Source organism: Ipomoea nil, unplaced genomic scaffold (genome assembly GCF_001879475.1).
Source record: "Ipomoea nil cultivar Tokyo-kokei standard unplaced genomic scaffold, Asagao_1.1 scaffold1576, whole genome shotgun sequence".
Lineage (NCBI taxonomy): Eukaryota > Viridiplantae > Streptophyta > Magnoliopsida > Solanales > Convolvulaceae > Ipomoea > Ipomoea nil.
In genome coordinates this window covers 2,095,324-2,239,502 of record NW_017618004.1, presented here as the reverse complement: position 1 = coordinate 2,239,502, position 144,179 = coordinate 2,095,324, and the positions used below count along the sequence as shown (strand labels likewise).

The 144,179-nt window shown below is 33.6% G+C and overlaps 12 protein-coding genes and 1 pseudogene across 22 annotated transcripts; 6 read left to right on the top strand and 7 right to left on the bottom strand.

The window, feature by feature from the left end:
* The first annotated feature begins 9,164 nt into the window (after window positions 1-9,164).
* LOC109190825 (pirin-like protein At1g50590) lies at window positions 9,165-12,654 on the top strand. The gene is made up of 6 exons (XM_019341453.1): window positions 9,165-9,356; window positions 9,467-9,516; window positions 9,814-9,852; window positions 9,961-9,989; window positions 10,852-11,018; window positions 11,879-12,654. Exons 1-6 carry the CDS (start codon window positions 9,259-9,261, stop codon window positions 12,396-12,398), a joined length of 903 nt encoding a protein of 300 aa, XP_019196998.1. The 5' UTR covers window positions 9,165-9,258; the 3' UTR covers window positions 12,399-12,654.
* A 3,035-nt stretch (window positions 12,655-15,689) lies between these two features.
* Window positions 15,690-20,143, bottom strand: LOC109190824 (UDP-glycosyltransferase 82A1). Of its 2 annotated transcripts, none has more exons than XM_019341450.1 (2): window positions 19,641-20,143; window positions 15,690-16,708 (listed from the first exon to the last, which is right to left on the bottom strand). In XM_019341450.1, exons 1-2 carry the CDS (start codon window positions 20,122-20,124, stop codon window positions 15,810-15,812), a joined length of 1,383 nt encoding a protein of 460 aa, XP_019196995.1. In that variant the 5' UTR covers window positions 20,125-20,143; the 3' UTR covers window positions 15,690-15,809. The 2 variants fall into 2 exon arrangements, with proteins under 2 accessions (XP_019196995.1, XP_019196996.1); XM_019341451.1 differs by having other exon boundaries at window positions 15,690-16,705.
* Window positions 20,144-44,010: 23,867 nt separating this feature from the next.
* On the bottom strand, window positions 44,011-46,115 carry LOC109190385 (mitochondrial import inner membrane translocase subunit TIM22-3-like). 2 transcript variants are annotated; one of them, XM_019340850.1, is made up of 6 exons: window positions 45,743-46,115; window positions 45,334-45,398; window positions 45,140-45,212; window positions 45,000-45,053; window positions 44,182-44,279; window positions 44,068-44,142 (listed from the first exon to the last, which is right to left on the bottom strand). In XM_019340850.1, the coding sequence occupies exons 1-6, from the start codon at window positions 45,924-45,926 to the stop codon at window positions 44,092-44,094; spliced, it is 525 nt and encodes a 174-aa protein (XP_019196395.1). In that variant the 5' UTR covers window positions 45,927-46,115; the 3' UTR covers window positions 44,068-44,091. The 2 variants fall into 2 exon arrangements, with proteins under 2 accessions (XP_019196394.1, XP_019196395.1); XM_019340849.1 differs by having other exon boundaries at window positions 44,011-44,279.
* A 10,085-nt stretch (window positions 46,116-56,200) lies between these two features.
* On the top strand, window positions 56,201-58,955 carry LOC109190838. Of its 4 annotated transcripts, XR_002055802.1 has the most exons (3): window positions 56,397-56,562; window positions 57,368-58,689; window positions 58,855-58,955. XR_002055802.1 is itself a non-coding variant. In XM_019341470.1 (2 exons), exon 2 carries the CDS (start codon window positions 57,388-57,390, stop codon window positions 58,585-58,587), a length of 1,200 nt encoding a protein of 399 aa, XP_019197015.1. In that variant the 5' UTR covers window positions 56,201-56,376; window positions 57,339-57,387; the 3' UTR covers window positions 58,588-58,739. The 4 variants fall into 4 exon arrangements, 3 of the variants coding, with proteins under 3 accessions (XP_019197015.1, XP_019197014.1, XP_019197013.1); XM_019341470.1 differs by lacking the exons at window positions 56,397-56,562; window positions 58,855-58,955 and adding an exon at window positions 56,201-56,376 and having other exon boundaries at window positions 57,339-58,739; XM_019341469.1 differs by lacking the exons at window positions 56,397-56,562; window positions 58,855-58,955 and adding an exon at window positions 56,201-56,382 and having other exon boundaries at window positions 57,368-58,739.
* A 4,647-nt stretch (window positions 58,956-63,602) lies between these two features.
* On the bottom strand, window positions 63,603-67,334 carry LOC109190770 (heterogeneous nuclear ribonucleoprotein 1-like). 3 transcript variants are annotated; one of them, XM_019341358.1, is made up of 5 exons: window positions 66,983-67,333; window positions 66,724-66,891; window positions 66,224-66,450; window positions 64,700-65,888; window positions 63,603-64,237 (listed from the first exon to the last, which is right to left on the bottom strand). In XM_019341358.1, exons 3-5 carry the CDS (start codon window positions 66,446-66,448, stop codon window positions 64,224-64,226), a joined length of 1,428 nt encoding a protein of 475 aa, XP_019196903.1. In that variant the 5' UTR covers window positions 66,449-66,450; window positions 66,724-66,891; window positions 66,983-67,333; the 3' UTR covers window positions 63,603-64,223. The 3 variants fall into 3 exon arrangements, with proteins under 3 accessions (XP_019196903.1, XP_019196904.1, XP_019196905.1); XM_019341359.1 differs by having other exon boundaries at window positions 66,724-66,846; XM_019341360.1 differs by lacking the exon at window positions 66,724-66,891 and having other exon boundaries at window positions 66,983-67,334.
* Window positions 67,335-82,951: 15,617 nt separating this feature from the next.
* On the bottom strand, window positions 82,952-85,658 carry LOC109190373 (annotated as a pseudogene).
* Window positions 85,659-88,939: 3,281 nt separating this feature from the next.
* LOC109190755 (probable WRKY transcription factor 20) lies at window positions 88,940-93,102 on the top strand. Its single transcript, XM_019341338.1, has 6 exons — window positions 88,940-89,278; window positions 90,429-90,611; window positions 90,984-91,497; window positions 91,635-91,776; window positions 91,860-92,015; window positions 92,288-93,102. Exons 1-6 carry the CDS (start codon window positions 88,985-88,987, stop codon window positions 92,778-92,780), a joined length of 1,782 nt encoding a protein of 593 aa, XP_019196883.1. The 5' UTR covers window positions 88,940-88,984; the 3' UTR covers window positions 92,781-93,102.
* Window positions 93,103-95,574: 2,472 nt separating this feature from the next.
* LOC109190756 (protein ARABIDILLO 2) lies at window positions 95,575-97,986 on the top strand. Of its 4 annotated transcripts, none has more exons than XM_019341342.1 (2): window positions 95,575-95,714; window positions 96,502-97,986. In XM_019341342.1, exon 2 carries the CDS (start codon window positions 96,531-96,533, stop codon window positions 97,944-97,946), a length of 1,416 nt encoding a protein of 471 aa, XP_019196887.1. In that variant the 5' UTR covers window positions 95,575-95,714; window positions 96,502-96,530; the 3' UTR covers window positions 97,947-97,986. The 4 variants fall into 4 exon arrangements, with proteins under 4 accessions (XP_019196887.1, XP_019196886.1, XP_019196884.1 ...); XM_019341341.1 differs by having other exon boundaries at window positions 96,496-97,986; XM_019341339.1 differs by having other exon boundaries at window positions 96,486-97,986.
* A 7,774-nt stretch (window positions 97,987-105,760) lies between these two features.
* LOC109190313 lies at window positions 105,761-106,290 on the bottom strand. The gene is made up of 2 exons (XM_019340783.1): window positions 106,008-106,290; window positions 105,761-105,942 (listed from the first exon to the last, which is right to left on the bottom strand). The coding sequence occupies exons 1-2, from the start codon at window positions 106,288-106,290 to the stop codon at window positions 105,761-105,763; spliced, it is 465 nt and encodes a 154-aa protein (XP_019196328.1).
* An 8,512-nt stretch (window positions 106,291-114,802) lies between these two features.
* On the top strand, window positions 114,803-117,532 carry LOC109190312 (calcium-transporting ATPase 12, plasma membrane-type-like). The gene has a single exon (XM_019340782.1). The coding sequence runs from the start codon at window positions 114,803-114,805 to the stop codon at window positions 117,530-117,532; it is 2,730 nt and encodes a 909-aa protein (XP_019196327.1).
* Window positions 117,533-125,453: 7,921 nt separating this feature from the next.
* Window positions 125,454-127,832, bottom strand: LOC109190514 (pectinesterase QRT1). The gene is made up of 5 exons (XM_019341008.1): window positions 127,206-127,832; window positions 126,664-126,859; window positions 126,390-126,593; window positions 126,083-126,312; window positions 125,454-125,800 (listed from the first exon to the last, which is right to left on the bottom strand). The coding sequence occupies exons 1-5, from the start codon at window positions 127,493-127,495 to the stop codon at window positions 125,653-125,655; spliced, it is 1,068 nt and encodes a 355-aa protein (XP_019196553.1). The 5' UTR covers window positions 127,496-127,832; the 3' UTR covers window positions 125,454-125,652.
* A 2,142-nt stretch (window positions 127,833-129,974) lies between these two features.
* Window positions 129,975-132,094, top strand: LOC109190515 (cyanelle 30S ribosomal protein S10). Its single transcript, XM_019341010.1, has 3 exons — window positions 129,975-130,264; window positions 130,363-130,413; window positions 131,576-132,094. The coding sequence occupies exons 1-3, from the start codon at window positions 130,061-130,063 to the stop codon at window positions 131,885-131,887; spliced, it is 567 nt and encodes a 188-aa protein (XP_019196555.1). The 5' UTR covers window positions 129,975-130,060; the 3' UTR covers window positions 131,888-132,094.
* Window positions 132,095-134,620: 2,526 nt separating this feature from the next.
* LOC109190510 (DNA-dependent metalloprotease WSS1) lies at window positions 134,621-137,809 on the bottom strand. The gene is made up of 4 exons (XM_019341005.1): window positions 137,408-137,809; window positions 137,055-137,250; window positions 135,907-136,608; window positions 134,621-135,033 (listed from the first exon to the last, which is right to left on the bottom strand). Exons 1-4 carry the CDS (start codon window positions 137,563-137,565, stop codon window positions 134,842-134,844), a joined length of 1,248 nt encoding a protein of 415 aa, XP_019196550.1. The 5' UTR covers window positions 137,566-137,809; the 3' UTR covers window positions 134,621-134,841.
* Between the last annotated feature and the right edge of the window lie 6,370 nt (window positions 137,810-144,179).

The window sequence follows — 144,179 nt, the reverse complement described above, 5'->3', positions numbered from 1 at the left end:
CCATTAACATTTTTAAAGGAAAATATGGCATAATGCTGTACCATATAACACACATGGAGTGATGGAGGTAAGATGTTATCAACTTTTCAATGGTCATACTGTGATAATGTGGGAATCCATGGAAAGGGAAACAAAGCAACATGTAATCAGTGAGTCTTTTTTACTTCTACATAATTAACCTGGGAGCCTTCCCCGATCACTATGCATAAAGTCAACAGGTATTTCCCCTTTGCTACTATTACTTAGATTTTATTATTCCTTTTCCGCCAATATTAAAGAAGTACAACTCAACTAAATTTAACATCATTCTCAACTTTTGAAATAAACAAAGTGGAAGACTTGAGAACTTGAGCAACAGCAGATAATATATAGGAGATAACAAGACAATGCATGCAAAAAATTATGCCATTGATACTGAACCAAGAAGTTCAGCTAAAAATGAAACTTACATCATCCAGCAGCAAACTGTTGCAGTGATAATCAATGTCAGGTGAAACCTGCACAAGGAAGAACAATCTTAGCCCCATATAAGTCATACATTCAAATCCAACACTAATATTGACCATAACCAAGGGGCCAGCGAATAAAGTTGATGAATATACAAGAAGCAAGCATGGCGTTATATTATAATTTGCATAATAAATATACCATTAGAGAATTTAAAAACCTGCATGACATCTAACACTACTTAATCTGGAGTTCAAATTCTCCAACAAGATCATTAGGAAATTTATGGTGACACCAATTTGGGGATTTATGAAAAGAAATAAGTAACCATGATTGCTGCAGAGTATTTCCATCCAATATCTTAACATCATCTAATCAGTGATGCCATATCCAATGTTTTCGTTTTGCAGCAATATAAGAAGTAACCCTACATTTGTTTATCTAAATTTACTACCCAATAAATCAAGAAGAGAACATTTAGTGGCTGGCTTAAAACATTGAATATAAAGTTGAGCTAATGCTGAGAAACTACAAATGAACTATAAATATATAAAACTAGAACAAAATTAAAAAAGTTTAAACGGTGATGACATTATAGGAAACACATTGATCTTACAGATTAGTGGAAGGCCCTCTATTGCAACAGATTCTGGTACACAAAGATGCAATAACTCCGATCACAACAAAAATAAGGGTCGTCACCAAAAACCCCATTATGTCTCGACTTCTATATCACAGACTGCAGCTACTTTCTGCAGAAAATTCTCTCAACATCAGTCGAATAACACCATTAATTTCCGAACTGATCCATAAACACGGGGGGAAATATTTAACGATTGGATCCGAAAATGCTACACATTAATCGATCCCTACGATTTGAGTTTTGAACATATAAGTTGAAATGCGAATCCGAACGATTCAATAACTCTTTAACGCAAATATCAAACATGAAGAAAAATATGTAGCTGTGAACTTGGGATAATCAATTTTGTAGCGACATTATAGTCGAAAAGAGAGGGAGAGAAATTTGTTACCGGCGACCGGAGACGGACGACGACGACGACGACTACAGCGCGGCACCAAATTCTCGATTGGGCGACAGCTTTTCCGGTGAATGCTATCCGACCATCGGAATAGAACTCTTAGCCTGAAGTGGTGGAATAATGAAAATTTACCCGACCAGAAAATAAAGGCTTCGCTGTTAGTGGGCTACATTAACCGAGCCCAATATGTCAAAAGCCCAATTAGAACCAAAAATAGCCCAATTACATGATCCTGGAGCGTATGGTGCACACGGTTGCAAAAACGACGTTGTTTTGACGTTCGACTTTAAAAAAAAATCCAGTTTTGGTTGTCGCTAATGGCGTTATATTGTGCATGATTTGAACTATTTAGTTCATTCATTCTTGATATATAGTTCATTCATTCATGATATATAGTTCATTCATTCGGGAATCGGGATATATAGTTCATTCATTCTGGTATATATTTTATTCATTCTGGATATATAGTTCATTCATTCAGGACATATAGTTCATTCATTCTGGATATATAGTTCATTAATTCTGGATATATAGTTCATTAATTTTGGATATATAGTTCAAATTATGCACAACATGATGACAATCGAAACTATTTTTTTTAAAAGTCAAACGCGTCTTTTTAATAAAAACGACGCCGTTTTTACAACCGTATGCACCATGCATGGTGCACACGGTTGCACGGCATAATTTGCGCATGAGCCTTAGGTTTTATTTTGGTTTTTAGTCTATTGACTATATTGGCATTTTGATTTTTGTTCTTAAAACTATAAATTTAAGAATTTATAATAATGATTGTTGATAGCTAAAATTCCTAACCTAGCTAAAGAGGTTTAATAGTATAAGTTTGAGATTCAATATAAAAGATCTCGAAACCAATCCAAATTGATGTGATCCATACAAAAAGATTATCATCACAATATTTGATATTGATGGGTACCAACATAATTAAATTTGTCAAATAATTTGATGTACTCCCATGCTGAACTCTTTTTTTTCTTTGGAGGGGAGGGGGGGGGGTGGGGTTTATAGCTAGCTAGGTTGTATGAACGGTTTTCCAATATGGTATGTTATAATTAAATATGTGATGAATAATTCACAGTGTGGTTAAGTTTTAAGGAAATAAAATAGTATATCTATTGACCTATTATGCAGCTAAAAGCTCATGTTTAACACTTTAGTGCACACCCTCAGATAATAGATGCAGGTTTCTCTCATCGTACCTGTACGAGCTTAACTTAATAGTTTAATGAACAGTATTTGAGAGAAGAGATCAAGGTTCGAACCTCGAAGGTGGCAGTGTGAGAATTATGTTCAAAGTGAACAGATTCCTTACGCACCGGCATTTGGCCCTGTTTACTAAACCATTGAGTCATCGTGATTTACAGCTTTGTCGGGTCAGATTGAGGATTCAACCTTTTGGGAGAAGGTTTCTCTCATTATTAAAAATAATATATATCATTACAAAAAGTGTTAAATAGGTCATTGAACGAATTTGGAGCTACATCATCCTTGTCAATTTGGAAGGAAAAGTTTTTTAAAAAATAAATTTTAATAATATATTATATTTTTTAAATAATTAAAGAAAAACGTTATTTTGTTATTCATGTGACTTATAATTTTTTATAATGTTGGTGCACGTAATAATATCACATACTAAAAATATAAAGTGGCGAGCTAATTTTATAATTTAGAAGTTCTAATTAAACAAGCTCATGTAATACCAAATATTACTTTTGTGCGTCTCTGAAAGGGTGACCAGGTAGGTGGAACGTGATTTTTATACCAAAAAATTACGCATTCAATTATTGTTAAGACTGTCTCGATTGAGTCCGTTACCTATATATGACCTTTTTAGCGTGGTATATTTTTACTTTATGATTTGCGTGATACTCCATATTACACAAAAGTAAAATTTATTTCTTTCACATCCTCAATATAGTAGCTGCATGTTTCTTTCATCATCCAAAAAATATTATTTTGTGCATGACATTACAACATATTTCATAAAACTGTATCTAACAAAAATGGAATTGAAGCCATTTATTACATAAAAGAAATTTGTATTCCATTGATGATTGGGAAGAGGAGTGATGAAAGCACCACCACGCATTTGCATCATCATCACATCATTCTTGCATTCATCAAATCAAAAAGAAAAAATCAAACAAGTCTATATCGTGTATCCATCTGTATCATGAATATACTATTACCAAATTAAAAGCTTTGAAAAAAATGGACCACCTAATTAATCACGCAATTATTGTAATTGCACTCCCTAATTCTAATACACTGCTTTTTTAATTGCAGTCAACTCCCACCCATTTTCTCATATTATTCTTGTTCTCAAAAAGTTGAATTTCCAACTTCAAGGGTCCTCACGTCCCGACCCGACAGAGCATATGAGATGATATAATAAATCATGGTAATTTAAATGAACACAGAGGCTAAATCTTTGTTTACTGTACACAAGTAATCCCCCAGATTGCTCAAATTTATGTAAAAATAACTATTTTAAAATCGTGATTTTTGACTCAAATTTCTTTTTATATAATATACGTAATTAAATTTTAAGAAATTTACCAGGACTATGTGGTCTAATGGTACCCAGGTTGGACTTCCATTTGGAAGATTATGAGTTAACGTCTCAGTGGAGGCGTTATTGGTTCTTTGTGTTTCAGTAGGTTGAGAAAGTATATGAACAGATACTACAATGTAATAGAGCCAGTAACTTTCAAAAAAAAAAATTCAAGAAATTTATATTTTAATAATTGAACTTAAATGTTTTTATAAAATATAAACAATTACTTAGTGATTTTTTAAAATAAAAACTTTAGTTTTTTTAAAAATAATTAAATTTTATTACGTAGTGCTAACGTGTGAGAATCAATGGATTACTAGAAACAGAGTTGTGTCCATTTTTGTCATGCTTTTGTTTACGTGACGTCGTTTGTTGATCCGATGAGGTCAGATCCACCTCAGCTTTACATGGTCCATCCTGTATGGGCCCACCAACCCACACACAAGGAAACATCCTAATCATCGCATCAAACGAAAGCTTTGGTCTCCTGCGTTGATTCTATGGATTTTGTATCATTTGTTTACAAAATCTGTTGGAATATGTTTTTAAAGATTTTATTCCACTTTTAAAAACTTCATCACTATTGCAACATGCTTCTATACTTACCTATATTCTTTGACTTTAATTTTTAGTAGTGTTTTACTTTTTCAAATGTTTTATTTTATTACATAATATTCAAAATGTTTCCATGTGTAATGTAATGAAAATTTTATACACTAATTACAGGGACGGAGTCAGAAATTTCATCAAATTGGGGCGAAAGATTAAAATAAATGAGATATTTTTTAGAAAACAATTAATCAAGCAGAGAAGATTTGACCTCTATTACAACACATACATATACTTAACAATCTAAGCAGTGAAGATTTGACCTCTATTACAACACATACATATACTTAACAATCTAAGCAGTTCATTTTTGATTAATATATATCTATATTATTTAGTTACGTTATATCTAAACATATACTATATATATTCAAGGGTCCCTTGTATACAAGGGGTGAGGTGGGGCGGGGGAGGGGGACATCTGCCTTCACTACTCCCATACTGGCTTCGCCCATAACCAATTATTTTTTATGTTTAAAATCATAAATGAAGCATTTTTCAAAATTTAGTACCGAATAACGCTATTTTTTCATCTAGTCTTCGCATCTTAATGTGCCAATAAAATCATTTTTATTTATTGGCTATTGTAAATTGGCTGAAGCCACAAAACATTATAAAATGAATTTGTTTATTATTTAAATATAAAAAATCAATTAAATATTATTTCATAAAGATATGATCAATTCTTTTGGATGCAATGGGCTCGAGCAAGAGGGTATTGGCAATAATTGAACTTGTGATCTTCTGATATAAGAATCATGTTTTATCCACTTAGTTACTTCTTTTGTGGTATATAGATTGCATTATTAATTTTGCAAAAGAAAAAAAAATAAAAAAGTGAATTATGAAGCCCAACCAAAGTTTAACCAATCATTCTTGCATTGTGTGGACCACGATCTAAAAAAAATATAAAGTACATTATTTTAACTTATAAAATACATGATTTTAACTCATAAAATACATTATCTTACCCAGGAATTTCATTATTCTAACACATAAAGTACATTTATTCTAAATCATAAAATACATTATTATCTTATCCCATAAATTTCATTATTCTAACACATATAAAGTACATTATATTAGTCTAACTCATAACATGCATTATCTTACCCAGACTGTTCATTATTCTAACACGCGCGTTAAGCAATTTTTATTTTTTATTTTAACATCAAAACAACGTCGTTTTAGACTGTGGTCCATACATATAATAATTTGCCAAGTTTAACAAACCCAAGAAAAGATGTGTTTGATTCACATGGGGCAAATTATGTTGTGGACCCAGGTAGACTCGCGTCCAAAACGATATTGTTTTGCTTCAAAACGACGCCGTATGAATTTTTTTTAAAAAAATTGCTTCCTTCTTTTCCGTTAACTTGCCGTATGAATTTTTTTTAAAAAAATTGCTTCCTTCTTTTCCGTTAACTTGCCGTTTGTCTTCAGAATTCGTTCATCTATATTCACAATTTTAGAATTGAATATTCACAATTTTAGATCTCAATATACAAAATTACATAACTCAATATTCACAATTGTAGAATTTTATATTCACAACTATATCAAAAGTATAACACAATTTTTAAATATATATTCACAATTTTTGAACTCTATAATCAAAAAAGAAATAAATATCATTAGCTATGAAAACGGTGTCATTAACGGCACCATTATTCCAAACTCGTGTTTTAGACTTATGTCCACCTTTCGAGTCCATGTGATAACAATTGTTCACACGGAAATTACATACTCCGTATTTAAATAATCATTGTTTGTGGGTTTCTATATTCTATTTTATTTCATGGAACATATATTTTGAAATATTTTTTCTTTTTAAAAAAGTAAACATAATTACATACTCCACGCTTTCCCGATTAAGAAGTTATTGTGGAAGATTCCAAGATGGGACAGCGAAAACGGGAATCAAAGGGCGATGGAGGGATAATATCACTTTTCATTGGATGGTAAAAGGTCAACAACATCACAGGGGCAATAAGCTAGCTACAAGCTAGCATCATGGACAAACCCACTACAAACAAATGAACAATTATAATTTACTATATGTTTTAAATTTATACATTTGATCTCGAAGTTCAATATTCATTCACAATCATCAAATCACAAGTAATTAATATATTGTGTTGTGCAGATTAATTTATTATTTTATTTAAATCGTAAACTCTACGTGGTTTCAAATATTATGATACTCCTTAAAATATTTAATCTATGCTCTCTTGATAGGTGACTGCATTAAAGTGGCAATATTACAATTCTTATAGCTAGTTAATTAGTTGAAAAACTAGTCTCATTTTCATTGTAATTAAAAAAAACAAAATTAATTATATTTAGTTCTAACAATCACATAAAATCACACATTTTAATAGTTGAAAACTATATTTGATTGAGCAAAATGATGAAATAAAATAAAAATAAAAATGTAATAGGAAATGAATTAAAATTTAATAACAGTTTGTAAAAACCGAACGAATCATGTCAGATTTTAAAAAAATGCAATGATATTTTTGTATTATTGTCAACTTCACTTTGTAGTCACCACGCGATTAGTCTCTAGTTCTCACATGGGGACTAGTTCTCATTTGATTTTAAGGTGCTTCCTACAGTTATGATTTGCTCAGAAAACCTCGTGGTCTAACAAATATATATATATATATATATATATATATATATATATATATATATATATATATATATAAAAGGACATCCACTTTAAGTCCTTTTTATTAGAACATTCACTTTTGATCCTAGTATTATTGTTGCGTGATCATTTTTGTTCTTTTATCAACAAAATATTTTAAATATCGTTAAATATAAAGATATTTTGGTCTTCAATTATGAATGTTTTCAAAAAAAAGAAAATACATAAAAAATTATAGCGGTTCAACATACTTTGTATAAAAAAGATTAAAATGTCTCTGTATTAAATGATCATATTTTTACAATTTTGTTTATAGAGGACTAAAAATGATCGTACCACAATAATATTAAGACAAATGATAATGTTCTAATAAAAAAGGACTAATAGTGGATTGTCACCTATAAACGGATTAAAAATGAAATTAACTCTTAAATTATTCGTGTAGCACTTTTCACTCTTTAATTATTAAATGGTGGTCCTTTTCATTTTGTGCTTGACAAAATCTTCCAAGTTAAATGTCTTATTAATTTTTTATGGAGTAAATTTTAAAACAAGAAAATAGACTTGTGATTTTGCCATCCCCAATTATTATTCCTTCATTCTAATGAGTAATGAGTCTATAGACATTCTTATGAAGAAGAGTCACGAAATTCACAAACTTTATTATCAAATTTAGAAAATGTGTATAATTTTCTCAGGTCTTCTTCCAATTCGTAGAAATGTCTACATACTGCTTTGGAAGAGGGAATAAGAAGCCAGAATTGTGAAAAATCATAATTCTATCCATCTTATATTCTTATTTTATATTTGAATTAATTTCACTTTTGGTCCCACGACTTTTGATGTTCTATCACTTTTGGTGCACAACTTTAAAATTTTTTAATTTTGGTGCCTAACTTTGTTATTTTTATCAATTTTGGTCCTTTCGGCCAAATTGACTGTGAAATGTTGTTGGATTTTATATTGTTAGGGGTAAAATCTTCATCCCAAGGAAACATCTTCAATATCTAAACAAGATCACCGTAAAATCATATCTATAGGTGTTTGATGATGAGAATAATGGGGAAGATGGGCAGAAACCAGACAGATCTATGGGATTTATAGTTTCGACCATTGGCAAACTCTTCTTTTCCTCTTAATATGATTTTTCTTTTGTTTAAATATTGAAGATCTTTCCATGTGATGACGATTTTGCCCCTAAAATATAAAATCTGGAAATATTTTACCGTCAATTTGGCTAGAAGGACCTAAACTGATAAAAATAACAAAGTTAGGCACCAAAATTGAAAAAATTCAAAGTTGTGCACCAAAAGTGATAAGAACTCAAAAGTCGTGGGACCAAAAGTGAAATTAATTCTTTTATATTTTATACAACTTTTGCAATGTTTAAAGGGTTTTAATAAGCATTAGTGAAAATCAGTGGTGAAAAAGTGTAACGTGAATAATTTAAGAATGAGAAATGACACTTTTCTTTGAATTATATGATTATAATTTTCCTTTCTATAAATTATTTATGTATTTATATTATTTCCTCAATTATTTTAAAAGTGATGATTTTCCTCCTTTGGGTGTTTAAAAAAAAAATCTATAAAAGCATATAACTGCGTCACGGTGACGTAAGATTATGGCATGAAATGCTGGAGAGTGCTTGACTGTTCAACGGCGAAGCGGGGCATCATCACTGCGTCACGGTGACGTAAGATTATGGCATGGACCTAAAGACACCACAATTCAAGTCCCTTGATCGCAAGTAAACCAAGCCATGTGGGGCCCAGTGACTCCCCCTTCCCCCACTATAAATTCACAAACTTTGCTTCATTCTCAAACCCAGATTTTTAAATTTTTTTTTTTTAACATATTCAAATTCCCCAGAAAAAGTATCAAACCAGAAAGCAAAAACCCAGCGATTTGATTAAGGAAAAAACATAATGCCGGTTGTTAAGGAATCACGCCAAGTTGTTCGGAAGTTTCTTGCAAGGCCGCAGCATGAAGGCGTTGGAGCGGTTGTCAGAAGAAGCATTGGAAGGTACTGTGATTGGGAGTTGGGAGTTGTTTTCTTTCTGTTAATTAAGAATTTCTTGTTTCCAGAAATGGGGTTCTGTTGTTGTTGTTGATAAAGATTGAATCTTTTCCCAGGTTTGAGTTGAAATACTTCGACCCTTTCCTGGTTTTGGATGAATTCTCAGGTTGGTTAATTATTGCTCTGTTCTTTAGTTTTGCTCATCATCACATGCATACATTAGTTTGCTTTTCTTGATTGTATCAATTCAAGAATGTGTTACATTTCAACTAAAATGCTAAACCGATACAACATGTGGATCATTGTCTCTTTTCAGCTTTGACACCGAATTGAAAAATGTGTTTCGTTTTAATTAAAAATGATAAACTAATAGTTAGACTGCATATTAATATTTATATTTTATATGTTGAACAATATCAAGGTTGGTGTTTCATTAATGTTTTGTTGATCTGAAATGATACAGTTTCTGCTCCTGCTGGTTTCCCCGATCACCCACACAGAGGTTTGATCAGAATCCAACATTAATCTGTAATTTTTCTGCATTTTTTTTTTTTTTTGGGTCAAATGACTGATTTTGTGTGTTTTTTCCCCTGTCCCCCCATTTTTCCAGGATTTGAAACTGTCACATATATGTTACAGGTAAAACGAAAAAAAGTGTTTTATGTAATTTTTGTAGTCTCATTTACATGTTTTTTTTGAGTGACATGGAAAATCCATACTATTTGAAGATGTGTACTGAGTAAATTCACCCTAATTGACAAATATCATATTGAGGTAAATCAGTCTAGGTATAGCTGACTGGGTCAACTTAAAAAAGTCAATAAACTACTTTCACTCAGAATCAAATTACTAAGTCAACAATTGACCAACCTCATTCACATGTTTTTTTTTTTTTTTTTGGTATCTGGGTTGTTAATGGCTTGTAGATTAAAACATCATAGGAAATGTTTTTTTTATTGCCAAATTTTGAAGGAGTGGTTAAGCAGATGTGATTGTGTAACTACCAAGAAAACAACACAGTATTCTACTAATTTTATTTCTAAAGAGGAAAATGAAAAGTGAGATCCCAATGTGGATGCACAACTGCAGGCCTTGTCCTCTACTTGATTAGGTCATATTGTAAATAAAAAAAAATATTAATTTAAGTAAACTAATGATGAAGTTGTAGGCCATTGGGATTGCAAGCTGGAAGTCTGTTTCCCATTCCTTTTGGTATTGTATTAATTAATTTAGAACTTTTCTACCCAGAATATCCTATATCAATAATACTAGATACAATCATATGTCATTTGTCCCACCTTGTGACCCTATTCGTCAAAAGACCACAAATAGATAAACTAGCCTAAGTTGCCTATAACTATCATCTCAAAACCAGGAAAGCCAAAAGGCTGATCTCGCTAAAAATTGACTTATAACATTGTGGTGGTTACCAAGTTAACCATTCTATCAGTACTTTGTATAGTTGAAACTAAGTTGCTAAAGGGTGGGGTTGTGATGGCAGGGAGCTGTAACACATGAAGATTTTGAGGGACATAAAGGCACAATAGAAGCAGGTGACCTGCAATGGATGACTGCTGGAAGGGGAATAGTCCATTCAGAAATGCCTGCTGCTCAGGGAACTCAAAAGGGCTTACAATTGTGGATCAACCTCTCCTCCAAACATAAAATGTAAGCATAACCCTTTTTCAACCTCGCGGTTTTAAGATAAGAGATCACAAGCACAATCCCTATTTAGTACAATTGGCCGGAGGCAGGTAAAAGGTCAAGTCCATCTAACATTTGATGGCTAGAAAGTTTGTTGGACGGAGGTCAATAAAGAGCCAAGTCCAGCACTTACTTTTTGAAAATATGACAGTATAAAAAAATAAAGTTGTACCTTTGCTACACATAGTACTATTAAAGCGGGCCAACCTGCTCCACCGTAGGCCTAATTTCTGGCGGACTTTTGTGGGCCGGCCCTAGCCCGCCCCATGTGGGTTGGGCCTGTGGTTTTTTTTTTTTTTTTTTTTTTTTTTTTTTTTTTTAAAGTTCAAAAAATAAGTAAAGTCTACCTAACAAGACATAGTAAAGTTTAATAAATAAATAAATAAAATTTTATTTTTTAAAACGTTAAATGTTATATATATATATATATATATATATATATATATATATATATATAATGTCACACATCAAGGTAGTGTTCTTCCTTTCTATGTAACATATATATGTATATTTAATTTACTTTTAATATGGCCTTGCCCGCGGGCTACGGGTCTTAGCGGGCCAGGCCCGTTAGGCACGCTATTTCGCGGGTCATTTTTGTGTGTGACCCTAATCAGCCCTACCGCGGGGCAAGTGCGGGGCAGCCGGCGGGCTTCGGCCCACTTCGACAACTGTAGCTACGAGCTCTAACTTTCGGCGTAATGGTAAACGTTTGATCATAACAAGTGGTACCAGAGGCCAGTCATAGGCTCAAAAACTAAAACTTTTTGCCTAACCGTAAATGCTTGATCCTAACAAGTACGTTTTTGTTGATAATTTGACAGGATAGAGCCAAGGTATCAAGAAATCACAAGGGAGGAGATAGCAGAAGGGGAAAGAGATGGGATAAAGGTGAGAGTGATAGCAGGGGAGGCATTGGGAGTAAAGTCCCCAATATACACAAGAACCCCAACAATGTACCTAGACTTCACACTCAACCCAGGGGCCAATCTCCAGCAGCCAATCCCAAGAACATACAATGCCTTTGTGTACGTGTTGGAAGGCGAAGGCGTTTTCGCAGACTCCCCGGGCCCAAGATCGTCTCCCCCCACCTCAGCCCACCATCTGCTGCTGCTGGGGGGCTCTGGGGATGGCCTGCTGGCATGCAACAAGTCACCAAAGCCTCTCAGGTTCATCCTGGTGGGTGGTGAGCCACTGGGGGAGCCGGTGGCTCAGTTGGGGCCGTTCGTGATGAACACTCAGGAGGAGATTGATCGGACGGTGGAGGATTATGAGAACTGCACTAATGGGTTTGAGAAAGCCAAGCACTGGAGATCTGATGCTGCTGTTGAGTTGGGTTATTAGGGCCTCTCTCAGTCTCTCTTTTCCCTCCCTTTATTATTCTTTCATTTTTGGTTTTTGCTGTTTCTGTTTTCTAAATGTTAGATGAATCTGCCAAGCTCTTTAGATGTATCTGCTTATAGTTTTTAATGAAGGTTACAGGTTCAGGTTTTGAATCTTCATAAAATGTTACAGAAATTTGGACTAGTGTTGTTGTGATAGAAAAGTTGTATCTTTGACCTTAGGGATGGCAGCAGAGTAATAAAATCGAGAAAATGGAAAGTTGTGAAATGCATTTGGAAGAGCTTATTGACTTTTAGATACTTGCGTCAAAAATTGTGTTTTGAATTGTCTCTTAATTCACTCTGAAGAACAAAATTCCAGTAGGTATTAATCAATTAAGTAAATCTGATGTCTGAACTCACGTATACAAAGAAAAAACACGAAGAATTATACATTAGGCAGATGAAATTATTACTTACTCTTTTCATTTTAAGTCCATTTTATCGTAATCTGCCAAAAGAACTTCCATCAGAAAAAAATTGAAAGTCAAAGGACGTAAAGTGTCCAAATTAAAAATCGAAGACTAATTTTAAAAATTCAATATAGTCGGAGGACCATCGCTGAAAACATTCATAAACAATATTTAACATTATTGGACAAATTTTTTGCTTTTGAATATTATCAATTAGTATTTATTTTTTTTATATCTGTCGGAAGGGGGACACCCAGAATATAAAAGAAAGAGGCAGACTATTGTCGCCAAAGAGAAATGCCATCGTGGTCATCATGCAGGGCATCTATGGCCTCGTCCGGAGGGTTGTAAAGAATGTGGAGGCCTTTAGGGAGGTTCTTTGCTTTGCGTGCTAAGACGTCGGCGAGCCGGTTTTGCTCACGGTTTACAAGAGACAAGCTCCAACTGGCCATTGTATGAAGTTCCTTTGCACAGGCAGATAGTAGGTTGTGCAGCACGTTATTGTTAACATATCCGCTATTGAAGCACTCGAATAGATCCTTGGAATCAGTTTCGAAGATGATCTTCGTGTAGCCCAAATGTTTGGCGAGTAGAATACCTTTCAAGAGAGCTCATGTTTCAGCTTCCAGTGGGGAACAATTGCCGATGTTATACATGAACCCTGCCAACCATGACCCTTTGTTATCTCTGACAGCCCCGCCACAGCTCGCCATGTTTGTGCGCAGATCAACCGAGCCATCTAAGTTCATCTTTACCGTATCAGATGGAGGCGCGGACCAGCATAGATTTGCCCATGAATTTCAGAAGCCGTAGTCGTGAGAAGTCCTGAATTTTGCGAGAGCCTTGTACGTGAGAAGTCATGAATTAAAAATCGAAGACTAATTTTAAAAATTCAATATAGTCGGAGGACCATCGCTGAAAACATTCATAAACAATATTTAACATTATTGGACAAATTTTTTGCTTTTGAATATTATCAATTAGTATTTATTTACTCTTCTTTTTTACATTAGCATTTATTTAATCACATATAATACAAAGCTCATTATCGCGTTTAAGTTATAAAATAAATGCTTAGAAAAAAAAAATTACATGTCCTTTTAAACAGCAATGGCAAAGACTAAATAAGTCATCATGAGAATTTTGTATTATAAGTTAAGATAAAGGTTGACCCTAAATCCCTTTTAATCAAAGACTTGTCAATATTAAGATAAAGATAATAATTATTAAGTAGTACTTAATGTGGACGTAATGAATAAAGATACCCACTAAAAGTGACTGCCCTGGCAGAGATCAGACGATGCAAGCTAATTAAGGGATAAATTACACTCCCACATTGCAACTTGTTTTGCCTAACACCCACCAAATCTAGGATTTTTAATGAGCAAATTTTATTCAGTCAATAGGATTTATGATTTATATATAGCTAAAGTATTGATCACAATGAATAATGTTAAGGTGTGTGTATATATATTATATAATAGAGTTATTGTGCAAATAGTTATATAATAGAGGTACTTCAGAGACAACTGCAAACCCACTTTCAAAGCATTTTGAGAATCATTTTTCAATTTAAATGGATCTACTTCGAACATTAATTTTTCATTTTTCAATTTAAGTGAGAATTTGCGCCCAAGAGAGAAATAGTAATTGAACTTATCACAGCTGTCCATCTTGATAGATCTAATGGGGCAAAAACATTTAAAAAAATATGGTGACATTTTTGTAAATAATTCAAACTTTGAAGTGAAAATAAATTGTAATAAAAGTGCAAGTAATAGTGCACCTAAGTGCAAGTAAAACGTACTAAAAGTTCAAGTAACATGTATTAAAAGTACAACAATATAATGTATACTTAGTATTAATATTAAGTGCATCTAACATTATCATTAGTTGTACCAAACGTTATCATTAAGGGCACCAATGCGAAAAGGTAAATTACTTGCACTATTAAGTGTAAATGGTTGCACTTTTAAGTTATTTTACTTGCACATTTTACTTGTACACTTACATCTATTACTTGTACTTTTAACACATTTTACTTGCACTCAAAATTTAAATTATTTACAAAAATATCACTATATATTTTTTTAAAATTATATTAAATCCATTGATCATTTCATATGATAACTCATATTAATTCTTATTTCTCTTCTAGGGGCCGCTCTCAATGTGTGCGCGCGCCGGGATTAAGCTTATTTTGGATAGCTAAACTTGATATGAGGATTACATTTTCCCTCTTCATGGTTTTACACTTAAAACATAAGCACTGAAGTGCCTTGTTGGAAATAATCCCTCTTTGGAGTTCAACTACTTCTAGTGCGCAAAGGTGCATACGGTTGCAAAAATGACGTCGCTTTGACTAAAAACGTGCGTTCCACTTTAAAAAAACAATTCAAGTTCGATTCCCGGCAATAGTATTTTTTTGTGCATAATTTGAATTATATATCCACAAATTCATAACTATATATCCATGGTGAATGAATAACACAAAATTCAGAATAAATGAACTAAATATCCAAAATAAATGAACTAAATATCCACAATGAATGAACAACATAATGCTGTTGAGGGGAATCAAAATTGATTTTTTTTTAAATGAGACGCGCATTTTTAGTTAAAACGACGTCGCTTTGCATGGTGCACACGGTTGCACAACATAACTATTGACTTCTAGTGTCAATCATTTTGGAAGTCTAATCAAGCCCAATAATCCACCAAAAAAGTAAGAATATCAAGCCTACCAACCAATTCAAATCAGGCCTCTAACAGCCAAATCATCATTTTCTCAACCAGATAAATATGGTGGAGCTCTATCGCAACTCCAATCCAACAACACATTAATACTAAGCAAACACAACTTTTCAAACAAAGAGAAATACTGTACTTGGTGGTGTACATAATATACATTGATATTCCATTGTAAAACCCATAAACATGAAATTAATATTGCATAGACTTCATTGCTTCCCCTGCCCCGGACATTGTGATGTTACATCACAAATAAAGTTGGTCAAGTTAGCCATCACCTTGGAGCTTGCCATTGCACTTGTGATCATATCCTCATTCAACCTTTTCATCCTCTCACTCATATCATCATCCTCCATCACACTCCTCAACCCTTCATGCACATCTCTCGGACCGAGCTCCTCGATTCGAACTCCGACACGCCATTTCTTCACGATGAAAGCACAGTTCACGAACTGATCTCCTGCGACGGGGTAGCAGACAAGTGGCTTCTTGAATTGAATAGCCTCCATCGTCGAGTTCCACCCACAATGCATCAGGTAACACCCCACAGCGTCGTGCTGTAGCACGCGCGTTTGCGGGGCCCACGCGACGATTCGTCCTTGTTTGTTCACTCTCTCTAAGTACTCCTTTGGGAGCCCATCTCTCCATGAAGCTGCCAACACCCAAATGAATGGCCTTTTGCAAGTTTCTAAAGCCAATGCCAATGCCATCAACTTATCTTTCCCAATTGGGCTCACCCAACTCCCAAACGAAACATAGGCCACAGATCGAGTTGCTTGTTGATTTAACCAGTCTAAGCAGCTCAAATCCTCTTCCCAAAAAGTGGGGTTATTCTGGATTCTTGAATGTGCACTCAAGGGCCCCACTGGGAGGATTGTTGGATGATCACAACCGTTGGTATTATTATTTGAGATGACGAGTTCAGCTGGGAAGGTGTTTACAAGTATCCATTCAAGAGTTCTTGACCTATTCATTGTCCTTGTCCAAAATTTGAACCTTGATTGCCTTGAACTTGAGTTTCCAATTAGCCATGGTAAATCTTTTGTTGTTATGTTAGGTTGACTAGGCAAGGAACACGTGGGTCTTTCAAGTTGTAACGGACAACCTGCTAGTTAAATTGATCATAAGTTAGAATATAATAAACTATATATATTAATATAAAATGTAAAGGAAAGATTATGTTAAAATAGTTACTTCGGTAAAAAAACAAATGAAAATAAATTCCAATAAATCATTTCAAAAAGCAAACAAATGGACAGTTGTTATATTATAGACCGCGGTGCATAATCGATTATGCACCGCGGCCCATATACGGCGCCGTTTCTTTAAGTAAAGAAATGGCCCGTCGTTAGAGTTAACGGAGTCCGTCTGTTTGGTGTATTAAACACCAACTGACACTACAGTATATCCAAACCGACACTGCAGTTATATCAAAATGATACTGTAGTTATAGTGAAATGAAACTGCAGTGTATATAAACTGAAACTGAATAACATTTCACATATTTGAGTGTATATTGTACAATGAAGCTGTAATTATATCAAAATGATCATGTAGTTGTGTTTTAATAAAACTATAGTGTATATAAAATAAAATTAAATAACATTTTCACATATTTGAGTCTATAAATATCGAATGAAACTATAGTTATATCGAAATGAAACTGTAGTTGTGTTCAACTGAAACTGCAGCGTATACAAAATGACACTGAATAACATAGTTACTTTTTGCAAAAGGGTACGAAACGGCGGAAATAAACACTGTTAATTTTCATTTAAAAAAAAGACGCGCGGTGCATAATCGATTATGCACCATGGTGCATAATATAATTTGCCACAAATGGATATCTAGGCTTAAAATAAGAAGCGGTGACATTTATAATGGCATTAAACTTAGACTTGAGCTTAGTAATGAGCACTTAGCTTGCCTTTTTTGGGTTCCTCCCTCCTCTTTCATTAATTATATATATATATATATATATATATATATATATATATACCCGATCAACTAGGACTATATTTATGTATATTCATAAAAATGTCACCGCAACTTTCATATAAATTTTAATTTTTTAAAAATGGTGTTATTTTATACTTCTGTATATTTATAAAAATGTCATCGCAACTTTCATATAAAGTTTAGTTTTTTTTTTTTTAAATGGTGTTATTTTATCCAAAAACTTTTCTATTTGTCTCTTTTTTTTTTTTTTTTTTTTAAGTAATATTGATCCTGTTACATGATATCTGTGTCAATATCATCTTCACTGATGCTCGAACACATGACTTTCCAATTAGAAGAGTCACTTCATGTTATTAGACCCTAAGGTCTTGGCTATTTGTCTCCTATTATGGTGTACAATTCAATAATTTTTTTAAAGAAAAAGTGCAACGTTCTCTGTACAAACTACAAAGACAAACACCACCATCATCATGACGAAGCAGATTACGTTATCACTTATAATTTTATTGTGTTGACTTCAACCATTTAGAATTTTAACATAAATTTTAAATATATATTTTTCTGGCGTAATATGCTCCTTAGACATGTAACATGTTTGATCCTTAAAAAAATCTCGTACTCCGTATTTATTTTAGGCCTCAGTGTCGGTCGGTCAACACTTACAAACTCGCCAAAATCGACTTTTTCTTAAATATATTAAGCAAACCTTAATCAATCAATGTAATATTATTCTAAAAAACTATAAATATTTGAAACTTAGACTTAAAATTAAAGTATTTATTTGCCAACATTTTGTTACGACAAAAATTTGTGTGAGACTGCTTCACGGGTCACAATTCGTGGGACGGGTCGCATTTTTTATTAATGAGATAAAAGATTTAATCAAAGGTACGATCCGTAATACTGATTGAGATCCGTGAGACGGTCTCACACAAGTGTTACCCACAAATTAAAAAGAAAAATTCATTCCAATTTTAATCCACCATCTCCTGCTCTCTTTATAAAAAATAATAATAATTTGGTCATCCACTTTAAAATTGACTACCTTTGGCATTTGATTTTTGAAAATTGTCAGTTTTAGTCTTCTAAAGAGATAGTTTTGTACTATATTTGGTAATTGGCTAGAACTAACATAGTGTTTGGTAGTTATGAGAATTATATTGTATTACGAGGCAGTTGCTACTTGCTAGGTGGTTGTCCGTGTTCACAGGCGGTTACTAAAAATAACAAAAGACAAAATAAAAAATAACAAAATAAAAATATAAAAAGACAAAAATACTCTTATTAAAAATAGAAAAAGTCTGAGATGTTAAATGACAAAAACAATAATTTGGGACTAAATTTAGAATTGACACAAAAAACAAAGAACCTCTAATGGAATTAACTCTTTAATTTTTCTAACAAATATATTTTCTGCAATTATTTACCCAGTAATTTAATTGATGGAAAAATAATAAACAACCTCTAAATCAGGTACCAGTCTAATAAATTTTGGTCATATATAAATTAAAAGTGAAAAAAATACAAAACAAACAATATATAAAGAGTGTAAGTAACCCCTAAATAAAATTTTAGTAATAATATTTTATGGGAAGTTGGTGTAAATTAATCATATATATAGTTTTTAGATCAAAACATTATTCAAAATTATTAATATAAAAGTAATTAATAAAAGAAATGGTTGAAACTTTCAAATTGCGGTTGTTAGGGTCCTCACCCTTAATCTACCACTTGAATAACAATTAAGCGGTTTGTAGGACTGTATATTTTTATTTCTTATTTTTTTTAATACAACTGACTCTTTTAGTATCTGTTCTATATTTTCTCTATTTATTGCAGCTCAAAAGTCAAGACCCCACCACCGAAGATCGTTCTTAACTTTTGATCCTGTGACCTTCCCTCAAAAGGAGCTACAAAAGTGCCATTTGAACACGAGCTGTCGAGCTGCTTGGCATTTTTATTTCTTATTTAGTTGCATGAAAATATGAAATACTAATTAATAAGACAACCATTTGAAGGTGTATGCACATGCACATATATAAGGATTAATAATTAGAGATAAGAGGGTAGGATTAACGAACCTGTTTGCGAGATGATTCCGGCGACGATCATATCGGGAATAGAATCGATCAATTTGTAAGTAGTTAACATCGCCGGCCAAAATCCGGCAACTTTCAATCCGAAATCCCTAGCCACGTCAATCGCCCACGAAGCAAGCAAATCGACTATCACGCACACCGTTTCTTCAACCAGCTTTTCACGGCGGAGCAGCCGCTTGAAACCGGCCGGCATCTTCTCCTCCATGGCCGTCTCGACGGCGAAAAAATCGTGAGTGGCCTTTCCGGCGTCTAAGCCGTCGTTGGGGATGGGCATGCAGAGAATCCCGTCCTTATTAGCGTCAATTTTCTTAGAGATTTTAACGTGGATGAATTCCGGCGTTGCTATCACCGGCCGGAAACCATGCGATAACAACGCCGAACCTAACTTCAGCATCGGAGTGACGTGGCCCTGGGCAGGGTAGGGAACCAAAATTACCTTATTACCCTTACTAATTCTATACTTCATTATGCTCAGTGTTGCATGTCAATTCAAGTGCAACAGTGGTCTATATATAGGTGAGAGATTGGAGCTGGGCATTTTTTTAAGAGTAAATACCCAAAATAGTCCCTCCACTATAGCTAAATTTACAAATTGGCTCTCGACTTTCAATTTCAACCAATTAAGTTCTTAACTTTGCAATTTTAACACAATCTGGTCCTCAGTTTATTTGACCGTTTGTTGACTGTGATTTTTGAGGATATATATGTAATTTCATGGTTCATCGTCGGGTTTTTAAGGTTCCGGTTACATTTCCAGACCGCACTGTTACATTTGAATCCACTGCCGAAAGCAATCTACCAAATCCGGTCGCCTTTCTTCATCCTCCCTTTGGATTCAATGTAGTTGAGTTCGTACCAGAGCGAAGAAGACGACGTGTTTCCGAACCGGTGCAACGTCATCCTGGAGGCCTCCACGTGCACCGAGGAGAGCTGAAGGTTCTTCTGGAGATCGTCGATCACGGTCAACAAATAGTCAAATAGATGGAGGACCAAATCGTGTCAAAATTACAAAATTAAGGACTTAATTGGTTAAAATTGAAAGTCGAGAATCAATTTGTGAATTTAGTTATAGTCGAGGGACCATTTTAAGTATTTACTCTTTTTTTTAAAACAAAATAATATTAACATTTAATAACTTTATAAAATTTATAAAACAAAATAATATTAACATTTAATAACTTTATAAAATTTATTTAATTGTTTAGTCAACTAAGCACGTGTGATAATGTAATGAGGCGATTATATTACATAAAAGAATGTATTGGGTGAGTGATTTTGGCTGAAATCCACAGTTCACATGTTCTTTTTCCGACAAAGTATTTTTTTTTTAATGTATCAATTATTGTTTGATTGGCCCGCATTATTTTTTTTCTATTTTATTGTTTAATTTAATTAAACAAAAGAGGATAAAAAAAAAGCATCCTAAATCCAACAGAATATACTAATTATTATTAATTAAAGGCGGCATAAATATAAAATATCTCAATGACTTTATATAGATTTTTCAATTGAGAAGTAAGAACTGTCATTCAATTCTTTGGATAATCCCAATGAGGTTAGAAATGAAAAATATTTTTTTTGGAAAGGAAGAAATGGAAAATATTTAATAATCATCAATAAAATTGAAAGAACAAGTCATCGTGAATACGCTAAATATGCTCTGGTTTAATTCTTTTTTTTTGAAAGGAGCCTGCGCGGCATTTATTGGAAATACGTTGAAATAGAGTTTGGCGGATCAGAGTCTGAATACATAGCTGCTGAATAATTAACGGTCGAAGTGGCTAAAACATGTGCTAAATAATTATCTGATCTAGGAACAAAACTGACTGAAACATAATCAAAGGAAACCATTCGGTTTCTGCAAGTGTCAATGGCATAGCCGAGGTACGAACGAGGTGATTCCTTGGCAAGTGTTAAATATTGTTGTAATGTCAGACAATCCGTCAGGATGCCTACCGATCTCTCTCCACGATCCCATAACCAAGATAGCACTTCCTTACATGCAATCGTTTCTGCCATAAGCGGGGATAAACAGTCTATCAACGGTGCTTGAAAAGCTGAGATATACGATCCGTGTTCGTCTAGGAGTATTGCCCCAACAGCGGCCTTATTTGTGGTATGAAAATACGCCGCATCAAAAAAACATTTATTCCGTATAGTTCCATGAGTTATCCGTGGGAAGGTGGCCATGTGTGCTGCGGCAGTCACGGCAGCAAACTGCCTTTCCGGCCCTTGGCGCTGTACGGGTGTTACCGTGGCCGGTCCATGCGGAGTTGGCTGGGGCCGTATGCGGTCCGGGTGTGCAACTTGCCATGCCCGGGTCGCTGCGATTACAGCTGCAATTATCTTCCTTGATCTGGGCAAGCATGCATCCCACACAGCTCCATTTCTCGCCCGCCATATATAATATAACAGGCCCACTGCAAAAATAGTTCCATCATCATCTAGAATATTTAATATCTCATTAAACCAAACATGGAAAATATCTGTGATAGTATTGGGAATTGGAAGGTGAGATTGTGCCCAAATGCTCCTTGTATAATCACATCTAACCAAAGAATGCATAATATCCTCATGCATAACCCCACACATAGCACATGTTGGGCTAATCTCCACTCTCTTTATAATGAGGTTCCTTGTTGTGGGTAGTATATCATTCAAGGCTCTCCATAAGAATGTTTTCCATCTCGGGGGTACTTTGAGCTTCCACAATTTGGGCCATTTATCAAACATCCCTGTCGTTTGAACATAATTCCCCACTATTTGTCTATATCCACTTTTAACCGAGTACTCTCCCGTTATATCACCATACCAATACCACATATCCTCATAATCCGGTGCCACAGGTATTTTCAATATTCGTGCCACATCCTCCGGATCGAAAATATCTGTTAAAATATTCGTGCTCTGGTTTAATTCACATTCACTAAAAGTAAATAAGATATGAATTAACGTAGTTAAAATCTGTTACTAACAAATTGAATGTGGATTTAACTTTTCAAAATTTGTGCAACTAAAACAAAGTTATATATATATATATATATATATATATATATATATATATATATATATAGAGGTTCATGTTCAGGTGCATTTAAGTATTTCGCGTGCTGTTGTGCGAGTGATTAATGTGTGCGAATTTTGTACTTAATGTGCGTGAGTTTTGTGTTTAATTTGCGTGAGATTTGTGCTTAATGTGCGTGAGTCTGTAATATTTAATGTGCGCGAGTTTTGGACTTAATGTGCGTGAGTCTTGTGCATAATGTGCATTAGTTTTGTGCTTAATGTGCGTGAGTGTGTACTTAATGTGAGTTGTTGTGTGAGTTATTGTTGAAACTTTATAGTGCATGAGTTTTATGCTTAATGTGCGTGAGTTTTGTGCTTAATGTGCGTGAGTCGTGTGCTTAAGGTGCGTGAGTTTTGTACTTAATGTATTTAATGTGAAGTGTTTTTAAAACTTAAGGTGTGTGTGTTTTTGTGCTTAACATGCGTAAGGCTTGTGCTTAACATGCGTGGGGTTGTGGTCTGAAGGTGTTTTGTTTGTGTGCTTAACATGCGTAAGGCTTCCTGTGGGGTTGTAACATCTATATATATATATATATATATATATATATATATATATATATGGAAGGGATCAGGTGCATTTGAGGCTTCCTGTGCGTGTGTTGTGTACTTTAAATGCGTCAGATTAATGCTTAACGTGCGTCCAACCGCACATGAAGCCTCAAATGCACCTGATCCCTTCCATATATATATATATATATATATATATATATATATAGATGTTACTATACACTCCAACTTATGGCAAAGGATTCTACTGCAAAATTCTTTCCACTTAATAATTAATAACATTTTAACTATCATATTACATAATAAGCATTCTTAAAAAAAAAATCTTTTTTTAAAAAAAATAATAAATCTATTTTTATTGATAAAATAATTTTTTTTTAAACATATTGTTTAAACAGTCCCTAATGGCCCGTTTGGTTCACGGAATAGGTCAGGAATGGCTTAGCATTCCTAGTAATAGGCCTATTCCTATGTTTGGTAACCATTTCTATTACCAAGAATAATATTCCTGGTAATAGCCTATTACCTCAAATAAGGTAATAGCTATTACTAGGGCCCCCTGCTATTAGCCTATTACTGAACGCTCAGGAATAGATTTTAGAATCTATTTTTTTACCCCTTTCTTTAACCTAATTTTTTATCCTATATATAAATTTATCTTATTTCACCACCATCATCGGTGCCGCCGCCGCCACCACCACCACCACCATCGCTGACGCCGCCACGACCACCACCATCGCCACAACCGTCGCCGTCCCCCACCACTGTCACCACCACCACCGTCACCACCACTACCACCACCCTAGCACCACCACCACCACCATCACTACCACTGCCACCACCACCATCACCACCACCGCCACCACCATCGCCGCCGCCGCCGCACCAGAACCACCACCCAGTAGCACCACCGCCGCCGCCCCCACCACCACCGTCGCCGCCGCCACTGCCACCGCCACCACCACCACTACCACCCCAGCACCACCGCCACCACCACCACTACCACCCCAGCACCACCACCACCACCGCCACCATCATACCATCACCACCATCGCCACCACCACCACCACCGCCACCACCATACCATCACCACCATCGCCACCACCACCACCGCCGCCGCCGCCGCCACTACCGCCACCACCACCATCGCCACCATCACATATTTTTATAAGGATATTTATGTCTTTTAAAACATATTTCATTTCTATTCCTTAAATCAACCAAACACTGTAATATAATTCCTAAAGTCTATTCCTTCCGCGAACCAAACAATAGAATACAATTCATATTCTATTCCTTGCATATTTCATTCCTTATGAAATTGCATTTCTATTACCTCAAAATTCATTCCGTGAACCAAACGTGCTGTAATTGTTTTGCGTGTAAATATATTGTTATTGTTATCAAGTTTTAGATAATGTGGATTATTTGATACTTTGCCTAATAGGAACTGTTAATTTCAAACTCATATTATAAAAATCCTAATTTCGAAAGGGTAAAAATGTAAATTGATACAATCTCTTTTGGGTGGATCGTTGTTCCCATAGAGGGACCGGATTGCTTTTTTAAGTTTCTCTTTGTTCTTCCCAGATGCTCTATCGGACCGGGACATAGGGAATTATGGGATCATTGAGATTGGGAATTCAACCTTTTGGGAACAATGCTTTTATGAGTTTCTCTTGGCATTGCGTCAATTTACCTTATAAGCCCTTCAAAATTAGGATTTTGTTAGGAGTTTGGAATTAATGATCTCCTTCCTATGAAGGACCAAATACACAAGGTTGTTTGAAATTAGAGTTAATACCCAAAATCGTCCTCGACTATAGTGGTTTTTCTCAATTTCGTCCTAAACGACTTTGGTGACTTAATATCGTCCCAGACTTTTGTGTTTCGCTCAATTTAGTCCTCCATTTGTTATTCCGTCAAATTGGTGTTAAATTAAGGGACAATTCAGTAATGTCAATATTGATCTCTCTTTACTTTCAATTTGTGAAGTGCAAAATTCTCCTTTCTTGTACGAATTACACCTAGAATTACTCCCGGACCTACAAATCAAATTTTATATTCGCAGTTTTAGGAGTAATTCTGGAAGTAATTCGTAAAAAAAAAAAAAGGATTTCGCAGTTCACATGTCTATGAGTAAAGAGATGTCAATATTAAATTACTGAATTGTCTATTTATTTAACAATAAATGGACAGAATAACAAATGAGGGACTAAATTGAGCAAAAACACAAAAGTCTGGGACTAAATTGAGTGAAACACAAAAGTCTGGGACGATATTAGGTCACCAAAGTCGTTTAGGACGAAATTGAGAAAAACCACTATAGTCAAGGACGATTTTGGGTATTAACTCTTTGAAATTATATATATACACACACGCACGCAAAAAATATATATATAAATAAATAAATAAATAAATAAATAAATAATTACTACTCTCAATTTTTCTATAATTTATAAACGGTTTAAATCATCCGTTAGTCCCTGTACTATTGTAAAATGTTTAATTTAGTTTCTGAACTATAAAATTGGTCAATATAGACATATAGCATATGTACTATTAAAAATAGTACAATTAAGTAAAACTACTAATGCTTTTAGTTAAATCGTTAAATATGTTGACGTGACTACATGGATGAGAAATTTTATTATTAAATTATCTTATCCATGTTGAAATACTATCAAAGAATACTATATTATTATTACTATTACCCACTACCACTACCGTCGCCACCGTCACCACCGCCGCTGCCACCACTACCACCACCATTATTATTATTATTATTATTATTATTATTATTATTATTATTATTATTATTATTATCATGGAGATCGGAAAATAAAATTGCCATAGAAAAACACTAAATAAAAGTGCATGTGATACCGGTTTGTATAGTGAATAAATAATATCATACAATCATTACATAGTTGTGTGGGTCATAAATAAAAAATACATTATTTTTAATATACTAAAAGTAAATTACTTATATGCGTAAAGTACATTATTTAAAAGTATATTATTTTTGTATTAAAACTTAAAAGTACATTACTTTATATATACTACTCCGTATCAAATTATTACGTACATTCAATACATAAATAATGTACATTTAGTATATTAAAAATGTACCTTATATTTATGGTTCACACAGCTATATTGACCATGATCCACACAATAATTTGACGTGACAAAAGTACTGAAACAACAACAAATATAAAAAAACAAATTCTAGTAACTTATGCAGCTGTCAATGGATTCTGTGATCAAATGCCACTAGACAGAATTTCTCAATATGTGTTATTTTCAAATCGATTGATAGATAGCCTCAGGGTTGCCCTTTACCTTAACCGCTTATAACTCTTATTTGTATTTTATTTTTTATTGGTGCTTTTGGAAAATCATATCAGAATGTTATTCTCCGCTCACCAGCCTAACAAAAGTGAATCAAAAAAAAAAATAATAATAATAATTAATAAAGAGGACAGACATTTAATAAAGGTAAATAAGTGGGCAGTGGAGGATCCACGTTTTCGACTATTAATCAATGGTGAAATGTCGGCTACGTCCTATTCTATAACTCATGCACTAATTAACTCAATATAAAATACTTCAAATTATAAACTAAGGGTTGTTAAAAAAAAAAAACAACTAAAAGGGTTTAAACCACTTCTATTGTCGGAGATTAATTTATATAGTAAATGTATGTTTGAAGATTTGGAACATGTTATTACTATTACTAAACTTAAATAATATTTGAGGTGTTGTAAAAAATAAATATTATTTTAAGTTTACGAGGTTTGAAAATATTTTGAATACATTTTTAGAGAGTTCATAGAAGTTTAACTCAATTAAAGTTTATAAGAATTTTTAAAATTTATTAGCATTCAAAAAAGCATGAATTTTTGTAAAAAAATTTTCCTCTCAAACTATAAATAATTGAAGTTCATTGAAATTCATCTCTCACTACTCAAAATTTTAAACTTTCTCAGCGGGTCTCTACAAATTTTTCATTTATATATTTGGAGTACTTCCAATAGATGTATGAACAAAAATTAATTAATTAAAGAAAGAAAAAAAGAGGTATGTATGTGTCATTCATCATTTTCTTAAAATAAGTGTGTGTGTGTTTTTTTTTTTTTTGGAATAAGGTTCAAATTGGCCACTGAACGTAACCTGAAAATGCAATTAGGCCACTGAACGAAAAAAAAGTGCAATTAGGCCACTGAACACTCCAAAAACGTGCAATTAGGCCACTGAACTCTCCAAACGTATGCAATTTCACCGGATAGCAGGTCACCATCAATTTTAGCAGGTTACCTGCTTACGTGGCAGCTGAGTTGGCATTTTTAATAATTTTTAAATAATTTTTAATAATTAATTTTAATAATAAATTTTATAAAAAATTGAAAAAAAATTAAATAAAAAATAAAATAAAGTGGTTTTTATTTTTTAAAAAAATTTAAATAAAAATTTATTATTAATATTTATTAAAAAATATTTAAAATTTATTAAAAATGACAACTCAGCTGCCACGTAAGCAGATAACCTACTAAAATTGAGGGTAACCTGCTGTCAGGTGAAATTGCACATTTTTGGAGTGTTCAGTGACCTAATTGCACTTTTTTTTTCGTTCAGTGGCCTAATTGCATTTTCAGGTTACGTTCAGTGGCCAATTTGGACCTTATTCCTTTTTTTTTTTAATTACCTATAAGCGAAAAAAAATCAAGGAGAAAAGAAGTATTAGGTCTAACAATAGAAGAACACTATATAAAAGTGCCTAAGTGATACACGTTTGTACAGTGAATAAAAAATATCAGAGCATTGGGCCTTCTGCGGCTCCTGCCTAACAAAAGTGAACCCAAAAAGAGAGACAGAAGATATGGACAGCAATTTCATTTTCTTTTTCGGTTTTTTTTTTTTTTTTTTTTTTTTTTTTTTTTTTTTTTTTTTTTAACTCCCTAGTTTTATCTTGATAGTAAAGAGTGAAAAAGAAATATTGAAAAACAATTTTGTAACCATCTTGATTGGCGTGAGTGGTCGTGCACTCTCATTCCTTAAGAGATCGAGGTCGGGAGTTTGAACCCCTCTCGTATGGAAAAATTAATCTGGCCAGCACTTTGCCGCTTAATTGGGGCCGACCCGATGCAAATGAAGATTAGTCTGAGTATGGTACGACCTTAAAGATGTCTTTTATAGTTAGGGTCTACTCAGGACACCTCATGACTTGACAAAAAAAAAAAAAAAAAAAAAACAATTTTGTGGGTGATAAGAAAAACTCGGAGCAAGTATATTAAAATATATATTGAATAAATTTTATTTATGTGTAATGTCATTTTCTAATTTCTACTACTAAACATGCCCATAGCAAGTATATTAAAATATATATTGAATAAATTTTATTTATGTGTAATATCATTTTCTAATTTCTACTACTCAACATGTCCATAGCAAGTATATTAAAATATATATTGAAAAAATTTTATTTATGTGTAATGTCATTTTCTAATTTCTACTACTAAACATGTCCATTATCATTTTACATTAAAGTTACAAGCACTCTTAAATTTTTATGGTATTTACATTATGTAGTCGGGAAATGCTAAGGTGGTAACTCTTAAGAGCATCTCCACCAATGATTTTTACACCGTTTTTGCATGTTTTCAGGTTTAGTTGGAGCAGGGTCGATTTTTAGATTTTGGTGGCTCTGTTCGGGTAAATAAATAAGGCTCTACCAAAATCAAAATCTTTAAAACTAATACCCTAATTTTTTTCTAATCTATACTATTCTAATCGGATATCAACCAAGGAAAAGCATATTCGGGAAGACCGTTTATCTCTAATGTAGAAACGGTCCACCATGTCTGTTTCTGCTCATACTAAAAATTTCAGTAGTGTTCTGCATTGGTACGTATTCACACGTATTTGAATGAATGTTTAACAAATTTTGAAAGGATTAAAGAAATAGTAACAATTTTATTATCTAGATATATAATAAAAAAAATTATCCATGCATCGCACGCGCACTGCACGGATAATTGGGCAAGCAAAGATAACATCAAAAAACATAATCGATATAACCCATTTCATCAATTGCACTATATAATATTCCTTGTTATAATTAAAAACAATTCTAATTATATAACATGAGGGACCAAATATGCCACATTATAAACAATTAAAGGGTTAGATTTGTTCAAATCAATTCACAGGGGTTAAATTTTCAAAAGTAAAACAATTGAGGGGCCAAAAGCGCCGTTTTCCCTTTATAAAATTCTAAATATTTTATAAATTTACGAGGTCTGAAGATATTTTGAATACATTTTTAGAGAGTTCATAGAGGTTTAACTCAATTAACGTTTTAAAAGAGTTTTTAAAATTTATTAGCATTCAAAAAAGCATGAATTTTTGTAGAATTTTTTTCCTCTTCAACTATAAATAATTGAAGTTCATTGAAATTCATCTCTCAATACTCAAAGCTTTAAACTTTCTCAGCGGGTCTCTACAAATTTTTTATTTATATATTTGGAGTACTTCCAATAGATGTATGAACACAAAAATTGATTAATTAAAGAAAAAAAAGAGGTATGTATGTGTCATGCATCATTTTCTTAAAATAAGTGTGTGTGTTTTTTCTTTTCTTTTTTAATTACCTATAAGCGAAAAAAAATCATGGAGAAAAGAAGTATTAGGTAGAACTATAGAAGAACACTATATAAAACTATAAAAGTGCCTAAGTGATACACGTTTGTACAATGAATAAAAAATATCAGAGCATTGGACCTTCTGCGGCTCCTGCCTAACAAAAGTGAACCCAAAAAGAGAGACAGAAGATATGGACAGCAATTTTTTTTTTTAACTCCCTAGTTTTATCTTAATAGTAAAGAGTGAAAAAAAAAAAGTGAAAAAGAAACATTGAAAAACAATTTTGTAACCATCTTGGTTGGCGTGAGTGGCTGTGCACTCTCATCATTTAAGAGATTGAGGTTGGGAGTTTGAACCCTTCTCGTATGAAAAAATTAATCTGGCCAGCACTTTGTCGCTTAATTGGGGCCAACCCGATGCGAATGAGGATTAGTCTGAGTATGGTACGACCTTAAAGTTTGGACATCCTTAGTTTGAATGACTTTATAGCTTAATAGGCATGATATAAGAAGATAAATGATTAGAGGACAACCGCAACTAAGTTGGTCGGTCGGATTGTTCGACTAGATTTTAAATTTGACTCTTTGTGAAAAAAGTCTATTAACTTTTCCCGTTTAAACCGATCATATATAAGTAATCTAAGCTGATTTATCTTCATATAACGACTGAAATTTTTATAACTATCCATATGACCTATAAGATATAAAATTCATAGTGTGATGCACAATCAATTAGAAAAATATATAAAATATAGAGTATGTCATTCACACTTTATGTATAAGAATTGACAATTTAAATAATAATTGAAACAACACATTCTTAATACCACAAATCGTCTTCCTCTATCCTTTTGATATGTTACACGATTATGTCTTTACATTTAATACTTATTTGACAGAAATTTTTAATGAATGATTATTAGTGATCAAAAATGAAAATTAAGGTATGTATTATGATCAAATGAAAAGTCGAAGACTAAATAAAGTACTATTTCAATAGATAAATGATCATTTGTGGTATTAATTTTAAAAATCATTAAAGAACTAAAAAGAAATGCGATTTTTTTGAATACCATATTAACAAAAATCTCGAATTTTATTGCTCACGTCGGTCGAAGAAATACTTAAAAGATGTGTAAGTGTATGATTACATAAACATAAATAAGTGGGCGGTGGAGCATCCACGTGTTCGACTATCAATCAGTGGATGAAATGTCGGATACGTCCTATTCTATTCCTCAATTCAGTAATGTATTCAATATAAAACACTACAAATTACACATTAATTTAATTAGGGCTTTTATAAACTAGCTGTACAAGTTTTGAATAGGGATGACCAGGGATCGGATGTGGGTGAGGAGGGCTACATCGATCACTCGATCCACTTTATATTTTCTACAATCACCTCAACTTTTGATCTGTATCAGGTGGACATTTTTAAGATCCAACCCCAACTCACCGGGTGGGGGTGTTCATTACGGGTATCCACCACTTATTATCTTATTATTTTTTTAAAAAAAATAATATTTAAATTACTTACACATTATAAAATAATAAAATTTATTATTAATACTAAAACATGAAATAATAGAAATGTTTAAATATAATAACTAAATTGTTAATTTTTAAAAATAAGCACAGTAGTTTAGATATAAAAAATAGTAAAAAGATACACGAAATTATATAAAATTTTATAAATAACTACATACTAGTAATTATTTTACTATTATATACACACACACATGGTGGGTAGGGTGGGGTTCTAAGCGGGTTTTGTACATAAAACCTGAATCCAATCTGACCCACATCGGGTTTACTTTTTTAAGACCCACCCCAACCCACCACCCACCACCACCAAAAAAAAAAATCGATCCATGCGAGGTGGAACACACACACATGGTGGGTCGAGGGGGATTTTAGGCGAGTTTTGTACATAGAACCCAAATCTAACCCGACCCACCACGAGTATACTTTTTTAAAACCCACTCCCGACCCACCACCCACAATCACCAAAAAAAAAAAAAAAAACAATCCATGCGGAGTGGATTCGATTAGATATTCGTGGGGCAAATTAAAATTGTCATCCCTAGTTTTGAAGGTATATTTTATATAAATTTTATAAAAAAAAATGGTATTCAATTAAAGTTTGAAATGAAATTGTAAAAGGCTATTAACATTTCAAAATTCATAAACTTCTATAAAACATTTATGTTTAGTATAGCTTATTTAGAAGCTTATAACTTATTTTAAACTACTAATAAAGTATAAATTTTATTCAGTGCTAATCAATTTGTGCTCAGATGACATATAATGACTTCTTTTATATGAGAAGTTATGAAACTGATGCGCTGCTGACTCTTTATACTTCAATAAATTGAGAAAATATGTTTGAACATATAATACAATGTAATAGAGTCAGTAGAATTCAAAAAAGATTTTTCTATTCATAAGTAATATACTTGTCATTCAATTCTTTGGATAATCCCGATGAGGTTAGAAATGGGAAATATTTTTTTTTTTTAAACAGAAATGGGAAATATTTAATCACCAGTAAAGTTGAAAGTACAGTTCATCGTGAATATGCTAAATATGCTCTGAGATTAGAAACTCAAAAAATGATTTATTAAAATTATTTTTCGAGTTTGTGGTATTTAATTATTAATTTTACTCTTTTCTGAAAATAAATCAAACAGCTAAAATAACTTTTTGAAATACAACCAAATACTTTAAAAGAAGTACTCATTTTATTGGTTTTTAAACACCCTAAAAATAAATAAGATATATGAATTACCGTAGTTAAAATCTGTCACTAACAAATTGAATGTGGATTTAACTTTTCAAAAATCTCTGCATTAGTTCATCTCATGACTTTTTCTATTTTTAGTAAAGATATTTTTATCTTTTTAACCGGTTTAATTGGTTTAGAACTTTAGGTAACCTCTGATTTGTAGTAACCATATTTTTTGAGCCCGTTTTTAATAAAGTCCTAAACCAATTAAACCGGTTGAAACCGGAAAAATAACAAACGAAAAATATAAAAAGACAAAAATGTCATTACTAAAAATAGAAAAAAGTCAAGAGAAGCACTTAAAGTGTCCAAAATATAATAGTCTAGGATGTTAAAATGCAAAATTGATAGTCTGAGACTAAATTTGAAATAGACACCAAAGACAAGGGACCTCTGATGGAATTAACTATGAAAATAAATATTATTTTAAGTTTACATATGTAAAAATTCGACGAATCCGATCAGATTTTTTAAAAAGACGCGGTGACAGTTTCGTAATTATCATCAATTCCACTATGCAAAACTGCAAACTTTAACACTTAAATGTGCAATTTGTAACAACTAAATATGCAAACCTGGTAAATTCAATAAAACCAACAAAAAAGCTAAATTTTAAATATAAACTATAAATGTTAGATCTAAGCAGTTAAAAGTGAACCACTGAACGAAATAAAATAAAAAAAACTCATAAAACGTTAAAATCGAAACCCTAATTTCAATGTACTTTTGCATGTTTGCAAGTACAAACTTTTAATACTAAATATGTAAAATGTTAACACTAAATGTGCAAAACGTTAATATTAAATAGTAGATTTTAGTGTTCATGTTTGCGTAGTAAAGTTGATGATAATTACGCAACTGCTACTGCAATTTTTTTTTTTTTTAAATATGATTTGGTGCGTTCAATTTTTTTAAAATGTAAGGTTGTGACTAGTTCTTAATTTTCTCCTACGCACTTGATCTCGTATGATCCAAACTTGATATGAGGATTACAGTTTCCCTCTTAATGGTTTAACACTTAAAACATAAGCACCGAAGTTCCTTGTTGGATATAATCACTCTTTGGAGTAGTGGTGTAAATGAGCCGAGCTCGAACGGCTCGTTTACTAATCGAGCTCGAGTCGAGCCTATATATTCTAGGCTCGTGGCTCGTTGAGCCGCTCGCGAGCCATATTGTTAGATATATTAAATATAATATATTTAATATAATATATATTAAATATAATATAATATATCTATAATATATATTAAATATAATATATCAATATATTATATTTATATATTGAGAGAGAAGAGAGAGGAATGAATAATGTTAATTGAAGGGATGATTAACAAATGAATACAAACCACATATTTATACTAAATGAAAGCTACTAATCAGGAAGCTAATGCTCCATGTACTAATGCTATAATTTAGGCCACTCTTCACATACAATGCATGACCCACACCCATTACTTTCATTATTTCCAACAAATTAACTAATTATTAATTACTTGCTTGGTTTAATAATTATAATAATAATATTATTATAACATTGTCTCCTTTAAACCAAGTTGGATATATTGGTCATTCCAATTTCCTTCTTCAATTTGAGAAATGTCTCTGTCTTCAAGTTGGATATACTGACTTGTATTTCGTTCTGTAAATCCACTTGAGTCCAATTGACTTCTTTTCAAGAGGTAATTCTGTTAATTCACAGGTACCATTCTTTTCAGTGGCACCAACCTCCTCATCCATCGCCTTAAGCCAATGAGTTTCTGTAGCAGCCTCCTCAAAGGATAAAGGATCACAATCTGCAAAAAGAGCAAATTGAACAATATCTTCATCCGACAAATCATTATCTTGACCCAAAACATAATCCTGCAAGCGAGCTGGTAAGTGGCGCTCGCGCTGAGATCGTCGAACTGACGACTCTGGCTGTGAAGGAGACTGGACATTATCTGGAATCGGTTGCTCTTCAACAATATTTTCAACAGCAGGAATAACAACTGAACTTTCACCTTTAGCTAACCAATCCCAAGCACCATATTCATCAAAAGTGACATCACGACTTATAACAACCTTCTTAGTTTCAGGATTGTATAGTTTATAAGCCTTTGAAGCGTCACTATAACCAATGAATATGCATTTCTCACCTTTATCATCCAACTTCTTTCTCAATGGATCTGGCACATGTGCATATGCCAAACATCCAAAAACCTTGAGATATTTGATAGAGGGTTTTCTCCCACTCCAAGCTTCTTCGGGTGTCTTATCACGCACACTTTTAGTTGGACACCTATTCAACACATAGACAGCACAAGCAACAGCTTCTGCCCAAAAAGGCTTAGGCAGATCCTTAGACTTCAACATGCACCTCACCATATCCATGATTGACCTATTCTTCCTCTCAGCCACTCCGTTTTGTTGCGGAGTGTATCTGGCTGTCATTTGGTGCTGAATACCCTTTTCTTTCAGAAAATCATCACAGGCAATATATTCTGTACCTCTATCAGTTCTCAAGATTTTAATCTCATAACCACTTTGCTTTTCAACAAAAGTCTTAAATTGTTTGAAAACATCACATGCTTCAGACTTTTGCTTCAGAAAGTAAACCCATGTTTTCCTACTGAAATCATCAATGAAAGTAATAAAGTACTTACAACCTCCATATGAGGGAACCTCCAACGAACACAGGTCTGAGTGAACAATCTCCAACTGTTTTGTGGCTCTCCTTGACTTGCCCACGGGAAAGGGATCTCTATGCTTCTTCCCAATCACACAAATCTCACAGATACGATTAGGGACATTCACAACAGGTAAATCAGAAACAAGTTCCTTTCTCGCAAGATAGTTTAACCCAGAAAAATGAAAATGCCCAAACCGCATATGCCATAACCAATTATCATCACAAACTTCAAAATTAAAGCAAGCAAGGAGAGTATGCTTAATTTTCAAAGGAAATAGTCGATTTTGGGACATATTTACCTTTGCAATCAAAACTCCTTTAGCATCTGCAATGGTACAACACCCCTGAGCAATATGTATCTTATATCCTTTTTCTGACAACTGACCCATACTCAACAAATTTTGGTGTAGTTCAGGAACATAGAACACATCGGATATAAAATTGTGAGTACCATCCTTCAACTGAATAGAGATTTTACCTTTTCCCAAAATTGGCACCTTTAACTTATTGCCAAACGTTACTTCAGACCGGACTGATTCATCTAGTTCGGAAAACAATTCTTTCTTCCCACACATATGGTTACTACACCCAGTATCCAAGAACCATATGTTCTTATCTGCAGAAAAACTATCGCTGGCTAAAAGTAAAGTTTCAGAACTCTCACCAGACTTTTCAGCAGAGTTTTCAGCAATGTTTGCTTGCTTTCCACAATTGTTGTCCTCATTATACCAACAATCTGCAATTTTGTGCCCATACTTGCCACAATTGTAGCAATGAAATGGAAATTTACCTTGTTTGGTATTACCTCCACCTCTTCCTTGGTTGGAGTTACCACGTCCTCCTCCTTGGTTGAAGTTACCACGACCTCTTCCACTAGAACCTCCTCTTCCTCTTCCACGACCTCTACCAGATCCTCCACCTCTTTGATTAGTGCCAGTCACATTAAGGGTGACTTGACTCTTCAAAGCTTCTTCTGCTAGTGGTTCCGATTTTGACGCAATCCTGTCAATATGACTTTCTACCATACCTTTCAGCTCTGCAATTGATAAGAGCTCGGTTTTGTGTGACTCTGTTATTGAAGCCACCACATGGTCATACTTCATCGGCATAGTTCGAAGAACTTTTTCAACCACTGCACCATCTTCAATCGTATCTCCATATAGCCTCATCTTATTCACCATATCAATAAGACGAGTGAAATACGCATCTACTGTTTCTGTAGAGGTCATCTCACAATTATCGTACAACCTTCTCAACGACTGCAACTTAGACTTCTGTGCCCGATCGACTCCTTTGTGTGACACCTTTAAGATGTCCCAAGCTTGTTTTGCTGTTTGAGCACGAGCTAATTGCCCAAAAATGGAATAATGAACACCTTGGTGAATCTGACCCAAGGCCAATTTATCTCGCCGTATAGCGGCTGCTTCAGCTCCTTCGGGTAGACCGGGATCAACAAAGCTCCAAAGATTTTGAGCTTGCAAATGTGTGGACATCATAATTTGCCAATAATTGTAATCGAGTTTCCCGTCCAATTTGGGACCCGTCCATACAATATTGAAATTTGCAGCCATATTTCACTACGGAAAATATTTCGGGGTTGAAAGGTTGACTGGCTCTGATACCAAATGTTAGATATATTAAATATAATATATTTAATATAATATATATTAAATATAATATAATATATCTATAATATATATTAAATATAATATATCAATATATTATATTTATATATTGAGAGAGAAGAGAGAGGAATGAATAATGTTAATTGAAGGGATGATTAACAAATGAATACAAACCACATATTTATACTAAATGAAAGCTACTAATCAGGAAGCTAATGCTCCATGTACTAATGCTATAATTTAGGCCACTCTTCACATACAATGCATGACCCACACCCATTACTTTCATTATTTCCAACAAATTAACTAATTATTAATTACTTGCTTGGTTTAATAATTATAATAATAATATTATTATAACAATAATATATATTTTTAAAATCTGTAACTTATTGGTAATGTCGGTCGAAGAAATACTCAAAAGATCTGTAAGTGCATGATTACATAAACGTAAATAAGTGGGCAGTGGAGCATCCACGTTTTTTTACTATATTAATCAATGGTGAAATGTCGGCTACGTCCTATTCTATTTCTCATGCAATAATGAACTGAATATAAAATACTTCACATTATAAATTAATTAAGGGTTGAAATCACTTTTATTGTTCGAGATTTATATAGTAAATGTATGTTTGAGGGTTTGAAACATGTTACTAAGGTTTTGTTTAGCAGAGCTTATTTAGAAGTTTATTGCTTATTTTAAGCTACTAATAAACTATAAGCTCTGTTTGGTGATGCTTTCAAAATAAGCTCATAGTCTGAAGTAAGAGCTTATTTTGGAACGCTACATCTCCTTTTATGCTTTCAGCTACCTTTTCAACAATTATGAGTATACGTGTATATTATTAAGTTCATTTCATTAATTACGCTGAAGAATATTTTAATCTGTAGGAGTGATCATTTAGAAAAATATCATAAAGATGCTCCACTAAAGATTATGGATTTAATTATTGTCTTCATACATCCCAAATTGGATTGTATGTCAAATAATAAGTCCAAAAGATTCCACAAGTATTAATCTTGTATTTGCTTATATAAATTCACAAGTTCAAGTTATTGAACATTTGGTTGTGGAACATATTTATGAAAATATTGTAACAATATTAAAGAATTTATTAGAACAAAATCATTTGACTTGTGGTGTACTGTCATTTAATAAATTCTTTATCAATTAATAAAGTCTTTTAGTCTCTTCAAAATTGATCATGGGTTATTAAGTAAGACTAAAAATAATTTTGTGAGACACATAAGTAAGACTCATTATGTTCAGTTCATTTTGATGTGAATTTTGAGATTATTTGAGAAGATGTGGTGTATGTTTAATACTTCAAATTTATGGACTTAGGCTTTTGGTTTGTTGTCTAAGTTATTGAAATGCTTATGTGACTTGACTATCTTTTGGCTATTTTGATGAGTGGGAGTGACAGACGTGTCAACTCTAAACTCTTAGCCGTTAGAGGTAGTGTTTAAGTTAACTTATAAAGAAGTCATAGAATATAGTTAGCATTATGCTAACATTAACAGATCTATACTTAAGACATGCTTCTAAGGTTTTAGAGATCATACAGTGTATTTGATGGTTTCTTCTTTTCAGTTTTGCAGATAATATTTTGAGAAACATCCCTTAAGATACTGAGAATAAACATTGAGTTTGTCCATAAAGGACCTAACTTAGCTTGGAGAATTAAAATGCATGTGATCATAATAGATACTACTCTATTAAATAGAGGATATGTCACTATGATTCATGTGTTTTGTAATTTTGTTCTTTGATGAAGGTTGTGCTGGTACTTGCACCAAGTGGGAGAATGTAAGATTTTTCTTAATAATTTATATATATATATATATATATATATATATATATATATATATATATATATATTATGGCCTTAATTAAGTGGTGCTAGTTGATTATGCTTATTAAGTAGTTTGATTGGACTAAATAACTAGAAGTTTGTTGTTATTCCACTAGACTCTGTGTCTAATAAAACCTTGATTGAGGGGATACATGATATTCATTATATAGCATAGTCAGTTAGCACTCATACGGCTCATAAAATACCAATAAATCATCTAGGGTTCTGAGTCAATGGGAGAAATATGGCTAACGGTCGTTCAAGAGGCAACACAACAAAAACATCAATCGTGGCTGGAGACCAATATTGCCTCCACTTCCGCTTCTATAAGGTTAGATTATTATTCAGTATCGTTAGATTATTTATATCTAACATTGAATACATTTTTAGAGGGTTGGTAGAAGTTTTATTCAATTAAACTTTTAAAAGAGTTTTTAAAATTTATTAGCAAACAAAAAAACATGAATTTTTGTAGATTTTTTTCCTCTTCAACTATAAATAATTGAAGTTCATTGAAATTTATCTCTCAAAATTTTAAACTTTCTCAACGAGGCTCTACAAATTTTTCATTTATATATTTGGAGTACTCCCAATAGATGTATGAACACAAAAGTGTTAGGCCTAAGTATTAGGTAGAAGAACACTAATAAGTGCCTAAGTGATACTCGTTTGTACAGTGAATAAATAATATCAGAGCATTGGGCCTTCTGCGGCTCCTGCCTAACAAAAGTGAACCCAAAAAGAGACACAGATGATATGGACAGCAATTTTTTTTTTTATTTTTTATTTTTAACTCCCTAGTTTTATCTTGATAGAAAAAAGTGAAAAAGAAATATTGAAAAACAATTTTGTGGGTGATAAGAGAAACTCAGAGCAAGTATCTTAAAATATACATTGAAGAAATTTTATTTATGTGTAATGTCATTTTCTATTACTAAAATGTTCATTATCAGTTTACGTTAAAGTTATAAGTATTTTTAAATTTTTATGGTCTTTACATTATGTAGATGGAAATTGCTGAGGCCTTAACTTCTAAGAGCAACCATACCAATAGATTTTGGTGAGTTTTTGGAACAGTGCTAAAAAAAGAGACTGAGTTTTTATTGATGGAGTAGGGTTTTTTTGAAGCATTTTACTCTCCTACAATAACAAAATTTTAATGGGCCTCACTGATTGAGAAAGGAAAGTAAAGCAGTAGACTGACCTCGCGTGCTGGACGCGTCTGCTGGCCTGCTGCGATATATTTCCTTCTTTTTTTTTTTTCCTCTTTCTCTTCTCAAACCCTCCTCTCTCCAAGTGGCACCAAAAAAATTGTGTAAAATATTTTCTACTGATATGGATGCTCTAAGAACATCTCCATCAATAATTTTTACATCTTTTTGTATGCTTTTAGGTTTAGTTGGAGAAGACATGTGAGAGGATAGAGAAGGAAAATGAATCACTACAAATATTGTTTTTTTTGTGGGATTTATCGCTTGGAGATGTGATTAACATGCACATTAGTTTTATATAGTAATTACGTTTAGTGATTAAAGATGTTATTGTTTGCATTCCTACCACTAATAAAACTCCTATAAATATGGTATTGATATTTTATCTATTTATTTAAATTCTTTTAAACATCCTACATTAGTTTACTATTTCACCCCTTTTGTTTATTTTAAGTAATTTTCAACTTGAACTCTTGATCAATCATAATCATTAAATTTTTTTTTTTTAAATTAATGCCCATTATTTGATCTCACAATCTCACCTAAAAAGATGATCTCATATGATTATATATATATATATATATATATATATATATATATATATATATATATATATATATATATATAATACATATCAAATACGGATGGTGTGCTGAGGTGCGAACGTGGGGTAAGATGAGAGTCATTGATCTTCCTTGAACAACGTCCATGATTAATAAGAATTAAAAAAAAAAATGCGGTGGCAATTTGGTATTTTTGCATCTAGGTCAAAAATTAAGGTGCGTGATTTGCCTTCTTAAGGTGCGTGGTTTCTGTGCTGTGTGCTTTAAGGTGCGTCGGTCTAAAGCTTTAAATGCGTGGTTTTCCTTTTTAAGATGTGTGGTTTTCTTTCTTAAGGTGTGTGGTCTATGTGCTTAAGGTGCGTCAGTTGTTGAAACTTAAGGTGCGTCGGCCTAAAGCTTTAGGTGTGTTGTTTTCCTTCTTAAGATGCGTTGTTCTCCTTCTTAATGTGCATTGTTTTCCTTCTTAAGGTGCATCGGATTAAAGCTTTAGGTGCGTGATTTTCCTTCCTAAAGTGCGTTGTTTTCCTTCGTAAGGTGCACCATTTTTAACAATTTGCTTCTTTAATTGAGGACACGTCTTTTTATTTTTTAATTTTCATTGATTTGAGCCGTTGATCTAGATTTGATCAACAGTTAAGATTAAACTGCATTTTCACACCTAAGCAAGTTTTCGCACCAGAACTCATATATGTATATGATCGCGTTCAAATGAAAACGGTGTGCTCAGGAGAGAACTCAGAATGCATGACATCCATCCACGTGTCCAGATCTAACGGATGAGAAACACTGGTTTTTTTATAATAAAAAATGCGGTGATATTTTTGTAAATAATTGAACATCAAACTGCAAGTAAAATGTATTACAAGTGCAAATAAAATGTATTACAGGTACAAGTAAAAATTTACACTGAGCATCAATAATAAGTGTACCTAACATTATAACTAGTTGTACCCCTAACGTTATAATTAGTTGCACCTAGGTGCCCAAATGTTAACAACGTAAATTACTTGCACTTGTAAGTGAAAATACGTGTACTTGTAAGTGATTTAACTTGCACTTATAACACATTTACTTGCATCAAAGTTCAAAATATTTATAAAAATGCCATCGGGTCATTTTTTTAAAGTTACATCTGATTCGTTGATCTGGACACGTGGACAATTGTAAATTGTTCTTATTTCTCTCATGAGCACTTGTTCTCATTAGAGCGTGTCCCTATATATATATATATATATATATATATATATATATATATATATATATATATATATATATATATATATGTATATATATATAATCACCATGACTAGTGGACGAATAGATAGCGGAGGAGGTAGTTGTGTGAGAAATTAGACTGGATAGTTATAAGAAGTTGGTAGGTAAGTGGTTAGTTGTACGAGTGCCTGCATAGTTATATATAAAATCTCCCTGATTGGTGGACAAATAGATAGCGGATGAGGTAGTTGTGTGCGAAATTAGACTAGATAGTTATAAGAAGTTGGTAGGTAAGTTGATAGTTGTATGAGAGAGTGCATAGTTACTCTCCATGACTGGTGGACAAATGGATAGCGGAGGAGGTAGTTGGTTGAGAAATTAGATTGGATAGTTATAAAAAGTTGGTAGGTAAGTGGTTAGTTGTATGAGAGAGTGCATAGTTATATATAAAATCTCCATGACTAGTGGACAAATGGATAGCGATTGAGGTTGTTGTGTGAGAAATTAGATTGGATAGTTATAAAATGTTGGTAAGTAAATGGTTAGTTGTATGAAAGAGTGCATAGTTATATATTTTTTGAATGCTACTAGCTCTATTACAATGTAGTATCTGTTCATATACTTTCTCAATCTACTGAAACACAAAAAGCTAGTATCTGTTCATATACTTTCTCAATCTACTGAAACACAAAAAGCTAATAACGCCTCCACTGAGGCTCGAACTCACAATCTTTCAAATGAAAGTCCAACTTGGGTACCATTGGACCACATAGTCCTGGTAAGTGGATAGTTGTATGAGAGAGTACATAATTATATATAAAATTTTCATGACTAATAGATAAATGGATAACGGAGGAGATAGTTGTGTGAGAAATTAGACTAAATAGTTATAAGAAATTGATAAGTGATTAGTTGTATGAGAGAGTGCATAGTCATGGGGAGTTTGTGAGTAGGTAGTTGAAGGCCGGCGATTATATAGTGGAGTTTTATTCTTTCTAAAATTTTCAATTGAATGTTTAATCATATTAATTAACATATGAAATAATACTATTCCATTAACATATGATCGCACACCTTGACTGACCACTCCTTCAACCTCACCGTACACATATAACATTAGTTGTTTCGAGGCAAGCCCAATCTTACCCAAACCCTTTAACTAGTCCATTACCCCATCCACTACAAACCGGCAAATGAAAAGAAATCACATTCGTTTTGTGTAATTAGTTTTGTTTGTATAATATATTCAATTTCATTTTATATATATTGTAGTCTTATTTCAGTACAATTTAAATTTATTTTGTTTCAACTACATTTTCATTTTACATTATACATACAATAGTCTTATTACAGTGCGACATGTTATTAAATTTCATTTTATACACACTGTAATCTTATATTGCAGTTTCATTTCAACACAACTAAAATATCATTTCGAGTTAATACTCAATATAGTCCTCGGCTATAGTGGTTTCACACAATTTAGTCCTAAATGACTTTTTGTACTCAATTTAGTTCTCAACTTTAATGGTTTTATACAATTTAGTCCTTTGTTAAAAATTCTGTTAGAAATACGGTCCTAACGATAATTTATCATCTTTCATCCCATTTGGAATGATTTCTTCTTCTTCTTCCCCTTATTAAGATCCACGTAAAAATGCAAATCTTCATACACAACTCGACTTTAACCCTAAATTATTTATTAAAAAAAAAAAAACAGTAGACAAATATTTATTTATTTTTTTTTTTTAGGGTTGAAATTGATTTGGGTACGGAAATTTGCATTTTTGCGTGGATCTTAATAAGGGAAAGAAGAAAGAATCATCCCAAAATGGGATGAATGATGAGAAATTACCATTAAGACTCTATTTCTAACAGTCAATTAACAAAAATTTTAACAAATGACTAAATTGTGTAAAACCATCAAAGTCAAAAACTAAATTGAGCACAAAAAGTCATTTAAGACTAAATTGAGTAAAACTGCTATAGTCGAGGACTATATTGGCTATTAACTCCTATCATTTCAATTCAATTACAGTTTCACTTAATAATATAAATATAATATGCGAAACAAGTTATTCAATTTCATTTTGTTATGAACACATCAAACTCCCATCCTATTACAATTCCAAATGCAGTAAATGCAGTGGTTATAGAACACAATGAACACTGACCTTCTTCTCTCTGTCCAACTCTCCAAACACAATGGTGTACTGTGGCAGCAAGCCAGCAGGGAACTTATTATAGTTATTACAACAGACAAACCTTGAGGAATGTTCATTGCAAGATTCAGAGTTCTCCATTTATCTGTTCTCTAAGCTCATCTGAATTGGTAGAGGATTCAGGCAATGTTAAGGGGCTACTTCTGATATCCATGGAAGATTCTTGTGCTGGTGCAAGCTTCCTGTAAAGGCCGTCAAAGATAAAAGAGAATGCCCCATATGTGAGGCAGCTTTGAACTAGAGCCTGAGGTGTACCTGACAGAGAAACATAAAAAATCTCTACCTTAATTCTTTCACTTATTCACTTGTTGTTCTAGGAAGAGACCGACCTTCTAGTATCCGATAGTCACATTGGGGGTTTCCCCCTAGTTGACCCTATATAAGGCCAACTCTCACAGTCTCACCAATGCTTGTTACTCTCTTCACTTCAAGTTAACCAGCTTTGAAACATTGATTATACATAACCAATCTTTCACTTCAAGTTAACCAGCTTGGTTGGCTTGAGTGATCGTGCACTCTCATCCCTTAGAGATGTCGTGAGTTCAAATCCCTCTCGTATGGAAAAATCAATCTGGCCAGCACTTTGCACTTTAATTGGGTCGGTCCGGTGCAAATGAGGATTAGTCTAAGGTAGAGGCTTAAAGGTGCCTTCTACATTTAGAGTCTGGCTTAAAGGTGTCTTCTACAGTTAGAGTCTGCTCAGGACACCTCATGGTCTGACAAAAAAAAATCTTTCACTCCAAGTTTGAGTTAATACTATGTATTAAGCATATAATATATAAACATATGTTGCGCAGAAGCCGGTAAAGAGTCAAGTGGTGAAAGGCTAAGTTCAGCACCCTCTTCTCGAAAATGTGACAGTATATAAAAAAATAAAATTCTGCATTCACTACGAGCTATAACTTTTGACTTAGAGGTAAACACTTATCTAACGAGTGGTATGAGAGGCCTACTCGTAGGAAATGGTGAAAGTACCTGGAAAACTAAGAGCAAGACCAGTGCAACACCCTGCAACTCCTGCATTAATAACTGTAAAAGCAAAGAAAAGTTAAATGAAAATGCAAAAGAAACGCAGTGTCTTCTTCTTGAAATTGATAGAACATAACATAACATACCATCATCTTTTCCTCTCAGCATATTCAGTTGGTAATGAACCAAATTCTCAACTCCATATGACACTGCATATCTCTAATAAAGGCAGACGAAACCAAATTAATTGATCTAAACACAGCATATAAACACCAACTAAATCGAAATAAACTAGAAATTTTTTCCAAAAAAAAAAAAAAAAAACTAGAAATTTCAATACCTTTGCAGAAGATCTTGCCTCCACAAAAGATCCTTTAAATCCCTTCTTCTTTATCAATCCATTACCTGGTACACATGTACAAAGTTCAATACACAAGTACATAGTGAAATTAAATGCCACGAGAAACTGTTGAGATATGAGAGCAAAGTGAAAAGGAAAGATTGTGAACAATTTCTAGTGTAAAACTTAGGCGCTTATTTGAACATTTTTCTATTAGTTACAGAACTAATAATGTGCTTATAGAAACAACATAGAACAGAAGAATGAAGTGACGGAGTGTAGGATCGCGAATGATTTCAGCAAATGCCGGATCAAAGTCAAAACATGATTTCATCGTTGCCAGAAAAAAAATTATAACGGAAGAGGCAGTGAATTGAAGGGGGCGGGTAGGGTAAACGATGATGATTACCGTATCCGAAGAAGGAACCTATGATAGCGCCATAGGCTGAATTTCCGGCGAAGCAGAGGAGGGAAGAGGCAGCTGAACAGGAGGAAGGAGCGGCGGCGTTCAATGCGTCGGAATTTGTTTCCGCCGTCTGGTTGGGATCCGAATCCGAAGTTCTCTCCATTTTCGGGAGTCGGAGTCTGGACATGCCGGCGTCGCCATCTCGCTCCAGCGAAAGCTCAAAACTCCTAAACTTCGGACAATACAAAGCCTTTAAAAAAAAAAAAAAAAAAGAATTTTCAAATTGGGAACCTCGGATAAACCGCGCCGTTTGGCTTTATCTCAGTGATTCGCTTTGCCATTTCTTTGGGAAAAACAATGTAAAACTAGCTGTAATTGGAGGTTTTTTTTTTTTTTTTTTAAACACTGTAATTAGAGGTTGATTTCATTTCAAAAATATACAATTTATATACTAAAGGGAGAAGTGTCAAATAGGCTCATGTATTATTATCAAGTGCTCAATTCACACCATGAACTAAATTAAAGGCTAATTAACCACACTTATCTACTAAATTTGTTCAATTAACTTTTTTTTGCAGGTTAACAATTCAATTATTAAACAAATAATTTCAAAATAATTTAAAAATTATTTTTAAAAAAGAAGAAGAATACAGCCACCGGATCCGGTTGTATTTTTTTTTAATTTAATTTAATTTAATTTATTATTTATTTTAATAATTAAATAGGTAACCTGTTATTAACCTGTAAAAAAAGTCAATTGAACAAATTTAACTCGTAGATTGACTTATTTGACACTTAATTTAGTTCGTGGTGGAAATTGAGCACTTCGCAGTAGTAGATAGACCTATTTGACATTTGTGACTATACTAAATGTTTACAATTTAATTTTTTAAATTCACAATTTATAATGACGATATTATATTCACAAATTTTTAAAATTTAAAAATACAATTTATATTTTAAAATTTCACATTTTTAATACTAAATTTAAGATCAAAGTCCATCTTACAAGGTCAAGGTGTACCCTGATTCATGGTATAACATCTGCTCACCCACCTCAGATGTCCTCACACCTGATTGACAGTTTGGGTGAGCCATTCCGCCTTTTGTCATATTATGACAAAAGATGGATGGTCCACTTGCCTTTTATTTATATTTATTTATTAAGAATTAATCATGATTTTAAAACAACCATTATACTATGAACCAATCAAACATACATTGCAAGGTGGTTCATTAATATACATGTTTATTTTTAATATATTAAAATCTCATTTTTAATATACTACATATTCATTTTTAATACATTCTTAAAAATTAACATATAGTACATTAAAAATATACTTTCATGCACTAAAATAAACATTTATTAATCATCTATTTTGTAATATGAAACATGAAACATTGTCCATAGTATAATTTATGGTTTTAAAGTTTGCGGATCGATATTTAGCATTGGGCTAACCATAATTGGCCCTCTTGATCACACATCTAGAATGCCTGCTTATTCTAATTGATAGGCAGGCTAATGAGGCCCAACTTCCTAATTTAATTGCTACGATAAGTGGCTTAAAAACGTGTATTCTTTAAAAGCAATTAGCCCATAATCCATATCAACGGTAATTTATAACGTGCACCACGGCGCACATACCAATGTGCGGCAAATTATATCATGCACCGCGGCGGTGCATAATCGATTATGCACCGTGCATCAAAACGACGTCATTTTGTTAAATGAAAATAAACGGCATTCGTTTTTCGCCGTTCCGCACCCTTCCGCAAAAAGTAACTCTGTTATTCAGTTTCATTTCGTATACACTGCAGTTTCGGTTCAACACAACTACAGTTTCATTTTGATATAACTACAGTTTCATTCGATATTTATAGACTACAATATGTGAAAATGTTATTTTATTTTATTTTATATACACTATATTTTCATTAAAACACAACTACATGATCATTTTGATATAATTACAGCTTCATTGTACAATATACACTCAAATATGTGAAATGTTATTCAGTTTCATTTTATATACACTGCAGTTTCATTTCACTACAACTACAGTATCATTTTGATATAACTGCAGTGTCGGTTTAGATATACTGTAGTGTCAGTTGGTGTTTAATACACCAAACAAGCGGACTCCGTTAACGGTAACGGCGAGCTGTTTCTTTACTTAAAGAAATGACGTCGTTTTTTGACCGCGGTGCACGTGCACCGCGGTCTATGATATAACGACTGCCAATGTGCGCCCAGGCACAAAACGCGGAGTTTCATGCTGACGTCATATTGATGTCACTCCGTTCATCCAAATAGACCAAACCTCATTATGTGTATTCAGTTAAAATTTCATGCGTATTGTTTTATGAGTTTATGTGTATTGTGTTAAGAGTTTATGTGTATTCAGTTAAGAGTTTATGTGTATTATGTTAACGAAACTCATTATGTGTATTCAGTTAAAAGTTTATGTGTACTGTGTTATGAGTTTATGTGTATTATGTATTATGTTAGATTATGTGTATTCTGTTATAAATTTATGTGTATTCTGTTATGAGTTTATGTGCATTCGAAACAGGAGATTTTTTTTTTAACAACTTAACAAAACGACGTCGTTTTGGGAGGTGGGAGGCGCACAGTGGTATGTGCGCCCTGGTGCACGGTATAACGATTGCCATATCAAGTTGAATAATATTGCTTGTATTTATTACTACAATTAGCATTAATGACTCTACAAATGGCAAATTGTAAATCCAAAGGGGTAGCTCAAGTGACAAATAAATTTTATTGTAGAGATGATTTTTTAGATAATCCGAGTTTGATTTCCACAAGTGACAATTCTCATTGGGCCAACTTTTGTACCTCTAGGAACGAGCAGGAATTAGACGGGTGGACCCGGACCGTTAAACAAACTAATTAAGTTTGAGGCCCTATGATCTAGACATGTTAGGTGCAACTATTAAGTAGAAAACACCTATTTTAAATCTTAGGCATTGACTTGTCTTTCTTATGGAGCTTGAATTCATTTTTGGCCTCGAGCCTCTTTCCAAATTACTCCATCAAACTTTATATGTATTAAATGTCATATAACCATTTTGGTAATCAACATTAATGGAATTGTGATTGAATAACATTTAACCATTTGACCTTAAGACATGGGATCTCTAATTTGAATGCTTGATCTCTCACCTTGGATTCAATCTAGTCTAGTGGTATAATCATAATTACACTGCACCTCATCATTCTACAAGAAAACAAATATAAAATGTATAACAATTTCAAATGTAAACTTTTCTTTTCAAAGAATTCCAACACATATATACCCTTTCAAAGATTATTACAATATAAAATCATATAAAAGGAATAGTAATAAGTAATAATATGTTAGTATAAGAATGTTGGTTGGGGTAAGTAGATGATAAAGACAAGAAGAGGGGATTACGAAGTCAAATCCATCATTTAATACATACCTAACACTTGGGTAAAAACAAAAAACAAAAAATAAAAAACAAAAAACAAAAAACAAAAACAAAAAGTGGTGCCTTTCATGTGTCAAAATGTCAAATACAAACACACACATGCACTACATGGATTATTAAGTCATCCATGAGAGCACACCCCAAACCTCATATCATGCATCAACATTAATTTCATGATCCTATGTCCTAGCTAGGTAGGATAAAAGTTTTTTTTTTTTTTTTTTTTTATTGGGGGTGGGGAGTGGGGAATGGGGAAGGATAAAAGTGTTTTTGGATTATTAGTAAACATTAATTAATTAATTAATAAAGACTTACCAATTAAATGATTTTCCTTCTTTTAAATTAAATAATAATAATATATTGTTATTGTTTTTTTATTATTATTTATACTATTAACTCTATTACAGTGTAGTATCTGTTCAATATATTTTTTCTATCAATTGTAATCCAAAGAGTCAATACTTCACCACCAGAATTCGATTATGTGACCTTCACTCAAACACCACAGAGTCATCCATGAGACCACACCCCAAATTTATTAATCTTATTATTTGTGTATATCAATTTGGGGGTGAGCTAGGTAGCCCCCACCATGTTTACCTTTGTGGATTTTGGATTGAAAATAGGGACTATTGTTTGATATTATGCAGCAAATATCTTTCAAAGATGAAGACTTTATTATGTCCATTATAGGGCATACTATGAAGTCCTTTTATATACCTACAAATAAATAAATGCTCACAAATACATTATTATTATTATTATTATTATTATTATTATTATTATTATTATTATTATTATTATTATTATTATTATTATTATTATTATTATTCTCCATAATTAATATTTAAACGGTCAAAAGTTAATTAAAGATCTTATTTCGTGTTTTCGACATTAAAAAGAGGGATCAAAATCACCACGTCATAAAATAAATAGTCAATTATTTCTACGTTAACAATTGAAAGAATAAATTATTATTGCCCACATGAACAGCTCAGTTGGTCACACGGGTGAAGTTTATGAACAATATAACCCGAAATCGAGTCTCACCGGCTTACATCCTCCCATATGTTCTGTCGGGGCGGAACGTGATGGAACCTTACGGTTGGAGATTCAACCTTTTGGGAACAATAATAACAATAAATTATTATTTTATATAAATGGAAATACCAAAAACGATATTTTTCTTTTCTAAAAAAATAAGGCTGATAAAAGCTTATATACTTTTTAATTTGTGGTATGATTCAAAGAGATAATTGAGAATAATGTATGCATTTTTTTTTAAAAAAAAAAAAATGGTGAATAGAGTGAATGTGTATAAATATCAATTTGTAGTCCCCACCATGAATACCTAATACCTTTTTGGATTTTGGATGGAGAATAAGATGTATAGTTTGAAAAATGCACAACTATTTTCAAAAGATGCGGACTTTGTTAGGGGAAATATTATTATGTTCTCTTGTAACTCAACAATAATTAAATAAATACTTAAAAGCATAATAATTTGACTTACCAATTAATTTTTCTCCGGTAAAAATAACTTCATCTCTGTACCTTTGATACTTTGAAGGTGACATGACATGTTTTTGTGTAAAATAATTTTTATTTTTATTTTTTCTTTACTTATGTCTTGCAGGTTTTCTTTTCTTGAAAACTTGCAAATGACACAAAAAGCTTCAAAATGGTAACAACTTTTTTTTTTTTTTTTTACTATTACTATTATATGTATTTATTGAATGTGGGCCATTCTTTTAAAAGTGAGTGAGTATTGCAGGGATAAAAATAGCCTAATATTATACATATTTTCACTTTTTATTCAAATTTTTACACCATGATATATTTTAATTAATTAAAAATTTTGAAACAAGATTTTTATTATTTTTAATGCCTAAATAAAATTAAGTCATGTGATAGACTTTTTTTACTTTTAATTTAAAATATACAAAAGGATATTTTGCTACCGTTAAGATCCTACACCGCATGAATAAGATTAGAATCAAAGTACCTACGAAGTCCATGTATTATATTGTTTTGTTCAATTTAGTCTTTATATCTTTATTTTGTTTAATTTAGTCCATGTACTTTAAAAAGTGGTGCAATTAAGGACAATAGTTAATAATGTTAATATTAACATAAACTTAGGCTAACACTATACTTGCAAATTTCTCCCACTCTCAAAAATGAATCTCACTTTCACATCAACCCATTTGTAAATTATCTACTATTCACCCTACATCCCTACAAATCTAATCAACTTTCAAAAGTGGGCCCAATATATTAAAATAGCATTATTAATTACATTAAAATATTAAAAAGTAAATAAAAAATAAAAAAGTACAAAAGCTATCGCGACGGCGGGGGTTTGCAAATTTGCAAACCCCTTTCAATTAAAAAAAAAAGGAAAATAATGATGTGGCTAATCCACATCATCTTGCCAATCTAAAATTGGTTGGGATAACCTCAGCCTTAGGTTACATGGCGCTGACATCATCATTGTCACCTCATGATATTTATATTCCTACTCATATATTACTTCATAAATATTTAAAATTAATTATTTTATCACTAATATTTTAAATTAGTATGTCCAAAATAAATAATTACAACCATGTTCATAATGAGATTTGAAGACTTGATGTCAGCATGCTTGTAATTATTTATTTTAGACATATTATTGTAATATATTCGTGGTAAAAAATATTATTGGTAAAAATAATTAATTTAAATATTTATAAAATAATATATGAGTGGGAATATAAATATCATGATGTGGCTGTAATAATATAAGCGCCATGTAAGCTAAGTTAATGGTAATATTAACATTGTTAATTATTATTTTTAGTTTCATCACTTTTTAAAATAAAAAGACTAAATCGAACAAAATAATTAAATAAAGATACAATAACTAAATTAAACAAAACACTAATGTACATGAATTTTATAGATACTTTGCCTCTAAGATTAGTTTCAGTAGATTATTTTGTGTACTTTGAATGAGTAAATCGTGATCTTTAAAAAAAAATACAAAAATATTATTAATTTGTAAATATAATATTAGGAAAAAAAAAAGAAAAAAACAAAACCAAAAAAAAAAAAAAAAAGTCCAATAAAGAAAGGTCAGAGTCATCATGGACCCGGTGACGTATAAAAGCGCTTGTAGGGCCCAGTTTGATTGAAAATTTGGACATTCCGCAATTTGCACACCGCACTGGTCGGTGTACGTACAAACCTTCCTCATATATGATAACACCAAATATATACTTCCTATTCTTTTTTATATTTTAGTTATTCAATTAAAAAGCAATAGGCAAATTTTATTATCATTGTAACTGGATCCGTTTAGAAACATAAAAATTATTTTCTAAAAAAATGATTTTCAGAAAATAACTAATTTTTAAAAATTAATTTAAGTTTCTTGACGAAATCAAAAAACTTTATTTTTTATTTTGCTGATAGTTAATAAATTGTATTTTTTCTGTTTGATTCATTTTTTTAAAATAAATATATTATTTGTTATACAATAACATGACGTTTGGTTGGAGAGGGGGAATTATGTGAGAAAGGAATTGCAATTCCATGGGAGATTAATTGCTGTGAATAAAGTGAGAATTTAAATTCCAGTATTTTGTTTACATGAGTAGAATTACTGGGAATTTCAATTCCAATGTTTTGTATACATGGGGATTGAAAGGGAAAAAGTAGTATAAAGTTAAAAATGTCAATTGTTGTTGTTAGGCATTAATTTTAGGTTAAAAAAGGAAAGAGGTAATTTTGACTCATCACTATCCTTTTTTCTTCCTAAAATCCCATGAATTAAAATCCTAATGGGGGACATGAGATTTTAATTCCATGAAAATGGGTGAATTGCAATTCCATGGAATTGCAATTCCTTTCAACCAAACAAGAGAATTTTGTGGCATTTGGAATTAAGTGGGAATTAAGTGCCAATGGAATTTAAATTCCCTTCAACCAAACGCCATGTAAGAAGAAGAAGAAGAAGTTGTTATGAGTGTGGTGGTGGTGGTAATAATAATAATAAAAGGTGAAAGAAAATGAATATTAAAAAATAAAGAATTCAGAAAACGTCTTCTAACTACAAATATATGAAGATATTTTTCACAAAATTAGACATTTTTTACTTTATTTTTCTTGAATACATAGACACAGGAAAATCCGGAAAATGACTCTCGATTTTCAAACCTACCATAAATTAAGTTGAGTTATCAAACTTTATCTTACTATAAATATAATAGATTTATTATTTATCACTATCATAATAAAAATTTAATTTTATTATAATTAATTTCAAATATTTCATATTATTATGTTGTGATTTAATCTAAGTATACTGGTTTTTTTGGATAATTATTGTTTATTTAATTCAACACTTTTGAACTTGAGCCTATACTTATTAAAATATTAGGTAAGATCTCATTCCTTTTTATTTTAAATTAAAATATCAAAGAATTAAAATAATGATGCAAGTTTATAATATGATGGTATAAGCCATTTGATCTAATTATGATTATTTGTTGGGATAATTTTAAAATATTTAATATAAAAATTTTGAACTTGAAGATCATATTTTAATTTGGTGAAGTAAAATATTGGATGAAATAATAATTATTCCAAATAAAATATAAGATTTATTATAATGATGATATATCATATTTTAAGGATTATGTTCATAATACTACTTTTTTGAATGCTACTGACTCTATTACAATATAGTATCTGTTCATAGTTACTTTTTTCTATTTTTTCAACCTACTGAAACACAAAGAGCCAATAACACATCCACTGAACTTCGAACTCACAAATTATAATAAATATCATATTTTTATGAAAAAAAAATATCGAATGAGATAATGATTAGCTCCAAAAAAGTAAGATTTATGAGAATGATGATAAGATTTTATGACATGTGTCCATAACTGTAATAATTAAATATTTATTTTAAAATAAAAAACAATGTTGATCAATGAAAGTTTAATACATAGAGGGGTGTTGCTATTTGCATTCCCTTTGACTAAAATGGGGTAAAAAGTACATTGAAAATATAAAAAGTTAAAAACTTACAATAAATACATAGGTGGTGCAAATAGCCTAATGGGTGGTCAAAATGCTATTTGCACCACCTTGTCAAACTTGTAATTAATACTTTGATAATTTAAAATTTAATTAATTAATACATTAAAAAAAAAAAAAAGACTCACCTTCTCCGGTGAGAAGGCAGCCTAGTGGGTCGCCTTCTCGCCGGAGAAGGCGACCCAGGCAGATTTCTACCTGCCTCTCCGGTGAGAAGGCAACCCACTGTGAGTTGCCTTCTCACTGGAGAAGGCAGCCCAGGTAGAAATCTACCTGGGTCGCCTTTTCCGGTGAGAAGGCGACCCACTGGGCTGCCTTCTCACTGGAGAAGGTGACCCGTTAACTTTTTTTTTTTTTTTTTTTTTTTTAAATCACCTCTTTGTCTTCTTTTTTTGCAGGGTTCCTAAAATGTTCTACCTGGGTCGCCTTCTCCGGTGAGAAGGCGACCCACTGGGCTGCCTTCTCACCGGAGAAGGTGACGCCAAGTTTGGTGTTCTTTTTTTTTTTTTTTTAAATTATTAATTTGATTGTAAAATAAAAATATATATAAAATAAATATTAATCTTTTGACCACATTAAATGATGGGGTGTAAATAGCATTTTTTAGTTAGCACCACCTATAAAGTGGTTTGACCTATTATGTAGGTGGTGCAAATAGTAAAAAGGGGGGTGTGAATAGAATTTCCCCTTAAAAACTATATTGTCACTATATTAGGCAATTTATGAATTAATAGCATATTTTTATGATACACCACTTGCTCTTAACTATTATTATTATTATTATTATTATTATTATTATTATTAATGCAAACTTCCCAACAAAAGAAAAATTAGTTAATTTTATTTTTGTCATAAATTTATAAGTGATAGTTCACTTTTAATTAGTTTTATTATAACATCCTCATTTGGTCTTAGTATTATTATGGCATGACCATTTTTAGTCATTTATCAACAAAATTGTTGAGATGTCGTTAAATACAAAGACATTTCGATATTTTTTTATACAAAGTAGGTTGACCGTTATTTTTTATATATATATTTATATTTTTTTGAAAAAATTTACAATTGAAGACTTAAATGTCATTGTATTTAACGATAATTAAATTGTTTTGTTGATAAAGGATAAAAAATAATTATGCCACAATAATAATAGGAGCAAACATAGATCTTCTGATAAAAAAGAAGGTGAACTGTGACCTATAAATTTATGAGCAAAAATGAATTTAACCCCACAAACAAACAAAAAGAAAAGGAATAAGGTTCAAATTGACCACTGAACGTAACCTGAAAATGCAATTAGGCCACTGAATGAAAAAAAAGTGCAATTAGGCCATTGAACACTCAAAAAATGTGCAATTAGGCCACTGAACTCTCCAAACGTATGCAATTTTACCGGATAGCAGGTTACTATCAATTTTAGCAGGTTACCTGCTTACGTGGCAGTTTAGTTGGCATTTTTAATAATTAATTTTAATAATACATTTTATAAAAAAAAATGGAAAAAATTAAATAAAAAATAAAATAAAGTCGTTTTTATTTTTAAAATTTTTTTTTAATAAAAAGGTATTATTAAAATTTATTAAAAATTAATTAAAATTTATTAAAAATGCCAACTCAGTTGCCACGTAAGCAGATAACCTGCTAAAATTGAGGGTAACCTGCTATCAGGTGAAGTTGCACATTTTTTTAGTGTTCAGTGACCTAATTGCACTTTTTTCGTTCAGTGTCAATTTGAACCTTATTCTAAAAGAAAACAAAAAGAGTGTATGTACGAATTTAGCTTATTAATTCAGTAGATAGTATTTGAAAGAAAATATTAATGTTTGAATCTCAAAAGCCATTTTGAGGTTGGAAGAAAAAAACAAAAGGAGTACAAATACGGAAGTTTTTCTGACAACCTGCAATCCCACTACCGTTTTCTATTCCTCTGCAAATACTTTAACATTCTTCCTAGCTCCAATCCCACTCACACAGTTCCACTAACTCTTTAAAAAATAACTTTCTTCTTTAATTCTTAAGCGTGTGTTTGTCGGATACTCCAGCGGAGCTAAACCTTCAACGGAAATCATCTCGAGGCAAGAAACTTAAACTCACCCCATTTCAATTTCATTCCATTACTTTTTTATGCTTTCTGGTTTGATTTTCTGTCCGATCTTGAGTTGGGTTTTTGAGCTTTCCTTGCATAAAGGTCATTGAAGATTTTAGTTGCTGATTTGCTTTGGGTTTTGTAACTTTGTTGGTGAAAGAAGAAAAAGGTGGAACCTTTTTTGATTCAAACTTGTTTGGTTTTATCTACTCCCAACATTCTGGCCTTTGTTAGCATATTCTTTAATTCTGTTTTGTGAGTTTGGGATCTCAACTTTGGGGTGGGGCAGTTTCCATCAGGTACAGCTCTGATGGTGTTTACTTTACTTTTCAAGGCTTTTAGATAAAAGCTTTAACTGATTTCTTGATTTTGAGCATTGATTCTGGAGCTGTGCCAATCAATGTGCTTGTTTGCTAAATCATAAATGATTTCTTTTTTCTTTTGAGTTTGGCATACAGAGGAAGCTCAAAGATTCAGTGATTGGTATGGGAATGGAACATATTTTTTTGGTTTAGTATATGACTTTCCTTAAAGTTCATCATAGGCTTTTAAGATTTCTGATCCTTGTATTTGGGGCCTTAATTTTTGCTGGAGAATTGGACAAAAAGATGTTGTTTCTTGCTCTGGGTATGATAGTGTGTTTGAGTTTGGTCTAGTTTTGAGGGGAACTGTAGCCCCACAAGAAGTTAAACCAGCCTAGGTTGTCCCATACTGAGTCGAACTTGTAACCTTCTGGTTACCAAGTCAATGGTAACTCGACCAAGGCACCAATATAGGTTTTCCGAGCTGACCAGCTCAAACCATGAAGGCCAATAAGTTGTTATCACTGAGAGTCAAACTTGTAAACGTCTGGTTATCAAGTTAATAGCTTGACCAACTTGACTGGTGTTGCCCCCTATGCAAAACGATCTTCTTTGAATAAGAAGTTTAGCTTGGAGAGCTGGGATTTTGAACATGTTCTTGTGTTTTCACAGGTCCAGTTACTATTGTCATCATGGATTCTCCTCAGTCAGTCATGTCACCCTTCAAGAGTTGTGCCATTTTCACAGAACCCGAGAAGCAGAACACTGAGCTTTTCTTGAAGAACTCGAGCGGGGGGATCTCTGCAAGAAGAGAGGACTTGATTGGCCTAATAGATGTGTATATACATCAGGCTAGGGACATCCACAACATCTGTATATACCAGAAGCAGGATGTTTATGCTAAGCTTTGCCTGACGAGTGATCCCGACAATGCTCTCTCCACCAAAATCATCAACGGGGGTGGGAAGAACCCGGTTTTCAATGAGAATCTGAGGCTGAATGTTCGTACGATGGAGTGTTGTGTGAAATGCGAGATATGGATGATGAGCAGGGTGAGGAATTACATGGAAGATCAACTGCTTGGCTTTGCTTTAGTCCCTCTTTCAGAAGTCCTCCTGGGAAATGGGAAGTTAGAAAAGGAGTTTTCTTTGTCATCCACTGATCTCTTCCACTCTCCTGCAGGGTTTGTTCATCTCTCCCTATCTTACAATGGAACTTTACCAGAACTCATCTCCATTTCTGCAGAAAAAACTGTGCAAAATGCAGAAGTAATGCTCGAGTCCCTTGCCAACGAGTTCGAGAAAATCGAGTTCCCAGACCCTAAAATAATGAACGAAAATGATGTGATGGTGTCTGAGTATTTTGGCATCCAAGGCTCCACCTTGGAATCCCAGACCTCGGATAGCTTAGTATCATCTTCTGACAACGAAAACCAGCCCAGCCCGGATGTCGGGGAGAGTTTTCCATCTGGAAACATGGATTCCCCTCCCAGCAGTGTATGTGTATCAACCAACGAGTCACATCCTGCAAGCTCCCAGTCTTCTGAGACGCCCGGGGCTTCAAAAACAGCACCCGAAGAGTACATTTCTCCTTCGAAAGAATGCGCCAAGGAGAAGAGTTTAGATGACAGAGATGCAGAAGAAAGTGTATTTCCAAAGGCTGCAGTGATGGCTGTGAACATTGAGGCTGAGCAGAAGGTGGTGCAGCAGGATATAATCGACATGTACATGAAGAGCATGCAGCAGTTCACCGAGTCATTGGCGAAGATGAAGCTCCCGTTGGAGCTCGAGAGCACGACAACCAGTTCTGGGAATTCTAGCTCGGATCAGAAATCGCAAACCCCCAAGAGCTCGGGCTCTCGGGTGTTCTATGGGAGCAGAGCTTTCTTCTGATGATTCTCTGAGTGACTTCTAATGGACTAATGGTTAGGGTGAGAGTGATGGTGTTGGTAACATGGAAGAACTTCAATTCTATCTCTTGTGGTGTTATATATTGTTTTTTTTTCCTTTTGTAAACCACCAGGTGTTCCCGGTCTTTCTCTGTCCGTCTTACGGTCCAGGTCCATCTGACTAATCCCCCTCGCTCCGAGAGGCACAAGAGCTGGCCCTCTCATAAAGAGAGCTCATATTTGCCACTTGAGCTACCCCGTTGGGTTAAAGTATTGTTATATATTGTATGTTCATTTAATCCATGAAAACTATGTGACATGTATGTTTACATTTACAGCCTTTGTTTTATTGCACTTGCCCATTTGTGTCCATTACTCATGAAATCTGCACATTTCAATCAAAAACCCTCCAAGGCACAACCCACATGTTATCGTCGGGCATCGGGTCAACTCCTATATGGGGCGCTGTGCAACCGTGTGTACCATGCAAGGTGTATACGGAATTAGATTCATAATTTTTATACTGTAAATTCATAATTTTTAAACTCTCCTCACTTTGAGAGGATGAACACAAGAAACCCTCGATCCATGGTCATTTTTCTAAAGTGAATTTATATAGCCCATGCCACCATTCATGTAATGTGAGTTAGTTGTCCCGGCTTAGGTCTACATTACTGTTATCTTTCTTTATTTTATTTATTTATTTTTTATTTAAGGGTGTGTGTTGACTCAAGAAGTTTAGTTAAAATTGTTAGTAAAAAAGAATCCAATTTAAAAAGGATAAGATATAAATTCAAAGCCTAAACAAAGTAGGAATAGTACTTATACTGGGTGTATAAGGATTAGCTAGCTATATAAAGACCGTCCATCTGATCACTACAACTCACGAATTCCCTAGCTTATTCTGTGAGGTCTGAGAGTATTCTAAATTCACATAGAAAGTAGTACATGTGTTTAGGTTACAATAATTTGGTAAAAAAGATCATTCTATTGTGTAATCTCAGGTTTCAAACCATGTACTTTGAATATTGAGTTTTTAGTGGATTTAGGCAAATTCTCAAATTGAGAAGTGCCTCGCGGACTAGGGTTTTCCCGAACTGCGTTACCAACTCCCTGTGTTACCACTACTGTTTTAGCATCCATGTGTGCTACGTTTTTTCTTTTTCAATTGGTATCAGAGCCAAACTGCTTAAGTTATTAGCAGGATCCTAATGGAGTTTTCCAGAGAAGGACTGTCAAACACCAGACCCCCTGCCTTCATTGGTACAAATTACTCATACTGGAAAGCTAGGATGAGAATATACATATTAGCACAAGGTGAATGAGTCTTGAGAGCTATTGAAAATGAATGAAAATATCCCATTGATGATAAAGGAAGTCTCAAGCCATGTACAAACTGGAGCGAAGAAGAAATCAGAGAATATAATTATAACTCAAAAGTCATAAATGCAATCTACGGAGCTGTAAGTGAAAAAACTTTCAAGTTAATTGCCACCACTGGTATAGCAAAAATAGCATGAGATATACTATGTGATCATCATGAAGGAAATTCTACAGTCAAGCAATCTAAACTACAAATGATCGAAACTCAATTTGAGAACTTAAAGATGGAAGAAGATGAAAATATCACTCAATTTAATGCAAGAGTGTTAGAGATTGCTGGAGATGCATTCAACCTAGGGGAACCTATTCCTGAACCTAGGTTAGTGAAGAAAGTACTACGATCATTACCTAAAAGATTTATGATGAAAGTAACAGTTATTCAAGAAAGCAAAGATCTAAATACCTGCAAACTCAGTGATTTAATGAGAAATCTTCAAACATATGAACTTGAGATGCTGCAACACAAGAAAACCAATGGCAAAGGAATAGCCCAATCAGAACAGGAAGAAAATTCAGATGTTGATACTGAAAACATGGAACAATCTATTGCATTGCTGACCAAAAACTTCAATAGAGTCATCAAAAGGTTTAACAAATTCAAAAGCAAAAATAGAAATTCTTCAAATAGTCCAGGAAATTCCTCAAGTGAACAAAATCAATATATCAATACCAAAATGAAGGAAAGCACAAACCTTGAAGGAATACAATGCTATGAGTGCAAAGGATTTGGACACATTCAGTCTGAATGTGCAACATATCTGAAAAGAAAAAATAAAACATATATGACAACTTTAAGTGATGACTCGGATAGTGAAGAAGATACCAACACAAATTTTGTAGCCTTCATTACAAGACGTGAAAGTGAGAATAGAACTGAGGATGATCTATAAGAGTTACTAGACTCATACACCCAACTGCTCTCAAAATGGAAACAACTTATCAAAGTAAATCTAAATCTTATGTAAGAAAATCAATTTCTAAAAAATGAAAAGGAAAGACAAGGGCTGCTTCTCAAAGAAACCCAAGAAAAACTGATGAAATCTCAAGAAAAAGAAGCCAAGATGATCCAAGAAATAAAGGAACTTACTGAAAGACCAAAGTCACCAAACTCAGCTTCCAGAGAAAATCCTGCAAACGAAAGTCCAGAAGTGTCACAACATCACTTTCAACACCGGAGAAGAATCAGATGTTATTACTGCCACAGACAGGGACATATCAAAGCACACTGCCATAAAAGACATAATACCTTCAATACAAACAAAACAACAGAATCCGGGTAAGACAAGATCAATGGCAGAATAAGAAAATCTGGTTCAGAAAAGATCAAACACAAACTATATCTTTATACTTGCTCTAGAAAATGGAGGTTTTCAAAATTCACCCATACCTCAATCCATCATTATATTGTGGACCATAGTCTACGTTGCAAGATCGATCACTGGCATATAGATTCATTTTTAGTATACTGAAAGTTCATTTTTAATATATTAAATGTTTATTTTTTGAAGATTCATTTTTAATGTACTGCAGATTTATTTTTAGTATAATATCTAAAAATTAACTTATAGTATATTAAAAATGATCGGTAGTTAACATTATAGTTTGCCACTTCACTAGGTACTCACCTTTTTTTATTAAATACTTTTTTAAAAAAATTAATAATATTAAAATTATTTATACATAGTAATATTCACTATATATTAAACATAAAATAATAACAACTTTCAAACAAAGCAAATAAATTATTCAATTTCTTTAAAACAAATTTATTAATTTAGAACTAAAAGAAGAAAATGACATTTTCAGTCACTTGTTCTGTCTATTCCATTGGCCACCACGGAGCGGCGTGATTCGTTGTTTTGGATTGCGAATAAAGGGGGCGATTTACGGTGAAAAGTTGTTATCGATCTTTGGTAGGGGAATGGGAGCGCGATGCGAGATTGGAGTGGACGGACATGTGGAACTTGAGGGTGCCTCCTATTTGATTTAGTCATAGACGATATTAAAGTTATTGCTGATTCTTTAGTTGATTTGCATTTCTACTTAGTCAAGCGATCAGCGAACTAGGTTGTCCACTTACTAGCTAGGAAATCTGTTTCTTTGTCTGAGCGTGTTTCTTGGTTTAATGTTCCTCCGTCTTTTCTTGTAACTGCTTTATTCGTTGATAATGAAATATAATCGTTGCTTTTGGTTTCAAAAAAGTTACACATGCAGTGTAAAATTAGTTTCTAAATTATTTTAAATGTAAAATTAGTTATCTAGTTTGTACTGCAGATTCATTTTTAATGTACTGCAGATTTTTTTTTTTTTTTTGAAAAGATGTACTGCAGATTTATTTTTAGTATAATATCTAAAAATTAATTTATAGTATATTAAAAAAGATCAAGTTTGAGTGAATAAGTGAATTATGAATAGTTGTGGGTCATATTAAAATTCATATTTCTGCTACAATGAACATTTCAAAGTAAGTATCATTAAGACAGGGCAGGTCTGCATGTTCTCAGATCCAACATGGGGCGCCAATGCCACTACTTCATACCATACCATACCATATAATTGAAGCACAAACCCGTATTCATTCGCCATTACTTTTATCATAATATAATAAATAAACTCAACTGCAAGCCCACGTTGTTTTACCATTGTACATATATGTACAAACTTATACAGGTATATAGGGGAGGGTTTAGGTGAAAATGAGTTTTCAGGTAAAAATTGAGCATTGATTTGATTCATCCATGGATAAACATTTGAGAGTTGTTAAAAATAAAGAGAGAGAAAAAAAAAGGCAATGTTAGTTTTTTTAAATATTACAAATTTAAAAATTTGTAATAATTATAAAATTGATCTCGTATTTTTTAAACAAAAACTCTCTTGTGACAAGATGTGGAATTGCCTGCCCCACACCTTACCCGACAGTTTGTGGAAGGGTAAATCGTGGTAACTCAACTGACTAACAGATGCTAGACTTTTGCTCACTATGCACAATGAACCCCCTCATTTTGAAAGGTTGCTCCCACACGGCCATTAGTGAGACTCAACCATTAGACTCTTGTGACAAATTTCGCCTCTGCAACCAGTTTAGCAGTCCATGTTAACAAAATTCTCAACCGTTGGGGCAGCTATGATTAGTGTTCACTTTTTACAAGAGGACCATATTCTAAAAAATACATGATCAATTTTATAATTATTGAAAATTTTAATATTTATAAAACTAACACCACCTTTTTCTTTTTATTTTTCAACAACCCATTAATCTACCCAAATGAATAGATCAAATTAGTCTTCACTTTTTACCGACAATTCTCTCTTGAACCCTTCCCTCTAACATAAACCACAAACTCACACCACTTTACCAACACTGATTTCCATGGAGACACTATTTCTCATAGTACAACTCATATATGAAGATGTGACAAAGAACTGCTTATGACAATCTGCTATGTTTTTGTTTGTTTTCCCCTGCAAAATTTATTGAAAGTGACAACCACCATATAGCTGCAGAGTCACAACTCACAAGGCAAGCAAGGAGAAATACAAAATAGGAGTGCAAGTTAGGTATGCAACTATAACCACAGTAAAAAGGGGAAACAAAAAAACCAGGCAAAAAAAGCTTTATACTGTTTACACAATCTATAATATGAATAGAAATATTGAGTACTTTATTGATGGGGGATCCTATGTGGTATCCCTATATTGTTCCACACCATTATCAAGCAGGCAACATCTCACAAACAATCTGAGAGAGCACACACAATCCCAGAGAAGAAAATAAACGGGGAAACTCTAAACGAGAAACACCGGCATACTTTGCCAGTCAGTCACTACACCGCACAAAAACCTAAAAAAAAAAAAAAAAAAGAATTTATCGATCAAAATATGCTCTACCTCTCTTGTACCAGCGTTACTTGGTTTGTGGCGGATCATAAAGAACAAGCATATTGTGAGTGTATCTCCTGCAATCTCATTTACATCTCGATCAAATGCTGAGAATGGAGCCTAAATCACTTATAAATAGCAACCAAAAAAAAAAAAAAAAAAAACGAAAAACCTTAAGCCTTGACAAAATCCCTTAAAAACTGCTCTCTTTTGGAACACACCTATTCTTGCGCCCTTTCAGACAAGACCCACGACGTTAGCTCTATATCATCAGTTTTCCTTATTATCTGAAATATGTATTATAAAACGTTCAAGGTCCACTTCACTGACGTCTCTTCTCCTAATATTATCTTCCATATATCCAAATAATGAGAACTCCTATGCTGCAATTCCTGAACGCAGATCGTGAAACAAGAAATCAGTATATAATTTCTATACAAAATCGGATTCAAACAAATCTATAGGACTAGAATAAGAAGAAATAAAAAGTAAGGGTAAAGGAGAGGGCACTATCATTAGATGCTCGAGAACTTTATAAATGTTTGAATAGAAGTTCCAAGTAGATTTATACTTTAATAATATCTTATTCCATCTACAACAATATTAGAAATTGATTCGTCTTCAACTATCTTTTGTTTTTCAAACAACTTTTTGATACCATTTCTCATCCAAAAAGTCTGAAAGCTATATACTTTGTCATTTTCTATCTGCTTTTTAAGGGAAAGTACATTATTAAAGATCTCATTGCTTTTTCACGAGACAACGTAGTAAAGAATCGTTCACACAACAAATGGACTCAAGCATATTGCCTAATAATGGAAAAAGCGATTATGCGATTGGAAGAACAATGTTACCTCTATTTGATTGTCTATTTGCAATATTATAACCTCCAATATAACCTTCGGAATCTTTGGCGGTAGCAGCTCCCGGGTTTCCAAGTCCATATCCGAAAGAACCAGAACCGTCGGGATCAGAAGACGCAGCTTGCCAAGTTGGATCTCCATACATAGAAGCGCTGCGATATAAATCCCCGTAAGACCCCTCGTATGCACCGATAGGTGTAGTAAACGAAGATGTTGTAGCCATAGCTGCTGCATTATTTCTTCCAATCCCTCCAGATCCCAGCCCGTAACTGTTATCCCCGCTCCGGAATCCGAAATTCCCGCCAGCATAGCCGCCAGATGAATTCCCGCCAACTTGAGCGGGAACAGAAGACCCCCAATTCGCCCCGTTGTTTCCAAACACTCCAAAACCACCAGAAGCCAAGAACGAACCCGAGCCACCGAGAGTCATTGAAGTGTTGAGGCCTCCGTTTCCCCTTAGGTTCCTCGTTGGAGAGGCTAAAAAGGAATCACCGCGGTTACTGCTCGGGCTATACCCGATGGGAGTATTGTACCTGCTCGAATTGCTACTCAAATATGGGCTCAGAACCCGCCCATAACCGACATTACTACTAAAGTTGGAACCCACCGCAAAGCTAGGATTCAATCCCGGGTCCAAATTCATACTCATTCCATAAGCGGGATTAGCAAATTGAGAGAACCCCGTACGACCACTAGCAACGGGACTAAACCTATTGTCCATCCTGACCCCATAGCCTCCAACCGAGCCCAGATTATACCCCTGCGCATAGTTGTTAAGAAAGTTGTTGGGTCTACTGAGACCATAGTTGTATCCAATCAGAGGGCTACGGCTAGGGCCGGGAGAAAGCTCTTTTGGAACCGCACGCTTCACCTCGACCATTTTACCATTGAGTTCATGAAAGGTTTTATACAATGCCCTATCCACCGCATCCTCCGAATCATAAGTTATGAACCCGAACCCTCTTGGCCGTTGAGTGTTGTGGTCGTACATCACAACCACATCCGTGATCGTGCCAAACTGATCAAAGTACTTCTTAAAGTCACTTTCGGTAACTGTGGATGCTAACCCTCCTACAAAAATCTTTTTTGTGCGTCCAGGACCCGGAGACCCTTGAATGCTGCTATTGCTTCTATTTATTATGTTTTGGTCATCCCTAGGTACAGCCTTCTTCGCCTCAACCTGAGAATTCAATATCAATCAAATCAAGAATCATATTACCCATTTAAAAAAAACGGACCTTTATCATTTTACAGCTACTAAACAAGCCAAACGAGTATCTTTCACATTACTATCTAAGTAGTAAGGCTTTAAAAGAAACAAGTGAGATCAAGTGCACCGGATATAGGTATGGAATTCAATGCTATATCTAATTTCAAAGAGGTTTTTCAAACTCATGACCTATAGTATACCAAATACTAATCCCGGCAAAATTGGACTCATTAAACTAGCTAAATTCCATTCCTATCTCATCATGAATCGAAGGTATTAGCAATTTAGCATCACAAACTACTTACAGTTCTTCCATCTATCATATGCTTCTCCTTCACCACTCGTTCAGCAACTGCAGGATCAGCAAAGACCACAAAACCGAAACCTCGGGCACGACCAGTGTTGCGATCTCTCATGATCACAGCCTCAACCACTTCTCCATACGATCTAAAATACTCTTTAAGACGATCCTCATCCGTGTCCCAAGATATTCCACCAATGAATAGCTTACCGAGATCCGATTCCATCATTTCTACACACACAGATTCATCCACACATCAGTCATTCTCACCCAGAAAACGGAAAACACTAATTCGCAATTCAAAACCAAAGCAGTTAGGATTAACTAGTTGAATCATGCTTGAACACACTAAAATCTTGCGCATCTGAATCAAATTTAGTTGCATAGAACATCGACAACTGGGAAAGATAAAAACCCAGCATTTGCAAGAGACCCATCGCGAGAAATGAATATATTTTTAGATCCAATGTGGATAAGGAAACCAGTGACGAAGCAAATTCGCACCTTATCCAGAAAATCAGGCAGACCTCAGTTGCAGATAGTGATCAGAAACCAACTAACAAACGTCGGATTCAATCGAGGAACATCTCATCCTTGTTTGCATCAATCAAGACCTCAATCCAGTGACTATGAAATGCATAATTCACATAGATCAGGGCCCAAAAACAGAAACTGGAGGGGGGAAAAAAAACAAAGATCAAAAGGAAGCTTATGTATCAAGCAAAGAGCAGCAAAAAGATTCAATCTTTTAAAAAATTCTCACCATTTTGAAGAAAACCCAGACGGTGAATTGGATGAAACGGAGATCTAAACACAAGGCATATGCAGATACATGCTAAATATATAAATATATATACTATATTTTTTTTATTTTTTATATGTACAAGACAAAAACAGAGGATGTGTTCGTCCTCTCTCTTCCCAAAGGTTCCTCTCTTCTCTTCATTGTCTTGGCTATTCGGCTCCTTTTTAAATAAATTGATTTTTTTTGTTAAATACTCCGTAGAATTCTTAGCAGAGATCAGAGATGCGGAAAATAAAATTAAAAATACTAAAAAAAAAAAAAGTATTTGGAAATTGTAAGAGAATATAGAGAGAGAAGAGGAAGGATGGGAACAACGTGCGTCCAGTGTAATGTTTTTCTTAGATTAGCCTAAGGTTGATGCCAACCGTTTTTTTTTTTTTGGAATAATTGCTACTCGTATTTGCTAGCATTATTATTAACTAAAAAAATTTTAAATAACAATTACAATGGAATTAATACTTAAAAATATGACTAATTATATAAATGTAAAATGAGTACTCGAAAAAAATATAAATGTAAAATGACCATGAATATTGTGATGAATGTGAGAGGAAATGATCCTAAGAGCATTCGTATCTGTTAAGTTTTTGCACAATTTTTAACATGTCATGTAGGAGAGAGATTAAAATGCGAGAGAAAAAGAAAATAAAAAAAATGTGTCTGAAAATTAAAAAAAAAAAAAAAAAGGGATTGTAACGATTATAAAGTCATAGTGGCCGCTAGCTGGCGACCACTATGACGTGCCGGGGGGCATAGTGTACTCCAAGCGCACACTTCAAGTTTTTTCTTTTTTTTTATCTGGCCATGTTTTTGTAGGATAAAAAATTTGCTAAAAATCAAGTTTCCCATCTGTCAAAAATCAATTGTTCAATTTTTTACTGTTCTAAAAATTAAGAAAAATGCACTGTTGTAGTTGCTCTAATACAAATGTGTAACAAATTCTACTTTAATAGTCTCACCACCTCATTTTATGCGTCTAGTTTAATTAACGAGTTTTTTTGTAACATTTAGTTCAATATTAGTACATGAAATTTATATATTTAAAAATAAGTTTAAAATTTATAAAACAGTACGCGATCCAAGTTTTCTATAACATTTATAGGAAATTTGTTTCTATGTCTAACGGTAAAGAATGCACTGTCATTCTAATGATCTGTATTGTAAACATTTATGTTTATGATTAATGAATTAGCCTTTTATTTTCAAAAAAAAAAAAAAAAGTTTAAAAATATTATTAAATACAAAAATTACAAATTACTAAAAAAATATTAAAGAAAATAAGCAAAAAAAAAAAACAACAATTGATTTGAATAAAACAATTAACAAGGTAAAATGGGATAAGAGAGTATATTTCAGCCATCTTTATCAAGTTTAACTAAGACTTTTAATTGAGTTGGAAATGATGCGCGACATCTTATATACCCTCTATAGGTAAATCAACTTAGGTTAAGCTGTCAAGCACCTTGTGCTCAGATGACATGTAGTGACCTCTCCCACGTGGGAGGTCATGAGATTGAGTCTCAGTGAAGGCGTTCTTTGTCCTTCATTAAGTTGAGACAATATGTTTGAACAGATACTACAATGTAATAGAGTCAACACAAATCGAAGGAGAGATGCGACCCGAGAGGAAGACGACCTTGGTTGAGGCGTCATCTGATTCACTTGTCTAGTTATTCCAACTACCTACAAATATGGTATCAATACAAGAATTTAATTTGGGCTGCCTCATGTTAATTAAATCCATCAATTCTCTAATCAAATTTTTGTTATTTTTATTTATTTACTTGTAGAATTGTAAAATTAAAGATAATTGTTAATGTTGTAGCAGATGGTGCAATTCCATTTGCGGTGTGTCAACTTGTCACAATAAATTAAAATAACAAATAATGTTTATAAATGAATTAAATAATAAATAAAATGAGGAAAAACACGTAAATGAAAGTGCTACTTCTGGGTATGGATACGAAACCATCCACCTGCTGGTTACCCTACCGGTGATTGGCGACAGAAACTATTGACTACGACACCATCGACAATGGCAAACGACAAAGATCGAGCAACGTATGTACCAAACAAATTTCAATTTTTATTACGATAACGTAGACAATAAATTTAACCACCATTTATATATTTAAATTTAAATTAAAGTAAGCAGATGATGAATTAGCGTATCAGTTGTGGTAAGACGTAAGAGTAATAGTGACATCAAACGCTTATCAGTACGTGAAAAGTTATTAGTAATGGAAACACACTGTTTATGCGGGTTTAACTCATTGGTTTAATATGCAATATTTGGAATAAGAGACCAAGATTCGAACATGTATTGTGAAAATTATGTCTAAAATTGATAGATATTTGTTCTTCCAAATGTTATGTCGGGTCATTGAGATTAGAGATTCAACTTTTGAGAGAAATAATGAAAACACACTTTTATATTTAATATTTATATTTATTTTGATTAATAATTGTCCGCACATTTCAGTATCAGAATGTTAAATTTGCCTTCTGTCCAACAATAATTCTAGTGCATACAAAGCAAGATGAGGAATAAAGACAATGTGAAAGTGAACTCTAAACATAATCTTGTAAAAATAATAGTATTGGCTTGCGGTTTTCAATCATATGGGGCAAAGACAAGAAGAGCATTTCCTTACTTTCTAAATATATAACTTTTATATAAAAATATTAAACTTGATATTATGGTAGAAAAAATCGCTATGTGCTCCTCAGACGCTTGGGAACGTCTAGCGCCTAGCGCTTACGACGCTTAGGCGGCGATTAATCGGCGGCTAGGCGCCCGTATATTTTTTATTTTTTAAAAATTTGTTTAAAATTTTTTAATTTTTTAAAACTTGATAATTATAAATTATTTAATACTTTAAGGCAAAAACTTGTGTGACAGGTCAGATCTTTAATTAATAAGGTCAAAGATCCAAGCCATTAATCAAATATCCGATCCGTCTCACGTATTGAGACCCGTGAGACGGTCTCACACAAGTGTTATCCATATTTTAATAGTTAATACTAAAAGATTAAATATTAACCTAAAAAACATGTGAATAATTTAGGGCTATTTCGCTCCAAAAGAATGTATGAGTTAAATAACTCATTTAGAAAAGAAGGGAGCAATAACTAATCTGCCGACTAGGCAACCTAGGCGGTCAGCGCCTAAGCGGCCGCCTAAACCATCGATTATAGTGATACGCTAGGCGGCCAGTTAGCGCCTAGCATCTAAGCACCGATTATGCGAAATTTTTACAACACTGCTTAATATTATGAAAATTTAATTGTAAATAATTTTCGTCAAACATCATTAATTGAATCAGACACATAAATTAGTAGTATCCATATTATCATAAATGAAATTTTTTAAATAAAATGGAATAATTTTTTAAATAATTTTTAATAAATTTTAAATAATTAATTTAAAAAGATTGAAAAAAATTAAATAAAAGAAAAATTAAATGACGGGGTGGCCGCCGGCCACCCGGTCGTTTTATTTTTATTTTTTATAATTTTTTAATTTTTTTAAAAATTTATTATTAAAATTTATTAAAAAATTATTAAAAATACCAACTCAGCTGCCATATAAGCAGGTAACCTGTTAAAATTGATGATAATCTGCTATTAGGTGAAATTGCATGCATTTGGAGTGTTCAGTGACCTAATTGTATTTTTTTTTTTTTTTTGGAAATAAGACAACTTCATTAACAGCAATCAAAAACAAGAACAAAAGAAATGAGAGTAGGAGACACATTACTCCACTCCCTACGATCAATAATTGCATTTTCAAATTACGTTAGTGGTCAGTTTGAACCATATTCTTATTATTAATTACGACTATTAAATTCAACAAACATAGTGACGACAAATTATGGTTTGAATCCAATGCCTTGATTATCCACTAATAATAAGAACTTCTCATGTTTGATAAATGGAGGATTCGTTAATTTTTATTAAATTTATTTATCTAAATAATTAAAATTATTTATTTGTAAATAATAGTGAATTTATATTGTACTAATTTTCATTAGATGCAATCCAAGAAACATGTACTAAGTACTATGAGATATACCCAATGCAACTTAAAAACTTTTTTGATATACCCAATGTAAATAAGCACAATGTCGATTGACACTTAGCTTTTAAATTCTTCTTATATTTATATAATAATTAAAAATTTAAAATCTAAAACTTATTTACTCTATATCCTAATATTAATCACATCACAAACACACATGTTTCGCTATAAGTTGTTGGCCAATTTTACATCAACAACAACAACAACAATTTAAAATTAAATTATTATAGAATTTACATATGAAATATAAAATACATTATGAATAATTAAATTTTTTTAAAAAAAAAAAGAGAGAGAGAGAGAAAAAGAGTCAATCCCCCCACCCCTCCCCCAAGTCGAAGAGATTGTGCAATTGATCGAGGTCCATAAGTGAAAAAATCTCCATTCAAACTTCCTAAACTGACAAAAATGTTAAATTGATGAATTCTAATATAATGTAATTTGTGTAGCGGGTTAATGCTTACTTAATTAGTTGACATGTGTTATTATTATTATTATTATTATTATTATTATTATTATTATTATTATTATTTGCCCCTTTTAAAAAGAATTGTTTGTTTTTTTATTTAAAAATTTTGAATTTTATTTAATACAAACACCAACTGTTGAAGGAAACAACCTGTGGCTATTCAAAAAAGATGGTCATGGTCATCTAGAAAATCAATTTTCTTTTAGACATTTATGGTTGTCATCTAATTCAATAATCTGAAACGGGAGTGACTTATCTTCCTCTAGAACGAATTGAAGGTAAACGAATTGAAGGTAGCAATCATGACTGTAACCCTCATTTCAGATGGTTAAGATTTGAATGATAGTCATGTTCGTCATTTTTGGATAGCCACGACTATCAGTGAAATGCAACAGTCACCAACTATATACATTAAAAAAAAAATACTAACAAATTTCTAAAAAGACATGTGTCAATTATGTAGCATTAACATGCTAAACAAGTTGAATTAGAAGTTTAGAACTTAATTGAACATTTGTACTGATTTAAGGGGTTTGGATGTTTTTTTTTTTTTTTTTTGTTCAGTTGTGGGCTCAATTGCAATGTTCATTTGACTTAGATGGCCAATTGACCATTTCTTCACTAAATAAAACAAAATGTTTATATTTTATAAGCCAATTTACATGTTATTATCCTTCACAATTTCATATTTCGGCATGTCTTAAATAAATGGGTGATCGGCGTGATGAATTTTAGCATTAAAACAATAGTCATATATAAAAATTGGTAGAAATTAAACATGTGAACCAAAACTGTCATTTTGTTAATACTTATGAGACCAAAATTGGTATTTGCTCATAATGAAACTGATAGTACTAATTCAACCGGATGTTGGTTATATGTACTAAATATATAAAATATATGTATGAACAAGAGGAAGAACACAAGAAAAATAGCTCAAATCCCTCCTTTATTAATGTTGTGCTTGTATATCAATGTAGAGAGAAGGAGGAGGATAAATAGTTTAAGAGAGAGAGCCGAAAGATGGCCCAAAATGGCCTCCCCTCACTTAGAGGGCTAGAAGCTCTTTTATAGGGCCACCGAGGTGGCGGGTTTGACCCATCTCGGGTTTGACCCGTCACCTTTAACCCCAACCCGTAGGTCAAGACCCGAACCGCGAGACCCCGACCCGACTGTAAGCGGTGGCACGGACCCGGGGTATATAACTTATCATAAAGCCCCCACAGCCCGTGCTCTGACGACGAGTTAACGAGGAAGGGTTCGGGCTGGAAAAACGGGTTACACGGTCCGTGACATGTGCCGGTTGCCTCGTTAAAAAACCTTAGGCTAATCAAAAAACCCAGTGGGAAAAACTTTAGCCAAGGGAAAAAGAGTACAACGCTCAACACAGTCTAGTGGACCGAAAGGGAGCGCCCGACCTAGTGGTCGGACTTCAACGCAACTTGCGAAAAGTCGAGCCCAACCGGTTCAAAGACCGGATTGCCGGGCACGACTGGGATCCGGAGATCTATCTAACCAACTACGGGGTTGGATTCGCTCACGATCGAAAGATTGGATTCATTCGGGCGAAACGCTACTCGGGCGAAACTAAAAAGCGATCGGGCGAAAAGAACGTGATTCGACTGTTTTGACCGACGAATGTGCTACTCGGGCTGGCGCAGCCCCCACTCCCGTAGGTGCGAGAATCGTCAGCACAAGGGAGTGGATACGACGGGTTGCCGATCGGGAAAAGACATCGCGGTCGGGAAATACCTCGACCGGTTCCGCGATGCGAGTGCACCCGGCCACAACTACTACGTCGACGGTCGGGAACGATATTGCTAACAAGCGGTACATACACATCGCTAAAAAAGCGGTAAAACATCACACAAAGAAGATAAACACATCGCTGAAAAGCGGCATCGCCAAAAGGCGGTAAACACATCGCTGAAAAGCAGCATCGCTAAGAAGCGGGGTAAATACATCGCGCGGCAACGCCCAAAGGCGGTATATATATCGCTGAAACAGCGGCATCGCTAAGAAGCGGGATAAATACATCGCGCGGCATCGCCCAAAGGCGGTATATACATCGCTGAAAAAAGCGGCATCGCTAAGAAGCGGGATAAATACATCGCGCGGCATCGCCCAAAGGCGGTATATACATCGCTGAAAAAAGCGGCATCGCTAAGAAGCGGGATAAATACATCGCGCGGCATCGCCTAAAAGCGGAAACAACATCGCTAAAACGCGGCATTGCTAAGAGGCGGAATACATCGCGCGGCATCGCCTAAAAGCGGAAACAACATCGCTAAAACGCGGCATCGCTAAGAGGCGGAATACATCGCGCGGCATCGCTAAGAAGCGGGATAAATACATCGCGCGGTATCGCCCAAAGGCGGTATATACATCGCTGAAAAAAACGGCATCGCTAAGAAGCGGGATAAATACAATGCGCGACATCGTCCAAAGGCGGTATATACATCGATGAAAAAAGCGACATCGCTAAGAAGCGGGATAAATCGCGCGGCATCGCCTAAAAGCGGAAACAACATCGCTCAAAAGCGGCATCGCTAAGAAGTGGAATACATCGCTAAAAAGCGGCATCGCTAAGAAGCGGAATACATCGCTGAAAAGCGGCATCGCTAAGAAGCGGTATCACCCGGTATAACCGGACTCATAGCCCCGGTGGTGGCAATGCCGACCTAACCGGTCATAGAGTGCCAGTGGTGGCGAGGCCAACCTAACTGGTCTTTAGAAACACCGGAGGCGGCAACGCCAACCTACTCGGTCTAACAAGGCGCGTGGCTCACTTTCCATTCTCGTCGGAGGTGGTAGTGCCGACCTGCTCGAGGTGGAAAAGCGCGTTGGACGACCGGGCTAATAGCCTCCAGGCGACCCCCACGCCAGCATCGCAGAGTGCCAGTGGTGGCGAGGCCAACCTAACTGGTCTTTAGAAACACCGGAGGCGGCAGTGCCAACCTACTCGGTCTAACAAGGCGCGTGGCTCACTTTCCCTTCTCGTCGGAGGTGGCAATGCCGACCTGCTCGAGGTGGAAAAGCGCGTTGGACGACCGGGCTAATAGCCTCCAGGCGACCCCCACGCCAGCATCGCCTTATCTGGGCAGACGGGTTGAACCGGTCGCTCTAGGCCGACCAGGCGCATGGCCTCAGGCGACCCACATACCAGTAAGCCGACCGGGCGCATGGCCTCAGGCGACCCACATATCAGTATGTTACCCGAGCAGACGATTTGAATCGGCCGCTCTAGGCCGACCGGGCACATGGCCTCAGGCGACCCACATACCAGTAAGCCGACCGGGCAAATGGCCTCAGGCGACCCATATATCGGTATGTTATCCGAGCAGACGATTTGACCCGGCCGCCGCCCACCCTGTCCAGCCCCCCACTGTCGGACGCACTTAAGTATAAGGTCGTGTGGCAGTGAAATTAGCGGCTGGGCGAACTCAGGGCGTGGTCTCGCTGTCGGGCTATTGCCCTCGCCGGCTTTAACCGGAAAAAAGTTTAACGACATTGCGGTCGTAAGTCGGAGCCTCGTCCGATTGGTCCGGAGACCCAAAATTGCCTACGTGGTAGGGCTTGGTGCCAGGGCTTTTCCCAGGCTTTAAAAATGCCGGTGGTGGCGAGGCCGACCTGACCGGGCTCTACGTGCCGGTGGTGGAAATACCAACCTAACCGGACTTATTACAACTAATTACAATTTTCGGAGTACAAGCTACAGCCTATACAATTTTCTAAGTATAATTATAAGGCACTTATAACCTATACAATTTGTACTATGACTATTTTAAGTACAATTTAAAAAATAAAGCATGATGACTTCAATTGGGGATATCATCATTAATTCCATGCACCTTGGTATGCCGCACCATACTGGAGTAACAAATTAAAGGATATGTGGACATGCATTTACCCAGGAGTACGTGTCACCATAGGAGTGTTTAGTGCATGCATTTTTTCTTTTGTGTTACTCTCTCCTTCCACTGTCTTGTTTTCTGTAATCCACCGCCATACCCTCAACCAATTAACTTGCATGCAATATGCAACTACTGCCTTCAATTTTCTGCTCCACCACCACTCCCTAATCACAATCTACCGCCACTGTTCTTGCTCTCTTTCCGCATGCAGGCCGCAAACAACGCTTCTGGGAGCTGGGAACAGTGATCTGTTTCAAGCCTATTCTGCAATTGTTCGCCGGAGATGGAGGGGATAACCTTCAACCTGGGTGTAACTTCATCAAAACAATAAGAAACACACAAGGAGGGAAAGATAGAGGATTAGATCTCTATAACGAAGCAGAAGCAAGGCATGGTACTGGATCATCTTCTAAAGTTGATGAGAAGGAAGATTCTGATATTAAATTCTTCTTTGCTAATGGTGAGATGGGATGGTGGATTTGCAGCTGCTTGCAGAAGGAACTTCAGGTTCTTCTTTGGCGAAATCGGCGAGACCCCGCATCATTGGCGGCTTTGTTGTTGAGTTCCCCGGCATTAGCGGCATCTTCCTTTCCTTGCTGCTATTTTACTTGGAAAATTTTTCCCTCCCGTCCTCCTCAGATCCGTGGAGTTGCCATAAACACCAGTAATGAATCAACACCAAGAACCAGTGATGAGGAGATGATCAGGAGTCCGAAAAATAATCAAAAACTTGCAATAGTGTGAATTGATGATGAGAAGGATTTCTTGACTTACCCGATGGGTTTGGAGTTATTGATTTGCATGGTGATTTCCTCTGCAGTTTCATGAACCGGTAGACTGTAAGTTGCTTGCAAAGAACCACTGCTCGGCGTGTGGACTGAGTTTCTTGATGGCGAGGATGAGACACGATGAAGATGGCGAGATCTCACAAGATAAAGGATCAATAGCTTCAGGTCTTCCTCGTATCGTTTAATGAGAAGTAGAAACAAAAAAAGAACCAATCAGGCAGTGTAGTCCAGCGGTTGGTGCGTTGGCTTGGTAATTTGAGCACCAGGGTTCAAATCTAGCCATAGTATTTTTTTCTTCTCATTGCCGGAACGTAGCTTTTTGCCACGGTCCCCACAGACGGCGCCATTTGATAGTACTAATTCAACCGGATATATTGATAGTACTAATTCAACCGGATGTTGGTTATATGTACTAAATATATAAAATATATGTATGAACAAGAGGAAGAACACAAGAAAAATAGCTCAAATCCCTCCTTTATTAATGTTGTGCTTGTATATCAATGTAGAGAGAAGGAGGAGGATAAATAGTTTAAGAGAGAGAGCCGAAAGATGGCTCAAAATGGCCTCCCCTCACTTAGAGGGCTAGAAGCCCTTTTATAGGGCCACCGAGGTGGCGGGTTTGACCCATCTCGGGTTTGACCCGTCACCTTTAACCCCAACCCGTAGGTCAAGACCCGAACCGCGAGACCCCGACCTGACTGTAAACAGTGGCACGGACCCGGGGTATATAACTTATCAGAAACTATCTTTGCAATATTATTAATTACGACAATTAAATTCAACAAACATAGTGACGACAATTTGATTAATTAATTAATCATTAAAATTAGTTATTTGTAATTAATAGTCTATTCATATTGCACTAATTTTCATTAGATGCAATCTAAAAACATGTCTAGTTTTTTTTTTTTTTTTTTTCAAAAAAAAAAAAAAAAAAAAAAAAAAAAAACATGTCTAGTTATACTAAGTACCTAATGCAACAAAAACTTTTTTTTTTATATACCCAATATAAATAAGCAAATGTCGATGGACACTTCTAAATTCTTCTTATATTTATATAATAATTAAATTTTTAAAATCTAAAACTTATTTTGTTGGCCAATTTTACAACAACAACAATAACAATTAAAAATTAAATTATTATGTGTTGATAAACATGAAGAGCAGTAGAGAAGAAACGGCTAAACTTGATTAAGGATTGAAAGAAAGTGAAGCTTGTAAAACTTGCGTATGGCTACTGTTACATTGGTTTATATACAGAGAATAGAAAGGGGAGGGAAGAGTGGTTATTAGATTAATAACCAACTAACTACTTCTTGTTAACTACTTCTTGCATAGGCTTCATATCAGTCAACACCCCCCCCTCCCTCCCACCCCCCGCAAGCTGGAGTATACATATCATGTAGACAAAGCTTGGAGATCAGATCATGAAAGGTGGCTGTTGCATGTGGTTTGGTAAAAACATCTGCAAGCTGGTTTGTGGTGGTGACATGTAGTAGTTTCAACACCCCTTTTTGTATCTTTTCCCTTACTAGATGACAGTCGATCTCAATATGTTTTGTCCTTTCATAAAATACAGGGTTTTCAGCTATTGTAATAGCAGATTTACTATCACAATACAACATAGCTGCAGGATCTTCAAGTCCTGCAACAGGTAGATCAACCATTGAATCTCACATGCTGCTGTGGCAAGAGCTCTGTACTCTGCTTCAGAGGAACTCCTTGAAATTGTTGCTTGCTTTTTGGGCTTCCAAGACACCAAAGTGTTGCCAAGGAAGATGCATAAACCAGTGACAGATTTTCTGGTGTCTGGACATGCTGCCCAGTCTGAATCAGTGAAGCCTTTGATATGTAAAGAAGCCTTTTGCTGAGAAGAATAAACCTTGTCCTAGAGCTGTCTTGATGTACCTTAAAACCTTATGTGCTGCCTGCATATGTATATCAATAGGGCAATCCAAAAATTGAGATAGTTGTTGGACAACATAGCTAATATCAGGTCTGGTTATAGTAAGGTATAGTAGCTTTCCCACTAGTTTTCTGTATTGAGTAGCATCCTGAATAGCATTGCCATTAGATCTACTGTATTTGATTGAAGTAACCATGGGTGTACAAGCAGGCTTGCACTGTAAGAAATTTGTTTCTTCAAGCAATTCCATAGCATATTTTCTCTGAGTTATTGAGATTCCTTTGCTACTTCTTGCAACTTCTAATCCCAGAAAAAATCTTAAAGGACCTAAGTCCTTAATGTGAAACACTTTATCCAAATGTTCCTTAATTTGCACCACCTGGCTTAGATTAGGACTGGTAAGTACCACATCATCAACATGAACAAGTAATGCCACAAAATCATGATCTTATCCTCTAGTAAACAAGGAAGGGTCAGAAACAGCCTGTTTGAACCCCATCCCCAACAACTCATGAGTTAGCTTAATGTTCCACTACCTACTTGCTTGTTTAAGACCATATAAGGACTTAACTAACCTGAAAACTTGACCAGGTTTGTCTGGAATAAGGCCAGGGGGCAGCTGCATGTAGACTTCTTCATTAAGTTCTCCATGTAGAAAGGCATTATTAACATCTAATTGGTGTAGAGCCCAACCCTTAATTGCAGCAACAACTAGGAGCATTCTGATTGTTGTGATTTTTGCAACAGGACTAAAAGTGTCTAAGTAATCAAGTCCATGTGTTTGAGTATATCCCTTTGCCACCAGCCTAGCCTTGTGTCTTTCAATGGTTCCATCAGCTTTAAGTTTAGTCTTATAGACCCATCTGCACCCTATTGGCTCCTTGTAGGGAGGAAGATATGTAATTATCCATGTGTTGTTGGCTTGCAAAGCATTCAACTCAGCTTCCATTGCTTTTCTCCAACACTCCTTCTTCATGATTCATTGTAATTTCTTGGTTCTTTTGCATCCAAAATATTTACAGCAAAAGCCCTATACTCATGTGACAACCTGTCATAACACAGAAACTTAGAAATGTTGTGAGGAGATGTCATCTTGATAGTGGTATTTTGACAGCTATAATCATTAAGATAGCCTGGTGCAGTCCTTCTTCTTGTTGATCTTCTTGGTTGTGCTTCATTTTTAGAGGGAATTGGCTGATTACTGGAATTTTCTATGATTTGATTTGGTTCCACAGACTGGACCTCAGATTAAACCTGTTGAAGGTTGACTGGTTGAATATGCTCAATATTCAGATGTGACATATTTTCAGAAGGTAACACTAAGTCATCAATCTGTGTTTCATGTGGCTTCTCGAAAGAGAATATGTTCTCATAAAATGAAACATCTCTGGATATGAAAACTTCTCTTGTGTTGACATCAAATAGCTTGTATCCTTTTACTCCATTGGCATATCCTATAAAAATGCACTTCCTAGCTCTTGGTGAAAATTTTGATCTCTGGCAACTAGGAATAACAGCAAAAGTTAAGCAACCAAAAACTCTAAGGTGTTGATATTGTGGTATCTTTTTTAATAGGATTTGGTAAGGTATTTGACCATTTAAGGCTGCTGATGGAAGCCTATTAATCAAGTAAACTGCATGAAGAATACAGTCACCCCCAAAAGATCTCAGGTAGATTAGCCTGAAACCTTAAAGCTCTTGCTACAGATAGAATATGACCATGCTTTCTCTCAACAATGCTGTTTTGTTGTGAGGTGTATACATAGGAGGTTTGGTGAATAATTCCCTTGCTTTGATAAAACTCTTCCATTAAGAATTCCTTCCCATTATATGATCTTACACACTTGATATTTTTCCAAAATTGTGTGTTAATTAACTCCTAGAAAGTCTGCATGAGCTGTTTGACTTCACTCTTCTGTCTTACAAGATATACCCAAGTTGCTCTACTGTGATCATCCACTAGAGTCAAAAAATATTGATGACCATAGACTGTAGCAATATGATATGGCCCCCAAATGTCAGCATGTATAAGATCAAAACAGTTAGTAGCAATAGAAGAACTAGGCTGAAATGAAAGTCTTCTTTGTTTAGCTAAATGACAACATTCACAAGCAGTGGGCTTGTCATTGCAGATGGTATTGTCCAAAGCATGGAGTACCTTTACTTTTCCTTCTGAGACATGCCCTAATCTAGCATGCCAAAAACTACAGGCACTAACAACAGGTTTACAATGTTTAAAAACAGGAAAAATGAGTTGATAGAGTCATTTCCTTAGCTCAGTCATACCAATCATCTTCCCAAGGTGTTGATCCTGTATGACACACTGGTTAGAATGAAACAATATGTGGCAGTTTGATCTTCTTATGAGTTCCCCCAAAGATATCAAATTGTATTGAAAAATAGGCACACATAATACATTGTGCAGTAGTAAGTCATCAGATAATTGAATGGTTCCAATGTGAGACACCTGAACTTGGTGTCTATTTGGCAAATCTACATATATCCCTTGCACTTTCTTGGCCATTTGTAGCAGGTATTCATTGCAAACAATGTGATGTGTAGCACCACTATCAATTATCCACATGAAATCAGAATTAATCAAGTCAGAGCTAACTGTTTTACCTTCCAATTTTGCATCAGGTATGAAGTTAGCTGATATGGTATTGGCCTGAGGATTGACAGTAGGAATTGTGTTTCTGTATCCTTCTTGTTTCATGAAGTCCAAGAATCTCCTGTAATCTTCCTCATTCACATAACTAGTAGAAACAGCTTCTGTGAGATCAACTTCTTGTAAGGTAGATTGGACTTGATTGGCAGACCCCATATTCTTGTTTCTTGGCTTCCAACCAGGGGGGTAGCCATGTTTCTTATAGCACTTCTCAATAGTGTGCCCTGTGTACCCACAATAACTACACACAATCTTTGGCTTCTGATTAGAGAAGAACTTCTTGTTGTTGTTATCTGATTTTGTAAAGAATACACTAGCTCCTGTTAAGCTGTCTGGTAGGCTGTTTGGAATAATCTCCACTTGCCTTTCTTGTTGGGATACCATAGCAAATGCTTCCCCAACATCAATAAGGGGTTTCATCATCATGATTTGTCTTTTGGTGTTAGTGAAGTTCTCATTTAATCCAAAAAGAAAAGCAGTCAACATGTCACTCTCTACATGTGCTCTAACCTTCTCAGATATATCAGTTCCACATTTACAGCTAGGAATGCATTCACAGGAAGGAAAAGGTCTCAACACAGCTAGTTCATCCCATAGCAACTTCAATTGAGTGAAGAATTCATTTACAGAGGAATTACCTTGTCTTGTTTGATGAATTTCAGTCTGTATTTCAGCTATTCGGAAGATGTCTTGCTGACTAAACCGCTATTTCAGATCCTTCCATACTCCCTCAACAGTATTGATCCATAAGATACTTCGTCCAATGGTAGGGGATGCGGTTCTGAGGATCCATGACAATACCATTGTATTGCATTGATCCCAGTAAAAATATCTAGGATCATTCACTTTTGGGATCTGCAGGGTTCCATTCACAAGAGCCAGCTTGTTCTTCGACTTCAGGGCCATCTCCATAGCCCTTGCCCAAGCATGATAATTTGATCTGCCTTCTAAGTGTATCGTAACCAAGTGAAGAGATGGACTCTCATTCGGATGCAGACAGAGGGGATTTACACGATCGTTTGGATAAAAAACAACCGGAATCGGAGCTGGATTCTGGTTCGCCGTAGTCGGGATTGCAGTAGCAGTTACAAATGAACCAGCCATGTTTGCGTTTGTAGTCGATCGCCAAGCCATAGCTTAGAGCTTTGATACCATGTTGATAAAATTTTACAACAAATGGTGATACTTTCAAATTTACCATGTTAATAAATGGGACAAATTTTACAAAAATGCTAACTTGATACCATGTAAAAAATGCTAATTTTTTTTATTACAAAGGAAAGGGGATACCCATACGATCTACACCTACACTAAGGCTCGAAACCTAAACCTCTCACATAAGGGAGCAATCCGATACCAGTGGACCACAAGCCACTTGGTTAAAAAAAAATGCTAATTTGATACCTCGTTTCAAATTTACACATAGAAATTACATTAAAAATAGAAATTACAATAGTTTTTTTGATTTGATCTATTAGAAATTACAAATCAAATTAGAAATTACATTAAAAAAATGCTATTAAATACCAAAAAATTAAATTTAAAAATAAAAAATTAGAAAAGAAAAAAAAATTGATTTGATCAATAAATAGTAAACAAGACATGTAAAATGAAATAAATGGGTAATATTTAAAGATATACAAAAACAAATCCAATTTGAATTAGTTCACAAACAAATTTATTTTTTCAATAATCATATCAAATAACTATGAAAGAGTGAAGTTTGCTTTTATTATTAAAGGAAAACATATATACATGAACCTCTAAAAAGTTTGTCATTTTATGTCAAATCCAGACCAAGGATTTCACTATACCATATCATATTCTTCATTCTAAAAACAATCCAAGTTGGCTAAACAAAAGCCAAATGAGTGTTGGAAAATTAAGTATGAAAATAGCATATCTGCCATCATTTTAAAACTTCGAGTGGCGTTTATTACTGATTAGGTTGAATTAAGGTCGATTCGGATTCTTTTAGGGTCCGTTTGAAAATCCAAAAAATGACTTTTAAAAAATGTTTTTTGAAAAATAAGTCATTTTTCATAAAACATTTTTCTAAACACCGAAAATGTCAAAGATGTTTCATTCAACCTTCCACTATTATATTGATGAAGTAGCAGTTTCGCAAAATCAATTTCTATCTACAAATTACTTCCCCTACTTAATACCTTCTTCACTTTGCACCAAACCAAAAACAGAACAAAGAAAACAAAACAAAACAAGAAACCTAACAGAAGAAAGAACAAGCCCAAACCGCAAAAAAAGTCAGCAGCAAGAGCAACACGCAAAGGAAACAGCAATGTCTGACCTAGCCAAGGATGTCCTCAAAGAACATGCAATCAATAGTCAGCTTGGCTGGTTCGAATTCCTGTCTGCATTATCGCCATCATCATCGTCGCCGATCCCATTGAAGAACGGGTCCTGGAGAAGATCAGCAGCCGAAGGTCTTGACCTGGGCTGTCCGAGACACCTCTCAATGAAAGCCTTAACCTCGGGGTCTTTAATCTTTTCCATGGCCTGAGGTCTCACTCCGGAAGTAACCTTCTTATATATCTTAACCACATTCTCACATTCGCTATAGGGTAGTTCCTTGGTCACCATTTCGAGCACGCACATTCCAAATGAGTAGATATCAACCAGTTCATTATAGTTCTCATCGTATAGCTCTGGTGCCATGAACTCTGGAGTACCAAGCACAGAATGTGCAGAACGACTCTTCCCAACGATAGTTGCAAAAACCCAAATCACCAATTTTTACCTATTTTGGCCAAAGCAAAGAGATGAAAAGTGAAAACCATCATTTAAGAGTTCAGTTTACAGAATACATGTCCCAAAAGTAGGAAATAGACATTGCGGTCAAATCATTTACAGCCCATACACTCTTGTTCTTATTCTAAATCTACTATAATTTATACCTATGGAGTACCTTTGAACCACAAAATTTACTGCCATGAAATTATAATTGCCATTCCAAGCAATGACAGAACAACTATTTTCTGTAAAAGGGATGATCAACCAACTTACCAACCAACCTTTTCATAATAAGATACGATATTTACCAACCCTAGTTCAAAGAAGAGATATTTACCATTACCAAGTTATTTCATTTTCAGACTCATCCCTCATTTCCAGAATGGGAAAATAGGCAAATATGATAAGCCCATTTAATGCAAATATCAAATACTTGTCAAGAATTTCATTAGAAACCGTTTACTAAATACCTTTACATAGAAATATAAAAGCCAATCAGTACACATAAAAACTTAATGCTGCTTAACTTTTCCTAATTACCTTTCTGAATTACAAACAGAACACAGCTGTCAAAGAAAATGCATTCAAGTATGAAAATGATGGCCAAAGTTAATGACTATTCCCAAAAGACAAAAGACACGGTTAAAGATTTCTTAATCATTAATCATGAGTATTCCAGTTTGCTAAGAGGTCAATTCATTATAAGTTCTATTGGAAGTTCAACTCTTTCTCCATATGCAGAACACGTGGAATGATAAGAACATACATCTAACCATTTTTCAACGTATTGACATACAGGGAAGTTTTAGTCCATTATCAGTATCTATCTAGCTCCATTTCTGTAATTTTCCTCACCAACCAAGACGATAATGTAGTAGTATGGCAATGAAAGAGCAGAGGGAGGATATGTATAGTACCTCACCAATGTTGCCATTAATGAATATGTTGCTGCAATTGAGATCTCGATGAATAACACACGGTTCATGAGTATGCAAATAGTCCAATCCTCTGAGGATTTGCTTGGACCATTTCTTGAGCGCCTTAATGGAGACCTGCTTGTGCTTTTTTCTGTAGTCTCGCAAGTTCCCAGAAGTGCACACTTCTGTGATGAAATTCAGCATGGCACGCTGATCGTCTGTCCACACCGAATACAATGCAATTATGTTCTTGTTCTTCAGCGCCTTCAGAAGGCGAACCTCAGAAAACAACCGGTCAATCGCTGGCTCATTGTCAATGAAGTTGCACAGCTTCACCTGGTTCCATGCCACTTCAATTCCCTCTTCTTGATCAAACGCTCTGTACACTTTTTTCACAGCTCCACACCCTAGAAGCTCATTGTACCGCCCGAATCTGCCAGACAGATCAACCTCCACAAATGCCTCCATCTCCCCCTCTACAGGAACTGCAGTTATGCTTGGCACCTTCAATCACAATTCAATCTTTCTTTCACATACAAATAACATTGAAAACCCATAGCCAATTTTTATCATTGGAAACGCCATGGGTATTGGGTAACACTAGCATTCTATACTAGACTCTGATTAACAACCTTAAACAACAAATACATTTTTGGGTTTTTCTTAAACTTGACAAAGAACATATGGGGTTTACAAATTCCAAGAATTAACACAAACCCAAACAGGTGGAGGGCATAAAAAAGGTGTCATCACAAAGCAATAATTAAGACTGTATAATTCAATAGTAACTCGATCAAGATGAATAGTACATGAAAGAGATAACATTGTCCTTTACAGATCGCCGGAATTCAACAAGAAACAGAGTTGGATTTTGTTGATAATTCACAGAATAAAGCAGAAATGCATGCAAATTAACGCAGAAAGAGATGATTACCATGCGGGTGGAAGGCATATATAGAAGCTCTGGTACGCTGTGGAAGTGTTATTGTAGGTTAGCAGAGAATGAAAGATGGCGAGGTTTAGGAGATGATGAGAGATGAGGGTATTTGTAATTTGCATGATTGCATCATCATAGGATTCTTCGAACTTGGGGGTTGACACTTGGAGCGTGGAGGCTCGTCTGACTTTGATATTAGCCGTTTGAGGGTTGACTTTTGAAGATAACGCCGTCAGTTTCCAATCTATTATGGCCTGGGCCTAATCTAAATAAGATGGCCCAACACAAATTGGGCTTTTATACTAGCATTTTTTTTTGAATGCTTGATTGTGTGGGCAAATTATCAATCGTTATGCCATGGAACAGTCTTAGGGCACCGTTATCTTTTTTTTTTTTTTTTTTTTTTTTAATCGCGTGACTTTTCTTCTTCATTTTCACATTTTGCGGTTTCACTTTAATTTGAGGTGAGCAATGATTTCGAACATTCATAAATTATGAATCCATGCCTGCACATTCACTTTGGACCCGTGCCTACACATTCCCGTCCGAAACCATGACTGCTCCTCTGTAGCGCAAACTTCTTCAACATTCATAAATTATGAATTTTCTGTTATGAGATTATGAATTTTCTGTTTTGAGATTATGAATTTTCTGTTATGAGATTATGAATTTACAGTACATTTACAATCTCATAACAGAAAATTCATAATCTGACCAAACGTGCGCCGTTAACACCACATTCGCGATTTTTTTTTTTGTTTTTTTTTAACGTAAAAACGGCGCCGTTTGGACCCGTGTTCACCATTCATGGTGAACACGTTTCCAGGGCATAATTTGCGGGCAAATTATTGTGTGGATCATTACAACAAGTAAATTTCCAGTATATGTACATTATTTTTGTACTGAATATACATTCAATATAATGTATATTCAGTACAAAAATAATGTACATCCCCTGAATACAATGTATATTATTTTTGTACTGAATGTGCAATATTTTTTACCTGAATGTACATTATTTTATAGTATACAAAATATGGTCCGCACAATAATAATTGGATTGTGTGGGGAGCAAATTGTACTATGGACCGTGGTCCACGTAGCAGCGTTGATTGGTAGAAAAATAACGTCATTTTAAGTTTTTCCGTTAAAAATGGTAGACGGCAATTCTATTATGGTCCATGTAGCAAACTCTCTCATTATTCATTTTCATTTTATACACATTGTAGTTTTATTACAACAAAAATACAATATTATTCTAATTCAACTAAAATTTCATTTGACAATATACACTCAGTATGTGAGACTTGCTATTTAGTTTTATTTTATACACATTGTATAGTTTTATTACAACACTCAAAGTATCATTCTAATTAAACTACGGTTTCATTTAATAATATATATACATTTAATACGTGAGACTTGTTATTCAGTTTTATTTTATGCACAACGTAGTTTCAATATGGCACTACTAAAGTATCATTCTTATTCAAATACAGTTTCATTTGACAATCTACATTTAATATGTAAGACATGTTATTCAGTTTCATTTTATACATTCATTTTATACATACTGTAGTTTCATTACAACACCACTAAAGTATCATTATAATTCAACTACAACTCCATTTGACAATATACAATCAATATGTAATATATATTATTTAGTTTTATTTTATACATTTATTACAATATCACTAAAAAACTGAGGTGCACCGCAAAAAGTAACGGACATGATTGCTGTCATTTATCTTCATTAAAAGAAACGAAACCGTTTTAACCATGGTCTACTATATAATGATTGATGTGTGGTTCATAAGTATCCCTATATTGTCAAAAGGGGAGAGAAATTGTATCTTACATAACAATGTGCATTTCATGAGGGGCGGGAGTCAAGCTCTTTTGCTTTACATATAGAATGAGAAAAATATGCACGTACCCATTGTGCAATTTCACTCTTGAGTAATAACTAATAACTTAGGTGGTGTAATAACACACAATGAGATAGAATATTTTTACTTACAAAGAGCCAATTCTTATACTTTTTAGATGACAAATGAATTTTATATTTTATATATGGTCTAGAAGCTTGATTATCTTACTAGGAGCTTAGCCTTGATTTTTTTTTTTTTCGAAGCATGCTATAGGTTTTTTGAAGAGGAGTTTAGCCTTGCTTCATGGTAGCATTCCTTTTTCAGAAAGCGAAACCCTAAATCATTTTCAAATTCTATAGTTGGGAGGAGTTGCAAATCCTTGGACTATTGAGATAGTCTCATGACTCATGAGTGATGGTTGTGCTTTTAGGATATTGGTTTTGTGAATAATAAGTCTCATTTAATACTTGCTTACAACGAAATGATGGGAGTTTGATTCCTGCCACAGATATTGGGGGTTTGAATTTAGGTTGATTTTTTTGTGCACAAAAATCTATTATTCGATGTTGAGTTTCGAATTTAGATTGACACGATATAGTATGGTGAAATGAGATGAGGAAGGTTAGGTTATCAAAAAAGAAAGAAAGAATGATGGTTGTTTCTCGATATTGGTACTAGTGCCCAACAAAGCATACAAATTTCAAAGTAGTGAATTGTGAAATCTCAAAAAATTTCAATTTACTCTTTCAGTGTCTTTTTATATTATTTTATGTGTACTTTCATATATTGAATATTTGGGCTAAAACTTGCCTATACGGCCTTTATACTTCACTCAAACACAAAAACATTAATTTTCAATATCATAGTTCACTCTTCATGCCCTCCCTTTTTAGGATATTTATTAGTGTTCACACCCTTTTATTATGAGTAAAGTTGAAAAACATTAACTTCTCATTTGTTTGTTTACAAATCACACAAAACACAACTAATGCACTCATCATTATGAGGCAAAAGGAGTTATACTTTTTTGACAAAAATATGAAATTAAAATTGTGAAATTATCAAATTATATAATTGTAATAGAACATCAAATGTAAAGTTGCTAAATTAAATAGGACCAAAATAAAAAATTATAGATTAAATATATCATTTTCAATAATTATATCATGAACCATGGTACATGTGATATCATGAACTAAGTTATCCTTATTTTTTGTAAACGATATCAATATATGATATTTTTAATGATATATATTTTTATATATTGATGCATGTCTCATGCCAAGTACCTTGTGGTCTACTGACACAAAATTGCTCTCCCATATAGGATGTTGTGGGCTCAAATCTTAGTGAAGACGATATTGACGATCTCTTTCTGAAAAAGTAATTATGAACAGATACTGCATTGTAACAGAGTCATTACCCTCAGAAAAAAAAAAAATTTATAATTTGTTTAAAGTTGGTAATTATTCAGCACACTGATTTGAGATTTCTGTCTCACAAAATCTACGTTCATCCTGATTCATTACCTTTTCAAATTTACAACTCTACCCCCTCTACGCTTCGTAATCCCAAATCTACCCCTCCCTCCTCCTTTTGACTGTTTCTGCACTCTGCTACTTGCTTTAACCTCTTTCTTGCCTGAATCCTCAATGGAGGACTCTCACTCACACTCTCTCTACTCTAACTCCCACTCTCAGCAACACCTCGCTGCTCCACGCGCCGACGACGCCGCTCACGCTCCCGACCACGTCGATGACGGCAGCTCCGACGCTTCTGATGCCGCCGTCTTCTCCAGGAACGCCGCCGGACCTAACGGTGGAGCTAAGTACAAGCTCATGTCTCCGGCCAAGCTCCCGATCTCTAGGTCTGCCTGTATTACCATCCCTCCTGGCCTCAGTCCGACGTCGTTTCTCGAATCTCCTGTTCTTCTCTCTAACGTCAAAGTTAGCGTCGTTTCCTCTTCTCTTTTTTGTTCATCTTCTAGTTGGAAACAATTCACTTCCTGTTATGCACTGGTGTAGTTTCAGATTCGGCATAGATGCCGTTGTTTAGCTGCTATTTTCGGGGCTTAGAAAATGAAAAATGAAAAAAATATATTAAAAAGTAAATGAAATTATGACGTTCTTATGATCTTATCCGTTTTGTTGCTATGCTTAATAATTTTTGTTTAGAAAGGTGTAAGGTTTGCTGTCTTCAATTGAGTGAATAGTACACTTCATCGTCTTTTTCTTTTCTTTTTTTTTTTAAAACAATATTGAAGTAAAGAAATGGTGTTATGTTGCATCGTTAGGCTCGTAGTAGAGGATTTCAGGAATTTCTTTGATGTGATTGCTGCTTTGTTAAAGAACAATTTGCAAAATATTGATACATATTTGATTCGTTCATTACATTTCAATTTGTTGGTTCGATTCTTTTCTCCACCTATTGCCCATTTGCCAAATGTGTTCTTTTATACTCCGTATATGGGGAGTTTGTGGCTATATTGAGTTATTTGTAGGGTTATGCGCCTAGTTTTTTTGCTTTTTTTAGAAAGATATTCTCATATTTCTCTATCCGGAAGGTGCTCTATTGTTGTTTCTTTACATAATGGACCTTCCTTTATGTAGAGGTCTTTGAGCCTTTCCACTGTGTTGTCCATTGCCTAAAGGATGTTGGTAATGTACATGTGTTTTGATTGGACAATGGCTTCTTGAGAGGTGCATATTTGTGCCATTGTGATCTGTATGCATGTTTGGTATGTACTCTATATGAAATTTAGGCCAAGACAAAAAAGATAGTGGGTTTACTAGCCATAGATGGAGTGGTTACTTTTGAAACCACTGCCAGCTTTCCTTAATTTTTGTTAGACAACATCCCCAAAGGGGTTAAAAAGGGGGGAAAACATCAAGTCACTGCAATTCAGATTAGGTAATGAAAATTTTTTCTCCACAGAGGGAAGGGGAAGATTTTTTTTTTTTTTTTTTTTTTTTGGAGGGAAGGGGAAGATATTATCTGTTAAGCATTTCATTTTGATTTTTGTGTGCTAGCTGCCTGTGGAAGGGATGAGTATTGAACAACATACTGTATTTTTTAATTGCCTTTGTAATCTTGCAGGCAGAGCCCTCTCCAACCACAGGCTCCTTCTCGAAACTTCAAACAATGCAAGGCTTTGGCAGCACTGGTGGATTTTCATTTCCCAGAAGCAACATTTATATTGAAAGTAAATCCAACAACTTTGAGTTTGAATTCCCTGTTGGTTCTTACTCTACATCAGAATCGTCATCAATAGGTCCCAAGGTAATGTATCATGGCTGTCTTAGAGCATTTCCTATAGGTGCAAGATGAATTTTTAGTATATTTTCTTCCCTTAGAAAATTAAATTGACAAATTTATGTCTATTCACTATAGACAAAACTATGATGCCAAATGGCCAATGAGCCTTGGCTCAAGTGGTTCATAGTGAAGCCTCCTAGACATAAGGTCAAGAATCCAAACCACATCCCCTTCTGATTTTTGTTTTTGTTTTGTTTGTTTTGAAATGAAGCTTCATATAAATCTAGATTAATGCTGTTTCATTTGATCAGCATCTATTTTACTGAATTGAATTTTCTTGTTGATACCTTAATGCATTGCTTTGTAATATACACTTCTACATGCTTGAACCAACAGCAAAATGAACCTCTGAAGCAATCTCAAGATCAATGCCTTCCTCAGTCATTAGCACCATCATCTTTGCTTGAGTCTTCAATAATTCCTACATCGAAAGAACTGAGGATATCTGCACCTGTTGCTGTGCATACTTCATCAGTTAGTACTGCTCCAATCGAGTCTGATGAACTAAATCAGAGAGGTCAGTCTAATCCTGGTATTCAAACATCAAATGGTGATCAGCCGGCTGCTGGAGCTGAAAGATCATCAGAAGATGGATATAACTGGCGAAAGTATGGGCAGAAACTTGTTAAAGGAAGTGAATTTCCACGAAGTTATTACAAATGTACATATCCAAACTGTGAAGTGAAAAAGATATTTGAGCGCTCTCCTGATGGACAAATAACAGAGATTGTATACAAGGGTTCACATGATCATCCTAAACCCCAACCCAGTCGTAGATTTACACCAGGTTCTCTTACATCAATTCAAGAAGATAAATTTGAAAAGGAATCATCTTTCAATGTGAAAGAAGGTAAGAGGAATTACTTTTAAGTATATTTTTCCCTTTTAGTATATGATATTGTTGCATGGATTCCTTGTCTTGTAATGTCAAAAAGCATTTAAATATTCTCAGTTAATTTTGTCTCTTACCTTGATCATTACTTGAAGGCAAGCTCAATTCCAATGATTTCAATGGATATCCCGGCTTATCACCTGGACGAGTAGATGATGATGGCCATGAAGGGGCAGCCTCACAGCTGCTAGTTACTAATGACGACACTGATGATGATGATCCATTTTCCAAAAGAAGGTAAGGCTTGTAATAAGGGATTAAGTGCATTAAGTGCCTATTTCCATAGTCGTATATAATGAATTACCTGAAATCTGAAGCAGGAAGTTAGATGGTTGTGTTGATATTACAGCAGTGGTTAAGCCAATCCGTGAACCACGCGTTGTTGTTCAAACTGTGAGTGAGGTTGATATATTGGATGATGGATATCGCTGGCGTAAATACGGGCAAAAAGTTGTCCGAGGGAATCCAAATCCCAGGTAAGACCAGTTATTTCAAGTTTATGGACAATTTATCTCAGTGGGGTAAATATTTCACTGCTGCTTCCTTTGTATTACATCATTGGTTTAAAGAGTGTGTGTATTCAATTAACAGTTGATTAAGACTACAGCTGAGTAGCTAATGTGTGGAGTTCTGGATCCTATGCAGTTTTTGTTACTCCCTATTGGGCCTGCAGAATTTATTTATTTTTATGATTCTCTTCATGCTATGAGTACCTTTATCGCATCATGTGATTTTTTACACGATGTAGGAGCTATTACAAGTGCACAAATGCAGGGTGTTCAGTCAGAAAACACGTTGAAAGGGCTTCTCATGATCCCAAAGCTGTAATAACGACCTATGAGGGAAAACACAATCATGATGTACCAACTGCCAGGACTAGTGCCAATCATGAAACAGGAGCAACACCTTTAAGTGGAGTGTCAAGGGTCAGGCCAGAAGAGAACGATGCAATCAGCCTTGATCTAGGCGTCGGAATTGGCTACGGTACTGAGCACAGGCCTAATGGCCAACTCCATTCACTCGCCCCAGAAACCCTCCAAGGTCAGGTTCATGTTTCAAGTTCTGGTATGATGACAGTTCAACCACCACCAATGGTGTGCTATGGAACTATACATGGCGGTATCAACCGATTCGGATCTACTAGGCAAAATATGGTTCAGGCCCCTGGCTTTGATACTCTGCCTCTCCAACCAGCCAACCAATGCCCACAGACCCTTGGCCGAGTACTTTTAGGCCCATAACCATAATTCTTGCTCAAAGCAAGCTTAAGCTGAAGGTGCAAAAATTAATACTGCTGCTAATATTATTTTCATATATTCTTTTTTGATGACTGGCAAAGGGCTGTTCTATAATCTAGGTATATAAATGCTGCACCATATTTCATGTAGTCTTGATGCTGTAAAATATCTCTCACCTGAGTGTTTTGTCACTTTTCTTTTCCTGTAATTATCTCTACTCTCCTGGATTTTTTTTTTCTTGTTATGAACAGAATATTCCAAGTGTAACATGATATGATACAGGAGCAATAGTGAAACTCATCATCTTGTCTACAAGACATGCCAATTTTCCTCCTTCCTATAGGCTTATAGGCAGGAGGTGCCTGTTATTTCAATGTAATTGGAAAATGATGCAAGATATTTACTTACATTCATACTATTATGTGGACCTTAGAATTATGTTTTATCACTCTAAAACTCTTTTTGGGGTGAATTAATTTAGAGTTAATTCCAACAATGGTCCTCCGACTATAGTGATTTTCCAAAATTAGTCCTCGACTTTTAATTTGGACACTTTAGGTCCCTTGATTTTCAATTTCTTTCCAATTGAGGTCCTTTCGTTAGAATACGGTTTATTAGACTTTAAATGAAGGGGTAAACTTGTCCTTTCACCTGCCTATGTATTATTCTTCGTATTTCTCCCTTCGTATTTCGTTGTTATACCTTGTAAGCATCTCAATAATAAAGGAACGCACACGCAAGTAGTCAGCAAATGGGGAACGACGAGGAATATTTTAGAGTTTCGACTAAGATTATCTTCATATATATCGCGTATACAATGGAGAAATACTAAGAATAATACATAGGCATGTGAAATGATGAGTTTACCCCTTCATTTAAAATTCAATTAACCATATTCTGACGAAAGGACCTCAATTGGAAAGAAATTAAAAGTCAAGGGACCTAAAGTGTCCAAATTAAAAGTCAAGGACTAATTTTGGAAAATCAATATAGTCGGAGGACCATTGCTGGAATTAACTCAATTAATTTATTCCTACTACTATAATTATTAGCCTTTATTTGGTGGGAACTGGGAAGGCAAATTATATTATGCACCGCGCGTCTTTTTTTTTTTTTTTAAATGAAAATAAACAGTGTTTGTTTCCGTTGTTTCGCACCCTTTTGCAAAAAGTAAGTTTGTTATTCAGTGTCATTTTGTATACACTGCAGTTTCAGTTCAACACAACTACAGTTTCATTTCGATATAACTATAGTTTCATTCGATATTTATAGACTCAAATATGTGAAAATGTTATTTAATTTTATTTTATATACACTATAGTTTCATTAAAACACAACTACATGATCATTTTGATATAATTACAGCTTCATTGTACAATATACACTCAAATATGTGAAATGTTATTCAGTTTCATTTTATATATACTGCAGTTTCATTTCACTATAACTACAGTATCATTTTGATATAACTGCAGTGTCGGTTTAGATATACTATAGTGTCAATTGGTGTTTAATACACTAAACAAGCGGATTCCGTTAACTCTAACGGCGGATTATTTCTTTACTTAAAGAAACGGCGCCGTTTTTTGACCGCGGTGCACATACACCGCGGTCTATAATATAACCACTGAACTGGGAAGATCTTAGTAATAGAGTTGTTATACTATGGATTAGGGTCTACCTTGGTCATAAATTGTGTATTTTTAGTATTGAAATTGTGAACATCTAGAATATAAATTGTGTTTAATAAGTTTTGAGAATTTGTGACAATATATGGTCATTACAATTTGTGAAATTTTAAAAGGTAAATTATAAACGTTTAATATGTAAATTATGCATATGCATATACCATATATATATATATATATATATATATTTATCTTCTTCTTCAATAATAATAATAATAATAATAATAATAATATATACGTTATATTACTTTTTTTTTGGGGTGGGGAAAGAGGCTAGGCCTCGGGATTATCTAATTCTGCGGGTGTGCGCTCCTCCAGCATCACTTGCCAGCAGGATACATTATATTACTTTGGAAGAAGAATATATATACATTATATATTGGAATTATATGTTAGTTATTTTCTAAAATATAAATATCGAATTTATAAAAATACTTTACATTATTATTATTATTATTATTATTATTATTATTTACAATAATTTAAATATCTAAAATCTAAATAAATTTAAAATTTTAATATAAAATATTAATATTGGGCACCTATTTTTTGCACATCTCGCATAAAAAAATACTAGTTATGAATATAAAGTTAAAAAATTATGATAATGGAGTTATGAATTGTGGTTATGAAGTTAAAAAATTATGAACATAGAGTTCAGTAATTATGAACATAGACTTCCTCCTGATGACAAACGTCATTAACGGCGAAAGAAAGCAATTTTTTTTTTTAAAAAAAATTGACACGGTGTCTTCACCAAGACGACGCCGTTTTGGGTGGACACAGTTTCACAGCATAATTTGCATAATGGAGGGGGATATGACAAATTATTTTACATATTGAATGTTCATAATTTTACATACTAAATATTCACAATTTACATGTCAAATATTCACAAATTTGAATTGTGAACATTTAATATGTAAATTATGTATTTCGTATTTTGGATTCGGGTTCACCTTACAAGGGAAATCTGGGTCCATGCTATAACGGTTGGAGGGGATATGGGTAGGTGTAAAAGGGTAACTCCGCGGCGTTGACGGCAGAAGACTCGAAGCCAGGTAGGCGCCGCGTCGTACAGTATCTAGCGAAGTAAATGAGACACTATAAATAAACCCCCAAATCCCAATGCCAATCACAAACCCCAATCCCTGATTCCCTTCCCTTGCTTCCTCTTCCTCCGCCCTCCGCTCCTATACCACCAATCTTTCTTTCTGCAAAAGTTACCACTTTTTGATTGGAACACACTGTAAGTATCGCTCTTTCAATTCTACTCTTTATTTTCATTCAAATTCAATCACACCAAAAATACCCTTTTTCAATTTTATAAATCAATGGGCTAACGGCAAACCAAACAAAATCTTTTCTTTTTCGGGTCTAATAATTCTAGACTCTTCAGTCTGCGCACGCTTTCTATTTAATTCTTGCATTTCTGATTGTAATATGTATTGGTGTGGTTTGTTCAATGTTGCTGTTGGCATTTGATTCTGAGCTCAATTCTCTCTTTTTTTGGGACCAATTTCATCTTCTTTAATTATTTCGACTTGAAAAAATAGATACTGGGGTGGAAATGTAGGGACTAATAGTTGAACATGGTGGAAAGAAGGAATGCGATAGCAAGTTGAATGTTTAAATGTTTGCCTTTTTTGCTTTTGTGGATATCCTAATTATTCTCTCACATAGAAACAATTATAGTTGATGGTTACAAAAAGGGGGAAATTCCTGATAGGCTTATATGCTTTTCATTGTTTCCGTTTAGATTTGATGCCGCTATTTCTTCACTTTTAGATCTACAAAACCATGACACTAAGCAATGTGTTAGTGTCTGATTAGATAAGTCGAATGAAATTTTCAATTGTTCATGTAACTTGTTGTTTCTCAATTTGCTATAGCTTGGTTTTATTAGAGTTTAGTTCATCATTTTATCACGTGATATTTGGTTTCCCCTTTTATATGCTGTCTTTTCATGTTGTGAACCTTCATGATTAAAGATTTCTTTATTGTTTATTTTCTCTCTTTGGGGTTTTAAGGAGCAGGGTTCAGGTATCAAGCATATATTAGGCTTATGGATTCTCTAATTGATCAATCTGGGAGAAGAGAAAAATTAAGCTTAAACTGGGAGGATGCGTTTCATTTGTATGAGCATTCAATTGCATGTGAGAATGAGGTTTTACGGGTTCAAGCCACAATTAAGCTTGCTCGGATGTCCAAACATGCACCCGAGACTATATTGGAGCGCTCAGTCCCTATCCTTGTAGAGTTGCTTACGAGCCCCATCTCTGATCTAAATCCTTCGATTCATGAAGCCTCTGCTTACTGCCTAAAATGTATTGCTTGTGAATATGAAGGTAGATTGGCCCTACTTATTGGTGAATCCGGTGCCGTTCCTTCTATATTGAGATTATTATCGCATTCTGGAGGGAGTTTGCAGAGAATGTTATTAAAATGCCTCAGGAATATTGTTACATTTGCTGAGCGTAACCGTATAATCGTGTTTAGAAGTGGCGGGCTGGAAATTGTTGTCAGTATGTTGAATGCCTGTCCCGATGGTATGAAAACGTACTTGTTGGAAATATTGAGTGCGTTGGCTCTTTCTAGAGAGGTAAGGAGACGGGCTATTTTCACTTCGGGTGGTGTGCGGTTTCTGATTGAATCTGCGGGGAGAGGAAGAATGATATCTAGGTGCCGGGCAGCTCAGGCAATTGGGTTACTCGGATTAGTAAAGAGCGCAAGGCCTACCCTCGTAGCCTCGGGTGCCATACAAGTGCTTCTGGAATTACTTCAGGTAGGAGACACCTCGACAAAATTGGTAGCGGGTAATGCCCTCGGTGTCATTTCATCCCATGTTGATTATATTAGGCCCGTAGCTCAAGCCGGGGCGATTCCTTTGTATGTCGAGCTTCTCCAGGGACCTGAACCCATGGGGAAGGAGATAGCGGAGGACGTGTTTTGCATCTTAGCGATTGTCGAAGAAAACGCCGTTGTAATCGCCGAACACTTGGTTAGAATCCTACGAGGAGATAACGGGGGAGCTAAAGCCGCTGCTGCTGACGTGTTGTGGGATCTCTCCGGGTACAAACATTTGCAACATATTCTTCGTAACTCAAACGCGATCCCCATTCTCGTGGAGCTTTTGCAAGATCAAAACGTCGATGTAAGGGAAAAGGTCTCCGGGGCCATTGCCCAGTTGAGTTATAACGAAGCGGATAGAGTTGCTCTCGCTGATTCGGGAGCAATTCCTCCTCTAATTAATATGCTGCAAGATGAATTGGAGGATTTGCGAGATAATGCTGCAGAAGCTCTCGTTAACTTCTCGGAGGATCCGTTACTGCGTGATAGAATATCGAGCGTCGTGGATAGTCCTGCATTCCACAGTATGCAGGATCGGTTGATGCAAATTCGCGCCTCGGATGCACACGTTGCTTCGTCTTTAAGGAATATTAGTATCGAGCACCTGACTGGTGACCCTTCTCTTCCCTGAACTTTGTTTACGGATTAGTATATACATATTCCCAGCATTAATATGAGAATCGAGCGCGCAAAATTCGCTTTCCTGTAACTCTGTAAGTGACATTCTCAACAACGAGAGAGTGAAATAAATACAAACGCCATTTTGTCTCTAACACAACGGACTCTGCATTGTGATTATGTTTTGCCAGGGCGGTTTCTATGTCCTACAAATAACCATTACAGATTGCAACGTGGTACAATTAATCACAAGAGCGGGCAGACAGAATACAACAATCAATCAAGGTACTTCCTATATTTGTCTTTTTTTTTTTTTTTTTCACCGGGCTTTCATTCTTTGAATCATGATACTATTCTGCACTTTCCACTGCATGAACAAGCTCCAAACTCGCATTTCCAACCTTCTTTCTTATTAAACTCGTCAATCCAGCTGCATCAACCGCCTCTCCTATCACCACTATTTGATTGCACTTCTCCTCTCCCAGTAGAGCCACCGAGGTAACACCTATATTCGAAACCAAACAAGGAATTCAACGTTTTATAGCATTATATCATTGTTCCCAAAATGTTAAATTCCCAACCCCAAGGGGCCCCCATGCCCCAGCCCGACAGAGCATCTGGGAGGATGTAAATCATGGTAACTCAGCTGAACACAGAGTGTTCAGAGGCTAGACCTTTGCTTACTGCGCACAAGGAGCCCTCCTCACTTTGAGAGGTTGCTCCCACACTGCCGCTGGTAAGACTCGATCCCGGGTCATTGTTTCCAAACTTTATCTCTGTGACCAACTGAGTTGTCCATGCGGGCAATAAACTGTTGTGCTCACACACATATGTACAATGTACCAGATGACTTGGCAGCAATCATCATAGCCTTGGATCGGCATTTCTGACATTTTAACTGAACTCTAATGACAATCCTTTGCTGCATCAAGAACACGAAATTTCATTAGTTTGCATACATTGCTTCTCGTTTATCTTTAGCCGGGAAACGAACTGACCTTCATGTTTTTTGGCTGTATAGAACGAAAGGAATATAGCAGATGAGGAGGAGAAGGTGGGTGTATATATATATATATATATATATATATATATATATATATATATATATATAGCAATGCCCCCAACATCTTGGCTCAAGAATCTGCCATGTTCCTCTTACACCGGTTTGAATCAAGCTTAGGCAAAAAATAACAATAAAACCCAAAAAAAAAATAGGGGAAAAGTAGAAGGAAACTTAAGATGAAGCCTGCATGTGAAGAGTTGAACGCCATGAGATATGAGCTTGCTTCTTCAGTGATGATGATGATGTTTAGACTTTTATGTTTATTATTATTATTATTATTATTATTTTTTTTTTTTATTTTTTATTTTATTTTTTTTTTATTTATTTTTTATTTTTTTTTATTTTTTTTTACATTTTGTAGTTGGCTATGTGCCTTTTGCTTCTTCTTCCGTTTACTTAGTTTTGTGAAGAACAGGCTGGACTTAGTATTGTAATTAATGCATAAATTCCCTTCTTTTACAATCCAGAACTGCCCAAGATGAGTTGGAATTGTTCTTAATGCATAAAATCCCTTTTCATTCCATGTGATTTCTTTATTATTAATTTTTTTTATTTTGCAAAAAAAAAAAAAAAAAAGAAGAATATAAGTATATAACGATTTTTTTTATTAGTATAGACTGATTTGATTAAAATTAAAGGGAAAATGACACTTTTTGTTTCTCCACTTTTTATTAGTATTAGTATTCACTTTATAAATTTTGAAGAATTCTAATTTTTCTTTTAAATCAGAATAATGAGATTTATAATTTGTAAAATTGTAGTTTATAAACTTATTATTTATCTAATAATCTTTTAACCTAGCATATAAATATCTCATGAAAGTGTAAATTATTTTGACCTGGTGAGCCGTTGAGGGAAATGTGGAAGCAATTTGAAAACTCATAAAATATTTTCAAAAAGTGATTTTCAAAAAGTGATTTCTAAACATTGACTCAATTTCAGAAAATATTTTCATTTGTTGGTGTTTGATTAAAAGTTAAGATTTTTTTTTTTTCTGGTTGGTCGGAAATTAGAAAACTACCATTTTCTATTTAGTTCATTTTTCAAAAAAAAAAAAAAAAAAAACCTAATGCAAAATTATTTGTAATAAAATACTAAAAAAAATAAAAAGATGCTTTAAAAAAAAATAAATGTTAATAAAATGAATATTTCAAAAGATTTACGAAGATATATTATTTACTTCTCTATGTTTTTAAAGTTTTATAGAACAAAACAATTGTTCATCTTTTAGTTCAATCCTTGTAATAAGTTGTTAGAGTCTGAACTAGGGTTTGTTATAGCAGAATTTAGTTCACTTCTCAGCTATGAAGACTGAACCTACTGGGTAGATTGTTCGACGTGTTGTTCAAGACAGTTGCAACCACTGAGAGTTTTACGGGATTCATCTATTTAAAGGCTATCTCATTCTCCTTGAAGATTGATCAAGAAATTTACAGAGATAGACGACTACGCATTGGGATTGATAAAAAGTTAAACGGATGACTTGATTACTTTATTGAGCTAACAAAAAATCAACATCAAGTAAATTTCTCCAAGCTCTTATTGATTACGGGTTGAACATCTCTTTGGAATAGACGGGAGTCATTCAAGTTGCAATTGAGGGGAACCTCAATTCTAAAGATTGGGATATCGCAAATCAATTCTTCATTGAAGCAATTCTTTAAGCTAGCTAAGTCTTTAGTGTTACTCTATTGAATCCTTCTTGTACTTCTCGCTGATTTGGAGAATCGCATTCTTGAAGTTAATGGATAATTGAGCAGTCTTTCCATGGGATGTCCCCCCAGATGTAGGAGTATGCGGCGTACTCCAAACTAGGTTACCAAACCTTGTGTCTTGTTTACTGTTTTTTGTTTGGTTGCCTTTAAGTGCATACTTTGTTAGTCAAACAGTTAAAGAACTAGATCTGAGGTTTATATGTTTGAGTGAGATAAATTCTTATTGAGTTTGTTATTATGTGGTTTAACTAATCCTTAGACCACTCATGTGTAATCAAACTCGGGACATATTGTCTTGAATTTCACTAAAAATTTGGGCTATGAATGCTCAATTTTTATTATTTTGCCTAATCCATCCAACACAAACAAACAAACAAAAGAAATTGAGAAAAAAACAAAAACTTAGATCTATTTGAAAACACTGAAAATGTTTTATGGAAAATGATTTCAGAAAAATAAATCATTTTCTAGAAAACATTTTCATTTTCTGATGTTTGGTTGAAAGTTAGTAAACGTTCTTTTTTAAGAACAAAAATTAGTTTTTTTTTTTTTTTTGGAATATGGGTTGGGCTAAAATTCTTGTTGCTTGGCCCGATCCAGTCCAATCAAATTTTTTTTTGAAACACGTGTTATCATGGTAGTATTTGTTTTATACTTTCTCAGTTTTTTTTTTTTTTTTCGATTTTAAGAATCAATATCTCCACCACCGGGATTCGATTCTGTGACCACCCATTCAGAATGGTAACATAGGTGTCATCACAATATATGTCTACATAGTAGTTGGTAGTCGAATCGATATTTTAATTGATCATTGATAAATGTAATAAGTTTAACCTAAATAAATTGAAAGAAAAAAATTAAATGGTTTTTAATAATTTGCATTATGGTTGGGTTGGATCAAGCATAATCAAGATAGACTCATATTTTAACTAGACTAGCCTAATCAATTTTAAATAATAACATGATAGATGGCAGATCACTTGCCCATTTGACACCACTCAAATGGAGAGAGAGAGAAAGAAAATTAAGTGTGAGATAAAAATACGAAAAGTGTCCATAAAAATCTCGTAAGACATTTGATTGGAATGAGTAATTTCTGTTGATTTGATTTTTTGTTGATAGCCAAACAATGAAAAATGACTTCCGAAAGTCATCTTCCCAGCTTTCAAACAGACCCTTAATTTTATTATTATTATTTTTTAAAAAAAGTTATGAGTTAGATCTAGGTCATCTAGCCCATATTTTATTGTTTGGCTTGACTTGACCTGAACGAGTAAATAATTTTTTTTTTTTTTTTAAAAAACAAAATTACTTTTTCAGATAACGCCATTTAATAATCATAGAGAGGAAGAGAGAGAGAGAGTCTAGTGTGAGTGATGGATCTAGAAAATTTCTTTCAAATAAAAATCTTAGAAGATATTTTTTGTCAAAATGAATCTTTTATTCTTTGACTAGAAGACTTGAATTAACTAAAGAAATTGAAAAAGAAAATACATAAACTTAATTTGAAAAAAAAAATGGGCTATTTTGTGTATATATAGTTTTGTTTGCCCCTCTTCTTGACACAAACGAAATAAAGAAATTGAGAAAAAAATAAATTAAAAAAACTAAACCTTTTTATTTTTATTTTTATTTTTAAAGGTGAGTTATGGACTGGGTTAATTTTTTTTAATTGTTCAATGTAGACCGCCTAAATTGAATTTTAATTAGGCTAACTTGATTTAACTCAAATAGTAACTGAACGCCTACTCATTTCACAATTATAGAAAGAGAAAGAGAGATTCAGAAAATGTTTTTTGAGTAAAAATTTTGAAAGATACTTTTTGTGAATCATACTCTAAAATTTTAACCAAATAATGTCATCTAATTAGAATAGAATGAAGTGATGTTGCTCTTTGCTCCATATTTCACTTTTTATTTATATGTGATAACAGTTAAGAAATCAACATCCTCAGAACATGTTGCTATACGTGGAATAATAAGAAATTTCGAGGTAATTTAACTAAATTTCTAACTTTAATTTCAGTGACAAAAAAAACTAATTAAATATCTTTGATTAAGACGGCGGACAACTAAATCTAGTTTGGTCTTTCGTTCAAACATTTGATAGCAGGTATGGTGTGACAGTCCTCAATTTTGTGTGTGAAAAATTCAATTTTGGTTCAAAAGTTGTAAAAGTGAAAAATACTAGGAAGAAGCTAAGAAATATATTCAGTTTTCTTCTTTAATTTCCAACTTTCTTTCTCAATAATTTGACTATATATGCTTAATTTTCTTATAAATTCCGTTGATTGTCGGCCAATGATGGCTTAGGCACATGGGTCATGGGGGGCAACTTAACCAAAAGGTCAAGAGATTTTTTGTACTTTTAAATTGCCTCGTCATTAATATTGTCATTTGCTCTTTTTCTATTAAATTGCCTTGTCATTATTATTATTTTTGTGTCATTTATTCTTTTTACGATAACATTGTCATATCATAATGTTACATCAACCAACCGATCATATCATTACATCATACAATATTGGCAGAAGAAGAAGAAGATCATACAATATGTTTAACTTTTAAATGTTATTTAGTACTACTTTTGTCTCATTTTATCGATCATATTTACTGTTTATTAATCAAACCAACTCTTTATTGTTTGTTTATTTTCTTTAGTAATTTTAAGAAAAAAATAACATTTTTCATCCTTGAGTTATATATTTATAGTGATTTTTTCCCCTGAATTATTCAAGTGGCAGTTTTTCTCTCCGATATGTTCAATGGACATATTTACCCTTAATAAAATAAATAACATGTACTTTTCTTTTCCAACAAATTATAACCACGATTTGGTTCAAACGGAACAAAAATTACAGCAACCAAACTAAAAGGTTCCGATTACAATTTAGAACCAGAACCCGATATTTATAGTTTATTAAAATTGCGAATTGGAACGGCCGGTTCATGTTCCGAACTGAAAAAATAAAATATATTAATTATTGAATTTAGACTATTTTAAAAATAAAAATAAAATTTTAAAAGAAAGTTTGAACTAGCCGTTTAAATTGGATAAGGAATAGTGAACCCGCGGTTCAAAATCAAAACTAAATCGCAGTCATATATACTTATATGTGAGAATCAGAATAAATGCGAAAAGGAACATACACTATTTGCCAATGATAACACTATAATTTATTTATTTTTTGTGTGTTTAATAATATTTTTAATGTAGTTTCTAAATATATAAAATTTATACATAATATTATTAAAAAATTAAATTAAAATAACTTCAGTCAAGCTTTGTTAATTAAATCAGACACATAAAATGAGACAAAGACTCAAAGAGAATATTAATTATAGATAATAAAAGTTTTAATAACCATTGCATTACACTAACTAGTAATTACACGGACTAAAGGTTATATATTTGTAACTTTGTTATATTAATATAAAAATTGTAATAGAGTTAATAGTATTAAAAAAATAAAAATAAAATAGTAATGTTTATAAAATTCATGTATAGAAGATATGTTACGTTATTTTTTTACGATTGATTGGTTATTGAATAGTTGCGATATTTTTTTGCTATATTTTGGAATGAAAAAAAAAAAGATGGTTGGACTGTTAGGTACATATATATCACTAATTATTATAAAAATTAAACTTTATTAATATTTGAAAAAAAATTAAAATTACAAATTATTAAAAACTTCATAGTAAACGATGTTGGTAGTTGAAGTTCATATCGTTTCACTTTCAGTACAGATCAATATCTTGAGACCGCTTGGATTGTTAACTCTCGATGCAGCAACATATAATTGACCATGTACAAAATTGATTTCTTCATAAGCAAACCAACATGAGATAGTGTTTAATTACTCTTCACTTTTATTGATGGTCATTGTATATAAAAGCATTAAGGAAAATTGTCTTCTTTAGAACTTGAATGACAATAATCTTGGAGCCAGGGCCGTCCCTGGCCATGTTTGGCCAGGGCAAGCGCACAGGGCCCCCAAATTTTGGGGGCACTTTTATTTAAAAAAAAATATATTAGTATATATTTATGGTTTATATATTAGATTATTAGTGTTGGTATAACTTATGTATACAAAAATTATGACGGTCTAAAATTCTACAAAATTTACATTTCTAATTCCTAAAGACTTGATTTATGTATAGAATTATAGTCCTATAACTTATAGGAATTAAGGCAAGTCTATTTGACTATTGTAAAATTATTATATATAAAGAGTAAAAAATTACTCATATTCCTATTATAATGCATATACACAAAATTTGTATTCACAATGGAGGAATTCGATCTCAGTAATCATTAATTTGAAGTGTGTTGTTTGTGCATTAACATCCTCAATTTTTTTATTCTTCATAATAAAAGGATGAAAGTATGTAAGTTAAATATTTTAATCCTTTAATTTTATTCAAAATTTTAAAATTTCTTATGTAAGTTATTCAATAACTAACCCTAGTTATGGATTTTTTTGATAGGTGAATAACAATCGAATTTCTTGTATTTTGATGCTACAATTGCAATATCAAATAGTCTTGACTATTTTCATTTATGTTGTTTATGATCAAGTATATTGTAAGAAAAACTTTGGTGAATGATTTTACATCTAAATATGCCAGAAGAAGAGGGAGAAGGTCACTTTTCAAGTGAAAATTTGAATAATAATTTTTTTTTATAGATTATTATATATTTGGTACAATATAATATATCTTCATTTGATTATAGTACGTATATTTCTGTTACTTAAAATAATATCAGTTAGCCATTCTATCCTTCTATTTTTTGTTTAGACTTTTCCTAATATAATTTTATTTTAACTTTTTAAGTAATCAATTTCAATACTAATATACAAATCTTATAATTTCAAAGAAATATACACCTTCAAATATTAGAATTGTTTATAATTTCATCATTAATTTTATTATTTAAATATATATAATAAAAAAATTTATCTGTGCATCGCACAAGTAATTTACTAGTTTACAATTATACAAAAAGGGGGCCATGTTAAATTTTTGCACAGGACCCCAATCTTCTTAGGAATGACCCTGCTTGGAGCTGACAGTGTCATAGCATAATCTTGGAGCAGACAATGTCATAGCAATCCGAGGAACCCGAGCACCCGCGTTGCTACCGGTCATTATCTTTGCTTGTACTACATTATCAGATAACTTGGTAATGACCAACCTAGTACCATTGCATAAACCCATCGAGTGACCTATATTCCTTAATTAACAATATTACAGGAGAACCAACATTTAATTAATGAATGATTAGGTTCACCGGATGCTCGCAAAAATCCATTTAGAAATTCAGGAGTGTACACATCTGCAGAGATACCATTGTTTGAATTAGACTTACAAAGAGTGTCGCAACTAAAATATGTCTTGCTCTCAGCTATATGCAAATTGCTCATATAATCATTTATGGAAGTAACAACATCAAGGGTTGGAGCTAGTATCGCGCGAGTTTCAAGGTAACTGTGATCACAATCACCATTCCTAAACATAGAAAATGTACTCTCAACAATTGTAGCTATCAGGTCATCCGTAGCTGGCACTAACATTTCTATAGGGATTAAACATCTGCATGATCATCATTTGGACCCCCAATTGTTCAATCTCCGATAGAAGCAATCTAGTTAGCAAATTCTTCAACTTGTTTGAGGTCAATACCAGACTCTATCCTATTTAAATGAAGATTCATTGTCAATCTAAGCACTTTGTAGCTATTCCAAAGGAAAGATGAATTTATAGTTACAGAGACAATATCTTGCCTTGTACCCTTGGGTATCACAAAAAATTCCAATATTTGCCTAAAGTCACCACAAAAAATAACGATTTTATCACCAAATGTTTTTTCAGCACTCAAAGGATTGAGAAATCTCATCAAATCTCTCATTGTCTGATCTAGTGCTTCAAAACAATATAATGCTTGTACATCATTGGTGTTTCATCCCATATGATTAACTTCGTTTTTACAATCAATTACGCGAGGTGAATGACTTCTTTGTTTAATGTTACATGTTACATGTCAAGTCTATTAAGGATATATGAGGCTCACATTTGTCATCTATGTTTTTGTTATATTTTAGCTCCTGTTGAATAATTGTATGATAGGTTAGTTGTTGTAACTTCCTTCTATCTTTCCTCATCTGTACACTATTTATAGCTGCCTAAGTTTGCAGTGGTTAATTCATTCAGTTCTATAAACCCTATAAAGTCTTCGTATAAAGAACTTGGTATCGCAAACCTAGAATGTGCAGTTCGTCCTCCAGGTAAAAGCAAAGATGCTATACCACTCGAAGCAACATTGATATCAATATAACATTTAGAACGCAATGTTGAAGATAAGGCCCTCCAAAGAAATGTTGTTTCGATCCCGCTGTAATAGTATGTATACATAAGGGAGTAGATAAAGTAGCATGATGACCTCCCTGTTGGGTTGGGATTCCCTCCTATGTGGAAAATAGTTCATGTTTGGACCAAACATTTTTGTATCCACTATATATTTTTATTGAGCCCTAATTATTATTATTAATATATAATAATAATAATAAGGGATTATGAAGGGTTGGAAACAAAGAGACTTTTGGCATCTTGTGACCTTTCATGTACTTCATTCCCTATAAAAATGCTTAGGGATTTTGGATGCAAGATGGCCACTAGACACACACACATATGTTGATTCGATAGAGAGGAAAGGTAGACGTGAGGCTAGGCAGTGAAATAAAACAAAGATTTCTTTTGCTTGTCTCTTTGTCTCCTTTGGTAGTTCGGCAGCAGCGTGTTCGGCGGGTTTCATCCTTTGTCGCATGCTTGTTGGTTTTGACGTGAAGTTTGCCGAAGATCTTTGGGGTACTTTCTTCATCAAATATTTGTAGAGGTCAGTTGTTTGTTCCAGGCATCGTTTTGGTCAATCTCGTACTACTTATATTCTTTTTATCTTGTACGTGGTAGTTGAATATTTTGAGTACATACGAGATATTATTCCTTTTTAGGCCTGTGAACGTGATAGAATGTATTTGGCCTAGAGTTGTTGTATTTGATGATTTGTAGGGTGTTTGGCTCGGGTGGTAGCCAGCAACTTTGTACCCAATATTTGTGATAGTGGAAACTTTTGTTGTGGTGGTCCCGTGGTTTTTCCCCGTAGTTTTGGGGTTTTCCACGTAAATCTTGTGTCCCTTGCATTGTTATTTATTTTGGCTATTGTGTTATCTCGTGTTTGTGGACCGTGTCGGGTTCTGTGATTTTCATTGTCACAGGAAGTTGGATTTTTCCCAAATACTCCCGTGCTCCTTTAATTTAACTATTGTTTTTGTATTCTTTAACTACTGTTTGGTGGTTGAATTTTAACATATACCGGTGGGTGCTCGTTTTGTAGGTATAAAGTTAGTAATGACCAAGAAATTCTTAACACCATATACTTCACATTCTATAAATCTGGACAGGTGCTTTGAAACATGCTCTTTGAGTATATGAGCATGTAGAAAAGCGCCCTGTAATTAAAGAAATAAAAATGCAAATTTACGTTGGTTGAAGTGCGACTTGAAGACAATGCATATGCATAAAAAGGGATTTTTTATCAACAATATGGTAGATGCAAATAGCTCTTGATCATGGAAGACGCACTCTTTGCACTTGATTGTAGAAGAACCTTTTCTTTCTAGGATTTCATATGTACGCACCACCCTAACTTTGATTGCACTTCTTGTTTTAAAAGGAGATATATCATGTCTAAGAATGTATATAGAAGCCATGAAAGTTCTAAGATGTATACTGTAAGTAGTATTCTGATGAGCTTTCGTTGTAATGTTTGTATTCGAACAGAATAGAAGTCTTATATAGCCATTAGTTTGCGTTGGCCATGTATCTATAAGAAAAGAACGGTACGCTTCTCCGGGATTTTAATGTGAAGTCCATATGTCGGATTAAATACTACAAATTTAAAGTCTATTAGAAAAACAATATACGATTTAATCAGTCGTAATCTTCTTTAGGTGTTTCCCACGTTATTTTGCAAAATTTAAAACTCTTTCTACGCACATGACTCTTAACGGTGTCGTTTAAATTGGGCGGGAACTTTTTTTTTTTTTAATTACTAAAAGCTTGTGCCTTTTCTTTTTTTTTTTTTTTTTAGTGGAGGATCATTGATTATTGCATTTCCAATAAGATGTGATGCTCGAGCGCTTTTGGGCAGCGAAGTCAATATCAAATCAAATTTGAACAAATAATAATTAGTAATCACTTTTGGACTTAATGGTCCTTATATTTGAATTAAATATTCAGCATTAGAATATTGATCATCTTTAGATCACATATATTCACCGTCCTTAGGTTACACAAAAAGTATTGAAAAAATTAGAAGGGAATAAGTAGTATAAAGACCAAAATTATTATTATTATTATTATTATTATTAAATAATTAAGTAAATTTGTGTCAAAACTATAATGCAATGCCGTTGTTAAATTATTTGGACACTTTAAATATAAACTTGTATCACTAGAACATGTTTAATAACTTCCAAAATTTAATTAATCATGCAACGTTAAGCTTCATAAGCTCACATCCAAAAAACTTCATAAAAATAAAAGTACACAACTTAATTAAATATAATAAAATATTAAGCTTTTTAAAATTCTTACATCCAAAAAAATCATACAAGAGTAATTTTGTCTCAAGAGTATCTTTTTCTTTTTCTTTTTTTTCTAAGTTAGAAAATAAAATGGTAATTTTTGTCATTGGTATCTTTTATTTTTCTTCTTTCCAAGCAATGCTGAATTGAAATACCCGCCGGGGGGGGGGGGGATGAACTTTTAATTCCGTAAAAACGCGGAATTGCAATTCCTTCATTCCAACTAAACAAAGGAATTTGCTTGACTTTGGAATTAAGTGAGAATTAGATGGGAGTGAAATTATAATTCGCTCCAACCAAACGGGTTGTAAGGGTAGAAAGGGAAGAGTAACATTTATAAGATAGATTTATTTTTTTTGTTTTTCTGTAAAAGGAAATTAAATAAGTAGTTAGGTAATTTTTCCATATTCCATAAATTTCAAGGAATCAAATTCCTACTTAAACATTTTCAAGTCAAAGAAAAGTCGAATATAAAAATAACTTTTTCAAATTTTAAATGTCAATCATAAAGTTTGAACTCTCTTGAGCAAAACTAAAAATGTAATTCTTTTTAACTTCTCTACATATATAGTCTTAATTAACTTGCCAAATTTATGATAATATAATTCTTTTTATCTAATTTTTTAAAAAATAATGTGGACTCTCTCTCCCTCTTCTTAGAAGGTTACGTTGAAGTTGAACTAATAAGTCTTATTTAGAATTATACACTAATGCCGTTAGACTATAAACTTTATGCATGGTACGTACTATATATGTTGAATCCAATATAAAATTCGCATAAAAAAGTTTATTTAATTTAAAGCAAAACTCATATAATTCCAACCAAACATTTTAGTTGATCTATGTATTACGGAGTACATATATGATTAAATAAATATTTGGAGCACAACAACGATGAGGTTGACCCCATCCTTGAAACACTGGGGTTCAAAGTGACATGGATAAACAAGTGCATATTTTTTTGATAATTATTTTGCGCGCTTAGGTATACTGCAAGCTTGTAAAGTACATAAAAGACTATCGCATGTGACAATCTTTTTATATTTTACTTTTTATTTTATTATTTTGTTGTATTGTGATGTGAAAGTTGGTTCATTTTTAAAAGTGAGAGTATTGCAAAAAGTTGGTCACTTTAAAAGTAAGAGTATTGCAGTGATGTAACCCGCTTTTGAAAGTGGAAGAATATTTAATAAATAATGAAATTGAAGCACAAAGAGTTAATACTACCCTCACCCCACTGAGGAACCCATGACCTCCCAGAGCATTTTGGGAGGATGTAAATCATGGTGACTCAACTGAACATGAACCATAGACCGGTGCTCACTGCCTCACTGCGCACAAGGAGCCCCCCTCACCCCCTCACTTTGAGAGGTTGCTCCCACATTGCTGCTAGTGAGACTCGATCCCTGGTTATTATTCCAAAGTTTCACCTCTATGACCAGTTGAGCTACCCATGCGGGCTGAGAGAACTACTTCATGCCACTAGATCACACGGTCATGGATATATATATATATATATATATATATATATATATATATATATATATATATATATATATATATTAAAATTATAAAGAAATAAAGACAATAGAAATATTCAACATATCATAAGCAAAGAATAAATTAAATGTAAAATTAGAAAGAATTTGAAAGCATAAGTATAAAATTTTATACATAATAATTCAAAAGATGTAGGAGTAAGTGTGATTAATGGATTTTGATAATGCTAAGATTATATTTTGCAGAACTAATAGTTCATTTTAAATTACCAATAAGTTATAAGTTCTATTTGGTGAAAAACTATAACTTTAAAATATGCTCTTATTTGAGCTTATTCTATGTATATGTACTATAAAACATAGTGTTTGAGTATTAAGCCATGAGCTTTTCATTATTTCTTTCATTATATCTCTATAAATTTTTTAAAAATAACACATAGTATCATTATTTAATTAAAAATCATCCCTCAATTTCTCTTCTCATTCTAAATTCTCTTACAACTACTACTTTATTAAGTAAACTACAAAAATATATTGCCACAATTATACTATTATTTTCCAATTAATTACAAAATAAATATATATAAATAATTTAATAAAATACAATATTTATTTTTAAAATATTTTCAAGAAATATAGTTTTTTTTCTTCAAATTATCATTGAATATATATAAATGTCTTTTTTTTTTTCATTTAACATTTATCATCTTTTTCAACGACTAATTTATTAAATATTTTTTACTTCATATAAACTAATTTAACAACTTTCAATTTCAAGCTACTAGATTTTTTTATTTTTTTTTTCAATTAGACATGCTAAACATTGTCTAAATTAAGTGTATTAAGAAGTTAGAATCTCCAATTAAATTGTAATTTTCTCTTTTAATTTGAAAAATTGTCAAAGGCAAAGTATGAAGACAAAAGAGTTCTTGTTAAACTCTCAGAAGATTATTTTTCGGATGAGACTTTTCAAAATTTTAAAAGACTTAACTGTTTAGAAAAGTCACTTAAAAATAAGATTACTCAATTTAGAAAAGTAAGCAAAATGGAGGACTTGTCTTGACAAAATACTTCTTAATTTTATTTATTTATTTTTTAACAAAAAAATTAGTTCTATAAGTAAAACACAATGGTTGATCTTTGTAAAGACAAGCAAAGCAGTGGAGTGCAAAGAGACTTGGTGATTGATCCTTACAACAAATGACTATGCTAAAAAGAGTCAAGTAATGAAAGGGATTTTTAATTTGTGGATGATCTTCGTAAAAGGATTACTACCACTTTGTATTTTGGTGTCAAAATTATATTAATAAATTTCTTCTTTGATAGTAAGGAGAAAAGTGATTAGCTAGGAGAATTACACTATCTATATATCTACCGAATCATTATAAAAAAAATTTTCTGATCTCTTTTTTACTTTTCACTATTCGGATTCGTCTACTCTTATATTTGCAATTCATCTCCTTACAAACCTTTCAAACTAAATCAAACCTATACTATGTTATTTTGTATTCAAATAAGGCATGTAAACTATAATTAAGAATTTTGTTGTGTACATTTTGTACCAAAAAATAATAATAATAATTTATGAAAGTCTTTCCTGGACTAACACTTTAATAAGTAAATATGTAGTAATAATTGTATATGTACTGCCTTTGGGGGCCTTGGTCTGGGGCTGGGGCTAACATAGTCGACACATTATATTACTCCCAACTAAAATTTAGAGGTTAAATGGTTTAAATTTTATTTATTTAGTCAACTAGCTTGTAACTTAATGACACTTCTGTGACTCTTGATGAAGACATTGACTCTTTGCGCTTCAATAAGTTGAGAGAGTATTTTTAAACATATACTACTATACATTGTAATTACTCAAAAAAAAAATCATTCGTCTAAGTTAATTAATAATGTATGTCTAATCGTGACGGTGGAAGAAAAAAAAAATGTTGAGTACGTGAAGACAAGGTATAAATTAAAAAATTTTGGACTCTCATGATTAGGTGATTTCGTAAAAGTAAACGATACGGTTCTTCCGAAGGTTTTTTTTTTTTTTTTTTTTTTTTTTTTTTCATAATTGAATTAAGAGAATTTCATTTATGGTTCTAAATTTGTAGATGGATGACCAAAAAATGATAATGTCATAATAACAAAATTATTGAAATGACGTTACATATAAGGACATTTTGATTTTTTTTTTTTTTACAAAAGTGAGTTGACCCACTATATATTTTCATTTTATTTTTTCCTTTGAAGACTAAAATACCCTTGTATTTAAAGGAATTTAAACGATTTTGTTGATAAAGGACAAAAAATGATCATGTCACGATAATTTTAACGCCAAAAGGGAATGTTCTGAAAAAAAAATAGAATAAAACATATAAATCTAGGACAAAAAAAAAAAAGAATTAACTACTGAATTAACCACATCATATTTATCATTTTAACAGCAATCATCTTTGTAAATCATGTGGATGGCTTGGAGTATTACATTAAAAACATTTATAAATCATTCAAAGTGTTGTAAGTACATATATTTATAATTATTTATTAATTTGAAAATAAGTGAGAAAATTACAAATAAATTTGTATGTATATAAATTTAGTTGGAGCATGTTCTTTTATATATATATATATGAGAACATATACACCCCAAGAGAAAACTAAGAATCAATTTCAATTCAGCCTTACATTTGTAAAAATAAGATAGGATCATATCTAATTTAAATAAAAACGCAACAACATTTTCATAATAATATTATCGTCAACTTCACTTTGTAAACTTGAACACTTAAATATGCAATAAATAAAAACTAAATATACAAACATGGATAAAATTTAAAAAATCAATGAAAAAAACTAAAATTTAAATTTAAATTATAAATGTTAGACTCTAAACAGTAAAAAGTGAACCACTCAAAAAAAAAAAAAAAAAAAAAAAAAAAAAAAAAAAAAAAAAAAAAAAAAAACTCATCCTAAACTCTAAAATCTAAACCTTAAGTGCAAGGCATTTGCTCAATTTTACAAGTGAAATCTTTTAATACTAAATGTGCAAAATGTTAATACTAATGTACAAACCTAGAAAATTTTTAAGAGTAGTGCATATTTTAGTGTTCAAGTTTTTAGTGATAAATACAAAATGTCACCCAGATGTAATGTTGAGATTGGTTATTATTTGCTAGTATGGGTAGCTCAGTTCGTCATAGGGGTAAAGTTTGAAAACAATGACTTGGGTTGGGTCGTGTGGGAGCAATCTCTCTGAAGGGACTCTTTGTGCGCAGTAAACAAATATTTAGCCTTTGTGCTTCGAATTCTGTGTTCATGTACTGAGTTACACCATGATTTACATCCTCTCTGATGCACTGTTGCGTCTAGACGTGGAGAACATTGGAATTGAGAACTTCTGGATACAACAAGATTGGACTTGATAGAAAATTAAAAGTTTCCAGTTTCCAGTTTCCACGTTGACTAATAAAAAAAAAAAAAAAGGAAAGAATATTGGGATGATGATGAGTTGAGGTTTTGGAGTGATAGCAAAAGTTGCTAATCGAGTAAATGTCGGTGTATTTTCCTGTAAATTTCTCCATCTATCCTTCCACACGCTCTTCTTCAGAAAATTCTCTCCAAATCCTAACTACTATTTCTCCAATTAATACTTTTTGTTTTCTTCCTCCTGATCGAATCACCATAATCTACACTTAAAAACATATATATAGTTTTTGTTTTTTTCTTTATAATTATTTATATATTCTAATTACGATACCAAACTCCTCCATCTTCCAGTATAAATATAATTATCATGCATGCATCCTTCTTAAACTGATTTACAGAAAGCCCAGGGAAGATTCAATTTGAATTTCTTGTTTGTTCAATTTGGAATAATATATATATATGCTTCAACTACCTGAGAATCTTCACTACTTCAATTCCTGTCTTCTTCTTCTTCAAAGATGAACAATTTAGATAATGACCAGATTCCTCTTTCCACCTTCGCACTTACTTCGAAACAACTAGAACAAATCCTAGAACAGCGAAACAATAATGGACTCCTTAGCCTCCGGCAATTACTTGATGGCTTACAGACCAGTATTGCATCCGGCATAGCCGGAGACGAGGCGGATATCCGCCGCCGGCGAGCAGCGTTTGGGACCAACAACGTTGTCGTCTCCGAACATCAACCGCCTAGTGGCTGCACCTTCCATGAACTTGTCTGGGAAGCGCTGAGAAACTCGACGTTTGTTCTCCTTGTTTGTTGCGCCGCGCTTTCTACTGCCATTGGGGTTCGGAGAAATGGGGCTAAACAAGGATTTCGCGACGGCGCTATGTTTTTCCTCGCCATATTTCTGTCCCTCCATTTCGGAGCGGTTTTTAAGGTTGTCAAGGCGAAGTGCGTGATTAAGAAGAGATGGTGGAAGCGGAGAAACGTGGGACTGGTTAAGGTGATTCGACACGGGGAGCAGCTTCAAATCCCCGCGTCCGAGGTAGTGGTCGGCGAGGTTGTTTGCTTGGAGCCCGGGGACGAAGTCCCCGCCGATGGGATTTTCATCAGAAAAAGCGGCGGCGGCAGTAAAACCGCCGTGTTTACAGGCGAAAATCCGGCGGAGGAGGGTTTGATGGTGGTTACGGCGGTGGGGAAGAACACGGAGAGGGAGAAGCTGTTGAGACAATCAAGAAAACACCAAAATCCACACTCAAAATGCTCCAAATTCGAGTGCGAAATCGAAAACATAAGCGTTGTCTTGCAGAGAACATGGCTATCCCTGTCTCTCCTCATGCTGGCAGTTCAAGCAGTGAGGTGCTTTGTAAAGAAATCATGGTGCGAACAGAACCCGAACCCTGGAAAGGGCGTGAAGAACACAGTGGAGGAGATGATGAACGAGACCACAAGAATCCTGGAGAAAATCGGCGGCGCCGGCGCCGGCAATAACTCCGGGCTGGTATCTAAGCTTTGCGTATTGCTTCTTGCATTGGGAGATGGATTACCTCTCGGCATTTTCATAACTCTCTCGTATGCGTCCAAGAAAATGAAGAAATATTACGGAGCCACAGCCTGTAAACTCCCCGCCTGTGCTACAATCGGCTCAGTCACCACAATCTGCGCCACCAAAACCGGCGATTTGGAGCTCCACCCCACATCCATGGCGGATTTATGGATAGGGTTCAAGAAAATCAAGAATCCCACGTCAGGAGAAGTCGAGAATTGCCTTCTTGACAGATTGCGCCAAGGGATTTTGAGGTGCAAGGACGAGGATGATGATTCTCTTGTTTTCTGGGCAGAAAACGTTGTTGGTCCCATGGATCTAATTGAAGAAGAAGAAGACTGGAAATCTCTACCTAGGACGATGAAGCTGGAGAGGAAGAAAGAGGGCAACATCCTGGTAATCCACTGGAAAGGAGACGCAAAGTTGATTCTATCAATGTGTTCTCACTATCATGGCGTGGATGGAGCCATGCAAGCTCTAGATGATCAACAAAAGACTCATTTCTTCAACCAAATACCCAAAACCTCTACCCTCCGGCTCGTGGCGTTTGCTTACAAACAACTAAAACTACAGCAAACTGAAGAAGAAGATGATGATGGTGGAGAGAATATCAATGAATTGATAATGGAGGAGGACAAAAATGGTGGACTGGTTTTGTTAGGTATTGTGGCGTTAAAGAACCCATATGGAGTTGAGCTGAGACATGCAATCGAATCGTGTCGAAAATCAGGCGTGAAATTGAAGCTAATGGTTGAAGATAACATCAAGACTTCAAGAATAATGGCTTCCCATTCTGGACTCAAAGGAGCTGTGGTTAAAGGGATTAATATGATTGATGAGAGTTGTGTGTTTGCAGATTCTTCTCCGGCGGACCAATTGCTTCTGATTCAGCGGCTGAGACAAAAGGGGGAGGTGGTGGCATCCACCGCCGGCGCCACTTCCGTCCGACACCTCCCGGCGTTACAAGAATCCGACGTTGGGATTTTCATGGGAGAAGAATCATTGAAATCCACGAAGAACCCAGATGCAGATATTACAATCAACGGCGTAAACTTTGGGAAAATCTTTGAAATATTAATGTTTGGAAGGCACATTTGCAGAAACCTTCAAACCTTCATAGAACTGCAGCTCACTCTCAACATCACTGCCTTCACTGTAACTTTCTTAGCCCAAATCATCTCCAATGACGATGAACCGCTGACGGCATTTCAGATTCTCTGGGTAAACCTCGTCATGGACACTCTGGGAGCCTTTTTCTTGGCGAAATCAACCTTGGAAAATCCGAATTTTCCCAGAATTCTTCAAGTGTTAAGTGTCGTAAACATGAACACCAAGATAAACGTGGCAATCCAATCTTTGTTTCAAGTCACCCTTCTCCTCACCCTTAATTTCCTCAACAAGCGCGATCTGATCTTCCATTGCTATGCGCTATTGCAAGTTTTTGTGTTAATAGCGAAGATTTTAACAACGGCGGCCGACACCGGCGGCAAAAGCTGCCGCAGGTTAACGTTGTTGGCATTTTCAGTACTGCTAATCTTTGTGTCTCTGCAGGTGGCGATGAGTGAGATCACGGCCGCCATTTTCCACTGCCAAAAGCTGGGGTTCAAGCAATGGGTGATTTGCGTTGGAATTTCGTTCTTATCTGTTCCCATAACATATGCAGCAAACTTGATTTCTGCCATCAAAATAATGGTTTAAACTATATCTGGACTACATTTCTGCAGTATTATTCTTGTTTATATATTCCTTAATGTACAGATCAGATCAGATAAGAAACTTGTAATAATCTCTCTGTCTAATCAACTATGTGTTTGTCTTTCTCTGTAAATTATGATGAAAATTAAGTAGCTGTTTCATGCATGAACTCCATAGTTGACATCTGATCTTCCTGGGCAACTTAAACACAAAATTAGTATTTCAGAGATACCAGAATCTCAGCCAAATTGGTCAGACAGTTGACTCCAGGTATAAAGAAATATAACTAATGAAGATATGTTAGACACTAGCAGATGCATGGATGGGAGAGAAGAAATGAGTAATAAACTTATGAGAAATTCCATAGCAATGGGTATATTATAGATGTATTAATTATATTTCCTTTGGCCCAGAATTTACAGAATCTTGTAATATATAATGGAATATTATGAAGTGTAAAGATCAAGCATGTTTACAAGTAAAAAAGACAAAAATCATTGCAGAATGTGGGGAGGTTGGAAAATTTTGCAGCTTAGTTTATTATTTAATTTCTGAAAATTATTCAATTCCCACTACAAATTAAGTTAATCACTTGGCTTAGTTTCTTTTAAATTTGTCACTTTCAATTGACTCATCAGAAAATGATCGAACTAAGAAAGTATATAGGTGAAATGAGTATTATGTGAGGATTAATGAATTCCTTTATTCTCTAGCTTTTACAATACTTTAGTGAAAATGACACATTTTGGAAAGGGTGAATATTTCGATTTTCGGTTAGAATATATATATATATATATATATATATATATATATATATATATATATATATATATGAGCTCGATTTCAACTCAAATTTGGTTCGGTTTGATTTGAGAACCCGATCATTCCCTTGTTCTCTTCCTCGATCACATAATTATTTATTTTTACTAATAATTTAAATTTCAAAATCTAAACAACAAATTAATAATGCATATTTCAAGTTTCTCAATCCGAAATAAGTTCAAACCGAACTGACCATTTCACCTACGTCTAACGTCCGACAACAACGTCGTAGACTTGACGACTTGCAGAGAAAAATTGAGAACAACAAAACAATAGTGAGAATAGTGTTTAGGGAATGAGGGATTTAGTATATATATATATATATATATATATATATATATATATATATATATATATATATATGGCTAATTTTGTAAATATAAAATATATAATCCTTTCAATATATATATATATATATATATATATATATATATATAATTATTTAATATATATATTTTTTTAAAGATCAATTTTTTGTTTGGATTGATTTTTAATTGAATCGAACCGAAACCGTTCAATTTGTAGACTATAGAACTGATTGATTTTTAATACTAAATTGAATTGATTCAGTCCAATTTGGTTTGGATCAGATAACTCAAATCATATCGAAATGCCTACCCGTACTTTTTGGTAATAAATTCATCTATCTTCTAGTTTTTACAATTCTAATTTTTTTTGGTCCAAAAAAAAAAAAAATTGTCACTTGAATCGTCCTATATACTCTAGTTTTTACGAAATATGTCACTTGTCTCACTTCACTAAGAAAAAATAGTTTTTTTTTTTTCTTTTTGTGTGTGTGTGGGTGTGTGTGTTGTGTTTATCAACTTATGGAAATTTCTTTTGTACTGCACAAATTTGTAGAATTGTTTATGTATTACATTGTTTGATGTATTAGACAAAAATAATTAAATTTATCTTTACTTTGAAAAATGTATTAAAAGGGTTTCAGAACGAGTTTGAGTACCCACGGATAGTGTTAAACTAGTATAAGACATGTATGGTTACAAGTTTAGAACTACTTTGGTAATTTTATAATTAATTGGATTCAAGTTTATAAAGCACTTAACAAGTGGTACGTTCTATTATTGCGTATAATTTGAGACTTAAATAGCAATTTTATCAATATTAAATAAATAGTAGATAAAAAAACAAAAAACAAAACAAAACAAAGTAGGAAACCAGTGGTTTTGAAACCATCGAGTCACCAAGGTTTGTTTTATATTGTGCCTTTATTAAAGAGTAAATACTCAAAATGGTCCATCGACTATAGCTAAATTCACAAATTGATCCTTGACTTTCAATTTTAACCAATTAAGTCCTTAACTTTGTAATTTTAACACGATTTGATCCTCCGTCTATTTGACCGTTTGTTGACTGTGATTTTTGAGGATATATATATGTAATTTCATGGTCCATCGTCGATTTTTTAAGGTACCGGTTGCATTTTCAGATCGCACTCTAGTTGAGTTCGTACCAGAGCGAAGAAGACGATGTGTTTCCGAAACGGTGCAACGTCATCCTGGAGGCATCCATGTGTTCCGACGAGAGCTGCAGGTTCTTCTGGAGATCGTCGATGACGGCGCAGCCGCTGGCGATGATGCAGAATCGCGGCGAATGATGCAGAATCGTTAAATTACATATATATCCTCAAAGATCACGGTCAACAAATTGCATTGTCAAATAAACGGAGGACCAAATTGTGTTAAAATTGTAAAGTTAAGAACTTAATTGGTTGAAATTGAAAATTGAGGACCAATTTAAAAATTTAACTATAATCGAGGGACCATTTTGGGTATTTACTTTTTATTAAATATTAACTGCTTATCACTCCATATCTTCTTTGAAGTTGATGATCTTCGTGTTGACGGCGCAGGTCGTAATAGAGTAATAATTATCTTGGCGGCTGATTTTTTTTTATATTTGTTTTTGGTAGATTTTGGTCTGGTGGACGATATGATGATTATTAAAGTCACTAATTACTTGTTCAACCAGCTTGATAGTCATTGTTTTTTTTTTTTTTTTTTTTTTTTTGATAGTCATTGTTTATTCTCTAATTATCTACTTTCTACTTCTTTAATCACTATTTTGTTTGGCATTTTTGGTAAAGAGCTGTCTCCCTCTATCTTTATTATAATGAATTGCATGATGACTTCTTTTATAAATAGACAAGCAAAATGTATATTTATAGTATCACATCGAGATCCATTGAATGTTTTTTTAAGCAATTCCAAAGATGAAGGCTAAGAATATCATACTACCGCGTGGAGAAAATTACAATTTCATTCCTACCTAATTTTAAAGGTAAGTTAATTCATTCATTTTGTTGAAGGAAATTGCAATTTCTCCATTTTCATAGATTTAGAATCTCATGTCCCCTTACTATTTCAACTCCATGATTTTTAGGAAGAAAAGAAAAAAATGATATCATTGAGACAAACTTATCCCTATTTTTTAAACATAAAATTGATGTCTGACTTTCCCTCTTATTCATATATAGCATGATGAACCTTTCTATGATGGTTTGTTGATGTAAGTGTTTAAAAAACTTAACATTTTATTATGTTTAATTAAATTGTGAACTTTTATTTTTATGAAGCTTAACATTTGACGAATTTTTTTCTAGAAAGGACATTTGACGAATTATTTGCATGAAAATTAATTACAGTTTATTTAATTCAAGAGATATTGTAGATGAGTAGTATTTGAATATGTTAATGGTGTTTGAATATGTAGATGCATGTGTCCAAGAGACACATGTCATTTAAGATTTATAATAATAATAATGGGCATTTTGAACCTTACTACTTATTTCTTTTCAATTCCTAGTAATTTTATTCTTGCAAACTAAACATTAAAATTTAAATTCTCACTTTACTCCCCATTATTCTTCTCCCCTTCCAACCAAACGCCTTGTTAATGTAAATACTAGGGGTTTGGATTTCAATTGAAATAGATCACTTAAGAGGCAAATTCTTCTTTGAGTGATGTAGGAAATCCGCAATAACTATCTAGGTAAATTATTGTATGGACCGTGGTCCACAAAGTTATGTGGACCACGGTCCAAAATAATGTCGTTAAATATTATGAGTAAGAGTAATGTACATTATGTGTTAGAATAATGTACATTATGTCTTAGAATGATGTACATTATGCGTTAAAATAATGCATATAATGTACATTGTGCTTTAGAATAATATACATTATGAGTTACAAAAATGTATGTTGCAACGGGTCATGTTAAAAAATATAAATTACGCAAAGTAACATCGTTTTTAGACCGTAGTCCACACATCCATACAGTAAACTCTGCTTCCCTTGGCTAGTAAACGACCGTTAGTTCAGACCAATGCCAATAGGTCGCTCCCGATAATATACACTAGGTAAACTTCGCCTTGTAACCTTAATCGACAAAGTACCAAAATCAGATAAATCAATCTAGATTACCACCTCAAACCAAGAAGCCAATTATAGAGGCAAATTTTGTAACTAGAACATGTGTAATTAGTAACGGAATTTACAGGGCGTTTGGTTGGATAGAGTTTAAATTCCCTTCCCACTTAATTCCAAAGGCCATAAAATTCCTTAGTTTGGTTGGAAGGAATTGCAATTCCATGGAATTACAATTCCCCCATTTTCATGGAATTAAAATTCCATGTCCCCCCGGTATTTCAATTCCTGGGATTTTAAGAAGAAAAAGAATTAGTGATGATACAAAATTATCCCTCCTTTTTTTTAAACCTAAAATTAATACCACAACAATAATTGGCATTTTGTACTTTATATTACTTATTCCCTTTCAATTCCCATGTATACCAAACATTGGAATTAAAATTCCCAGTAATTCTGTTCCCGTAAATCAAACACTGGAATTTAAATTCCCTTCATCTCCCATGAAATTGCTGGAATTGCAATTCTTTTCACACGTAATTCCCTCTTCCAACCAGTAATAATGAACTATTCATTGAGAAAATAATAATATCATTTTTATCCCTTTCATATTTTTTACCCTACATGTCGTATGCATGTTTGATTTATCTAAAATACATTTATCATAGTTTTTTATTTTCTTCTTTTTGGTTCCCATATGAAACGTTGAAGGGTCAAAATATGAACAATTAGAATACGAAGTTATTAAGTTGTATTTAACAAAAAACAAACAAAAAAAAAAAAAAAAAAAAAAAAAAAAAAAAAAAAACATCAATGCCCCACAGTTCATTAATATATTCTTAAAATATACTAAACTAAGTTTAAGAAATTATGTTCTTTAATTTTGTGATGGCCATTCATCATTATAATAAGGAGAGCTCTTAATAAAGAAGGCACTTCTTGCAAAAACTCCACAAAAGGACAATGGTGATCTTAGGGATAATAAAGAGTAGTCCAGCAAAAACAAAAAACCTCAATGCCAATACACAAGTATAATAAACAGATATAAGTTTCAATTGCCAGAAAACAAAAAGCCAAAAGCTTCAATTATATGGTTCAACAAATTAATTGCAAAAAGTAATTTTTCTTAAAATTTAAGAGCTTAGAAGTTAGAACAAATGGCGAACGCCCATCATTTTCCTCCATTTTCAATAAGGCGATGTAACTAAAGTAATACTGTAATTAAATGGAAGAGGAGATTGGGATCAGACTGACGTGCAAAAATAACTCAGCAAAGCACAGATTTCTGAGCCTCTGATACAGAATAAATTTTCTCATCATTTCCCAACTCCAATATCCAGATTCATTGAAATGGAAGAAAACAAAATTAAAATCAACCCACAAAACAAATGGAAGATTCCCCACACCTTAGAGAACCAGAACAACTAAAAACATCCCAATTTCTCTTTGCATCTTATGCGTCTTTATAGGAGTTGAAGATTGAAACCCTAGTGTACTCTCCGTTGAAAGACTGCGGCTTTGCAGGCGATAAGGAGAAGATTTAGGGTTATTAGAGACCCGAAACCCTAAAAGATTGTGGGGGCCAAATGCCCAATTTTTTTTATGGGCTCTGCAAAAGATTGGATATAAGCCCAATACTAAAATTGTTCTCAATGGACTTAATTAAATAGTTTTTTTTTTTTTTTACAGTTATATAATTTGTTCAGACGTTATGCCATGGAACCGTGTTCACCATTCATGGTGAACACGATTCCAACGGTGTTAGTACACCGTTATTTTTTTTTTTCTTAATTAATTGCGTGACTTTTCTTCTTTATTTTTACATTTTGCGGTTTCACTTTAATTTGAGGTGAACAAAGATTTCGAACATTCATAAATTATGAATTCATGCCTGCACATTCACTTTAGAACCATGCCTACACATTCCCGTCCGAAATCACGGACATTCATAAATTATGAATCCATGCCTGCACATTCACTTTGAAACCATGCCTACACATTCACTTTGGAACCATGAGATTATGAATTTTCTGTTATAAGATTATGAATTTTCTGTTATGAGATTATGAATTTTCAGTTATGAGATTATAAATTTTCTGTTATGCGATTATGAATTTTCTGTTATGAGATTATGAATTTTCATTACATTCATAAATTATGAATTCATGCCTGCACATTCACTTTGGAACCATGCCTACATATTCCCGTCCGAAATCACGGACATTCATAAATTATGAATCCATGCCTGCACATTCACTTTCGAACCATGCCTACACATTCACTTTGGAACCATGAGATTATGAATTTTCTGTTATAAGATTATGAATTTTCTGTTATAAGATTATGAATTTTCTGTTATGAGATTATGAATTTTCAGTTGTGAGATTATGAATTTTCTGTTATGAGATTATGAATTTTCATAAAATTTATAATCTCATAACAGAAAATTCATAATTTGATCAAACGCGCGCCGTTAACTCCACATCCGCGATTTTTTTTTTTTGCCTAAAAGCGACGTCGTTTTGCCTTGTGTTCACCATTCTTGGTGAACACGATTCTATGGCATAATTTGCGTAATTTGTTAATTGCATATACATAATTTGTCATTTCGGACCAAGGTCCACAATACAATATGGATCCTATCTAAGCTATAATATGTCAATCTTTATACCGTGGATCATTATTTTTATTTAATTTTGACAGCAACTATTTGGTTGTTCAATTCATATTACATGTTTTTTTTTTTTTTACTTAATGCATGTGTACGTGTCTTGTATTGTGAGTTTTTTTTTATCTTGTGTTATAGAATTATGTACCTTAAAGACTATTAATTTTGTACTTAAAATGGATTAGTAGTTATGTAACACAAAACATATTGTGTGACTTATGTTATGAATTTAATGTCTTGTGTTATAAAATTTTGTTTCTGTAAAACATAAATGTCGTGTTTGGTAAAATGGTTGTTAGCTATTAGTTGATTGTGTTAATTATAGGGTATAAATAGTTGGTAACATTAGCTGATTGTAGAAAAATGTTTAGTAAATTAGTTGTTAGTTGATAGCTGTTTGGTATAATTTTTTTCTCAAAAAGCTAATTGAAAAAGTTGTTTGGAGTAGTTTTTTGAATTTTAGTCTTTTGGAGTTGCAAAAAGCTAATTAACCAAATATTTATATTGATATTTTAACTAAATCAAACAATTAATAGTGGTCAAATAAGTCAAAATTAACATATAGGCCAATTTTTTACCAAACAGAGCCAAATTCTTTACCTAAATCAAATTTTAAAATAGGAAAATAGTACATGTCTTGTATTGTGAGTTTTTTTGTCTTGTGTTACTAAAATAGATGAGTAACTGTGTATAGAAAAAACTACATAATTCATTAAAATTTAAAAATCAAAATAATGTCTTTTTGATCTAGGAATCCACAATACTATATGAGTCATGATTTACAATATAAATTATCATAATTTGTGCATTACCTAAAAATATACACCGAGTAAACATACTCGTGTATAATAATTCATAAATCATACAAATAAATATTTAAAATTTTCTCATTTGTAGTAACTCCCCAATCAATTTGCCCATGTTTAGTGTTAATGAGGGTTGGGGTTCAGCTTTTTGGAAGAATGTTTAGTGTTAATGAGAGTTGGGCAGCGTGATATTTGTGTGGATTTAAAAAATAATAATAATAATAAGTCAGATGAATACACATGAAACCTCCAAAAATATAGGAATAATTTATATAAATAATGAACCTTCAGAAACATCCCAAAACATCCTTAAAAACAGTCCGACTCTTGTATACTTTGTAGAGTGGAAAGTTCTCTGGAACATATACAACTCTGTTTGCAATGGCAATAACTATAATCTCAGTGTTTTCAAAAAAAAAAAAAAAAAAAAAAAAAAAAAACTATAATCTCAGCCATTGCTCTCCCTCTATAAAGGCTGTATCCATATATTGCCTTGCTTCTGTATCACTCAAGTTCTTCATCCATGGCACCCTCCCATCTCTATTTGCTCCTGGACCTCTGTTCTGGTATTCTGCAAATATAGAGTTCCTAAAAACAACAAATTAAGAAATTATTACTTAGGCTGTGTTAAAAGTTATAACCAGTAAGACAAAACGAAGTAAATAACCAAGTACACAACTTTATTTTCTTATACAACCACATTTTCGAGAGACTAGTGTAGACCTCCATTCAACAATCCCTTAAAGCCACCAGTTGTTGGACTCGGCCCCTTTACGGCCTCCGCCCAACATTCCCAGAACCAATAGGCCCAATTTTATTTTATTTTATACAGTCACATTTTCGAGATGCATGGTACTGAAGTTTTGTTACCTCTGTCGCGAGGGTACGTTCCAGTCTCCCCATCCACAAGGCAGAATGACTGGATCAATGTCACACTTGGCATAAACCACTCGAGAAAACTCCCCCCAGGCTCTCCCCAGGAGAGTCCTCCCATTTCCAGTGATTTTGCAGTTCACAAATGAGTAGCCTGTGTTCTCACTTGCTGAGTTCCTGTGCTGGGCTGCAATGGCTCCTGACCCCACTGAATTGATAACACAATCCTGTTTCAAAACCCCACATTACTATCAAAACTTCCCTTAATCATCTCAAGAAATTAATTAAGTTACATATGTTGAACCTGATAAAGTGATCTGGCGTTTCCACAGATGAAATCAATCATCCCTTCAATGTAACACTGGTAAAAGTAATGCAGCCCGATATCGTCCAGAAGTGTATCTTGTGATCCCAAGAACCTGCATTTATACAACACTGCTCTATCCCCATTTATGTTCATCGCAACCGCCTGCATCCCTTCCCCTCCAGGCACTGCAACCACTGTATTCTGTAACAATTCAACTATCAGTTTAAACTTTATTACTTTTAGCTGAGACAGAACTCATGGTACGTTGTACCTCGACTGTGATCCCGGTTGCACAGAAGTAACTAGCATATACTTGGACAGTGGCTGTTCTTGAAGTCCCTAACTCCGTCCCATTTCCAGCCCTGTCGGAGGCCTTGTCGTGCCATGATATAATGGTTTTGGAGGGGTCATCTGCGTCTCCGATGAAGGAGATGTATGGTTTTGAAGCAGGAACATGCACTTTTTCTCTGCATTTTATTTCAACATTCAAACAAAGAACTGACATAGTAGAAAACTGCAAAGAAAGAGGGTGTGGGGTTAAGTAGTTAAGTGTTAACCACCCACTTCTAGCTTACAAAACCAAGAAAACACAGTTTTTTTCTCGAGACTCCACTGGTTCAAATTAAGAAAACTAATAAGCTGCACAACCATTACTCGAGTACTAGGTAAACCCTGCCTGTTGATTCAAACTGAGAAGACTAATAACCTTAAACTTGTAACCAACCAGACCAACTTGGCTGGGTTGCCCCGAACACAGGAAAACATACACACATTTGGAGCATTTAAGGTTCCAAATGATCAGACAGACACTACCTGTAAATCCCAGGAAGAATGCAAATCTTGATTCTCTCAGAGTTATGTTCCGGCACCATATCAACCGCACCCTGAACTGTGGTGACATCCCCTTTCCCATTCTGATCAACCACTATAACCTTACTCCCATTCCCATATTCCCTCACCACCTCCAAATCCAAACCCAGTTTCAGATCATCCCAGGTGATGAACCTCTCCCCCTCGGGAACCGAATTCAAACGCCTCCCCTCTCCCAGAACCACCAAGCAGAAACCCACAAGAACCACACCGTAGCAGCAGCAGCAACTCATCTCCAGAAAAAGAAGAAGCAAGAAGCAAGTGAAGGCAATAAATGCAGGAGCGTGGGGTGATCTTGAAGTCTCAGTACAGTAGTGCAGTTTATATTGAGGATCAAAACATGGGATTTTAAGAATTGCATGTTAAGAAGGGGAAGGGCCAAGTGTTCAGTGTAACTGCAGCGATTCATGGTATATAAGTAGGAGTAAATGCAAGAGGCTTTTAATGTTTTCGTTGGTTTCTTGATTTATTACAGCACAGATACAAAGATTCATGTGGGTTGAGGTTTGATCAGTGGGATTAAGTGCATGGTTAAATTAACAAAAAGGGTTGTTTAGCTTCTGAGGATATTAACAATGAAGATGAGCAAAGGAATTAAGGGGTTTGAATAGTGGTGCAGATTCTTGGAATGGGGGAGGTTTTGTTGAAGAGTAGTTATGAAACTCCAAGAGTTTTTGCACTCTCTCTCTCTCTCAAATATATGCAAATAAAGCTGAAAGGGTTTTGTTTATTAATTAATGGAATGAAATGGCAAGAATTTAGGGTCACAACTCATCACATGCTTAATGCCTTGTTCATAACCGCCGTCATTTCAAATTGAAAGAATATAGAGGGCTCACATTCCAATTCAATAACTAAGGACTTAAAGGATTTGAACAATTTGAATTTTTAGTATTGTTTAATGTTTTTAAGTATTTTGTACTAGTGTTTGAGATGATTGGATAGATGTTAGGTTAATTAGATATTTAAATATATATAAATTTATAGTGAAGCACTTTGTACTAAACAACTAAGTTGATATCTCTATGGCTCTTCTTGAAGGAATAGAGTCGATAGTGCTATGTGTATGTATATATATATATATATATATATATATATATATATATATATAATTTGGTTCAAATGCTGTTGGCGCATCCAGGTGTGGTTATGCAGTTAAATCTGAGCCATTGATCTTGCTTAAATTAACTTTCAGGATTACAACAAAAAAATGCAATGGCAATTTGGTAATTTTTACATCTAGGCAGTGTTGCAAAAATCAGTCTAGGCGCCCCTAGACCGTCCCGATTTCCCCCCTAGGCGTCCGCCTAGCGCCTAATTCGGCCGACTTGGCCGTCTAGCGTCTAACTTAGCCGAGTTAACTTGTCCATTTCGGTCGAGTTAACTCGATCAGCTATATATATATATATATATATATATATATTGTGTGTGTACACATATATATAATATGACATATATACACCTGTAGACTAGTTTGATACTTTGAATATTTGGATGATTGAGGTATTTGAGTATTTTTAATTTTTAATATTGTTTTGATGTTATGACTTATGAATTATCATTATTTCATTTATTTAGATGTGTTATTTGATTGAATGTTGAAAACAGCCTAATTAAAATTGTCAAACTGCAAGTCTGCCACTGTTTTTTTGGCACCCGCCTAGCGCCGCTTAGGCGCTAGGCGCTGCCCAGGCGCCCGACTAGCGCCTACTGCAACCATGCATCTAGGTCAAATTTAATGTGCATGATTTTTCTTCTTAAGATGCGTGGTTTTTGTGCTTAAGGTGAGTGAGTTTTGTGCTTAAGGTGCGTGTGTTGTGTGCTTAATGTGAGTATTTGTTGAAACTTAAGGTGCATGGTGTTTGTGCTTAAGGTGTGTGGGTTTTGTGCTTAATGTGAGTAGTTGTTGAAACTTAAGGTGCGTGATTTTCCTTCTTAAGGTCCGTGATTTATATGCTTAAGGTGCATCAGTTGTGTGAAACTTAAGGTGAGTCATTTAAAAACCTTAGGTGTGTGGTTTGTGTTCTGAAATGTGCTTTGTTGTGTGCTTAAGGTGCGTGGTTTGTGTACTTAAGGTGCGTGATTTGTGTTCTTAATGTGCTTTGTTTGTGGGCTTAAGATGCGTGATTTGTGTACTTAAGGTGCGGCATTTTAATGTTTAAGGTGCGTCAATCGCACAATTGCACGGAAAGTCTATACCCACACCTGAACCCTACTATATATATATATATATATATCGAAATGATCATGTAGTTGTGTTTTAATGAAACTATAGTGTATATAAAATAAAATTAAATAAAATTTTTACATATTTGAGTGTATAAATATTGAATGAAACTGTAGTTATATCGAAATGAAATTGTAGTTGTGTTGAACTGAAACTGCAGTGTATACAAAATAAAACTGAAGAACAGAGTTATTTTTTGCGGAACAGCGCGAAACGGATTCCGTTTATTTTCATTAAACAAAACGACGTCGTTTTGATGAGCGGTGCATAATCGATTATGCACCACGGTGCACGATATAATTTGCCGTAAATTGATCAGTAGACCCGGACCTGGGTCCACTGAACAATTTACGTGAAAGAAGATATTGGGCTTATATAGTGGTTTTTTCTGTTACAAATTATATTGATCCATCCAAAATTCCAGGCCCATTCTGTATTTTCCAAAAAATATTTAGGCAATATTTGAAGTTCAATAAAAAAATAAAATTTAAACATTTATTTGTAAGGATAAACCTACAGGCGACTGTGAAGAGCGGAAGGAGAGTTCCCAAGACCTTTGTGCAGAGCGATAATGGCGATTTCATCTTCATCACTCTCTGCAAGTTTATTCCCCGTATGCAATTCCTCCGCCATTTCAGCTAAACCAAAGCTCTCTTTTAGCTCTTTGCCTCCAAATTGCGCTAAATTCCAGCCCCTCAAAACCTCCCGACTTTCCACTTCCAGAATTCTTGCTGCCCCTGAAGTCTTGGACTCCGCCGATGTTACTGCTACTGAGGTTGCGCATTGTTTCATGGAAATCAATTGTAAAAAAAATAAAAATGCTTTCTTTTTCTATATTGATTTTGGGTTTTTGTGTATCTTTTGGTGTGCCAGGATGAAGTTTCTACTACTTCCTTTCCAGATGTCAGCTTTGATTCCGATAAGGTAAAATTTCTTTTCTTTTCTGGATTTTCCCCAATTCGTCTCAATCATTGACCATCTGATGCTTTCGTATGGGATTAGGTTCTATTGTGGTCATTAAATTTCTTGTGGAATTTTAACTGAGTAAAAATGAATTTCTAAATTGCAAACTGTAATATGCTAAATTTTTACTTGTTTTGTTTTGTTGATATTCATTACATTGCTTTGCATTTTCATTTTCCAGCAAAACTGCTTTGTGAATGTGCAATTTTAGAACAAAAGTTTTGTGGATTCAACTATAATGTAGAGGATTGTGGGCTAATCTATTGTTCTGAGAATATATCTAGAAACTGATGTTAGTTAGCTAAGACTTAAGAGCACCTGAATAAAGGTTGGACCATATCGAATGCTGAAAATACTCAATTTTTGTGTTTAATGTGCGGGGCTTTGATTTATTGTTCTTTTGGGGAAGAAACATTTAGGGGGTGTTTGGTAAATAGCTGTTAGATGATTGGGTTAGTGAGTTTGATTAGTTGATAGTATTAACTGATTGTAGAAAGATGTTTGGTAAATTAGCTGATAGATGATAGTTGATTACATGCAAAATGACTTTCTCAAAAAGCTTATAAAAAAGGTACTTCGAGAGCTTTTTGAATTTTAGCATTTTGAAACAATAAGCTGTTACAAAAAGCTAATTAATCAAACACTTATATTGAATGTTTAACCAAGTCAAACAGCTAATAGTGGTCAAATAAGCCAAAATTGGCTGATAAGCTAACTATGTTACCAAACAGGGCCTTAATGCCAGAACTCGGTTTTGCAAGTATGAATAGATTCGGGGACCCCTACGTTTTTCAACTCTAATTGTGGCATGTTGCGTCTATTCTGATGACCGTAGTTCTGAATAAAAATCTGTTAGGAGGGCATTTTGAACTCGTATCGAACCTGAAAGGAAATGGAACCATTGGTTACCTCTTCTATCTTTTTGCTATCTTTCAACTCGGACTGGAGCTAGATATGAGGCTTAGATTAGTTGTATTTCATTTTATGAGCTCGATATTGACCTGACCTGCTATACTAGAAGAACAAAGTATGAGTTTTTTGATACTGCATTTGACTTGTCTCTCTTTAGTATTGTTACCATTTAGTCATGAAATTAACACGGTTAAGGAAACCGGTGTTTCAGGTGGCACCAAAGCATAAGATTAGAATCAAGTTGAGGTCATACTGGGTACCTCTGATAGAAGACTCATGCAAGCAGATAATGGATGCAGCGAGGAATACAAACGCGAAGACCGTGGGTCCCGTGCCATTGCCTACCAAGAAGAGAATATACTGCGTGCTTAAATCCCCACACGTCGACAAAGATGCCAGGTTCCATTTCGAGATTAGAACGCATCAACGCCTTATTGACATTCTTTACCCAACTGCCCAAACAATCGACTCGTTGATGCAGCTCGACCTTCCTGCTGGAGTCGACGTGGAGGTCAAGCTGTGAAAGTTAAGTTAGCTTTCTGCTCCATTGTCAATGGAGCAGTGGAGCACCCTTATTTTTTTTCCATCACATTTGCAGTTCTGCTTTTTGAAATCTGAATAGAATGAGTGCTGAACAAATTTTAGCTTGTGGAAGCAGTGATAGACACAATCTTTATGTATAATATTTGAATAGTTAACATCCATCCATCATATATGCATTGTTTCACCATGACCCATAGTTCTCACTGAACTTTGCATCAGAAAGGTAAAAACATGGCCAAAACATCATTGCTATAAGGTTTTTACTAGGAACCTCAGAAAGAAGGTTGATGTTAGAAGTCAGAGTAAAGTAATCCAACTAAGTAACTAAGTTTGTCCGACAGTTGGTTTAGTAATCACAGGGTTTCAAGTTTGACTCTTCATAAAGCTGTTTATTGGTCTTTTTGGTTTGAACTGATAAGTTATGGACAATCTACTTCGCTCCTTTGCATGTTAAGGTTGAGATTTACCCACAGCATCGCTTTTGGGTAAGGGTTACAAACTTTCTTGTAAATGATGGGTAAGGGTTACAAACTTTCTTGTAAATCAAAAAGTAAAGTGAATTTGACAAAGCTAGGAGAGTAAATTGGTTATAAGGCCAATCTTATCACAAGTTAATTATATAAAGTTTGTCATGTAGTAAAATAAATATATATTTATTTGACTGTCCTACGACTATTGAAAATTGGAATTGCATGGCATAAATAAGTATAATTTTGTTTAACATTTTTTTTCTTTTGTACGTAAAAAAATAAAAATAAAAAAGAAGTTAGTGATCATGTTAAATCAATTAGAGTTAATACTTGAGGTACTTATTCTGTTACAATGTAGTATGAAGCACAAAGAGTGTCAGGATCAAACTAATGACCTTCCATTTAGAAGAGTCATTTCGTGCCACTAATACAATGTAGTACTAGTATACAAAGAGTGTTGAGGATCAAACCTATGATCTCTCATTTAGAATGATACATTTCATGCCACTAAATCACAAGGTCATTGGCGTTTTTCGGTTGGTTTATTCTTTAATTCAATTTATTGTCTTATATTATATTCTCATTTTTAAATATAATCATCCATCTGCTTAGTGAAACTTTATCTAAGAAATACTCTGTAGTAGTTAACTCAAAACTCTCTGCGGGATCGACCTAAACTTGACATGTTTATAGGTTAGTTTAATTTTATTATTTGGTGCTAAACATCACGCATCACATAAATATTTTTATAACATTTCAAAGCGTTTTAAATTTTCACACCAATCAAGTATATTTCTAGCTGGGCCTACTTCATCATTCATCATAAACATTGTATTGTAATTTATAATGTATTTTGTATTTGAATCATTTTATCAGTATTTGATATTTGGTCATAGACATTTTTTAATTCATTTGAACTTCGCCCATTCAAAATAATTCATGGACCAGGCCCCAAGTATAGAACAGTTTTCTCACTTTTACTCCCTGATGTGATAGACTATCTTCATCACGTGAATCCTAATAAAATGTTTACATCAAAATTTTGAGTATAAGAGTAAAAATTAAGAGTAAAGAATTAGGGGTCGTTTACTTCGTTTCTCTGTTTCTCCATTTCTAGTTTTCCATTTCTCCATTTCTCCAATTTTCCTTCTCCATTCTTCCAGTTTTCCATTTCTCCAATTTTCCAATTTTCATTCCCCATTCCTCTAGTTCTTCATTTCTCTAATTTTCTGCTTTTATTAAATACAAGCGTCCCATATAGCATTTTTACATTTCTACAACAACAACAACAACAACAACAATAATAATAACAACAATAATAATAAAGATAAAAAATTAAAAATAATAAAGATAATAATAATAATAAAAGATGTTTAAAAATAATAATAATAATAATAATAATAATAATAAATATGTTTTCAAATAATAATAATAATAATAATAATAATAATAATAATAAAGATGTTTTCAAATAATAATAATATAATAATAATAATAAAGATAAAAAAATTAAAAATAATAAAGATAATAATAATAATAAAGATGTTTAAAATAATAATAATAATAATAAAGATGTTTTCTAATAATAATAATAATAATAATAATAATAATAATAATAATAATAATAATAAGATCAGAATAATAATAATTGTATTATTAATAATAATATTAATATTCACGCAAACTCCGCAAAGCAAAATTGAAGCAGCAAATTAAAATTGAATTAAAGGCAAAACTGAAGCAGGCAAACAAAAATTTGAATCAAACGCGCAGAGTTGGTTTCGAACCTGCGACCTCTTGGTAGGAGTACTGTTCACCCGTAATTCCTCCGTCCCTCCATTTGGAGAAGTCCAAATTTCCTTTCTCCAAAAATGTACATGAAGTGGAAAAATGGAGAAAGAGGAAGCATTTGGAATAAGGATTTTAGTAAACAACTTTTCCATTCTCCATTTTTTTACTCCTCCAATTCTCCATTTTTCTGGAAAATCCTCCATTTTTCCAAGTTGGTAAACGACCCCTTAAAGTTTACATAGGATTTTCCATTTGAAATAAGCATTGTTCTTGCCACTTATAATCGCAATAGAGGACTAATCAAATTTCCATTTGAAATAAGCATTGTTCTTGCCACTTATAATCGCAATAGAGGACTAATCAAATCGTTGAAGTCCCAAGGCAAATGCAATGATTTTGGCACCTATCAATTTTGCTGCATTTCAACTCATAATTCCATGCAAAAGGAATGATAGTTCCATTCTACAGTCACAAAACCATCTACAAAATTTCCTTTTCTTCATGCAGGAGGTTCTAATCTTCCGGAATTATAAGCAGATGTAAAACATGAATTTAGAGAAAATGAGAAATTCAATTCTTCAGAAATAGACTCTTGAAATAACTTTCTTCCAGCCAGCAACAGCAAAACTAACCATAAATACAGAAAAGTGATCCAGTGCAGCAAAAGTTGAAGTCAAGTACCAAGATTAGGCGCTGGCGTTGCAACAGGTGGGCCGTGAGAGTACCTCCATTCTCCACACGCTGCACATTTCTCCAACTTCGTACTGTTATCCAGCGTACAAAATTTGCATGACCACATCTTATCCTTGTCATCACAGTCCTTGGGCTTTCGAGCTTGACAAAGCTCACAGATTGGAGCAAACGGCTGTGATAAGATAGAACGATCCAAAAAGCTACATTAGACTGTAACAATTGACAAATCAAATGATCTAAAAGTAAAAGAGCAAAGCAATTGCCAGCAGGCTGAGAACAATAGAGCTCAAAAGCATAAACCACAAGCATATATAATTACTTGAAGTAGATAAACACCATTCACAATACTCAAAGATGAGAAATATTCTTACTCCACTGTCATACATATTGAAAGAGTTAATACCTCCAATGGTCCTCCATGTTTTAAAAAATAAGCACCCCTGGTCCTAATTCTTAAAAAAACCCGAGTTTAAAATGACCACGAGACATCCTAAAAGGACCACGGGTGGTTATTTTTTAAAACATGGAGGACCATTGGAGGTCATTTAAAACTCGGATGACCACAACTGGTAAATTGCTAATACTCGGAGGACCATTGAAGGTATTAACTCCATATTGAAAATAGCGTTCAATGAATGGCAATGACCATAAAAGAATGGAAAAGAACATGTCAATGCTCACGATAAATAGAAAGTTGGAATTAACTTCATGTGTACTACAAATGATATTCCCCATAACCCCATTATTCTGCAATGTACTAGGGTAATGAAATAATTGTATGTAAGCAATCAATTACTATTATTTTTATTATTTTTGGTTTGTAAATAATTAGTATTATAATCAGATACCTTCACTCTTTTGCCATTTTAACTTGTTAATTCCCAACAATTAAAATAAAAAATAAGAGTTATAACCTGAACAAGACACAATGCTTTGTTCATCTAGAACTTCAAAAAATGAAGAGTGCAGAATAGTGTGTATAAAGGGTAAAAGATAAAGAAGACTTTAAATACTTAAAAGCCTCATCATCAATACTAAGACGTACCGGATTCAACAAAGTGCACATTGAACATTCCCAAGCTACTGAATTCTCCAAACTACGTACCACATCATGGCTAGGAACTAATCTTTGATTTGAGTTATCATCAGTTAAATCCACAAAATCTGACCCTTTATGATCATATGGTGGCCGAGGAAGTGATGTTCCCTCTCCGCGGACTTTCTTGCAAGATTTGTCCCTGTGACTAGGCGCAGATTCAGATGTAGAAGTGAACACATTATGATCATCTGAAGAACTTGAAAATGAAACATTTGTTGGCTCTCTGTTTCTTTTTTGAGGTATTGTATTAATAGGCTGTTGATATACATTACTAGAAAGCTTTGGTTTCACAGAAGTAGGCTCCACATTCAAAGGTTTTAACGATGGATCAGAATCATCATCATCATCTCCATGCATATTACAAGACTCTGAACCACACCAGATGTTATCTTGTAATCTCCTCTCTGCAGCCATGGCAGCGGCTTGTATTGGAGTAAGTGCACCCATGATTGATTTATTCCCCCCAAGGCGTTTAGGGCCAGGTGGCAACAAAGATGTAAGACGTGCCCTCTTTTCTGCAGCAACAGCTGCAGTCTTCCGTAGCGATGACAGAGATGGCTGAGGAAAGAACCCCCCCACGCGCTTTCCAGGGAGATCAAACCCTTCCCCTGTCCCACTTATCCCCTTGCTCATAAGATCTTCACATTCCTATTCATGTATAAATGCACATCAGGGCAAGGTGGGGAAAACAAAAAACAAAAACAATCAAAGCACCTAATTTTCATGCATTTGAAGAAAATTTATTAAATTTCAAGTTGTTCCACTTAAGTGACATTGTGATCCCTTTTCGAAGTCTTTAATCAAGGATGAAAAAAGAGAAAGAAAATACACATTAAATGCCATTATGGAGCTTTCAAGAATGTGTTTGAACACTAAAAGTAATAGACGGTTCCATGCCAGCAAAACAGGCACACATTTGGCACACATGGTTATTAGAGCATTGTGCTGCATGCCTATAGGCTATATTTGAGTGTTTATTTTTTATTATATTAACATTTTTTTTTCTTTAGTTCTTAGCAAAACTGTCAAATGACATATACCCTTTCTCAATTCAGATGTAAGGTGAATAACAAACAATGTTCAGTACACTTAACCTTCCTAAGTTCGTCCCAAAGCTTGTAGAAACTTGAATTATGAGCACTATGAGCATTGTGGCAAAGCTCATGAAGCATGGTGTCCAAAACATTATTAAACGGAAGAAATTCTTCATCCCTGTTCGGCCTCCTAAGCCTAAGCTTTACATTAATACCAGCTCCTACATTCACTCCCAGAAGTCTTGGATTCTTTGGACTGCAGCATCAAATGAGCACTACTTTATTTCAAGAACAGAAAAAAAAAAAAAAAAAAACAAAACAAAACAAAAATCCAAATGCTATTAAGGCAGAAATATAAAAGTCCAAAAATTTGAATCGACCCAGGGTTTGAATTTTGTGGGGGGATTTGTTACCAGAATTCGGAAAGGACTTTGACTCTCCAACTGTGTTTACGCATGATCGGCTGAACCTGCTTGGCTATCCGTTCCAGAATCTTCTGCGCTTCTTCTCCTTTCGGCTTTCGCTTCAGGGCTTTGATCTCCCATACTTTGTTCATGTCGCCCATACTCATCGTTCTCGAACCAATTCCTAACCCTAGAGAAAACCCTAATTCCCCAGCAATGCAACTCAAAATCGCTAGTGAATCGTGATTGGTGAATACGGAACCGGAAAGGCGTTTTCCGGAATCAGGCGAGATGTTTGATCAGGCTGCTGAATTTGGCGGGATTTTGACATTGCCAAAATGGGTATGCTCAGAGGAGCATTCACATGTCGGGTATATGCCCGGTTCAGATCGGGGCATGGGCAATTGGGCATTTCCGATTGGGTTAAAATGTGGGGAAAGTGTCAAATTGGTCTCCTAAATCGCATGGACAGTACAATTAAGTCCTTTAAGTAAAAAAAAAAAAAAAAGTTGTATTGAAATTCTCTAAACCGATAAAATAGTTAAATTAAGTCCTAGCTTACATTTTTATCAGGTTAAAGTCTTGTGGAGTTGACGCGTGTCTTTTTATTTATTTTTAAAACAATTTTTTATTATTAAAAATAAAACATATTATTTATAAAAATAAAAATATAAATTAAAAAAAAAACAGTTTAAAAATAAATAAAAAGACACGTGTCTAACAACAAATGGCTTTAACCGGATAAACAAGTTAACTTGGTTTAAAGGACTTAATTGAGCTTTTTTTTCCTTACGATTATCTTTCCCTGCCGCCATTTCCACTGCAGACAACGTTCGCCTTCATTGTCTTCTCTGCTTTTACCGTCTTCTCTTCCTTCTCCGCCTTCGCCACCGGTTACGCCTCCCCCCACCCCTCGTTACTCCATTATTATCGCACTGTTATTCCCCTTTGTTTTGTTTTACTAGTTTAATTTTATTTGCAATTTTTGTATTTTTCCTCTCGTTGTTTTGACGAGTTTCTTCCTCTCGTTTTTGGCGAGTTCTAATTCATAAAGCGTGAAACAATAAAACTGGTCATTGCTTATGTGAATCTCATCCTGGGTGACAAACACGACAAGGAAAAAGAGACTCCTCTGAACTATGACATGCAGTTCAGCCCGATGGAGATATTTTCAATGAAAATAGATACTCAGGTAGTGTGCAAGACTATTCAACCAGAGTCAGTCTTGAGTACGTTTGACTATATCATTAAAGAAGTTTTAAGTTCCTTCAAAAAATTCAGCTTCAAATTTGTGAAACAGTCTGCGAATCAAGTTTTCTCTAGCATTGCTAGGGAAGTTGTTTCTATGTCTGACTGTAAGGAATGTTTGACCATTTCATCGATTCTTATTGTAAACATTTCAGCCTATGATTAATGAATTAGCTTCTTTATTTAATATATATATATATATATATATATATATATATATATATATATATATATATATATATATATATATATATATATATATATATATATATATATATATATATATATAATCTTGTAAAGAATCATAGGTATTTCAACTTGTATGTAATTAAGTCCATAATTTTTTAAATTTGTGCAATTAGCTTAATTTGCAGGTAAGCATGAAATAATAGTAGGTCAAATTGATTTTTTTAAAAAAAAAATTATAAAAAAATAAATAAATAAATAAAAAATCTGTCCAGTTGACGGAGAAGCCATGGCCGGCTTCTATGTCAAACTGGATGGAGAAGCCATAGGTGGCATATCCGTCAAACTGGGCGGAGAAGCCATGGCTGGCATCTCCGTCCAGTTTGACAGAGAAGCCGACCCATTCTCCGTCAACTGAATGGAGAAGCCATTGCCGGCTTCTCTGTCAACTGGGCGAAGAAGTCATGGCTTGCTACTCCGTCCAGTTTGACTGAGAAGCCTGGCATTTTTTTTAAATTAAAAATATATATTTTTTTTAAATTTAAAAAAAAAAAATTTACCTGCGACTTAAATGTAATATGCTAATTAACTTAATTGCACAAAAGTGAAAAGATGAAGAGTTTAATTGAAACTTTTATTAGTTGAAGGGTCTATTTGACCCTTATCCAAAAAAAAAAAAAATTAAAATTAAGGTGTTATGTTCCTTCTTAAGGTGCGTGGTTTTTGTGTTTGTGCGTCAATTCTTTAGTTGAGAACTTAAGGTGTGTTTTTTGTTTAAACTTAATGTGTGCCATTCTAAACCTTACGGTGCATCTTTTCATAGCTTAAGGTGCGCCATTTTAACATTTAAGGTGAGTTGTTTAACACGGGTAGAAATTTTATTTCTGAAAATTTCCTACTGGAATGAAAATTGGAAAAATTTTCTATTCTTTTTCCAGGGGATAGGGAGTATACTGTAGCGCCAGTACATCTTTCCTACGAGATTCCGATGTTTGCTACATCGCTCTAGAGCTTTCTTGCACAATTGCACCTTTACATAACATCTCATAGTTTGTAGAACAGTCTAGAGGCATGTACATATCAACTAGAGGTTATAGATATGTTTAGAACATTCTAAAACCTTAGAATTCTCAAGTTTGTATAGAGATTTTGGGAGGATTCTAGAGAGTAAATCTTAACCGTAGGATTAAGTAGATCTCCACCATCCATTGAGGAGGTGGAATGGGTATAAATACCACTCAAGGGACCTCATTTGTAACCATCAAGAGTTCAAGCAATACAAGTTCCTTACATAGTTGTCAAGTGCATTTTTTAAGAGGGAGTGTTTTTCTTAAGAGGAAAAAGTAGTTAAGATTGCACGAGAAGTATGAATGATCTATCAAATTAAGCATGAAAAATGGTTCAACTACTCATTAGGAAGGGTAACCAAAATCCATATAGATATTCCAACCTTAATCTCAATTTAGCACACAATATATACTTTTGAAGCTAATAAAATTAGGCCAAGCAAGATTATACTGATCTAAGGGTACTTTCAAATAATAAACTAGTTAAACATGACAAAATAATAATTAACCTGTATTTTACACGAGCTGGGTTGGAGAATTTTTTATAATAATTAACTTGCATTTTCCCCCCTTAAAAGTTTCCGGTTATAATTCAGATCAAACACAATATTTAAATGTCAATTTATTAAAATTATGTATAAACATTTTGAATCTTGAACCGTAAATCAGCGGTTCCGGATCCGGTTTGTGATTTTGAACTGTCTTTATTTTAAAATTTTAGTTTTTGTTTTAAAATAGTCTAAATTCAACAATAAATGTATTTTATTTTTTCAGTTCGGAACATAAACCGTCCGTTCCGGTTCACGATTTTAATAAACTCTAAATATCGGGTTTCGATTCTAAATTGTAATTGAAATATTTCGGTTTGGGTGCTATAGTGTTTGTTTGGTTTGAACCAAATTATGGTCATAATTTGTTGGAGAAAAAAAATAAATGAAATATTTATTTTAAGGGTAAATATGTCCATTTAACATTTCAGGAGAAAAATAGCCACTTCAATAATTAAGGGAGGAAAATGGTATAGGTATATAACCCAGGGGAAAAAAGTGTCATTTTCCTTTAAAAATATTATTGTTTACAAAGACTTCAACCATTAACCTTTTACTTAACGTATTAGTATTGAAACCAACTATACTAAGAACACATGTTGAATATTTTAATATAATTATATATATTATATTATATATATACTAATAAGAGCTCAAGAGAGTTAGGCCTATAATGGGTAGAAAAAATGGCGGTCAAATTTTTTAATAAAATGGATGGCTCAGATTGATCAGATTTTAATTTTTCCTTAAGATTTACTAATTTATCCTTAATGAATATGATTTTCCGTTAACTTTTCCGTTAAATATTATATTTTCCGTTAATTTCTGTTAGTTCACCGTTAACTTACTCATTGATTTTAATAAGAAAGATCTTATGTTCGAACCTCATCCCAATAAAAGTTGACATAATTAGTACTCTATTTTACTCTTATTAAATTAATAATAATTCAGTAGCTTCAACAAAAAATAATACATGCATATATATGCATTTCTTTAATTTAGAATTATGTGTCTACAATGTCTTTATTCAAAAAAAAAAATATTCATTATCAATAAATTAAATAAGATAAATAATCTCATTAGTTATATTGTCCTTTATTTTTCTCCAATATAAAAATTCTTTACATTCAATTTCATCAATTGATTATATTCGCTACACTATCCCTACAATGTCTTTATTAAAAAAAAAATATTCATTATCAATAAATTAATTAAGAGAAATAATTTTATTAGTTATATTGTCTTTATATTTCTCCAATGTAAAAATTCTTTACATTCAAATTCATCAATTGATTATATTCACTACATTGTCTATTATCTTTTTTTGTGCACTATTTTTTAATTAAATATCAAAGTTATAATACAAAATAATGTTATATATTTATTTACCAAGTATTTTATTAATACCATGAAAAAATTAAAAAAAAATATATAATTAATAAAGCCAATCATATTAACTACTTGAGGGATTTGTTGACAAAGAGAGTATTCAAATCTCACAACAAAAAGTGAGAACTACCTCGCAATGTTCTTGTTTGACAATAAGCAATTAGCGATTAGCGTTAGCGGATTTGACCAGCGAATTATATCAACGATTGGTAAAAAGATACTCCGTATTAGAAAAAATTAGCTGTTTAGATTACCATGTAAAATGACCTAAGGGTATACACAATAATAATAATAATAATAATAATAATAATAATAATAATAATAATAATAATAATAATAATAATAATAATAATAATAATAATAATAATAATAATAATAATAATAATAATAATAATTGTTTAAAAAATATATATATAATTAAACCAATCATATTAACTACCTTGGGGATACTACATTGGGGAACATATACTACATTGTAATAGAGCCAGTAGCATTAAAAAAAAAAAAAACAAGAAAAAAAAAACACTACCTTGGCGATTTATTGACGAAAAGAGTATTTAAATCATTTACACAACAAATTGAAGTGGGAAACTACCTTGCAATGTCTTTGTTTGGCAATCCGCAGTTAGCTCTTCAATATTAGTATATATTTAATATTTTATGCCTTAATTTTTATTTGCTCTCCCTTATGTCCCGTATTTGGTTTCAACCATATACCTATACAATTATTTTATTGACAATTATAATCAATCTTGACTATATTATCTTGCATTTGTAAACTTAGAATTACCTATTTAAATACGCAAATTCAACATTCTAGTATCTATGCATGAACAATTCCAATATAATCTTGTATTTATATACTTTAGAGTACTTATTTAAAAAAATATTGGGCATTATCCTAATCGCGCAATGCGCGTAAAAAACTAGTAATTATATATACATCATTCACAAGCATTAAATATATAATTGATTTATATTACATTTATTACAAGTATTAATTAATAAAATTAATTGTATCTTTATATAAATATTAATATAAAGTTTATTTATTATATAAAGTAATAAATTATATATTTTATAAACTTTATTATAACTTAATAGTGTTATAATTACAAAATAAAAAATATTACATGTAAAATATATTAATATTAAATATAAATTAAATAAATTATAATTACATATTAAAAATTAAAATCTAATTTTATATGTATATATGTCATATGTGTTATTGTGTATATGTTATATGTGTACATACATATCTGTATATATATAAATATGTATATGTTATATATATATAAATATACATCTTTGTTCACAATGGTTAATATGGTTGATTGGAAATAGTCTTAAGCTATTAGTTATTAACTTAGAGGTCATGGCTTCAATTCCTAAGCAATACAACAATGGAGGGACTCAAGAAATATGTTCATGTGGGGGAAATTGCCATGGTCTAAGGGTAATTTTTGCAACAGTGTTTTTAGTAATTATGTTATTTTTTTTAAGTGTTAAATAGGTCATCAAACTTTTATAGTTTGTACAATTAGATTACCGACTAAAAAAATATTGCAATTAAACTATTTCAAATAAAAAATGTTTGCAATTGATATTATTTGTAGGATTCTTCTACGTAAAACAAGTTAAATTGTTGAATTGGTATATAATGTGGTAGTTTTAAAAAGAGGACACTGGGATGGACATATGTTGCATGTTAAAAAACAAATTAATTATAAAATAAAATTTTAAACTTCCATTTTTTTTTTTTTGTAATAAAAATAAAAATCAAAGCTTTATTGTCCAACGAATTATTAAAAAAACAAATTTAAAACTTTACAATTACCTCTATCGACGGAGGAGAGAGAGCTGCTAGGAGGCGGGCTGCCTCCTCCGTCCAAGTCGACGAAGGAGTAGGCAAAGTTGTCACCTCCATTGTCGATTTAGATGGTAGAGGCATCCTTCGTCTACGTAAACGGGAAAGGAGGCTACATTCTCTGTCTACATCAATCGTGAAGGAGGTTGCCTCCCCGTCAACATTAACAAAAGAGGAAACTTTGCATCTGCGGTTAATCTAGACGGATGAGGTTTAAAAAAAATGATAATAATAAAATTTATATTATATTATATTTATTAATAATTAAAAAAAAAGTTATTTTATTTTCATTGTGACATGTCAAATCAAAAGTTTACTAGAGAATTTGTTATTTGCCTACAAATAATGTCAATTGCACACATTTTTAATAGGAATAATGCTTAAATAAGTCACCGAACTACGTGTGAAAATGTAATTGAGTCATTCAACTCAAAAAAACTACAATTGTGTCCTTGACAGTGGACAAGCTAAAA

Bases quoted from the DNA above. Each gene is read 5' to 3' on its own strand.
- LOC109190825 (XM_019341453.1), top strand. From the start codon at position 9,259: ATGCCGGTTGTTAAGGAATCACGCCAAGTTGTTCGGAAGTTTCTTGCA. The intron at 9,990-10,851 runs GTAAAACGAAAA...TTGTGATGGCAG, and splicing joins CTGTCACATATATGTTACAG to GGAGCTGTAACACATGAAGA. The intron at 11,019-11,878 runs GTAAGCATAACC...ATAATTTGACAG, and splicing joins CTCTCCTCCAAACATAAAAT to GATAGAGCCAAGGTATCAAG.
- LOC109190824 (XM_019341450.1), bottom strand. From the start codon at position 20,124: ATGAAGTATAGAATTAGTAAGGGTAATAAGGTAATTTTGGTTCCCTAC. The intron at 16,709-19,640 runs GTTCGTTAATCC...CAATTTAACTAG, and splicing joins CGGAATCATCTCGCAAACAG to CAGGTTGTCCGTTACAACTT.
- LOC109190385 (XM_019340849.1), bottom strand. From the start codon at position 45,926: ATGTCCAGACTCCGACTCCCGAAAATGGAGAGAACTTCGGATTCGGAT. The intron at 45,054-45,139 runs GTATGTTATGTT...TTGCTTTTACAG, and splicing joins GCTGAGAGGAAAAGATGATG to TTATTAATGCAGGAGTTGCA. The intron at 44,280-44,999 runs GTACTTTCACCA...TTTCTCTGTCAG, and splicing joins TCTTGCTCTTAGTTTTCCAG to GTACACCTCAGGCTCTAGTT.
- LOC109190838 (XM_019341470.1), top strand. From the start codon at position 57,388: ATGGATTCTCCTCAGTCAGTCATGTCACCCTTCAAGAGTTGTGCCATT.
- LOC109190770 (XM_019341360.1), bottom strand. From the start codon at position 66,448: ATGATGGAATCGGATCTCGGTAAGCTATTCATTGGTGGAATATCTTGG. The intron at 65,889-66,223 runs GTAAGTAGTTTG...TTGAATTCTCAG, and splicing joins ATATGATAGATGGAAGAACT to GTTGAGGCGAAGAAGGCTGT.
- LOC109190755 (XM_019341338.1), top strand. From the start codon at position 88,985: ATGGAGGACTCTCACTCACACTCTCTCTACTCTAACTCCCACTCTCAG. The intron at 89,279-90,428 runs GTTAGCGTCGTT...GTAATCTTGCAG, and splicing joins TTCTTCTCTCTAACGTCAAA to GCAGAGCCCTCTCCAACCAC. The intron at 91,777-91,859 runs GTAAGGCTTGTA...AATCTGAAGCAG, and splicing joins GATCCATTTTCCAAAAGAAG to GAAGTTAGATGGTTGTGTTG.
- LOC109190756 (XM_019341342.1), top strand. From the start codon at position 96,531: ATGGATTCTCTAATTGATCAATCTGGGAGAAGAGAAAAATTAAGCTTA.
- LOC109190313 (XM_019340783.1), bottom strand. From the start codon at position 106,290: ATGTTAGTGCCAGCTACGGATGACCTGATAGCTACAATTGTTGAGAGT. The intron at 105,943-106,007 runs GTGAACCTAATC...TAAGGAATATAG, and splicing joins TGGATTTTTGCGAGCATCCG to GTCACTCGATGGGTTTATGC.
- LOC109190312 (XM_019340782.1), top strand. From the start codon at position 114,803: ATGAACAATTTAGATAATGACCAGATTCCTCTTTCCACCTTCGCACTT.
- LOC109190514 (XM_019341008.1), bottom strand. From the start codon at position 127,495: ATGAGTTGCTGCTGCTGCTACGGTGTGGTTCTTGTGGGTTTCTGCTTG. The intron at 126,860-127,205 runs GTAGTGTCTGTC...AATAAAATGCAG, and splicing joins ATTCTTCCTGGGATTTACAG to AGAAAAAGTGCATGTTCCTG. The intron at 126,594-126,663 runs GTACAACGTACC...GAATTGTTACAG, and splicing joins CAACCGGGATCACAGTCGAG to AATACAGTGGTTGCAGTGCC.
- LOC109190515 (XM_019341010.1), top strand. From the start codon at position 130,061: ATGGCGATTTCATCTTCATCACTCTCTGCAAGTTTATTCCCCGTATGC. The intron at 130,265-130,362 runs GTTGCGCATTGT...TTGGTGTGCCAG, and splicing joins CCGATGTTACTGCTACTGAG to GATGAAGTTTCTACTACTTC. The intron at 130,414-131,575 runs GTAAAATTTCTT...CCGGTGTTTCAG, and splicing joins TCAGCTTTGATTCCGATAAG to GTGGCACCAAAGCATAAGAT.
- LOC109190510 (XM_019341005.1), bottom strand. From the start codon at position 137,565: ATGAGTATGGGCGACATGAACAAAGTATGGGAGATCAAAGCCCTGAAG. The intron at 137,251-137,407 runs GTAACAAATCCC...TTGATGCTGCAG, and splicing joins AAAGTCCTTTCCGAATTCTG to TCCAAAGAATCCAAGACTTC. The intron at 136,609-137,054 runs GTTAAGTGTACT...ATACATGAATAG, and splicing joins TTTGGGACGAACTTAGGAAG to GAATGTGAAGATCTTATGAG.